A 108,636-nucleotide genomic window follows, 5' to 3' on the forward strand; every position below is an offset into this window, starting at 1 on the left:
TCCATCATGTTTAGGTACCTCATTTTCTCTATCCATTCATCCACTGATGAATGACATTTAAGTTTCTTCCTTTTTTTTGAGACAGAGTTTCACTGTTGTTGTCCAGGCTGGAGTGCAGTGGCATGATCTCAGCTCTCTGCAACCTCCGCCTCCCAAGCTCAAGTGATTCTCCTGCCTCAGCCTCCCAAGTAGCTGGGATTACAGGCATCTGCCACCACGCCTGGCTAATTTTTGTATTTTTAGTAGAGACGAGGTTTCACCATGTTGGCCAGGCTGGTCTCGAACTCCTGACCTCAGGTGATCCACCCACCTCAGCCTCCCAAAGTGCTGGGATTACAGGTGTGAGCCACAGCACCCAGCCTTAGATTGCTTCTAAATATTGGCTGTTGTGAATGGTGCTGTGGGGAACGTGGGCAAGAGAGTTATTGTCCCATTCCACAGGTGGGAAATGAGGCTCGGATCACCTCGCCCCAAACCATGCAGCAATTGCAGGCCAGGCTAGGACTGGAAACTGGGCCCCTGTGCTGCCCCAGTGCGCCCCCCACAGGCCGTGTAGGATGAAGTCCCCTCCCCAGGAAGCATCCCTCTGCTGGGGGTCTCAGAGAAGAGGGGCTGGGACCTCAGGCTCTGGGCACACTTGCTTCCTCTGTGCAGTGTCCATGCTCTCGGTTGGGGCTGCTTCCTTCTGGACAGTCACCTCCTGTCTTTGACCCACTCCCTGCCACTGTTCCTCTGCACAGTAGGCTCGGGGGTCCTCTCAGAACAGAAAGTGGATCTTGGCACTTTTTTTTTTTTTCCCAAGATGGAGCCTTACAGAGATCGCGCCACTGCAGTCCAGCCTGGGTGACAGAGCAAGACTCCGTCTCAAGGGAAAAAAAAAAAGGACATGTCTGGCATCTGTTTCCTCCACTAAAATGTGGGCTCCTTGGGGTAAGTAAGCACCTCATCTGCCTTGCTCAGTTTTGTGTGCCTAGCATATATTAGGTGCTCAATAAATGCACGTTAAAGAATCAGGGCGGGCTGGGCACAGTGGCTCACACCTGTAATCCCAGGATATTGGGAGGCCAAGACACGAGGATCACTTGAGGTCAGGAGTTTGAGACCAGCCTGGCCGACATGGTGAAACCCCATCTCTACCAAAATACACAAATTTAGCCAGGCATGATGGTGTGTGGCTATAGTCCCAGCTACTCAGGGGGCTGAGGCAGGAGAATCACTTGAACCTGGGAGGCAGAGGTTGCAGTGAGCTGAGATCGCCCCACTGCATTCCAACCTGGGTGACAAGAGCAAGACTCTTTCTAACAAAGAAAAAAGTTGCTGCTTGACACACAGACACTCCACACACCTGACACACACATCTCCCATCACATCCACACCCCAAGGCTTTCTCAGTCTGGAGATGGCCCTTCCTCCTCCACCAGGCAGGCCTCCAGGCTCTGAGGGAAGGGGACGGAGGGATGGATAGATGGACAGATGGCAGGTGCTGGGGAAGAAGTGGCCCTGAAACCCCCCATCCCTTCAGCTGGGGGGCCTCCATCAGTTCCTGGGAACGAGAATTCCTCTTCCTCCTTTTCTCTCCCTGAGTAAGCATTGTGACTGGAGTAGGCAGGGTGGTGCCTATAGCAGCCTCTATACCTCATTCACCCCCATCCCGCCCGACCCATCCACTCCCCACCGCAAGCTGGAAGACAAGGCAGTGAGGATGGTTCGCAGAGCCAGAAATTCAACCCAGAGAGGTTAGGGGGACGCCCCGGTATGACCCAGCAAGTCTCCACCCCAGGGCTCCAGGGTCCCCAGGCAGATGAGATATATGGGACCCCACTGCTGAGCCACAGTGAGGAAGGCAGGGCTGTGGGGGCAGCCAGCTCCTCCCCAGGCAGGAGCAAGCCACTGCCCCATCTCCAGGCCTCTCTGTAATCCAACCCCCACACGGCTTGTGCAATAATTACAGGTACAGCTCATTCTTCCCATTCCTTCTTCCTTATTATCTCATCGCCTCAGCTCAAGCTGGGCCCTTCTAGTAAGAGAAGATGAGTAGGAAGGAAAAAAATGTCCCATCTCCTTTTCCCATAAACAGCCCTGGCCACAGAGTCTTCCTGATGGCATGCAAAGAAAGCGTAGCCCAGAGGGCGAGTCCGGTGCCGTAGATCACGTAGCAGGAAAGGTCCCACACGGGCCTCCCCAGGTCCCCAGCTGCCAAAACTCCAGGCTCATTGCATTCCTGGGTGGCCTGCCCCCTGCCCTGGCCTTTGTGACACTGCTAATTGAATTTATTGTCATGGTTCTTTTTAATATGTTAATATTAATTGCCAACTTACTGCAAGCTTTCCATGTGCCAAGTATGGAGCTAAGTGCTTCATGTGGATATCTTTTTTTTTTTTTTGAGACAGTCTTGATCTGTCACCCAGGCTGGAGTGGAGTGGTGCAATCTCGGCTTACTGCAGCCTCCGCCTCCTGGGTTTAAGCAATTCTTCTGCCTCAGCCTCCCAAGTAGCTGAGATTACAGGTGCACACCACCACACCTGGCTAATTTTTGCACTTTTAGTAGAAATGGGTGTTCACACTGGTCTCGAACTCCTGACCTCAAGTGATCCTCTTGCCTGGGCCTCCCAAAGTGTTGGATTACAAGCCTGAGCCACTGTGCCCGACCCATGGATTTCTTTCATTCTTCAGTCATTCGAGCAACCTTTTTTTTTTTTTTTTTTTTTTTTTGAGACTGAGTCAGGCCGGGCGCGATGGCTCAAGCCTGTAATCCCAGCACTTTGGGAGGCCGAGACGGGCGGATCACGAGGTCAGGAGATCGAGACCATCCTGGCTAACACGGTGAAACCCCGTCTCTACTAAAAATACAAGAAAATTAGCCGGGCGAGGTGGCGGGCGCCTGTAGTCCCAGCTACTCGGGAGGCTGAGGCAGGAGAATGGCGTGAACCCGGGGGGGCGGAGCTTGCAGTGAGCTGAGATCGCGCCACTGCACTCCAGCCTGGGGCACAGAGCAAGACTCCGTCTCAAAAAAAAAAAAAAAAGAGACTGAGTCTTGCTCTGTCGCCCAGGCTGGAGTGCGATCTCAGCTCACTGCAACCTCCTCCCAAGTTCAAGCCATTCTCCTGCCTCCGCCTCCCAAGTAGCTGGGATTACAGGTGCGCAGCACCACGCCCAGGTGAGTTTTGTATTTTTGTAGAGACAGGGTTTTGCCATGTTGGCCAGGCTGCTCTTGAACTCCTGACCTCAGGTGATCCGCCTGGCACAACCTCCCAAAGTGCTGGGATTACAGGCATGAGCCACCGCCCAGCTCATAACATTCTCAGCAGAAGGTATTATTTTTGCAGGGGAGGAAACTGAGGCTCAGCGAGAAGACACCTGTCCAGAGTCACACAGCTTGGAGAGAGCCCACAGTTGGACCAACTTCATCCTGCTCTATGCCAGGCCTTACCTGAGGGATGAAGAGGTTTAAAAAAACCAACCCAGTCTTCCAGAAGCCCTGAGCCGTGTGGCTTCCTGGTGGGGCACTGTGTCCTGGGTGCTGAGGGCCTGGAGTCTAATTCAGCTCCCCCGTGGCCGTGCTGTGTGACCTCGGCTGGCTTTGCAACCTTTTCCAGCCAGGCCTGTGGGTGATGGGGTGGGAGAGAGGAGTCCTCGCCCCATGGCAGGGTTTGGGGCACAGAACCTGCAGAGGGAGAAATTGAGGCAGACTCACGGCAGCCCGGTGCTGCCCCCTGGTGGCAATGGCCGGGAAGTGCAGAGCCAGAGAGCATCCCTCCATCAGCTCCCTCACCCATTCACCTCAAGGCTTCCCCAGTTCAGACATCACGCCTGGGGTTCCAATCTGTGTTAGGGGGACCATCGCTTCAAAATTCCCAGGGAAGGAGGCAGTTCCCAACGCTTCCCAAAATATGTAACCTCAAGTCTCTACAAGAAGCCCAGGCCTGGAGCAGTGGCTCACGCCTGTAATCCCAGCACTTTGGGAGGCCGAGGCGGGTGGATCACATGAGGCCAGCAGTTCGAGGCCAGCATGGCCAACAAGGTAAAGCCATGTCTCTACAAACACTACAAAAATTAGCTGGGCGTGGTGGTGCACGCATATAGTCGCAGCTACTCAGGTGGCTGAGGCGTAAGAATTGCTTGAATCCAGGGAGGTTGAGGCTTCAGTGAGCTGTGATTGTGCCACCGCACTCCAGCCTGGGCAACAGAGCAAGACTCTGTCTCAAAAAAAAGAAAAAAAAGAAGCCCTGGGCTGTGACGTCCAGTCCAGGCATTTCAGGCCCAGTGGGTGGGCCATGATAACTGGCAGATGCATCTCATTCATTTGTTCCTTCATACATACGATCTGGGGACACAGCAGGAAGCCATGCAGGCAAGGTCCTGGCCCCCACGTCTCCACAGGGAGATAATCGTCAAACCTCAGACTCCAGCACATACAGGGAGAGGGGTGGGCGTGTGCTGAGAGGCCAAGGTCAGAGCCAAAGGAGCACCAAGGATAGAGCCAGAAGATGTGTAAGTGGCAAAGAAGATGGGCTCCTGGACAGGGATGCTAAGCTGAGATCTCAAGACAGCTGGCCGGATGTGGCCAAGGGTAGGGTGAAAGGATCCTGGTGACTAGGCAACAGATTCACTCAAGATGCTGGTAAAGGCTGCCTCCACACCAGAGAGCAGGGGGTCTGTGAAGTCCACGGAATGAGGAAGGGGTGGGAGGAGGAGGTGGGTGGAGGCGAAGTTTGCTGGACTCAGACAGGAGCCCATCGACAGGGCGAGGCCGTGTTGCTCAGTCTTTCACTAGCCCAGACCCATGTCCAGAATTTTGCCAGACATGGGAACAGCCTGAATTATTGATTCACTAGATACCTTTTTAAAAGCTATTCCCTTTTAAGTTTTTTTTTTTTTTTTTTTTTTTTTTTGAGACAGAGTCTCACCCTGTAGCTTAGACTGGAGTGCAGGGGCACGATCTCGGCTCACTGCAGCCTCCTCCTCCTGGGTTCAAGCAATTCTCCTGCCTCAGCCTCCCGAGTGGTTGGGATTACAGGTGTGTGCCACCATGCCCGGCTAATTTTTGTATTTTTAGTAGAGACGGGGTTTCACCATGTTGGCCAGGCTGGTCTTGAACTCCTGAGTTCAAGTGATCTGCCCGCCTCGGCCTCCCAAAATGCTGGGAATACAGGCGTGAGCCACCGTGCCCAGCCACGTTCCTAAGAGGACGTGAACATGCTACAATTAGATCTTCACATACATCTGGTGAGCTCCCTCAGGATAAATTCCTTCAAACAGAATGGCCGGGCTCTAACAGGACTACGTTTCAGTCCGTTGATCAGTTTCCCCACTCAGCTGTCAGAAATTTCCCACCCACCCACAGAGTGGGGCTGTGGAAACGTGGAGCAGGGCCATCTCCAAACGCGGTTCAAGCCGCACCTGTGGGACGCCCCGGCCTTCCTCCTGCAGGAAGTGAGGACGAGGACACAGTGAAGGCACACATCACAATGGCTGTTCCACTGGAGCCAGGCCCAGCAAGAGGCGGCTGGGTGTGGCCCCAGCTCCTCACACCTCCTGGCAACCGGGCCTTGTCATGAGAATTCCTGGAAATAAGCGCATGAGCACTCAGAGCTCAGAACGCGGTGCTGCCCAGCCACTGTTGCTGGGACAGAGGTCCTCCAGAGCACCCGGATGGAATCATCGCCAGGGTGAGGGCGCCCCTCATGCAGGGGTCAGGGCTGGCAGGGACTGGGAAGAAGTTTACTCTGGAGCCCGCAGGAAGCAGAGAGGAGACGAGGGTCCCTGTGCTGAGCTGGGGGCTGCCCTCAGTCCTCACCACCCTTCCCCGAAATCCTACTGTCCCCACCAATGCGGGGGCCACGGAACCCAGTAGAGACTGTCGAGCAATGGGGCCTTCAATATGCTGTACTCTCTCTTAAAAGTGTTATAAGGGTCTGGGCGCGGTGGCTCAAGCCTGTAATCCTAGCACTTTGGGAGGCTGAGACGGGCAGATCACGAGGTCAGGAGATCGAGACCATCCTGGCTAACACGGTGAAACCCCGTCTCTACTAAAAAACACAAAAAACTAGCCGGGCGAGGTCGCGGGTGCCTGTAGTCCCAGCTACTCGGGAGGCTGAGGCAGGAGAATGGCGTGAACCCGGGAGGTGGAGCTTGCAATGAGCTGAGATCCAGCCACTGCACTCCAGCCTGGGCGACAGAGCGAGACTCCGTCTCAACAAAAAAAAAAACAAAAAAAAAACAAGGAAGTCGCCGAATGAGACTAATGACTCACCCACATCAGGTATGACACTCCTGCCCATGGCCAGAGACAACCCAGGCTGAGTGTGGAGGCAGCAGGAGGCAGAGCCGTCCTGGCCCTGGGGCTGCCTGGCGTGGAATTGGGAAAGTTACCAAATCTTTCGGAACCTGTTTTCTTTCTCACCTGGAAAACAGTGTAGACCATGTGCAGTGGTGGAGGGGATTAAGACGACGGTTGGCCGGGCATGTGGCTGACACCTATAATCCCAGCACTTTGGGAGTCTGACGCAGGAGGATGGCTTGAGCCCAGAGTTCCAGTCCAGCATGGGCAACATAGGGAGACCCCATCTGTACAAAACATTTTAAACAATTAGCCAGGGGTGGTGGCGCACTCCTGTAGCCCCAGCTACTCAGGAGGCCGAGGTAGGAGGATGGCTTGAGCCTGGGAGGTAGATGCTGCAGTGATACATGAGCGCACTACTGCACTGCAGCCTAGGCAACAGAGTGAGACGCTGTCCCAAAAAAAAAAGAAAAAAAAAGAGGGTTGATGTAGGGCTGGGCAGCAGGGCAGTTGCTCACTGGGCCTGAGATCAGAATGACTCTCCAGCTGGCAGCCGCAGGCCAGGTCCTTAGTTTTTGACCTTCAGTTTCTTGTTTTGTTTTATTTTTTGAGACAGATTCTCCCTGTCGCCCAGGCTGGAGGTAGTGACGCAATCTCGACTCACAGCGACCTCCGCCTCCTGGGTTCAAGCGATTCTCCTGCTTCAACCTCTGGAGTAGCAGGGATTACAGGCGCCTGCCACCATACCCGGCTAATTTTGGTATTTTTAGTAGAGATGGGGGTTTCACGATATTGGCCAGGCTGGTCTCGAACTCCTGACCTCAAGTGATCTACCCACCTAAGCCTCCCAAAGTGCTGGGATTACAGGCGTGAGCCACCGCACCCGGCCGACCTTCAGTTTCTTCATCTGTAAAATGGGCATGCAGAACAGCCCCAGGTAGGGCCGCTGGGGCACAGGACCGGCATGAAACCACTTTCTGTCCCACAGGGCCCAGACTGTGGTGTGAAGTAGCTGTGGGCAGAGCCGGGGGCGGTTCCTGCTCTTTGAGTGCCCCCGGTCCTGGGAAGGGCAGCAGGAATTGGGTGACCAGACAAAGCCCAGGTCCCTGTGCAAAGCACCCATGTGGTTCTCAATGGAAACCCATCGCCCACACAGCGTTAATTGATCAGGCTCCCATCTTCCCCACTCCTGGATCACACACCCTGGATATCCGAGATCCCAGAATTCCTTGTCCAAACAGCCATAAGCCTGCTTCCAGGATCTGCAGGGACTTCTGGAGGCCCCAGGACTGGCCAAGCAGTGGCTACTGGGAAGCGAGGGGATGGAGCTGGGGTGTCCACACACTGAGAGGTTCCTTGTGGTTCGCTGAGACCCAAAAAGTCCTCCTTTGAAGGAGTAGATGGAACGCAGCCGTGTTTGGAGTCCTCCTGATCACAGGCAAGGGGATAGGGTTTGCAGTGCAGGCTCTGGAGTTAGACACATTTAAGTTCCATCCTTGGCTCTGATGCTTATTTCCTGGGTGACCTCAGGCAAGTTACCTACCCTGTCTGAGCCTAGTCTCCACACCTGCAAAATTCTATAATACCACATACTCACCTCAGTGGTGTTTTGGCAAGAGTAAATGCAGTGGCGGGTGTGGCGCCTAGTACAGGATGCAGCACGTAATAAATGCTTAATACATTTTTAAAAAGATCATGAGGCCCCGCACTATCTCTACATCCTGAACTTTCTGGTGCTACCTCCAGGAAGATCTTACATCTTAAGACATGAGGGCACAACTGGAGTCAGAAATATCTGGGTGTGGCTGGGCACGGTGGCTCACACTTGTAATCCCAACACTTTGGGAGGCCAAGGTGGGTGGATTACCTGAGGTCAAGAGTTCGAGACCAGCCTGGCCAACATGGTGAAACCCCATCTCTACTAAAAATACAAAAATTAGCCTGGTGTGGTGGCACGTGCCTACACAGGAGGCTGAGGCAGGAGAATCACTTCAACCTGGGACTTGGAGGCTGCAGTGAGCCAAGACTGCACCACTGCACTCTGACCTAGGTGACAGGGAGACTCTGTCTCAAAAAAAAACAAAGAAAAGAAAAGAAAAGAAAAGAAATGCCTGGGTTCAAATCCCAGTTCTTCTACCTCTAACCATGCAACCATGGACAATTTTATTCATTCTTCTAGGCCTCAGCTTGCTGGCTTTCTTTTTTGTTAGAGACACGGTCTCATTCTGTCACCCAGGCTGGAGTGCAATCACGGCTCACTGCAGCCTCAAACTCCTAGGCTCAAGCCATCCTCCCATCTCAGCTTCCCAAGTAGCTGGGAATATAGGCATGCACCACCATGCCCAGCTAATGGCCTGTTTTCCATTCTGTAAAATGGGTACCTGCCTCAGGCTGAGTTTATTTTTGTTTCTTTGTTTTTTGAGATGGAGTCTGGTTGTATCGCCCAGGCTGGAGTGCAGTGGCGCCATCTCAGCTTACTGCAACATCTGCCTTCCGGGTTCAAGTGATTCTCCTGCCTCAGCCTCCCGAGTAGCTGGCATTACAGGCGTGCGCCACTGTGCCCAGCTAATTTTTGTATTTGTAGTAGAGATGGGGTTTCACTATGTTGGCCAGGCTGGTCTCGAACTCCTGATCTCAGTTGATCTGCCTGCCTGGGCCTCCCAAAGTGTTGGGATTATAGGCGTGAGCCACTGCATCCGGCCTAAGTTTTTAGTTAAGTCCCTGGCATATAGTGAGCCCACCGATCTGAGGGTGCTTTTCTTCCTCTCTCCTAAAGATCCTCATCCTGCTGACCCCCCTCCTCCCTATGGTCCCCCTCCCCGGATATACTTTGAAGGCCCCCAAGTTGTTCCTGTAGGTGAGTGCCCCTGCCGGCCTTCCCTCCGCCCTTTCTGTCTCATGCTTGGAGCTGCCCAGAATGTTCCCTTTCCTGACCACTGGCCAAGACTCTACCCAAACAGCACCTCCTCTGGAACGCTCTCCTCCCCTGACTCTGTAGCTGTGGGACCCCACAGCTGGCCAGCTGCCTCTCCTCCCATGCTGGCTGTGCTGCCAATGGCCACCGAAGCATCTCTCTCCAGAGGGAAATCACGGGTGGATGGAGCCTGTATACAGTAGGCGCTCAGGACGTTTTTATGGAGTGGACTCCCGTTCTGGACTCTGCAAACACACCAGCCCTGAGGCCGCAGGAGGGGAAGGCAGAGCCCGCCAGGTGGGGCCTGGGCTTTGGGATTTTCCAGGGAATTCTCGGACAGTCTCCAGATTCAGAACTGCTGGGTTAGATACATCCCTGGAGAGCACAGTGAAGATGACATCACCACTGAAAAGCGCCCTTTAGGCCGGGCGTGGTGGCTCAGGTCTGTAATCCCAGAACTTTGGGAGGCCAAAGCCGGTGGATTGCATGAGGTCAGGAATTCAAGACCAGCCTGGCCAACATGGCGAAACTCCCGTCTATACCCAAAATACAAAAATTAGCTGGGCGTGATGGTGCGTGCCTATAGTCCCAGCCACTCAGGAGGTTGGGGCAGGAGAATCGCTTGAACCCGGGAGGCGGAGGTTGCAGTGAGCCGAGATCGCACCACTGCACTCCAAGCCTGGATGACAGAGTGGGACTCTGTCTCAAAAAAAATAAAAAAAAAAAAAAGAAAAGGGCCCTTAGAGCCCACTGGAGACCCCACTTCTAGCTATAAACACTTGTTTCCTTAGTTTCCTCCAGACCGGGGTGGGGGAGCCACACCACACCCCCACATATCAGGGTCCAGATCCTAGCTTCTCCCCATCTCAGGTGAGCATCGACAGCCCGTGGGAGGTGAGAAGCCACAGGGGGCCTGACCTGGGCGGGTCCCACCTGCTTCCTGCTCCCCTCTGCCAGAGCTGTATGCCGGCATGCCTGTGGTGGGGACGTCCATGCCAGTGCAGGTCGTGTGTCCCTACTGTGGAAACCGCATCATCACGGTGACCTCCTTTGTCCCAGGCGCCCTCACCTGGCTGCTGTGTATCACCCTCTTCTTGTTCGGGTGAGTGGCCACCCCTCGGCCGCTGCAGAGGGCTGAGCATTGGCATGGGTGGGTCCGGGCGGGTCCCCGCAGGGTAGGGGGAGCCTTCGGGGAAAACAGCAGGACCAAGCCTCGGGGAGGCCAGTTGGGTGGGCCATTATCTCCTTGAGAGGAGGCAGCAGCCCTGTGACCCAGGGACCTCCCATGAGAACAGCGTCCCGGGAGCGGAGGGGTGAGTGATGCTGGCAAAGCAGCCAGCCCAGGGCACCCAAGACAGCTGCTGCTGTCACCAGCAGCCAAGAACACGTGGGTTCAGGATGGCTCTTACCTCTCAGCTGAGTTAAAACACACAGAGGGGCCAGGCGTGGTGGCTTACGCCTGTAATCCCAGCACTTTGGGAGGCCAAGGTGGGCGGGGTCACTTGAGGTCAGGAGTTAAAGACCAGCCTGACCAATGTGCTGAAACGCTGTCTCTATCTCTATTAAAAATATAAAAATTAGCCGGGCATGGTGGGGCGTGCCTGTAGTCCCAGCTACTCAGGAGGCTGAGGCAGGCAAATCGCTTGAACCCGGGAGGCGGAGGTTACAGTGAGCCAAGATCGCGCCACTGCACTTCAGTCTGGGCTAGAGTGAGACTGTCTCACACACACACAAATACACACACACACACACACACACACACGCCGAGGCCCCTCCCAGACTCTGCCTGGGCCCCAGGTGCGTCCAGCGTGCAGCCTGAGAGGTGGCTCCACTCACGCCCAGCCTCCGCTCTGGGACTGCAGGTGCGTCCTAGGCTGCTGCTTCCTCCCGTTCTGCATAAGGAGCCTAATGGACGTGAAGCACTCGTGTCCCGTATGCCAGCGCGAGCTCTTCTACTACCACCACCTGTGAGCTCCTAAGAAATAAATGCCAGGGGCGCCACCTGGGCACACCCCTATGTCCTTGCCTCCTGCTCTTCTGTCAGCCCAGGAGATTGGGCAGCCGCCTCTGCTCCGGGAGCCTGTGTTGAGTGTGTGGGGGCCGCACCGTCCTGTCCACCTCCATTCTCTTTTGACTCCTTAGAGCCACAGTCCCTAGCTCAGCCCCATCTTTCTTTCTGGGCTCCCTCCCATCAGCTCAAGCCTCTGCCTCTTAGGGAAAACTATCTCCCTGTAAGTCCAGCCAGGAGGGGAGACCTGTTCTCCCTGATACCACATCTCATCCACTGCGTGCACCTCAACCCACATCAACCCACATCCGGGCTCACTCTGGGCCCTGCCCCTGCCTGGTTGACCAGCGGCTCCGTTGCTAAGTGCAACATCCAGTGGGCACTCGCTCCTTCGCTCCTGACTGGGTTCTCTGTAGCCCTTGGCACTCTCCCTCCCTTCCCTCAAAGACCCCATCTCCTGGGCTGCAGCGGCTCTCCAGCCCCTCCTGGTGGGTTTGTCACTCGGCCAGTGCTCCCAGGGTCTAGCCTTGGCTCCTGCATCCCACCCACAACCTTCTCCCTAAGATGCTTGGGGCCCTGCAGAGCGAACAGGTCTCACACTAACTCCCTCCTCCCTCTTCTCCTGAACCTGGTGGCTGGGACGAGTGGGTGGCAGTGCCCCTCCAGGGCAGCCCTTCAGTCCCATCCTTCTTGCCCTGCAGTGATTTCTTCCCTCCCCTTTATCCTCTCCTTGAAGGAGGCAGCAGCCCCGGGTCTCCCTGTCGAGAGTCTCGCCCGCTCCTGCTCTTCTCCAGCAGCCGGTGGCCAGCACTGAGCCAGTGATTCTTGTGGGTGAGGATCCGGAACTCCGGCTTGGACTATGCCAGACACCTGCCAACAATGTGCCTCTCTCAGTCCAAGTCTACATGCTTCCCCTGGGGCCCCTTGAGGCCATCTGTGAGCTGGCTCCAGCTCCCCTGCCCACCCCAGCCAGATAGGACAGAGTACTGCTCCCTCACCAGCCACCCGACCTCCCCAGGCTGCTCCCAGCAGCGCCCAGCCCTCTAATCAGCCCCTGCCCTGTCACAGTCTGGTCACCCACTCTCTGGTATATCACTTTCCCCAGGCGGTTTGTGAGGTCTTGGCTCACCTCTGTACCCAAGGGCCTGGTGGGGACAGGCAGGTTATAGAAGCTAGGATGGGGCAGGTCTGCCCAGATCAGTCTGGTCTCCCACCAAGAGGTTTAACCCTTAAGACTCCCTTACAGCTGCAGCCTTACAGCATGGCAGAGCTGCTGTGGAGGAAGGTGGACGTTAACAGGCCCCAAATAAGCTGACGAATAGGACCCCTTTCAGGGTCTGCCTGCAAACAACGTCAGGAGGCGGACGATGGGGTAGAGGGAAATCCAGTATCACCACTAAAGGACTTAAATTTTGCAGAACAGGCTGGGCGCGGTGGCCCATGCCTGTAATCCCAGCACTTTGGGAGGCCAAGGTGGAAGGACTGCTTGAGCCCAGGACTTCTAGGCCAGCCCGGGCAACAAAGCAAGACCTCGTTTCCACTGAAATGCGGGGCCGGGGGGAATTAGCAGGGCGTGGTGATGCGTGCCTGTAGTCCCAGCTACCTGGGGGGCTGAGGTGGGAGGACTGCTTGAGCCTGGAAGGTCGAGGCTACAGTGAGCCCTAACCATGCCACTGTACCCCAGCCTGGGTGACAGGGTCTCAAAAAGTTAATAAATTTTGTAAAGTAAAAATATTATTCTACTCGTCATGTTTTCAAATAAGATGAATTTCACAGGGGAGAAAAGTAAGGGAAGAATTAGGGGGAAGAAGAGGAGTAATCGGGAGCTGGGGGCATGTGAAGCTGTCTTCACTGAACTGCAGCTGGGGGCGCTGTAAGGCTCACACTGATGGGGTATCAACCCCTTACTGCCCCACCGTACAGATGCGGAAGCTGAGGCTGAGGTGAGTAACTAGATCAGCGCTGGAGATGTAGGTCTGTCCACCTCAGGGTCCAGCATCAGGAAGGAAGGCACAGAGGCGAGGGGTGCATGTGTGTGTGTGGCTGAAGGCCTGGAAGAAAGGGTGGGTGAGCGCATGTGCGTAGGTGTGTGTGTGGCTGAAGGCCTGGAGGAGGGGGGTGTGTGTGTGCCTGAGGGTCTGGAAGGGTATACGTGTGTGCGTGTCTGTGGCCAAAGGCCTGGAGGGACAGAAGGGAGCATTACCTGTCTTCCATCATATGGTCTTCAGCAGGCAGAGGTTCCTGGAAGCCATAGGGCAGGCAACAGCCATCTTGGTCAAAGCCTGGCGTGATGGAGCTGACAGGTCCTCAGGTCACACCAGCCCCGGGGAAGGGCAAGTTCTGGGACAGGTTTCCCTGGAGTAAAATTCCCCAATGCCTATGCCTCTGCCACCACCCAAAGGCCTGGCTACATCGGGAGAACAACTTCCCAGTCCACACTAGCTGCAGATCCCAGAGCCTCCATTTCCACTTCAGAGACTCAGCAAGATTTTTAGGGTTGGATGGTGAAGTTTTTGACACAAATGAGGCAGCTAGTACCTGGGAACCCCAGTACGTCCCTGAAGACAAAGGAAGTAACCTCTCATTTGTAATAAATGAGGACACAGGGGCACCACGTCAACACAGGGAGACAGAAAAGCCCCTGGTGGACAAGGTGAGTGGTCATCCATCCAGGCTGTATCTCAAGGTGAGGCGCGAGGGTCTCACCGAGGACGAGGGCCCAGCCACCGGGCCTCCACCATGCAGAGGGAGAGACTCGCTGGCTCTGCAGCGCAGCCGGGCTGTGGCAGGCGACAGTCGGGGGCTGCTCGGTCTTGCTGGCAAGGCCCACCTGCAGCCTGAACCCTCCGCCATCTGCAGAGTTCAGCTGGAGCCCCTCGTTCTGATTCCACGCAGCCTGCTGGCTTTGACTCGGGTTCCCAGATGGCTCCAGAGACATGAGCGCCTGCAGTCCAGGGACAGTGTCCGACCATGGCCAGGCTCTGCTCACTCAGTGTGGACTGGCTGGGGGTGCCAGGTCCTCCTCAGTCACAGGAGAGCTTTCATTGGCCTGAGTCAGTCACCATTGTGCCTTCAGAGGTGGCCAGGTCCTTGGCATGGCTGAAAGCTTCTGCTGTGACTCTGCGGATCAGTCCCCAGGCGCTCTGGATGCAGACTGTCCCGTTAGGAAAACGTCACTTGCCAACTCTTAGAAATAGGAGAATTTGCGTTGAAAATCCAGCATTTTCACCTTGGCGAGGTGGCTCACCCCTGTCATCTCAGCATTTTGGGAGGTCAAGGCGAGATCACTTGAGCCCAGGAGTTTGAGACCAGCCTGGGCAACCTAGGGAGACCCTGTCTCTACAAAAAATTAAAAAATTAGCCAGGCATGGTGGTAACACCTGTGGTCCCAGACACTTGGGAGGCCAAGACAGGAAGATCGCTTGAGCCCAAGAGGTCAAAGTTGCAATGAGCCATGATTGCACAATTGCACTCCAGCCTTGGCGATGGGGTGAGACCCTATCTCAAAAAAAAACAAGACAAAAATACACATTAAAAAAAGAAGAAGTCAAGGTTCCTCGGGTTCTGCTGTCTGAAGGTGTAGGTGCAGAGGAACTGGGGTCTTCAGAGGCTGCCAAGTGGGGCTGGACTTCATCTGTCCCTTGGCCCAGCCCCCTGGAATACCCCCAGACCCAAGCCTCGGGATGTCTGCAGTCACTGCCTTAAACAACAGGACCTGAGCCGCCGTTCTAAGTCTCTCGGTGTTCCTGTGTCTGAGGCCTTGTCCCAGGGAAGCCTTGGTTCTCCTATGCCAGGACCTTGTCGCAGGGCCAGGCTAGGGCAGGGCTGGGGCTTCCTTCTCCTGCATCCCTTTCCCTGACCGTTGATGTGGTCCTCCATGCCCAGGGCAGGCCTCTTCCCCAGCTTTGGGGCTTGTCAGAGGGCAGCCCACCACTGGCAGACCAGCTTGGCAAGTTGCTGAACTCTCATTTGAAACTGGAGACAGCCCCCAACCTACGCACACAGGGCTGAGCCAGGGCTACCTGGAAAACAGGGAGGTGAGGCGGGCGGCCAGTGGGGGTCTGAATGCCTGCTCCACACTGGGCAAGGGCCAAGGCCCCACGGCTCAAGGTTCTGTCCTATTCTGGGCCACCAGACGCCTCACTGCTGACCTCAGGGCTGGCTCACCGTGCACAATGGTTATCACAAAGGGGTTTCTTGCTACTGTCCCTCCTAATTAACCGGAGGCAAGAATCAGAACAGCCCCCACCCCACCTTCTCACAGGAGCCCAATGGGCAGGAGCGGCACTGATGCCAGCTCGTGGGCAGAGCTCGCTGGCGGCTGGTGGCCTTCCTCACAAGGCCACCCATACCACTTCCCTACTGCAGTTCTCAGCTCAGCCAGGGCAGAAAGATGTGCCCGGTGGACCTGGCCTTGAGCCATGCCCTATGGGATAAAGAGCATGGAGGGGCCATCAAGGCCAGGCTGGGAACCTTGAGCAGCTTCTGGACTAACTCTCACCACCAGGGAGGGGCTGGCCTTAACCAGCCTTCTCTGCCTCCACACTGCAAAACCAGCTCTGCAGCAATGAGTTTCAAAGGGCTGAGTGGCACTGACTACTGGTGGTGAAGGACAGGCGGTGCCAGTCTTACTACACAAATTGGACTTCACGGGTGGTCTGAATCCGTAACTTTTTCCCTCTCCCAAGCTGCCCACGCGCTGTGCAGGCACCATGCTGTGAACCCCCAGGACCACCCCCAGATCCAGCCATTGACAGCTGGCAGCCTGTAGGGGGTCAGTGACCACTTGGAGCTGATGGGGGGGGCCCTCCCTTTGGAACCTGCACAGTTTTGCTCACAGATCATTCATGGTCTCCAGCTCCCAAGCCTCACTCAGTTAAAGGCTGTGGAAAGCAAGTCAGCAGAAGATGCACAGGCACCCATCTCCCCCAACAGCAAAACGCAGGGATAGGGGACTCTGTCCTTAACTGTTCTCACCCAGAAAACCAATGTCCCGAAGGCTTCCTTGAGGGAGTAGGCCATAAAGAACGACCACTCCAATGCCTGTGCTTCACGTAGCACTCAAAAGCCCTCGAGTTAGTCCCTGTAACTCCCAAGGTGGGGGATGTTTTGTTAGAACTGCCTATCCAGCCTGGAAGACATCAGCCACATGTGCAAATTAGAATACAATTAAAATTCAACCCCCTCTGCCACTTAAGCCACATTCCAAGTGCTTTATAGCCACAGGTGACCAGCAGCTCCACTAAGACAAAGTTCTGATGAACACAACTGGGTGAGAATAGGGTGGTAGCAAGGCTGGCCGGAAACACTGCCCACTACTCACACAAAAGCCTTAGGGATGTAGTTCAATGGGGTTGGCAAGGTCTGGTTGTCAACTTGACTCCTCTACTCCCCCAGGGGACCTATCTACATACCACTAGGAGGTAGTGACTCGGCTATCTAATCTGAAGCTCTCTTGGCCCAAGAGGCCCTTATATCAAGCCATGAACACAGGATCATTTCCCTGTAATCCAGGGCTGGTACACCTACAAAGCGGGTTTTTAAAAAACGAAGCCCTGTGGGGAGAGCCTCACCACTCAAGTGTTGTCTGTGGCTGCGTTCACGCCACGTTGGCAAAGCTGAGGGTCCCAACAGAGACCATCACACAAACCTACTCTCTGACCTTTTACAGAAAGTTTATCAACTCTGACCCTAACATAAGCCCAAATGACAAGAGTGATGTCTTACTTACACATATCGCCTTAGTAATTCAAGGAACCTTCAGGTGCTATGGCTTTGAGATGGAGTCTCCCTCACTCTGTCGCTCAGGCTGGAGTGCAGTGGTGTGATCTCGGCTCACTGCAACTTCCGCCTCCTGGGTTCAGGTGATTCTCTGGCCTCAGCCTCCCGAGTAGCTGGGACTGCAGGTATGTGCCACCATGACCGGCTAATTTTTGTGTTTTTAGTAGAAACGGTTTCACCACACTGGCCAGTGATCCACTCGATCCTGACCTCAAGTGATCCACTCGCCTCGGCCTCCCGAAGTGCTGGGATCACAGGTGTGAGCCACCGCATCCGGCCCAGGTGCTATAGGTTTTATCGCATTTGCTTTAACTGTGAAGGTGGTTTCAGAGTTGAGACTTTAAAACTACTCACAATTTCCATCCCTGGCACCATAAACATTTGCCTCACAACAAATGAGCAATGTTATCTATGAAGCCAAATGTCCTTGCTGTCTTGTGAAAGAGAAGCTGGGTTAGGGCCTCCATCAGGAAGTGATGGTGTCTACACGTGGCTTCTATCACGGCACCCATGTTGCAGGGGACTCGGCAGGGTGCCACTGTGTCACCCTTGGGCTTTGCTCACAGCGTGAGCCACTGGGCCTGGCTGCTCTTCTCATTTTGAAACGAGACTGCTTCAGCTCGCTGCTCCTGTGTGCGAGGGCGCGCAAAGGGCCACTGTGACCACAGGCCCCTGCTGTCACACAGTGGTTTCCAGGCCCTCCGCTGTGAGGACTCAGAACGCTGTCAACAGATGGCATCCACACCCCATAGAGGGAGAAGACACAATAGTCCCAGGGTTATAGTGAGGCCGGGGAAGGGGAGTTCATTTTTCTTTCTTTAAAATTTCAACTTGTCTCCCCAAAACCAGCTTAACAAACTCAAACTCCTGACACTGTAACTGGGAGTGCGTGGAAAAGGGAACACGGCACACGACGGAAACATTACAACACGTTTTTTGGAAAAAGAGTCATTTAATATCTCAAGGGAGAGTAGGAACTTTGAGTTACCTAAGACTACAGCCAACCCCCAGCCCAGAACAAAAACAAGACACCTTAATGTTCGTTCAAAGACAAACTCACAGCGAACGGCTCTCGCACCCCTGCTCTAACTCCTCTTTCTAGGGAAGGAAGGAGGGAGGGAAGGGCCAGGTCCCCGGGGGCCCTCACTCCCTGCTTTCTATCACACAGGTCACAAGGCAGCTCTCAGAGCAGAAGGCACACACACTGCAGTGGAAGTTGAGAAAGGAAGTCACTCCAAGGTACACACTGGCCCAGAGACCAGGAAACCGTGCCACAGAGCTGGAAGGCAAGGCCGATGGGACAGTGCGAGGACCATGTCCACGACAGCGCCTGCCACCCCAAGGGGCCTCGTGACACGTCAGGTCACATCTCCAGTCACCTCATTTGTACACAGCTCCCTCCTGGAAAACCTTTTATTTCTTAAGAGCAAATGTGACTAGTTAGAGGCAAAAAAAAAAAAAAAAAAAAAAGAAGAAGAAAGGAATGAAAACAAGAGACCCTGCCCCCGCAAAACGGAATTAGAAGGAAAAGTACATTTCAGTGAAACCTTGTTACAAATGCCAAGGTTTCCCAGGCCTGTTTCCAGGGAGAGTAGAAATCTTCCTCCACTTCCACGTCACTCACTGAATTATAATTTTTATAGAAAATTTTATTCAACATACAACATTTTCCAGCAAAAAGGCAATATACAGGAAGAGTTGGTGTACACTGCTCCCACAGAAACAACCCAAAAAATACCGGAAAAGGATGAAAAATAAGAGTGATTTGCTGATTCTATTTTACTGCACTCAAAACTAGACACGCAGCTGGCATTAGCTCCAAAAGAAAAGGAAACGGGGCTGCGACTGAAATAAAACTACACACAATGAATATCAACATCAGTGAAATTCACTTGCAGACTCACCCAACAAAAAGGAACCTCCTCCCAGTGGCAAATTGTACATGTTCATTCATTAAATATACAATTTCATTTTTCCTTTTTTTTTCCTTTTTAACTTTTTTACAAAGTCAACAGCGTACTAACCACTAGTGAGCATGCCTCTTGCTAAAAGGCTTTGTTGTTGTCTGTTCCACTTTAACGAAATTCTATGTATAATTCTTTCACCTGCTCGTATGAACTGTTGAGATCATAAGTCTGCCGAGGCAGCAGAGTAAACCTTAATTGAATTTAACAATGTTCTTGATTTAATAAAAAAGACCCCCACGATGTCTGTCCAGACTGTGTTCAGTGCATCCACTTTGCAAAGGGGCTGCAGACAGTAGTGGCTGACGAGGTGAGACGAGTTTATTAAAAAGCCCCCAGGCAGCTGGAGGAGGAGAACCCGAGGAAGGGCCGACAATGCACACAATGAAGGGAAGAGCGCTATTTATTAGGTTGTGAGTTTCTCTGTTTTGCCTTTACAGATGCACAAAAGGTCATTGAAAGTATAACTGAAGGAAATAGGTCGGACGAGCCTAAACACAAGACTTTCTAGCTGCAGGGCTGGTGCACGGGACCCCAGGAAGGCAGCCGAGCCACTCATGCCCACTAGGGACAGCCCAGAGACCTTGAGCCAGGGACCCATGATCCGCTAACCTCTTCTCCCCCATTGCGCTGACAGTTGCCTTGCACTGTGGTTACCATAAAATAACTCTCATTGGCATCCAAGCTTTATAAAAACACCTTCATTTTGCTCAAAAAGGGCAGTCAATAGATACAGAGAAGCCAAACTGAACAGCCTCAATAAAATAAAATTAACACCAGCAGCGAATCCTCTTGCTGAAGACTTCGGCTAGAGGGCACGTGCACCAAAGTTCTAGGCTGTTAAGGGGCCACCCACACACCGTCCTCGCCTTGAACACACCAGCTTGGAAATCAGTTATGGATTTTAATGGCCTTTTCAAGGTAAGTGTAGCGACTCCTCTTTGGGGCTTTGTTGAAGTGGTCGAGCCCTAGCCAAGGCCGAGGATGAGACATATTACCTGGTGGGGACGAAGAAAAGCAAGTGAGGCCACAGAGCAGCCCTGGAAGCCCTCAGCGGGGTGGTGGCCAGTGAGGCATGCATCCCCGTGGCTCCCCAAGGGGTAAGTTTGCGGGGAAGCCAGGACCTGAACTGCACGCCCACCTGGAGCTAAGGAGGCCCACACACACCCTGACTGCACCTCAGAGCCACTGTCCTCACAACCCTCAGTTTCAATCACCCTGAACACACGTCCAAGCTTCTCTCCTTGAAGAACTCACAGGTTACAAAGGATGTAAGGATCTGTTAAGAACTCATAGGTTATGGAATGATATTGCTCCTGGTTCCACAGGTCACCCAGTGGAGAGAGAAGAGCTGGCACTTGCCCCTGGGGCTGCCCCTCCCAGCCCCAGACCACTTGCTTCTTAGCCTGAAACCCACACCAGCCCCCGAGGGGAGAACCCTTACCGGGCTGTGGCTCAAAGTCTTTCAAATTCACTTCATACTCGTCTTCATTGATGTACTGGTGTCGGCCCATCATTACAATTGCAAATTTAAACTAAAAGAAAAAAAATTAAAACTTCTCCATTATTTCTGTATATCAGTAAAACTCACATCTCTGGCAAAAAAAAAAAAAAAAAAAAAAAAAAAAAGCCTAGGCTGCTATGCTAGGCAAGGCTTGAGCCTGTGGCCCGTCAAGCCCCCAGGAGGCCCCAGCTGCACACCTTTTCAAACTCCTTCTCCTGGATGTCCAGCAGGCTCTGGATTCGCTTCATCACTTCTCGAAAATGCTCGCCCTGGAATGGTAAAGGACACGTGCTCACACAGTCACTGCCGGCACCCCCGGGCCACGTCACGTGGCAGCCGCCAAAACAAATGCCCAGCCCCAACAGGAGCGCAGATTCAGCAACAGCAGCCACTCAAAGGCTCCAGGTTTTGATGCGAGCCACTTGGTCAACCACAACATCATACCTGGTGTATCCTCAGCAAAAACGGGATTCCGAACGTTCCGAAGACCTCTTTGTGGAAATGCGCCACTGTGACAAGCATCTCATTCTCTTTATCTATGTCCACCTGGTCCAAAGGGATTTCCTGGGGACATGGATGACAGACACAGTTCTATAAGTGCAAGTGATGCGGTCAAAGTGTCCATATCTCAATTCTCACACTACTCTAGCCTGGAGGGTAGAGCCTGTTTTTGCTAAAAATGCCACACCTGGATCCAGCCAGAATGATGGGCGCTCATGGAAGCCTCAGCCAGAAGATATCCAAGTTTCTTCCTCCTCCCCCAAAAAACTGAATTTTAAGACACCAAATACTGTTATTATTCCAGTCCCTGTGGAAATGTCAACAGCTCTAAATCCAAGTGATCCACAGTTTCTGTCTGGATTGGGTTAGTAACCCAAATTGAGGACTAATCTCTCTGCAAAAACACTGCAGGTCCACCCATGGAATCATATACCTCAATTACTGGTATATAAACACAGTCCAAGCTACTTGCACACTTTGCTGTGATATTTAAACATGCAGCAGATGGGGCTCATGAATACTCTTTGGTGCCAATGGTGTCGGGGACAGATACCTCTATTCGAAACGTCCGACTTGTTGCAGGAGATAAACATTCTAATAGTTCATCTTCTTGATGGACACCGATGATTTTGTAGCTTACAATTTCTAGCAGCCTGAACAGAGAAGAAAAAAAAAGTGGGGCAAAATGAAGTATGTATACTCGCATAAAAATAAAATGGTTTTCTAGAAAGAAATAAAGTTACCATGATATGCTTATTTTTTTTTTTTTTTGAGACAGTCTTACTCTGTCGCCCAGCCTGGAATGCAACAGCGTGGTCTCAGCTTACTGCAACCTCCGCCTCCCAGGTTCAAGCGATTCTCCCACCTCAGCCTTCCGAGTAGCTAGGACTATAGGTGTGTGCTACCACACCCAGCTGATTTTTGTATTTTTAGTAGAGACAGGGTTTCACTATGTTGGGCAGGCTGGTCTCAAACTCCTGACCTCGTGGTCTGCTCACCTCGGCCTCCCAAAGTGCTGGGATTACAAGTGTGAGCCACCTCGCCCAGTCTTTTTTTTTTTTTTTAAGAGGATCTGAAATATCAGAAACAGAGACTGGGGGCAAGGCAAGCAGAGGGGGTCCCCTCGAAGCACGAGATTAAAGGGCTTTGCTGGACACAGGGGAAGTGGCCACATTTGGGCAGAGATGTACAGACTGGGCCTCCGAAACTTGTGTAAACCTTTCTCACAAGGAATTCACAGTTGATTGAGGCGTTTTCCTCACTTACTCTTATTATTAGGTAACAGATTAGGGTCTCACTGTTTAATAACTGTTTTATTAAAACTAAAGAAAATTTGGGAACCAAATGCCCCCAAAGGCCATTTGTCCTCCAAGCGACTACAGGTCAATGTAGCGAGAATCATTCCCCTCTCTCTGAAATAAACAATCAATTCAGGGGCTTCTTTCTACAGCCCAAATGCTGGCTAGATGGATCAGAAGTGATTCAATCTGTCAAATACAAAATCAAGAGTCACCCTTTCCAGTTTCAGTTCGTCATTCAAATGGAATCATACGGTTCCTCTGTTTGGCTTTTCTATGGGAATCACGCCTTTTGACTACAGCTAATGTTATCAGAAAATGCAAGGCGAAGAAGGACAAACATGGCTTAATTGTGAAACATGCATAACCCTCTGCACCACACCGCCTTGATGGTTACCCTTGAGACTTGAAAAACTGGAGCAACACTGGGTCTGTGTTGAGTTTCTGTGCAAATGTCTTTGCAACTTGAGGCACACCCCACTGAGTCTGGGAATGATGCGCATGGATTCTGGCTGGGTGATTTCCACCGACGCGGCTGCAGAGGTCAGCGTTACTGCCACCCCTAACTAACCGTCCACATTTGGGCTCAAGAAATACTTGCCTAAGTTTCCCTGATGCTTTCTCCCCAAGCTCCACGGCCTTTTTACATTCTTCTAACAGGTCCCGGACACACCCATGCTTGTCTGGATATAGTGTTATTTCCTAAGTAATGAAAAGATAAAATAAGTGCTTTCAAGAAAGCAAAAAGTCTGCTACCACAAAGGAAGAGAGGAGAAAGTTGCATCATTGTTCTCAACTGTCCCCAGCTGGCCCCCATGTTCTTGCTCTCATTCCCACCCCAACTCCCTCATCTGTGAATTCACTCACAGTGAGAACACTGGCCCTAACCTAGAACCAACCAAATACTGACAGGAGGTTAACAAAAGTGGCCTTGATGCAAAAAGCCTGTCATTTACAGAACACCTTCTCAGGAAATGATCCTGAAGGGTCACCCAGGGCCTTCCCAATTCTCAGCACAATGAGAAAGGAATGCTGGTCCAGATACAAGACCAGAAGCAGACTGTGGGCCTTCAGGGAACTCAGTTCTACAAAGGTGAGGCTATTTATGTCTCGAATTTTCCCTCTATATTTGTAGAGCTAGAAAGGGTGAGAGATCTGGCATCCAAATAGGTACACAGACTTTTTTGAAGAACCACCTAATGCCTGTAATGCCAACACTCTGGGAGGCCTAGGCAGAAGGATGCTTAATTAAGCCCAGGAGCTCAAGACCAGTCTGGACAATACAGTGAGACCCTGTCTCAAAAAAAAAAAAAAAAAATATATATATATATATATATATACACACACACACATATATATATATATAAACACACACACACACGTATGAATGAGCTGGGCGTGGTGACATACACCTGTAATCCTAGCTACTTGGGGGCTGAGGTGGGAGGATCACTTGAGCCCAGGAGGTCTAGGCTGTCGTGGGCTGAGATGGTGCCACTGCACTCCAGCCTGGGCGACAGAGCGAGACCCTGTCTCAAAAAAGAACCACCTAAAATGTGGCTGGGTGTGTCTTCTGTTTGGAGTAAGCATGTGACACTGGAGCTGTCTACACTAGCAGCTTGGGGAGTAAGCGCACAGGGGAGTCAAGGCCCACTCCATTCACAGGCCTGCTGGACTCCCTGAGACCAGGCCGTGGCAGGAATAGCTGGAGAAGGATCCTCCCCCTCAGCCAAGTGGCAATGCATAAGCATCACAGTGGGACCTGGAAGGGAAGGGCTGGCTTCCGAACAAATGGTTCCTTAGCTTAACGTGTGATGTACCCAAAGGCCTCAGGAGGTCTTGCCAGGAGGCAGGAAAGACTGGCCCAGGTCGCCCCCAGCCCCTTTCACGTGCTGTTGTTTAGAGTGCTTTTCTTTGCTGTCTTAGTTTTCAACGTCTGGGGACAGGTAGAAACAATAAGCAAATTCCAATAAAAATTAAAATTTATAGTATTAAAAAAACTCACCTCTTCCCTAAATTGGCTGTTTAACCATATACATTTAAAACTTCGCCTGTTCTCAAAGTCTGTGATTTTCATCTTAAGCTATTAAGAAAAGAAAGATTCACGTCAGATACCGTCACCAAAAACCCAAGCCTTCTCTTTATTACCCATAGTTACATTAATTTGGACTCATACCTGCTGATAGTAAAGTTTCTTAGGTTGTCTAGGCTTGAAGAATTGTAGAAGATCTCTTAAAGTACCTTCATAATTATGTCTAAGAGGATTACCTGGGCCATCCCTATAACTACACAAGAAAACAGCATATAAATAAATGACTTGTTTATTTGCCTACAAACAAATATCTGTGAGTGAGCATAAAAGCAAACCGCTGGCCTTACATCTGGACTTGAAATTTGGACCTAGCATGGGGTTTAACTTAATACTCCTGTTTCCCGAGAACTAAGTCCCACTCGCTGTCACACTTGAATGCTCTCTGCCATAGTGACAAAAGACCCAGCAGCCTGGCAGGACTGACCAGCTGGACACATGAGAGATGCACTGAGGATGTATCTAAAGTCAGTCTGGCTTTGGATGAGGCTGTCAATTATTTTAACATCTCAGAGTAATGTGGTCAAGATGTGAGTGGTGACAATTCTGAAACTAAGCAAGAAATGGCATGTCGGGTGAAATGGCGAGCTAATTATTAGTTCCAAGATGTTTCAATGAACTGTGGAAAGCATGCAGTCAACACCAAGCAAGTGTCCGTGCATATGACTTACCCTTGTGACTTGAAAAACTGGAGCAACATTGGATCTGTGTTGAGCCTCTGTGCAACTGTCTTTGCAACCTGAGACACAGAAAGGAAGGTTCATATTTTGGGGAAAAAATTGAAACCTGGTCATAAACTTCATGATTAATTACGTAAAACGTGCTATGAGCAGCCTGAATTTAAATTCCGTAGGAATTTATTAAACAGGAATAAACTATATTATTCCTTAATGTATCACCATGGGAATAGCATATCTGATGAAGATAACTTTGAAAAGTTTTCACTTTTAATGGTGAGGTCTACAGGTTCTTTTCTGATGGCAATTATTCTAGCTCCCATGGCAGTATCAGCCTGAATCCACTTCAGTGGGAGATTTCCTCAGGCACAGCCCCTCCTGAACCAAAACCATGAGATAGCTTCTTCGACAAGCATTTTAAGGAAGAAATTTGTCTTTCTGGAGTGGGATCTGAAGAGGAAAGGAGCATTTATTAAATACCTGAAAATAATTCATTCTATTTGATAACGTAACCACAAATCCAGGATCATTAGGGATTGTTTTATCACAGAAAATGACATCAACGCGGTGGTAGAGATCTCGGAAATATTCCTTTGCGGTGGGTAATTCACTGTTATCATTTTCAGGGTCATCCCTGGTGGGGGGAGAAAGTTTGCAGTCTGAATCAAAGACCATGGCAGGGGGTAGCTGGTAAAAATGGCATCATCTTTTACACAACAGTGACACCAACAGGCTCTCTTGCAAGATAAATTCAGGTTCCCCTTTGTTTTTTTTTTTTTTTTTTTTGAGACGGAGTCTCGCTCTGTCGCCCAGGCTGGAGTGCAGTGGCCGGATCTCAGCTCACTGCAAGCTCCGCCTCCCGGGTTCCCGCCATTCTCCTGCCTCAGCCTCCCGAGTAGCTGGGACTACAGGCGCCCACAACCGCGCCCGGCTAATTTTTTGTATTTTTAGTAGAGACGAGGTTTCACCGTGGTCTCGATCTCCTGACCTTGTGATCCGCCCGCCTCGGCCTCCCAAAGTGCTGGGATTACAGGCGTGAGCCACCGCGCCCGGCCTTCAGGTTCCCCTTTGTAAGCGAGGCAAGTATGCAAGGGGATGCACTGAGCCAGGCACAACGTGGTGGCTTTACATTCTCATCCCACTACAAAACAAAACCCCTTTAGGTAACAACAGCACCTGCGCCTCCTCTACAGGAGCAGACTTGGACGCAGTGTCTTGCCCACAGACCTGACAGGTGGTGGAGCCCAGTCTCTGACCGTGAGTCAGCAAATCAGGGCTTTCATGTGCCATCGAGCCGCTTTCAGACACTGAGTGTCTAAGACCAAAGACTGGTTGGTTTACATGAAGACAAACTGAAATGAATTACCCAAGTAGGTACATTCTAAGGAGTTTTGATTTCATAAATCTTAGGGGAAGGAAGCAATTGTTGCCACCCTGCTAACAGTTGCCACGTGCACTTGAGACATTTTAAGGAATTGAGAAGAGCTTTATGAAATGAAAATGTTCACCACACCTAATTTCAAAACCCAGAGAAAGCCTGTCAACAGAGCTACATTAAAAAAACAAAAACAAAAACGTGGCTCAGGATCTAGGTACAAATGTTTCTTGGTTCCACAACTTAAAAAAATCCTGAAATTAGTAGAAAGTGATATAATCCTTCACAAAGTACATACTTCTGAAATACTATGATGTCACCATCCATTAGTTCATCAAGGGCTTTATCAAGAGACACGTCATAGTCCTGAATTCTCTCTGTTAAATTCGGTTTAACTTCCTACAGTGAAAGATATAAAATTGTTACATTGCAAAGTTTGTCTAATGTTTAATATGGCCAGATAGTCTTCCATGTACTTAAGTATTTTCTGTACACCCAATTCTATTCACGTTTTAAGTTAAAATGTTAACGGAAAAAGCTAAATAAATAAATCCACAAATATGTAAAACTAATTCTAAAAAAATAAAAAATAAAAAATAAATTAAAAAAAAAAAACAAATCACAAATCTAAATATGTCATTCTCAAGATCATCTGAGGCCCTGAGTTAGTTGGTAGACCTAACAGAGTAACAAATTCGGGGTAAAAAGAACAAACAAAATCCTCCACAAACTACTAAGAATATACTAATTATGGAAAAATAAACCATCCAAACCTCATAGAGGATAAGGCTAGTATCTTGAATAAATCCTGCTCTGTCACACATAACTGGGAGCAAGTCACCTAGGAGAAAGAAGATATTGTCAATGTGTAGCTGTAATGTACTGAGCAAAGTCTACTCCGAAGGTAAGTGCACAAAAGACTTACGTATTTTACAGGATATTGGTGTGTAGATATGCCCACAGTAATTCAAGCTCCGCGTTTTGGGATCATACATCTTCAAAAATAACATTACATCATCTACAAGGTTAATAAACAAGTTTTGTTAAGATCCAAACACTCAGTACAAAGCTTAAAAAACAAAAAAAACAAACAAAAAAACAAACAAAAACAAAAAAACAGTAAGCTGAATAGCTCAGTGACAAGTGAAATGACAGCTTAAGGTACCTAAAAGTTACTTCAGATGTGGCTTAGTCACGAAGCTGAGGCTATGACCGCAGAGTTTCCGAACATCAGACCCATGGAAACCCACTACATTTAGACAGTCAAGACGGTATTGAGTGCAGCAAACTCAGAATTCCTAGTTCTGAGACCTGGCACTGACTGGCTGGAAGAGCGTTGCCACGGGAAGATTGCGCATGGTCTTGTGTCTTTGCCAGAAGTGACCACTCACAGCAATAAAAGTGTCATTTTATAGCAAGGGTCAGCAAATTCCGATCCACCTGTTTTGTCGATAAAGTTGTACTGGAAGACAGCCAGCCCGTTCATTTACATATTCTTTGTGGCCGCCTTAGTACAGACAGAAAGGCCTGAAACGCCTGAGATATTGCCTATCTGGCCCCTGACAGACGTTTGCAACCCTGCTCTTTAGGATCTGACCAACGCGATTAGCACAGCACAGCAGCTGAGACTGAAGACAGAACAGGACGGCCCCACATGGCTGCTACTGTCTCCGGGCCTCACAGGAAACTTGCAGCCAAGTCAGTCTTATTTGACTTCATCAGGAAGTCAAGTGAGCATTTGTGGAATTGATCAACAGATCTTTCTGCAAGGGAAGAAGGCTTAACCCTGTGTGTTTAGAACAACAATCCAGGAATCCAACGCTACTGCTCTAAGTGCAGGCAGGCGTCTCGTGGGCACTTACGATCTTTATCAAACTTGGGTAAGGTCGCTCCACTAGCAGCCAGCTCGGGATCAACTGTTTCCAGGAATATTGTCCAAGGGTTTTCATTATCACTGAGCTCAATCATCTATTTCCAAAAGAGACGCTGATTTTAGAAGAGTCTAATGGCTTAGGTGACAGAGCGAAAAACTACAGTCAAGTACTGAAGAAAACGTCCAATTCTAGTTAAGTGGACCAAAAGGGAAACAAGCTGCACTAAGTGCAGAGGACTAACACCTCCTGCACGGTTCCAAACCAGATACGCTATTAACAATATTTACTGTTTTATTGCCGTCGGCTTCATTATCTAACATTGCTGGCCGTTTTGTTCCATTACTCCTTGCTTGCATGGGCCACAATCGAATTTGATCTTGTGGAAATCCCTGAAAAAATATTAAGAATAGATTAAGATAAAAACACACTCATATTTTAGTCCTCTGTATTACACACACATATGTATATACATATACATATATATACATATACATACATATATAGTGAAAATGTTAATGTTAAGATTGTGATTGTAGGCCAGGTGCTGTGGTTCATGCCTGTAATCCCAGCACTTTGGGAGGCTGAGACGGGTGGATCACGAGGTCGGGAGCTCAAGACCAGCCTGGCCAAGATGGTGAAATCCCATCTCCACTAAAAATACAAAAATTAGCTAGGCGTGGTGGCGGGCGCCTGTAATCCCAGCTACTCGGGAGGCTGAGGCAGGATAATTGCTTGAAACCAAAAGGCGGAGTTGCAGTGAGCCGAGATCGCGCCACTGGGTAACAAGAGTGAAACTCTGTCTCGGAAAAAAAAAAAAAGAAAAAAGACTGCGATTGCAAGAAAAAGAATTCTAATTCTTTCCCGGTTGATTTGGACAACTGACTTATCCTTCAGGATCGAATGCCCATTTTACAAAAATAAAGAGGGGATGGGGGTGCAGGGAGTGGAGTGGAGAATGAGGAAAAGCAGTGGAAACATGTCTGCGAAATCCTGTGGGTACCCCAGAGCCGCAGTCAGGGGGTCAGTGGTTTTCTTGCACTTTCTCAGGCAGGAAACATTCCTGGGTCACACTCCTCACTGTCAGACAGTAGCTGGATCCAGCACCCACCCCCAAAGGCAGTTAGTCTTTTCTAGTGACAGGGAAGGAAGGTGGACCTTGGGAGCCAGGGTGGGGACATCCATAAGACCGGCACGCACCATGGTCTGAGAGAGGCTCTGAACAAACTCAGCAAGCGAGGAGTTCTTCAACACTTTGAACACAGTGTATTTCACTTTTTCTTCATCGTACATGTCATTTCCTTGGTGGCCACAAAACTGGTCCTCTGCGACTATCTGAAAATTTGTATGAAAACACAGAAGACTTGACAACTGACAAAAAATGAGTCCACACTGAACACATTTAAACATTAAAATGCTGAAAACTCATTTTTTGTTCTAAAGAAACTTCTTCAGAAGACCAATGAAGAAAAACAGCATAAAATGACCAAAATGTAAACCTATTTATTTAGAAATAGGAGGCTGTGGGCTGGGCACGGTGGCTCACGCCTGTAATCCCAGCACTCTGGGAGGGTGAGGCAGGTGGATCACCTGAGGTCAGGAGTTCCAAGACCAGTCTGACCTACATGGAGAAACCCTATCTCTACCAAAAATACAAAATTAGCTGGGTGTAGTGGCACATGCCTGTAATCCCAGCTACTCGGGAGGCTGAGGCAGAGGTTGAGGTGAGCAGAGATCATGCCACTGCATTCCAGCCTGGGCAACAAGAGTGAAACTCCGTCTCAAAAAAAAAAAAGAAAAGAAAAAAGAAAAGGAGGCTGTATTTCACTGCAATAACTTAACTCACCTATAAATTGGACCTAGCTACATAGCCAACTGTGACATGACCTCCTCCCTTCTCCAACCCCTACAGTACTTTCTGAAGCAACACACACCCTGACGTGCACTTGATCGCTACTCTGCCCGGTGACCTGACTTCTGACACCCAAGTCTTTACTCGTGAACCGGCCCTGCCCGCCACCAACAGGGCCAGGTGTTACAAATGCTCAGGCAGCTGCCCAGAGCAGCTAAGGGCACAACAGTCCTGGTTTGTGTATCAGGAACTACTCTGGGACTGAGACCAAGCTCAGGAGAGCACGTGGAGCAGCTTCTCTCTGGGCAGTTGCCCTGCGGTGCGGTGGGTGACCCAATGGTCCCAGAGGGGCGGGGGCTGACCTGCACGTGCGTACAGAGATGGGTGCCCTGCTTCATGGTGACCCAGGAGTCCCAGAAGGGTGGGGGCTGACCTGCACTTGCATATAGAGATGGGCTTCCTGCCGTTCCTTCCGCTTCTGAGCCTCGATCCTTTTCTCTTCTTGTAATCGCTCCACCAACTGCTGAGGAATATCATGGTCGGTGACCGCCTGTAAAACTTCACCTGCAGGACAAAGGCATCCTCTTTGACCTCTGCAGATGGACTTTCGCCTCCTTAGAAGCTCCTGATTCTAGGTCATCATTAATAAGATGATCTATTAGGCCAGGCTTGGTGGCTCATTCCTGTAATCCCAGCACTTTGGGAGGCCAAGGCAGGCGGATCACGAGGTCAGGAGATCAAGACCATCCTGGCGGCCGGGCGCGGTGGCTCACGCCTGTAATCCCAGCACTTTGGGAGGCCGAGGCGGGCGGATCCCGAGGTCAGGAGATCGAGACCATCCCATAGCCACGGTGAAACTCCGCCTCTCTACTAAAAATGCAAAAGTTAGTCGGGTGAGGCAGCTGGCTCTGTAGTCCCAGCCACTCGGGAGGTTGAGGCAGGAGAATGGCGCGGAACCTGGGAGGCGGAGCTTGCAGTGAGCCGAGACCCCACTGCACTCCAGCCTGGCTTAATTAAGCCAGACCCCTGTCTCAAAAAAAAAAAAAAAAAAAAAAAAAAAGACCATCCTGGCTAACATGGTGAAACCCCATCTCTACTTATAAAAAAAATACAAAAAATTAGCCGGGCGTGGTGACGGGCCCCTGTAGTTCCAGCTACTCAGGAGGATGAGGCAGGAGAATGGCGTGAATCCAGGAGGTGGAGCTTGCAGTGAACCGAGATCGCGCCACTGCACTCCAGCCTGGGCGACAGAGTGAGACTTTGTCTCAAAATAAAATAAAATAATCTATTAACGTGAAATTACTTGGTACCATGAGTCTGCACAAGCCCAACCCTGCTTGTTTCTGGGCTGTTGTAAATATAGTGGAATAAGCATAAAACATGTCTGGACAAAAAAGGATACTGTGAATTCATGGTACAAATGTCAAGTCCACCACAGTAAAGGACAGAACAAAAGTGAACGCTACTCACTCAGTTTTGATTCCCTGATATAGACTAACATGTAAGCATTGGTGCAGTGTCGAACAGACAGGTCGTCATCGTGACCCCCATAATTGTGCTCAATTGCTTCCTCTTTAGTGCACCTTGACACCACGTCGTCATCAAATTTACACCACTGCAAGGAAAGCAACACACATCAGCAGCGATCAAGCACTGTGACAAGCACCCAACACTAGAAGGCAGCGTTGTTCTAAAATGTGTGAACTTCTAGGTATGCCCCTGGTTGAAAAAATATACGTGTATACATACACGGGCACACAACTTGATGGTGTGCTAGGCAGGCAGAGCCTCAGGCATCCACTCATACAATTCACTAGGACCTTTGCCATCCCCATTCAACATTCTGTGGGCATTACTACCGTTCGCCCAATGGCAATTTTTCTAATCTACTCAAATAGCCCGTTTTCCACTTAGGTTCAATCTACTGACATTACCAACTCTTTACAGAATTAAAAAGGCCATACTGAGCACACCAAATGAGAGTTCAAATTTTATACTTTAGTTATAAGATTAAATGGGTTGTTTTATCCTATCCCATGGCATTTTATGGAATCAAGTTAAGGGCCAGACTGAAGTCAACATGCCATGTCTCTAACAGTTATCTTCCCATCTGCCTTGTGGATGGAGCCGTATTAAATAGTGGCGAGCGCTACTGTTACAGGTACTCTTCACTGTTTTCTCATGCCGTGGGGTCCCTCCATAAAACCTCCTTGGCAGGAGCTGGGTGCTGGCCCTGTGGTCTTGGAGGTAGATTCCAAGATCCTCATCTGCCAAATGAGTATGGCGCCCTCTACGCTCCCAAGGGTGGTGGTGAAGACTGCATGAGAACCCCATGAGAGGAAACAAGAGAGGACCAGGGGGCATGCAGAGGGACATGCAACCAGCCGGCCTCTCCAACTGGGCCCATGGCATGGGTAATTATCCCACAAGCATTCAGAAGAAAATGTAAGTGTCTCACGTGAGATATAAGGGATTCTGTAGGTTCCAACATTGATTACTAACGAAGAGAAGCACAAATGCTAATTTACTATTTCCCTCCAAATCTCAGCAATTAAATGGATGGGACAACAGCACTTAGTAGCCGGAGAATACACAGATCAATTAGGGGTCCCTGACAAGGTCCCAAGTAGGAACCAAAACAGGCTGAAGCAGAGTGTCTGTGTTAACTTTCTGATGAGCTCGCATTCAGTCCTGGGTCCCAGCACTTACTTTGCCATCCCCTTTAGGGTTTAGATAAACCACATAATGTCCACCATGATTATCTCCACTATGAACCAGGACTGCATGAAGAATATAATTTGCAGGGTCCTTAGGATCTGTTTTTTGCAAAAATTCATCAAGTGGTAACTGCTCTGGGAATTCAAACCTATTAGAAAACATTTTAAAAGAAATTCAGTATTAATTTACACAAAAAAATATCACACTTTACAGTAAGTAAGGCCATTTAATGTATTGGCTCATCTTTAATGTGATAAGCATGAACTGCCTTGGAAAGGCCTATGAACTACATAACGTAAAGTCTACTTGATGGAAATAATTATTCCTAGTCAACATAATAAATACACACTACGAATAATTTAGGCTGGGGGAATTCCAAATATATCAAGAAATGATTCTGAGGGTCGAGAGGTTAAGACTACTAAGGATATCTGCAAACTGAGAAACATGAAAAATCAAATTCAGAAAGACATGTAAAAATATTTCCCACTCTGATTATCGACTTAGTTTTAATATTCTACAGACATCCTGAATTCGACAAAGTTTTAACTGGCTCTACAAATTTTGATTTACTTGACCAAATTTCACCATCAGGGTTGCAAAATTAAGAGGCAGGAAGGCAAGTTCCACGGGTGGGGGCTGGTCCCAAGCACAGCATTCGCCCCGCCTGTGAAGCAGCCAGCACTCAGTTCACAGCCCCTGCAGCCTTCAGGAATGGTGGCCTCAAGTTGCCAAACCTTTGGATTCCTAAACGATGCCAATAGCATCTATGTAAAATCTCACAATTTAAAAAATGTTGGCCACTGGCTCCAATAAAAACAAAAACAAAGTAAGGACCTAAAGAAACATACCAACAGGTGGGAACTGGTCTGAAGGCTGCCAGTTTGTGAGTTCTGGCTGAGACAGCTTCTGACCTACATAAAGACTGAATGGGTGACGAAAGGCTCAGCTGGTGGCAAGTAACATGATTTGATTATACTCTCCGTCAAACCTGAAAGCTGAATGACCAATCTACATTCCATACAAAGCTGGTGCTCAACCTACTCAGGATAAAACTACTGCATCCTCTATCAGACAAGGTAGTGCACACTGTCACTCCTGCACCTGGTATTTTAACAATCTAAAAACTACTTGTGGCTGGGGGTGGTGTTTCATGCCAGTACTCCCAGCACTTTTGGGAGGCTGAGGCCAGCAGATCACTTGAGACCAGCCTGGCCAGCATGGTGAAACCCTCACTCTATTAAAATACAAAAATTAGCCAGGTACTTGGAAGGCTGAGGCACAAGGATCGCTTGAGCCCAGCAGTTCAAGGCTGCAGCAGTGAGCCATAATAGTGCCACTGCACTCCAGCCTGGGCAACACAGCAAGACTCCGTCTCAAAAACATAACAAAATAAATAAAAATAGGGCCAGGCGCGGTGGCTCAAGCCTGTAATCCCAGCACTTTGGGAGGCCGAGACAGGCGGATCACGAAGTCAGGAGATCGAGACCATCCTGGCTAACAAGGTGAAACCCCGTCTCTACTAAAAAATACAAAAAACTAGCCGGGCGAGGTGGCAGGCGCCTGTAGTCCCAGCTACTCGTGAGGCTGAGGCAGGAGAATGGCGTGAATCTGGGAGGCGGAGCTTGCAGTGAGCTGAGATCTGGCCACTGCACTCCAGTCTGGGCGACAGAGCGAGACTCCGTCTCAAAAAATAAAAAAAATAAAAATAAAATAACTACTTGTAATTGGCATACAAACAACTACTTTAGCATTCCTGAAAACTCTAGCACATTCTAGAAGTTGATGCCAACTGAGAGACAACAAAATATTGGAAAATCCTATTTAAACAAATACACTAAAAGTCCCTGTGAAATAACATTTACAATTGGTCAAAATTAAATTTATTTATTTATTTTTTTTTTTTTGAGACAGAGTCTCGCTCTGTCACCCAGGCTGGAGTGCAGTGGCCGGATCTCAGCTCACTGCAAGCTCCGCCTCCCGGGTTCACGCCATTCTCCTGACTCAGCCTCCAGAGTAGCTGGGACTACAGGCGCCCGCCACCTCGCCCGGCTAGTTTTTTGTATTTTTTAGTAGAGACGGGGTTTCACCAGGTTAGCCAGGATGGTCTCGATCTCCTGACCTTGTGATCAGCCCGTCTCGGCCTCCCAAAGTGCTGGGATTACAGGCTTGAGCCACCGCACCCGGCCCAAAATTAAATTTATTAGAAATCCTGTGAATGCAAGATCTGTGACGCAGAAACAGCCCCATCCTTGTGGACTTAAATCAGCCCTGGGACTGGGCAAAGCATCTTGAGAGGGGAAACAGACTCGGCAGAGGCGGCCTCTGAAACTTGACATAAATTAATTCCTTTAACACTGCTGCTCTTGGGACACAGAGGTAGAAGGGAAATCTAAATAAATCAGACGTGGGACTGAAAATACAAAGACTGAGGAAAGCACTGAGACTAACCCCCTAGACCAGCGCAATGATGAAATCTTAACTTTACATCCCACTACAGATTACCTATCATTGATCTTGATATTTTGGTCCGTCTGAGGGTCATACATAAATCTCATCAGTTGTAGATGTAACACTGGTGGCAACGTTAGGAATTTCACACCTTTCTCGGCTTCCTGAACATTGAAAAAGAAACGCAAATGTAGTTAGCCTCTACTTACTCCTAGAAGCAATGAAATCAACAGCGGCTCAGCAAGATTGGAACATGTCTGGGGACTCTGGAGACAAAGGCAGGGAAGTTTAGGTGTCCATTTAGGGCATCTTTGAAATGTTTTCTTTAGGTCTGTTTATGGGTCTCTTTGTTCGTTAAAATAATGCTGCACCAGCATGACTGTGAGATTCTCTTACCTTGGATTCTATTCTAACTTGATATCCAGCAATGGGGGAAGAAATGGTTAAGGAAATTTAGACAGTCATTTGATGCTGAATTATACAGTCATTAAACACTGTGCAAATTATGGAGATCCACAGAAAAATCGTTAAATGGAAAAGCAGAAAACTCTGGTTATAATTACGCAAGATTAGGTATGCTTATGAAACGCCCAAACAGAACAAGTAGCAATGAACCCAGTGATGGGTTGGCAGGATTATAAGCTTCCTTTCCTTGGGCTCTTTGATGTTTGCATAAGAACCTATGTATCACAGGGCACGCCCTTAGTGCTTATGGCTCAATCCCACTTCTAAGAAAGTTCTGATCCAGTGTCAGCAAGGCCCTTCCCCAGCTGACTGCCAGCCTCTGTGGGACAGGACACCCCAACTTCTCAACAAGCCTTCTCTGGGGACATCGGACTCTACAGCTCTCGCCCCGCTTTGTCTCTGCTCCATCTTGGCCAGCTCTTTGTTCCTCAGTAAAATCAGGCTTTGCCGATCTCACCCACGGCCAGGTGGTCAGGGTCCCTCAATGCACATCTGACTCACAGCTCTATTTCCAATGCAGACCTTCCTTCTGGCTGGAAACCCACCTGCCCCGTAGCTAGCAAGAGACCTGGAGGAATTGGGGGCCATAACAAGACACACCCGTAAGCCAAGGTTCTTGGATGTACATGAGCTGCTCGTTTAAGACAGGGCTATCTCAGGAAAGACAAAAACAGACCTCAGGAGCCCACTCCACAGTGGGGAAGGGCCTGTTTTTAATACAGCCAGAAAGATAAAAGGATTCTGTCTCCACCGCTGTCCACTGAGGCTTTGACTCAAATACACATTGCTCAACCAGACCCTAAAACATCCAGAATAGAAAATAATAATTCTTGTGAGTAGACCAGAATATTTCTTAACCACACCAAGCTGCCAAAGTTCTCATTAAAAAATAACTTTCTGGCCAAGCGCAGTGGCTTACACCTGTAATCCCAGCACTTTGGGAGGCTGAGGCAAGTGGATCACAAGGTCAGGGGTTTGAGACCAGCCTGGCCAATATGGTGAAACCCCATCTCTACTAAAACTACAAAAATTAGTTGGGCATAATGGCGGGTGCCTGTAGTCCCAGCTGCTCGGGAGGCTGAGGTAGAAGAATTGCTTGAACCCGGAAGGCGGAGGTTGCAGTGAGTCGAGATCACACAACTGCACTCTAGCCTGGGGAACAGAGCGAGGATCCATCTCAAAAAAAAAAAAAAAAAAAAAAAAAAAAAAAGCAACTTTCTGATCTATACCTCAGTTCCTCAGTCCAACTGGACAGACCTAGCAGAAGAGTACATTTGAAGCTGACTACAAAATGGGTACACGGGCATCATGAACTATACACTGGCAGGCTTTGTAAGCACACACCGGCCTGAAATTTTTAATTATAAATCAGTTGAGTCAATGAGTCAAGGTTGTAAGATGACATAACAGACCCTGGATCACTGGATCCACGAGGACACTGCAGATCCAACAGACCAGCCAGACCAGCAGCCAGGAACAGTTCATTTCCCTCCATCCAAGCGGGGGCTGGCCACCTGGTCACGCACCATGCTCACTGCTCTGTCAGATGCCCAGAAAACTGGGGGCCACAACCCTAGAGAACACACTCCTCATTCTAAAGTCGGGATCCTCAGAAAACTAAATTCATTAAAAATACATTTAAAAATAAAGCAACACAACCTAAATAAACACAGTCCAACTCACCAAGAAATGCCACTTGTGACCAGGAGAAACTGAAGGAAAACTGGAGCAGTGACACCAGTAAGGTGAGGAACGGGGAAAGGATAAGATTCCTAAAACCCCACGAGACCCTCCATCCTGCTGGATGTGCTTCTACGGGATAAATCAGCTGCACTCCCATCTCCTAATACCCCCTCACCCTCCCCATTCGACTATCCAAGAAACAGAATCCTTGTATACTCTAAATACCAGAAACACATGAAAGGGCACAAGCAATTTCTTATTTAGCAATTAAAAGAACTGAAAATAAAGAAGAAAACTACAATAGGACACTAGCACAAAACACCCAAGTTACCTGTAAGCCATGTTCCCCAGCGTCGTATTTATTGTCCCCATCGAGCTGTTCTACTGCCACATAATCCACAAATGATTCAAATACTTTGGAAAAGAGAGAGAAAAGTCAATTGCTAAAGCTTCATTTATAATATAGCCAACCCAGGTATAAGTTATTTAAATCAGCATATTTAGGAATAGCAGAGAAGGTAAACAACACTAATTAAGAACAGTAATTCTCCCCCTGTAGCCAATACTGTAGGTAAATGTGCTGTTAGCACCTTTGCTCATTGGCCAAAGGTCATTAGTATCTTTCCTAAGGACATTAAAATGACAATATGGAGGTAACAGTTAAGGTTTTACTGTTATTTGAACAAAGCACACACTGTAAAGCTATGATTATGAAGACAGCTTGGAATTGGGCACTATGGACCACCCCTTGGTCTCAAAAGCAGAGATGCACAAAGATGAACGGCTGCCTGATGTGGCAGAACAAGAAAAACCTCGATTTCCTCAGAGGTCAACACGGGATGGAGTGGAAGTTGGTCCTGGCATCTCCTCACCCCCACTTATTCCAGGTGGATTGTAGATAAATGGAAAAGGCAAAATAGTAAAAAGTAATAGAATTTTACAGGACATAAAAAGCAAACAAGGACACACTGTATTTCCCTAAAATTAAGAATGGTAACGTTAAGAGTGAAAGGACAAGCCACATGCTGAGGGACAAGCTCTCAATCCAACACAGAATTGTGCAGCCACAGTGTATGCAGAGCTCTTCCTGCTCCGATCATGAAGGAAACATGCAACTACACAACACTGAAAACAGCTGCAGTCACGCTCCGAACACATGTGGTACAGGACAGGGATCCCTGACGGGACAAATGAGAGTCCCGTGATGGGCCCAGCTCTGCTGAGAGTTTACAGGCTGCAGCCAGCGAAAGGCAAACCCAGAAAGAGCCAAGAAGTGAGAATCAGAGGAGCCCAAGGGAGTTGGAACCTGAGGGGCAGAGTAGCCAAAAGCAGAATGGTGCCCAGAAAGCAAGATCTGGGGATGTGCAGTTTCTTCCGAAGCTGTCAGTGAGAACTGACTAGTGAAATCGAGGAAATTACCTGGGGCAAGGGAAAGCAGCAGCAAGAGGATGAGGACTGGGGGGAACAACCTTCAGAGCTCATGACAGGCTGGGAAGTCTGTGTTCCCATCAGCCACAGCGGAAAAACCTCTGAACACCTGGGAGACTCAGCTAACAACTAAAGGGACGTGGGGACAGGTTATCCCTCAAGTAAAACCTGTTCTCCCACCTAGCAAGGCTTAAAAACAAGACTCAAAGGAAGCAAATGATTAACAAATCACTTATCTGTGCGTAAGAGCAAAGGTTAGTAATATCTAACGCCCAGCAAGATAAAAATCACCATGCCTGCTGTTCAATAAAAAGGTTACCAAGCATGTGGCCCAATACAGTGGCTCTGTGGCTCCCACCTGTAATCCCAGCACTTTGGGAAGCCGAGGCGGGTGGATCCCATGAGGTCAGGAGTTCGATACCACCCTGGCCAAAACATGGTGAAACCCCGTCTCTACTAAAGATGCAAAAATTAGCTGGGTGTGGTGGCGGGCACCTGTAATGCCAGCTACTCAGGAGGCTGATAGGAGAACTGCTTGAACCCAGGAGACGGAGGTTGTAATGAGCCGAGACGGCGCCACTGCACTCCAGCCTGGGCGACAGAGTGAGACTCCGTCTCAAAAAAAAAAAAAGAAAAAAGAAAAAAAAAAAGATTACCAAGCATGCAAAGAAGCTGAAACCACCACCCAAGACAAAGAGAACAATCCTTCAATAGAAACAGACGCAGAAATCTCACAGATGACAGAATTAGTAGACAAGAGCATTATCAACTTAAGTCCAAAGGAGAAGAAAGCAAGAGCATACTAAGAAGAGACACAAGGCTGGGCATGGTCCCAACACTTCGGGAGGCCAAGGCGGGCAGACTGCTTGAGCGCAGGACCTCCGAGACTGGCCTAACACGGCAACACCTTGTCTCCAAATAATTATAATTAATTGATAAATACATAGAAAAAAAAAAAACAGATAAAGATTTCCATTTAAAAAAAAATCCAGGCCAGGCGCAGTGGCTCAAGCCTGTAATCCCAGCACTTTGGGAGGCCGAGACGGGCGAATCACAAGGTCAGGAGATTGAGACCATCCTGGCTAACAAGGTGAAACCCCGTCTCTACTAAACCCCGTCTCTACAAAAAACTAGCCACACGAGGTGGTGGGCGTCTGTAGTCCCAGCTACTCGGGAGGCTGAGGCAGAATGGTATAAACCTGGAAGGCGGAGCATGCAGTGAGCTGAGATCCAGCCACTGCACTCCAGCCTGGGCGACAGAGCACAACTCCGTCTCAAAAAAAAAAAAAAAAAATCCAAGTCAAACTTCTAAAAATAAAAAAAATTTTAAAGTCTGAAAATCGGGCCAGGCGCGGCGGCTCAAGCCTGTAATCCCAGCACTTTGGGAGGCCAAGACGGGCAGATCGAGAGATCAGGAGATCGAGACCAACCTGGCTAACAAGGTGAAACCCCATCTCTACTAAAAATTACAAAAAACTAGCCGGGCGAGGTGGCGGGCGCCTGTAGTCCCAGCTACTCGGGAAGCTGAGGCAGGAGAATGGCGTAAACCCGGGAGGCGGAGCTTGCAGTGAGCTGAGATCCGGCCACTGCACTCCAGCCTGGGTGACAGAGCAAGACTCTCTCTCAAAAAAAGAGGAGAGAAGAGGGAAGAGAGAAGAGAAGAGAAGTGAAGCGAAGCGAAGCGAAGTGAAGCGAAGCGTGAGGCGCTTGGGGCCGAGAAACAAATGAACAAGAGTGAGGACACTACCGCCCACTTCTCAGAAACGATGCGAGCAAGAAGATGGTGGAACATCTAACAGACCAAAGGCAGGAAACTGCCAATCTAGAAGTCTACACCGACTTAAAATGTCTTTCACAACTGCAGATGAAATAAAATCTTTCCAGGCATGCAAGCTGAAAAAACTCATCTCAGCCAACCTGCACTCAATGATTCCTAATAAGAATCCATATCCAAATTAAAAACAGAGGAGCACTGCAAGCTGTAAATATGCGGGTCAACATAAAGCACTTCCCCTCCTCACTCTTTTTATTTTATTTTACTTTCTTGAGACAGGCACTTGCTCTGTTGCCCAGGATAGAGTACAGTGGTGCAATCATGGCTCGCTGCAGCCTTGAACTCCAGGGCTCAAGCTATCTTCCCGCCTCAGCCTTGAGTAGCTGGGACTACAGGTGCATGCCACCACACCCAGTTAATTTTTGTAGTTTTTGTAGAGATGGAGTCTCACTATGTTGCCTGTCTCACTATGTTGCTGGCCTCAAACTCCTGGGTTCTAGCAATCCTCCCGCCTCAGCCTCCCAAAGTGCTGAAATTACAGGCATGAGCGACCACACCCATCCTCCCCCTTATTTTAAATATTTCTTTAAAAGAATGACTATAAATCAGTTAAGGGAAAAAAAAGAAGCCAATACTAAAATTGTTAAAGTATTTAAACAAGCATTTTATAAAGGAAGATATCCAAATTGCCAATAAGCATTTGAAAAGGTAAGAACAACCTCACTGATCTTCAAGGAAATACAGCACCATATATACTCCCACCAAAATCTTTCCATGTCCGGCAACTGACAGCTCCAGTGTGGGTATGGAGCAACTGTAACTCTGACACCTTGCTGATGACTGTGAAACTGATAAACCACTTTGCTAACTTTATCCATCAAGCTGAACATATGCACACCCTACAGGCCAGTAATTCCTCTTCCTCCAAATGCAAACAGGCATTAAGAATGGTCAATCTGCCTTATGTCCAACCACCTCAAACGGAGACCAACCCAAATATCAATCAGAAGAAGAAAGATTTCAAAATTTTTGTGGTATATTCTCAAAATGGAATACTATAAAGCAACACAAATGATTACTATGACTAGTCCCAGTGTGGATTTATCTCATGAATGTGCTCAGCAAAAGAAATCAGACACAGGCTGGACACGGTGGCTCATGTCTAATTCCAGTGCTTTGGGAGCCTAAGGCAGGAAGGCTGCTTGAACCCAGGAGTTGAAGACCAGCCTGAGCAACAAAGCGAGACCCCATCTCTATTAAAAAAAAAAAAAAAAAAAAAATTAGCTGGGTGTAGTGGCACACACCTGTGTTCCCCCAGCCACTGGGGAAGCTGAAGCAGGAGTTTGAGGCTGCAGTGAGCTATCATTGCACCATTGCACCCCAGCCTATACAGCACAAGACCCTATCTCAAAAAACAACAACAAAATAAACAAATACATCCTACTACAAAATTCTATTTAAATAGACACCTAAAACATGCAAAGTTAACCGAGGATGTTAGAAGTCCACATGGTGGTTTCCTGTGAGGAGAGGGAGGCAGTGGCTGGGAAGGGCTGTGGGGGTGCTGGCCAACACTAGAGCTGGGTGGAGGTGACAAGCCTGTGTTCACCCAGTGAGCTGTTTGCTTAAGATCTGAGCCATTCTCTGTGTTTAGACTGTTTAAAAAAACATCACTTGTGTAAATGAAACATTAAACCACAATAGAAACCATCAAAAGATCATGCCATTAGATACACGCAACACTTACTATTTTTCTTTCCTTTGATACTTAGCTGGATATCATAATAATCTTCTCTTCTATCAGACCGATAGTCTACTTCTTTACACTGGATATAGGACTGCAAATAAGGAAAGTTAAAAGTGACTTAAGTAGTAATAGTCAAAAAATTCATATTCTAAAACCTTTTCAAAAGATCTTTTAGAACTGGTAGCCACATACCACCATTTTGCCGCGGAATAATTTGGGTATAGTGCCCTCTACACAGGTGCCTTTCATCTTATTTTCCACATTATCAAGCAACTGAAAAAGAAAGTTTTGGCTTTAAAAAAAGGTTTTTATGCTTAATATATACATTAATTTTATAATGGACTACAAATATCAATGTTCAAAGAAGTCGTAGACTATAAAAATATAACCTCCAGCATGCAATTATCAAAAACATATACAAAATCTTCTTTCTTGGTTGGATTTTTACAAACATCTCTACATGCAACAGTTGAGGTTAACCTTTTATACAGCCTTTGGAATAAATTAGTAATCTGTAGTGCCTTTAGAAGCATTTTTATTTTTTTTACCTCTGTGGAAAAGCATGTAAAATTGTTCACTAAACTTAACTCGTAATGGTCCACACCAAGAGATTAATGAGGTTGAGCCTGTCAACAGGATTGACTGGTTTGTCCATGGATATTTAATGAACTGGATTCAATCCAGCTAGTGCTGCAAAAAAGAAAACACACCTTGCCCAGCCAATCACCTTGAACAGCCATTTCATGTTGTGTGTGTGTGTTTCTGTGTCTTTAATCACAACTCGAAGAATGAGGATTTGCTAGCGACTAGTGACGCCGCGGGGAGAGTAATCGCCGCATACTGAGTTCTGCTCAGTGAGAACCTCGCTGCATAGGAGGTGTCTGAACACTGGAGTAAGAATAGAAGTCACCACTTTACAGTGACTCAGGACCAACGGGACAGCCAACAAAGCCAGTCTTTGGTTCCTGGATTAGTAACTCATGTATATATACCAATTTAACAAATTAAAAGCCTACTGCCTGCTAGTATAAAATTCAAGCTTCCTCACTTCACCTTCAAATCCCTATTCAAATAATTCTTACCAGCCTTTTAAAACTAGACAGCTGCTGCCTTTTTGTAGCCTCAGTCTGATCCTAAACAAAGATGGGCATTTTCTGAATTAGGTCTGAGGTTTTACTTGGTAATAACTCTTTTTTTTTTTTTTTTTTGAGACAGAGTCTCGCTCTGTCGCCCAGGCTGGAGTGCAGTGGCGCGATCTCGGCTCACTGCAAGCTCCGCCTCCCGGGTTCACGCCATTCTCCTGCCTCAGCCTCCCGAGTAGCTGGGACTACAGGCGCCCACAACCGCGCCCGGCTAATTTTTTTTTGTATTTTTAGTAGAGACGGGGTTTCACCGTGGTCTCGATCTCCTGACCTTGTGATCCGCCCGCCTCGGCCTCCCAAAGTGCTGGGATTACAGGCGTGAGCCACCGCGCCCGGCCAGTAATAACTCTTGACAATGCTTCAAAAAATATTCATTTTAAGAAATATACAAGTACTGCTTGAAACTTACCACTCGACAAAGCTCCTGAACATCGTGTTGCATGAAGCTATCTAAAGTTTCCCACCTTTCAAAGATAAAACAAACATCTCCATTTAAACGCTCAACTTTCAAATGCGCAAATTAAAAGTAACTTAGATTGAAAAACTAAACTGGATAGTCAGTTATTATTCTCAAATTCCTTTCCTGTGAAGATTATTTTTGGGAGTTATAATTCAGACGGATTTACTGCTAGGGGAAGTCGTGTTTCCAAGAAAATGTAACAAATTTGAAAGCAATACAGGTTCTTGTGTTGAAAAGTAAAAACCTTAAGCGGTGAACTCTTTCTCAAGCAAAATTCTAAAACAAAGTATCTATTTCCAAAGAAATGAAACAAATACAATGATAAAAGCACTGACACCATTAAATGCTCAAGACTCCCTAAATTAAGTGCCTACAGTATGCTCTACTGACTTTCCTATTCTCTACTCATTTGTCCTTTAAAAAAAAAAAAAAAGAGGAAGCAGAATGGCAAAGGCAGATGTCTAATACATACCCAAATGACTTTGTTAGCTTTTTTGTTCCTACAGGTTTATCACTGTGTTGTAATTCATAGAACACCCTTTGTAATGCTAAAGGGACACTTTTAGATGAATCGTCCCCCTCGGTTGGCATCATGTATACAGCCTGAAAGAATTAATTCAGATTTAAGAATTTATTCTGAGAAGATGCAGGGAAATTTAAAAAACAGGAAGAATTTAATCTTCATGTTTTAAAAAATCATTTCTAATAACACAATGGCTAAGATTGTTGTTAGGGCTTTTAATGATCCCCAAATCGATGAGAAAGTTTACAAAATCATGAACATCTTTAGGGATACTGGAAAACACAAAAATGCAAAAATAAATTCTGAAAATCACCACCCATGTGAGACGGAGTTTCGCTCTGTCTCCCAGGCTGAAGTGCAGTGGTGCAATCTCAGCTCACTGCAACCTCCGCCTCCCAGGTTCAAGCAATTCTCCTTCCTCAGCCTCCTGAGTAGCTGGAATAACTGGCATGCACCACCACGCCAGGCTAATTTCTGAATTTTCAGTAGAGACGGGTTTTCGCCATGTTGGCCAGGCTGGTCTCAAACTCCTGACCTCAGGTGATTTGCCCACCTTGGCCTCCCAAAGTGCTGGGATTGCAGGAGAGACCCACCGCACCCGGCCTCACCCATATGTTCTTGATAAAAAGATAATAGAGAAAGAAGCAAACAAAAAACAAAATCACCCCCCAGAAAACTACTTTTATTTCCTACTTATTGGAGCACCATTTCTTAACTTAGCATTACTTGTGAACAAAACATTTGATAAAAACTTAAATGTGACTAGAATTACCCACACTGAGCTATCCCTGGGATATATCACCACAACCTGCCTGGGTGGCTGTGCAAACATGCTTTCAAGGCTGACAAGCCAGCCAGCTCCCTGCCCACCCCACAACCAGGAGTGCCGATCTCCTGTGCTGCTTCATAATAATCACATGTAATTCTCAAAGTAGAACTGACTGACTCAGCTATATTAGATTTAATGTATGTCTATTCTTTTTATTGAAATTTTCAATAAAAGTAAGTTGCATTGACTTTTCAACTCAGTTTTGATATAAAACTTTGCAAATGTTGCTGTTAATGGATTTTATGATTGTTTTTTCTAAATACCTTCACAAGGTGATTTCTAACACAATCTTAACTCTGTAAACTTAGGTCATGGTTAGGCATGGTGGCTCACGCCTATAATCTGAGCCCCTTGAGAAGCTGAGGCAGGTGGATAGCTTGGGGTCAGGAGTTCGAGACCAGCCTGGACAACATGGTGAAACCCCATCTCTACTAAAATATAAAAATTAGCCGGTTGTGGTGGCGGGTGCCTGTAATCCCAGCTACTCAGGAGGCTGAGGCCAGAGAATCACTTGAACCCGGGAGGCAGAGGCTGCAGTGAGCCAAGGTCACACGATCGCACTCCAATCTAGGTGACAGAGCGAGACTCCGTCTCAAAGGAAAAGGTTGGCGGTGGTAACTCTGAAACACTGAAGCAGTTTACAAAGTAGGTGTCCCAACACTGGGGAATGAAAATGCAGCATGAACTAGCAGCCATCTAAGGAGACAGGGCCAGGGGAGGGAGACTGGGATGTTTGTTGAGAAGACTTTGCTCTGATATACCTGAGAGGAAAGAGTGGGCAGAAGGCTGCAGGAGAGGAACACTATCCATTTACCTTTCGTAGCTGATTCGTGAAAAATAACGTCTGTAGCAGGCTGTTCATGTAACAAGTCGCTCCCTGATTCTTTAAGCCGACATAGCCTGTGTGCTTCTTTGAATCCCACCTGAAAGATCAGTTCAAGGTTGAGAGGATCTTGCAGAGATACCCCACTGCTCCTGCAGTATGTGTGGAGCAATCTGACTCAAGGTCAGCCTTAAGGAAACCGAGGCCAGGAGCACTTATCACACAGCATCCTTCGATGGTCACCGATACCCTTCTGCTTGCTCCACTGTGTGAACTGGTGCAAATGCAACCCCCACATTCACACAGCCCTCGAAGCACCTGCCTGCTGACAGTGGCACTCCTGTCACTGATCAAGCCCAGCACCAACAGACACTTAACGGAGACCTGCATGCTCATACCCAATATGCCTCACAGTAGAGTCTGGTTACATAATTACACTTATCACACGCGAGGTCAGCACAACATGAAAAAAGCTGAAACTTATCTTTTCTGTAGACCCACACACAAGAAGAAACAGGAGTGTGTATTCGCCAAGGTTTGCCTCAGACTTCTAAACTCCCAGAGCTTTTTTTATTTTGTGATTTTGGTGGTTGTTGAAGACAAGATTCTCGGAATTAACTATGTCTTGTACCTTTCCACCCCCACCCCAAGTAGTAAAAGGAAGCCACAGAGAACGGTGCCAGAAAGTAGAGCAATCCTCCCACCTCCACGCCCATCTCCCTCTGTACACAATGCCATGACATGAACACACGACAGTCACCAAGCAGGACCAGTGCTGGAGGAGACACCTACTGCGCAGTACCATTCACCCACCCTGCCACTCCAGGGGTTAGTTCCCAGCCTTGGAAACGCTCAAGTACACCTAACGGCCTGGTCATGCCTCTTTACTCCTCGCTCACCATGTTAGTTGTCGGTGATGCTCGCCTCTTCCTCACACTCGGAGAGGACTTCCTCCCTGCCCTCATCAAAGTAACAACAGAGCACCTCTGCTCTGGGTATTTATGTACCGGTTATTATACAATTATGTTCCAAGGGTCTAACATGTAGAACGGCTCAATCAATCCATTAAAAGAGTGGCAAGCGGGCATGACTCTGTGTGCCACAGGGCAAGCGCAGAGAGGACGCATACTGATTAAATATGTGCATCTCTGTCACATGCATGCCAAAGCTTCTTTCACTGCAGCACAAAAGACATTTTTAACAGCACCCAATTAAAGAAAAACTTACGCAACTCCATGGGGAGCATCCGCCTGTACAAAGACTTCAAAGGTAACTTTGTCATCATCTATAAATCCTTTCTCAGGATCGGTCACTTCCTATAAAACATAAATAAGAATATCCTGCTTGAATAAGAACACACACTTTATTCCCAAGAGACAAATTACATTAGTACCCTGTACTTAATACAGATTAAAATACCTTTTTTTTTTTTTTTGAGACGGAGTATCACTGTGTCTCCCAGGCTGGAGTGCAGTGGCGCGATCTTGGCTCACTGCAAGCTCCGCCCCCCGGGTTCACGCCATTCTCCCACCTCAGCCTCCCAAGTAGCTGGGACTACAGGCGCCCGCTACTACGCCCGGCTAGTTTTTGTGTATTTTTAGTAGAGACGGGGTTTCACCATGTTAGCCAGGATAGTCTCGATCTCCTGACCTTGCGATCCACCCGCCTCGGCCTCCCAAAGTGCTGGGATTACAGGCTTGAGCCACCACGCCCGGCCTAAAATACTTTTTTAAACATACATCCCAACTTTGTTGCTAATTTTAGACTGTTTCAATTTGCTTTTAACAGTGGTCTCACAACACACACAGCAAATGCTTGGCACCTCAGAGGCATCCCAGAGGTACCCAGGAGCTCAGAGCCACAGCATGGACAGGAGAAATCTGTGCTCCTCTAAGCAGGCGAGGGGAGGGGCTGGAGAAGGCAATGATAAGTGACTTAGCGGAGTAAGAAGGAACATTCCTAGATTGTTCCACCGGCTACCACCTCTGCAAAAAGGAGCCAAAATGAACTGAATGAAGTTACTGGAGTCACGTGGAACCACTCAGTACTATGCCTGAATCATGAAAGGACCTCAAACAGCATTATGTCTTTTAAAGGAAATTTAGCCCACTGGGAACTCCCTTTGAATGACTGACTACAAGGTGAGATGTGAATCCAGAAAGCTGCTAAAAACCTAGAATAGGAAACTGGAGGAAACATATTTTCAAAGACATCTGTCCAATTCAGAAAGCAAAAATCTAGCTCTAAAATGAATAAAGGACTTGAAAAATCAAAAAGGTAAGGGAACAACAAACAGTAATGCATCGATTATTTAGACTAAATACACCGTTACTTACACTCCAGGCCATAAAATTGGAAAATCCCCAATCATTTTCTTTATGGAAGAACAAATGACTAATACGACGACTGAACGACTTTTCATCATCTCTGTAATTTATTATCTTCAGTACTGCTTGCGCATGGCAAGACCACGACCTGTTTAAAAAGAGTAATCTGAGCCTTAGTTGACGTATTCACCAGATGTTACACATTTTTAAAGACAGTAAACATAGCACACCAAAATTCCCACTTATATTGTTGTTGCTCTCTCCTTTCCGGTTGGGGTTAAAGGTAGGACGGAGGCATTTTTACCTTTAATAGAAAAAAGGGTGTTTGGGGCTCCCCCAGTGTATTCTGTAGGGATTTCACTCATGGTTTCATTTTTTAAATCCTCAGAAGTTGGAAATTTTAATTGTATCTATACAATTTTGAACTTTCAATACCAGTTGTGGATTCTGTACAAGACTACAACTTTTTGGTCAGATAACAGTTATTAGGAAAGAACCAAAAAGAACAGATGGGTGGATGTAAACCTCTGCTTCTACTGCTGATATAGGGGTCACCTCTCAGTGTCGCTCCTGCCCCTGTAGCCCTTCAGTGCCATGCCTCTCAGGCTCTCCTAGGATGCCCTCCAGCACACACTGGGGAAAAACCAGCCCCAAAACCAGCACCAGGGAGCTCTGTGGCCTTAGTTTGCTGTCCTGCCCTGGCATCAAGGAATTCACTGACGAGGCACAAATTACAACCAAAAGAGAACTACTGTATGCAGTCAACTGTGGAGTGAACCACAAAAGGGTCTCTAAATCCAGGTTCAAAAACCATACATACAGCCCCTTAAGCCACAGAAAGTTAAGGTTTGCGATTAAAGTGGGGCCTTATAAATCAACGCTACAACTGAACCCTGAAACGGTTTGACTCTTCAGGACAAGGGTAGGACAGTGCTGTTCCCACAGCACTTCCTGCTTGCTCGGGATGCTGACACTGGGTATGGACCATTCACTGTTTTTCCAAAGTGCTCTTCAGGCTACAGTTGTCCATCAGACTGAAACAAACCTAGCCCAAATACTCATCAGATCACATCATAATGTGAACAGAAGAGGAAAACTTTTTAAACCATCCAAAAGCCCTGGCTGCATCATAAAACTACCTTGGCACTTCTTACTTAAACATTAAAGAAAATGAAAGTACAGCCGGGCAAAGTGGCTGACGCCTGTAATCCCAGCACTTTGGGAGGCCAAGGAAGGCAGATCACCTGAGGTCAGGAGTTCAAGACCAGCCTGGTCAATATGGTGAAATCCCGTCTCTACTAAAAATATAAAATTAGCGGGTGTGGTGGCGGGCGCCTGTAGTCCCAGGTACTAGGAAAGCCAAGGCAGGAGAATCGCTTGAACCTGGGAGACTGGGTTTGCAGTGAGCCAAGATCAGGCCACTGCACTCCAGCCTGGCGACAGAGTGAGACTCCATAAATTTTATTCCCTGGGGGAACTGACAGAACAGCTAGAGCCAGTTCACTCCGGGGAACACGTTACTGAGGGTTCCAAAGGGTCACAGGGAGACTAGGATAGGTGCAGTCCAAGTCAGCAGCCTCCCCTGGCTCCGATGCAGACAGTGGTCCACACTCCCAGAATCAACTGGGTTTTTGATAAAAGGTGAATTAATTTTCTAATTCATATAAATAGAAGGACCATCAAGATTTCTCAGTGTTTGGACATTTCATAATATACATGAATGTTTAAATGTTCCTCAAGTCAGAGGGCCATGTTGCATAAATCCTTCACAAAGTATGTTTTACTTGTACTTTCTGAACAACCCGTACAAATTAGTTATCACACAATGTAAGGGATGTCTGGCTCTGACAGCTGCCATTTTCTGCTCAGGCAGAGTAAGAATTAAGCCTGGTGGCTCTATGGTCAGCTAATCCTGGTAGGCCCTGATTCCATGGGCTGCCAGATTCCAACAAACTATTTTTAGTTTTTTTACTTACAAGACAAAAATACACTTTTCTAGCTTGGGTATAATACATACACCAGTGGGTTTTAAAGAGAAAGACGTATTTAATCTAATTTAAAATCAAAAGACTATGTAGAGGCAGCAAATAAGATACAACTGCACTAGGTTGATCGAATTTGGCTTCCAGTAATGTAATACAACTATGTGGGGGTTTGTAGTTGCATCATTTAAACTGTCTTACGTGGAATCAGATTCAGCATTGCACTGGAGAAAGAATCCTACGCTTTTTTGGTGTGGTCTGTCTGGATAAAAGCGTGGCATCACCATAATCTTCCATGGCAGATTTCGCACAAAACACGGAGGGCTAAGGACCGACTCACTCAGTCTGCTGAAGCGCTCCACAGTGAACTGAAAGGTTGCCTCAGAGCGCCAACTGGTGTCTGCAAAAAAAACACATCATCAGCCACAGAGCCTGTGCACTGACCAAAAGCACTAGCATTAATCAACATGGAGTAAACTGTTCTATACATCTTGATTTAACTGCTAAAATCTAACGGTTCGAAAAAATTGCTTCCGATTTATTAAAAGCCTAAGACTGAGATGACCTACAGTTTCTGAATGGATTAATTCTTCCTTATGAAGTCCAAAACTCACAGAGTGCTAACCATACACTTGCCATCCCTGTCAGACTGAGTTCCACATGAGAACAATGTCTACTTTACTAAAGCTGAATTCCCAAGGACCCCGGGGCACCCCGTGAGTGGAGAGACTTTGGAGAGAAGGAACGACATGGCTCACATCTGTTCAAGGACAGGACTTCTGGGGGAAAAGACCACAACATGGGACTTGGGCTGACTTTAGAGAGCACAGAACACACAGGCAGGACTTGAGAGCCAGGAAAACAGCCATCCCCCTGGAAGCTCAGCACTGCTCAGAGGCAAGACAATGGCTACAACAGTAGCCTAATAATAAAGTTAACTTCATTAGTTCACAATTTTTGTAAAAATACTAGCCTGGACACCCTAGGGGGAGTGTTTTTTTTTTTTTTTTTTTTTTTTTAAGAAACTGGTATGTTTTCCCACATAAGCAGTATAAATTGTTCAATGATAATAAGACCAAAGGCTGATTTAAGAAATTTAAGTTTCTGCCAACACAGCGCCTCTTAGCAGAGGTCCAACTGAAGGTCTCCATTTAAAATTCAATCTTTCACTGATGACAGTGACTATTCATTTGCATGTGGCCCTCGGTCAATCACCTTTGACAAACCCTGCAGCATCTCATTGCTTCTCAAACGACTCCTGTGAAGGCACGGTCCTCCTGCACCCACACCAATGTGTTATTGACCAATACTTTTATAAAGCATAATGAAATTGCCACAGCAAGGTCAGCATGCTACACAAGCTTCTGAACGCGTCCTTTCAGTTTCTGTACCTATCTCATTATAGCCTGCACACAGCTCACGGACTGGCAGGAGATCCAGGGCCACACCGAGGGCCACGCTCTACACGCAGTGCCTAGAAGGCTGTTCCCGGCTTAGAATCAGGTGCTATTTTGACATCCCTGACCACCAGGCTCCTAAGGCACAAAACGAGACTTGTAGGCTTGGGTAAAGAGCGCGTAAAAACATCCTCCCATCCTTCATCTTCAGGCCCCTGAAGGCAGTCACCACGGCATCCAACAACCCTTCAGATTCCAAAGTTCACTAACAACTGAGTTCTCAGCATCAGCCACTTCTCGGGGAACAGAATTTGCTTGAAGGTTATGACTGAGTTTGGTCTTAAGAAAACATGTCCATCAGTCCTCCTGGGAGGGTAGAATTGAAATATCAAAAGCATGTGTGATGGTAAGCACTTCTACCTTCTTTGAGACATTCTTCATGCCAAACTTTTTTATTCCACATAACCCTGCTGAGTTGTCTACAGCACAGGCACTGTGGAAGGAAGAGCAGCTGAAAGAGGTGCATCTTGTCCAAGAGAATTATTTATATAAGCCTCTTTAAGTGGTATTACCCTAATCCCTTTGAGGAACAGAAGTCTACTAAAAGGCAAGAAACTTGTTTAAGATAATAATGTCTAGAATGGCATGGTGTAACAAGTTTTGCCATGTGTTTTTAGGATCATGCAATTCACAGTTGATCAGGAGTTAAGTTCTGCAAGGTAGACAAGAGACAAATGTCAATTCCTACATTTTAAGTGAGGAAATGGAAGTCTGCCAAGGCTGTTTTACAAGTGACAATAGAGGATTTTAATATCCAAGATTTGTCAAGACACTACGCACAGTGACCCTGACCTGGTTTTTAAAATACCACTCCTGGAAGTTACCATAACACTCACAAAACGCAGGTCTCAACAAAATGAGACTACGAGCTTGCCCGCTTTACGAAGCCCATGTATACAGAAATGCACAGAAGCAACCAAATGGAAAATCACTGCAGGACCTAAAAAGCTGAAAGAAACAAGGTTATGCCTCTCTTCTAACTCATCTATTTTATATAATTCAGCTGTTTATAGGGTTTGATTTTTATGTATCCCAAATCAATACATATTATAAATGCTTTTTGAACTTTTGCCCTATACATTAAATTTCCCGAGATATTCCTTAAATATTAAAAAGACCCAAACAATGGTGAGACTCAGAATTAAAGTTTGCACTTGGTCCACCTGCTGCCCAGCCCCACATAGGCCATCATGCATCTGTCTCTGTGCCCCCAAGTGTAGCACTGTCCTGACACACAGTGGATAGTTCACAGTGCACTGTATACTCTATTTCAGCCTCACACTCAAGGCACATTTCTTAGAACAGACTTATCAAATCTGCTAAGCACGAAGTTTAGATGACACTTCAGGTGTATTAAAATTTCACCTCACTTCCTGAAAACTCTTCATACTAATAGAATAATGTAAAACTTTTACTAAAAAACAAAAGGTCTGGCTGGGCACGGTGGCTCATGCCTGTAATCCCAGCACTTTGGGAGGCCAAGGCGGGCAGATCACGAGGTCAGGAGATCAAGACCATCCTGGTTAACACGCTCTTGTTAACTGTCTCTACTAAAAATACAAAAAAGAAAAAAAATTAGCCGGGCTTGGCGGAGGGCGCCCCAGCTGCTCGGGAGGCTGAGGCAGGAGAGTGGCGTGAACCTGGGAGGTGGAGCTTGCACTGAGTCGAGATTGCACCACTGCACTCCAGCCTGGGCAACAGAGCGAGACTCTGTTTCAAAAAAAAAAAAAAAAAAAAAAGGTCAGCAGGGCGCAGTGGCTCACGCCTGTAATCCCAGCACTTTGGGAGGCCGAGGCAGGAGGATCACCTGAGGTCAGGAGTTTGAGACCAGCCTGCCCCAACATGGCAAAACCCCATCTCTACTAAAAACACAAAAATTAGCCAAGTGTGGTGGTGTGTGCCTGTAATCCCAGGTACTTGGGAGGCTGAGGCAGGAGAATCGCTTGAACCTCGGAGGTGGAGGCTGCAGTGAGCTGAGATCATGCCATTGCACTCCAGCCTGGGCAACAAGAGCAAAAAACTCTGTCTCCAAAAAAAGTCCAATAAAAAGGAGAAGTGGACTTGGAAACCAGCTTTCACAGATATGGCCAGCCAGATTGTCCTCCTACGAGGAATTACATGAGACTGAGTGATGGAGATCTCTGCCCAAGAAAACACTTAACAGTATACAGGATCTTATGTACTATTTTTTGCAACTTCCAAGTATACTAGGGATTAGGAAGGACACCCACATTCCCTGCAAAATTAGCGCTTCATGCACAAAGACTCCAATCTGCCTGGATGCCACTAACATTAGCAGAGTACCATTTCATTACTGCTTATTTTTATTGTAAATGACAGCGCAACAAGCTTCTGCAAACTGCTGTCACCACAAATCCTCAACCAGACTCCTTGATAACTCACTATCTTCCAATCTAGTCCCTGGAGACTCTTGTAGCAGCAGCAGCGGCAGCGACAATTACCTACAGCACAAAGTTCCCACTGTGCACTTTGTTATATCAATTTTATCCTCCCAGGGCAAAGGCCAATGGACCAGTCTAGGCTTCAGTTGCAAAAAGAAAGGTAGGCCGGGCGCGGTGGCTCACGTCTGCAATCCCAACACTTTGGGAGGTCGAGGTGGGTGGAGCATGAGGTCACGAGTTCGGGACTAGCTGCCTGGCCAACACAGTAAAACCTCATCTCTACTAAAAATACAAAAAAATAGCCAGGCGTGGTGGCAGGCGCCTGTAGCCCCAGCTGCCTGGGAGGTTGAGGCAGGAGAATTGCTTAAACCCAGGAGGCAGAGGATACGGTGAGCCGAGATCGTGCCACTGCACTCCAGCCCGGGCAACAAGTGCAACTCCGTCAAAAAGAAAAGAAAAGAAAAGAAAGGAAAGGAAGGAAAGGAAGGAAAGGAAGGAAAGGAAGGAAGGAAGGAGAAAAGAAAGAAAAGAGAAAAAAAAGTAAGTTAAAGAAAAACACAACACTTCACATTTTTGAATCAGAAAGGTTGGTATAAAATTTCCCAAAATGTGCTGTTGCAGTGATTTTAGCTAACTTCTTCATTCTAATATAAGTTCTTGCAAGTCCTCGTCAATCCCCACAAATTAGTCTCATGGAGAACAACATTCTAAATCTAGATCCATCTAGATCTTCAGAGGCCATATTTGCTCTAAAACTTCCTTGGTGGCTCACACTTGTAGTCCCAGTACTTTGGGAGGCCAAGACAGGTGGATCACCCAAGGTCAGGAGTTCAAGACCAGCTGGCCAACATGGTGAAACTCCGTCTCTACTAAAAATACAAAAAGTAGCCAGGCGTGGTGGCATGTGCCTGTAATCCCAGCTACTCAGGAGGCTGAGGCAGGAGAATCGCAAAAACCCAGGAGGTAGAGGTTACAGTGAGCTGAGATCTCACCTCTCACCACTGCACTCTAGCCTGGGCGACACAGCAAGAACCTATCTCAAAATAAAATAAAATAAAACTTCCTTGGGCCAAGTGCAATGGGTCATGCCCATAATCCCAACACACTGGGAGGCCAAGAAAGGAGAACTGCTTGAGCCCAGAAGTGCTAGACCAGCCTGGGCAACATAGAGAGATCCAGTCACTACAAACAATTAGTCACACATGGCGGTATACACTTGTAGTCCCAGCTACTCAGGAGACTGCGGAAGCAGTAAGCGGTCATCATACCACTGCACTCCAGCCTGGGTGACAGAGCAAGACTGTATCTCAAAATAAATAAAATAAAATAAAATAACTTCCTTGGACATCTCACAAAAAACAGTGAATGAGGAACTAAAAGTATAGAATGAGTAGATACAGTAAAAAATAATTCTGATACTTGCCCATAATTCTATGTTAACAGGATTTTTAAGTAAGTTCTCTTCCTCAACTATACAGGTCTCCCATCGCTATGTCATTAGCTACTTAGCTTCTTACACAAGAAATGTCCCTTACTAAGAAGTCTTCTGTGCAAATCAATCAAGTCTCGGATAGTTTGGCTACAGACAAAACTTCGAAAGAGATGCTTCCCAGATTGTGTATCCTAGTCTGAAATGGACACTCTACACTCAAGTAAACAGGACACTCAAAAAAAGGGGAGCTCTGAAGTCCAGAGTCTTGGGGCATCATTAACAAAAACTTTTGGAGAAGCAATTTATGCTGCTTCTGATACGACAACCCTAAGACATACAATGGTAAATAAAGCTTGTTTAGCCAAGCACATCTATAACTTCCTAGAATCCTGTGCATTTTTCACAACACACTTATCCCCTGAAGAAGAGGGTTGCACAATTCATACTGCAGCTGGAAAATGCTGCCCTCAGCTACAAGTTCTTCTCCTACAGTCAGGACCACCTCCCTCCCGTGCACTTTGCCATCAGAAAGATATTACATGCTGGGTCTTTCAACGGCAACCATAGTTCCAAACCAAGGAAAGATGCTACTGAAGATTACTCAACCTTCTTGGATTATACGCTTTTTCCATCAAGGAGGTCACAAGAAGGGCATTTCCACTTTTAGGTCCTACAGTGTGGCACCACTGTCTACTAATTTAGTGAAATGTACCTCAAAAGGAAGGGGATTTTTACCCATACTTATGTCCTCATAAGTCATTCTCCCCAGGAGACACTTGTCAATATCTAGAGACATGTCATGACTGCAAGTGGGGGGCAGCGGCCATGGGCATCCTGGAACGTACAGGACAGCCTCCCACAACCAAGAATTATTCAAGATGCCATGAGAAGCTGAGAAGCTCCACCCTATATCTATGTCTCCTCCCAAGACCTCCCGCCTAAAAAAAACAAAACACAGTAGGGAAATGTTGGCACAGATTGCTCTGTGGGAACTAGACTGGGAATGCTCCAATAGGGCAGGGCCTGTCACTGCTCCACAAGTGGCTAGAAGGGATCCCAAAAGCACACCTGGCGCCTTAGACCTGGCCACGCCTTCCCAAATGCGCTCACTAAACCACTTTCGGCATCTCTAATGTCTGAAGTAAAACCTCCAAAGCCCAACAACCAGCGAGACCACACCCACACCATTGCCCTTGTCTATGGTGGAAAGCGCACTCCACAGGTAACAAAGCAGCGGGTTTAGACCACGCCTCTTTACCTTCCTCAGATATTGCCTCAGCCAGCTGCCAGGGGTAAACCGCACTGTGAGAGAACTCTCAACTACGGCTGCAGTTTCTCATGGAGGCTGAACTTTTGGCAGGAGGTCTGAACAGCAGTCCTTCTGGTGGTGCAGCCCGTGACTGATGGTTTCTTTCAACTGCCCCGTTACTCCCCTGGGAAGGACACAACCCTCATGAGGATTGATGGACATGCTTTTTGACAGAACATGGTTTCATATTACACTCAAGACTCCAGGGGCTGCATACTGCAATTATGGCTGCTCCCTACTCACAAGTGTGACCTTGCAAATGTTGAGGTCACTAATCTGATAAATTTAAAGAAGGAATGGTCTTGGAAGAAAAAAACTGATCTCCTACACAAAAAAAAGTCCATGCACATACATGAGTGTGCTTTCTCACAGAGAAGCTATAGACCAAAACTCAGTGAGGGAGAATGAAGGCCAAAGCTTGAATCTGATTTCATCCCTAACAGGAGTGGGGAGGGATTCTCAGCTATCATCAACTGATATACACCCTGCAATGAGAATGCAATGGAAAGCCAAGTTCCAATGTCTGCACGTATCTTGCTGCAAACAAACAGGAAGGAGAGTAAGACATGCTTGTTGTTCCCAATACTAGCAGTGGCTGGAGACCTGCAGGCGTGAGTAAATACCCACCTATTACATTTAAACCTAAATTACACCTCCTCACCTAGGCTAGGGAGACTCTACTTACCTGGAAATGGTGTAGGCCATCTTGAAACTCAAAACCCAAACAGGATTTTCCTCAGTTACAGCCTCCTGAAAACTAGCTATGCTCAAGCTCCCAAGTACCCAAGGAAAAAACATGGATCTGAATCTGTTTTCTGACAGGTTTCCGCCCGCTGCGAGGAGGCGAACGATAGGCACTTACCATCCTCCATGTCCTCCTCCGTGTTGTTGTGTCCATCACTCAGGGCCACATTCCCGTTGATCACAGGGTTCTGAGTAATTCTTGGTGGGTCATCTGTATCTCCAGCTTTAAAGAAGAAAAACAAATTCCATGGGTTTCACATTCATGGCTTTAATGGAATAAGCAAAATATAAACTTATACTTTTGATATTGCCTAATCATTAATAAATTCCAATTGTGGCTGGGCACGGTGGCTCACGCCTGTAATCCCAGCACTTTGGGACGCCGAGGCAGGCGGATCACGACGTCAGGAGATCGAGACCATCCTGGCTAACACGGTGAAACTCCGTCTCTACTAAAAATACAAAAAAAAATTATCCGGGCATGGTGGCGAGCGCATGTAGTTCCAGCTACTCAGGAGGCTGAGGCAGGAGAATGGCATGAACCCGGGAAGTGGAGCTTGCAGTGAGACGAGATCGCGCCACTACACTCCAGCCTGGGTAACAGAGCGAGACTCCGTCTCAAAAAAAAAAAAAAAAAAAAATTCAATTGTAGCACAGTAAAGGTTCATTCTAATCCAAAAAATATTTATACTAATGTTTACTAAATACAAACTTCTGTTATTTCAAAACACTAAATGGAATTTGAAAACATGCTATACTACACTATAATTTGCTTTCTTTGCAATGATATTCTGCACAAAACTTTTTATGTAAAATCTCTTACGTAGGCCAGGCATGGTGGCTCATGCCTGTAATCCTAGCATTTTGGGAGGCCAAGGCGGATGGATCATCTGAAGCCAGGAGTTCGAGACCAGGCTGGCCAACATGGTGAAACCCCATCTCTACTAGAAATGCAAAAATTAGCTGGGTGTGGTGGTGCATACCTGTAATCCCAGCTACTCAGCAGGCTGAGGAATGAAAATCACTTGAACCCAGGAGGCAGAGGCTGCGATGAACCAAGATCGTGCCATTGCACTCCAGCCTGGCCGACAGAGTGAGACTCAGTCTCATAAAAAAAAAAAAAAAAATTCCTTAGGTAGTTCTTACTTTACAATAGCTAATCAGCATAAAGAACCTTTATCTAATTGTTGTGGAAAGTCATTATTTTACTACAGGTTTCCTAGTAATTACAAACAATTCTACAGACAATTTTGTTGTGAAGATTACTGAACATATGCAAATGGTATATATTAAAACAAATTATTTTAAACTTTTTCATCATGAACACATGTCAGTATCTTTTTTTTTTTTTTTTTTTTAGACAGTCTCACTCTGTTCCCCAGGCTGGAGTGCAGTGGCACAATCTCAGCTCACTGCTACCTCTGCCTTTCGGGTTCAAACTATTCTGTCTCAACCTTCTGAGTAGCTGGGATTACAAGCACGTGCCACCACGCCCAGATAATTTTGTATTTTTAGTAGTGATGTGGTTTCACCATGTTGGTCAACTGGTCTCGAACTCCTGGCCTCAAGTGATCCACCCGCCTTGGCCTCCCCAAGTGCTGGGATCGCCCACCCATGCCAGTGTCTTAAAACATCAAATCATCATCCTCAAGGCGTCAGTGGACGATTACCGTATAATTATGTAAAGAGCCTGGATTATGTAAAGTATTTAGGAAAGCATAAAACTGATCACTCTAAATGCGTGCTAAATGCTTGGGCTGAAAAACACATATAACTCAAGTTGGGATTCAAAACATTTTAAGTTACAACTGGCAAATAAGGTGTAAATTACAACAACATTCCAATCACTTTTCATTAATTTTAAAGCATAGATTTCTCACACTGACACAGATGGTTATTCTACAAGCAGAATAATCACAACAGGACTTTTAGGTTTTACCTAGTTTCACACGTCCCATTTAAATCAATTTGTTCTTCCACATATTAGAACAGCTCACTGCAACTAATGCTGGCCCCACGGTTGCCTACACAGTCGGCTTTCTCTGGTGCATCGGACACCAACAGAAATTAGGAATCTCAACTGCAGACAGGAGATGAGCTTTTTAACAGTCAGGTAGTTGTGTGTGTGGGTGGCCTTCACAATTTCAGAGCTTTTCTGCCATTCGAACCAGCATGCAATCTGATTCAGCACCATGGACAGCGTCACACTCACTTCCCCCTTTAGGAACTCTCCAAAACCCTAATGCTTAAGATTACATCATAAGCCTCTCCAATCATTCCTGAATAAAATGGTACTCTCCATCACTCAAGCATCTCAAAACATTCAAAATACCAAGAAACAGGTATTACCACCCAGACATTTAAGATTAAGACATTAAAGATCAATTTCAATCTTGACAATAGATACACTTAATTAATGATGGCTTAAAAGTTATTTCCGGTCCAACCAGTGGCTCATTGCGTATAATCCTAGCACTTTGGGAGGCCAAAGTGAGAGAACTGCTTGAGTCCAGGAGTTTGAGAGCAACCAGGGAAACACAGTGAGACCTCATCTCAATTTATTGTTTTTTTAAAGCTTATTTCTGAAAACATATACACATACTTCTAAACTAGTCCCTAGACCATCATGCCTTGACAGAAATACTGTGGAAGAGGGTTAAGGAAAGGAACTCAGATGTACACTCAAGAGAAAGGATGAAGAGAAGGAAAAATGTCTTTTTGCTGATTCTTAACTAGCTCAAATGCTCTAAATCAAACATACATGCTCAATTTAAAAAAAGAAAAATCAGGTACTCTGAAATGTCTTTCACCCACATTCAGTTTCCTAGAACTACATCAAATCTTTAAAAAGTTTTATAAGATGTATAAATTGTAAACCAAGGACAGTGACTGGCCCTATAAAGTGGAGGGGGCAAGAAGGGAACGGGGCTGGGGATGGACAAAACAGGCTAGTGCCTTATCTGTGATATTTAAAGTTGGAAATTTTTAAAGAGGTAACATGTATATTTAAACTTAAAAATATATTTATATATTAACTGAATAGGGAAAAAAACTTATGAAGGCCTATTAAATAAATTATGGCAAATTCCAATGGAATTTTTTTTTTTTTTTAAAGATGCAGTTTCGCCCTTGTTGCCCAGGCTGGAGTGCAGTGGCACGATCTCGGCTCACCGCAAACTTGGCCTCAGGGGTTCCAGCGGTTCTCCTGCTTCAGTCTCCCAAGTGGTTGGGATTACAAGTGTGCACCACCACGCTTGGCTAATTTTGTATTTTTAGTAGAGACAGGGTTTCATTGTTGGTCAGGCTGGTCTCGAACTCCTGACCTCAAGTGATCCACCCGCCATGGCCTCTCAAAGTGCTGGGATTACACTCAAGAGCCACTGCGCCAACCTCCCAATGGAATGTTAAAAAAAAAATTTAGCCAAGCATGGTGGCTCCCAGCACTTGTGGGAGGCCAGAATGGGACGATCGCAGGAGTCAGGGAGTCCAAGACCATCGTGGGCAATATAGTGAGATTCCCATGTCTATTAAAAACAAAAAAATTCAGGTACCAAGCAATACGTATCACATACAACCTCTGTTATAAAACGAGAGAGCTGTGTTGAAATAGAAACATGTAATTTCATATTTCCCTTTACAAAATTCAAAAGATGTATACAGAAACAGCAGGAGGATACATAAGAACCTACTAGAGATTAGGGTTACACAGAAGCAACCTAGAGTTTCTTCACTGTATATGCACACACTCACACTATGTGTAAGTGCTACAATTTTTTTTCCCCCCCTTAAAGAGACAAGATTTCACAGTGTTGCCCAGGCTGGTCTTGAACTGGACTCAAGCAATCCACCCCTCTCACCGTCTCAGCCTCCCAAAATGCTGGGAATACAGGCATGTACCACCCTGCCTGGACTATTTTTTTTTTTTTTTTTTGAGATGGAGTCTTCCTCTGTCTCCCACGCTGGAATGCAGTGGGGTGATCTCAGTTCACTGCAGCCTCCATCTCCTGGGTTCAAGTGATCCTCCTGCCTCAGCCTCCCAAGTAGCTAGGATTACAGCCGTGTGCCACCACACCCAGCTAATTTTTGTATTTTTAGTAGAGACAGGGTTTCACCATGTTGGCCAGGCTGGTCTCAGACTCATGACCTCAAGTAATCCGCCAGCAGTGGCCTCCCAAAGTACCAAGATTTCAGGGATGAGACACCACACCTGGTCTATAAATCTTAAAAAGTAATTTGCTAGAGGTACACCTAGTACTTTTAATTTCCTTGGTTCAAACTTATCCTACGACAGTTGCTTTATTTTTTATTTTATTTTATTTTTTTTTTTTTGAGACGGAGTCTCGCGCTGTGTCACCCAGGCTGGAGTGCAGTGGCGCGATCTCCGCTCACTGCAAGCTCCGCCTCCCAGGTTCAGGCCATTCTCCTGCCTCAGCCTCCGAGTAGCTGGGACTACAGGCGCCCGCCACCACGCCCGGCTAGTTTTTTGTATTTTTAGTAGAGACGGGGTTTCACCATGTTAGCCAGGATGGTCTCGATCTCCTGACCTCGTGATCCGCCCGCCTCGGCCTCCCAAAGTGCTGGGATTACAGGCTTGAGCCACCGCGCCCGGCCGACAGTTGCTTTAAAACATGGTTTTAATGCATGGATGCAAAAATGAGGGCTCATTTTCTGTACATAAAACTTCATGTCTAAAATCAGGATCATATGTAAGTATAAGCAGTCTAAAGGATGGAAAATAAGTGAACTCTACAACTGCTCTGTAATTCTGAGGTACAGGTTATGGTTTCATGAGGTCTAGTGAAATCAGACTGAGACACAAGTGAATTCAGATTAGAGCTCAAAGAAGGGCTTGTCTGGGTGACTTCAGAGAGACTGCATTGTCTCTAAAAGTTACAGCAATAGTAAAAACCAAGATCAATTCAAGAGCGCGTAATATCTTACAGGTTGGGGTGGGGGAAATGTGTAAGCTCTACCCCCCATTTTTCAGCAGTGGGATTAACTGTAGTGTGATGTCTAAAGAAAGCCTATTATTTTCTGACATTGTTCTAGTGTGAAGTAAGGGCTACTCTGCAGTTGGCCTTGAAAAAGCAAAGTAGAGCTCTGCGGTTGCAACAGACTCTGAGCAAGACCCCATCTTTTACATCCAAATTAACACATCTGAGTTGGTTTGGCCAGTCTGCCCTTTTCCACCTGACAGGTGCAGAGAAAGCGGTCAAGGCCAGTGGCTGTGAAATGGCAAAGGGCCACTGGTTGGCCACCGAGTACATGAGGCATGGGTCTGGCCACCAACAGCCCTATGGGTGTCCAAGCAGCCGCCAAGGTGATTCCAGCCCAGCTCCCAGGGGCAGGAGATCCCATTTTTAAAAGCTCCTCATAAATGAGTTAGTTCTGCAAGAGGATTAAAATTTTAATTAAGACATGGTAAATCCCTGGTCCAGAAGTAAATGATGAAAGCACAGGATAGCCACACACAAAAAAATCTGTACTAGGCTTCTAGAAATAGCCTAAACAATGAGGCTGCCTTCTTTTGTTGTTCAAGACAGACGTTCGAGATTGGTGTGCACATATATTTACTGCCATGTAAGAGTGACGTAATACCAAGTGTTATATCCCATCTTTTTGGAAGTTTTTAAGACATGGGGACTGATTTGGCCAAACACTTGAGCTAAGGCTTTTTTTTTTTTTTTTTTGAGACAGAGTCTCGTTCTATCACCCAGGCTGGAGTGGAATAGCGTGATCTCGGCTCACTGCAACCTTCTGGGTTCAAGCCTCCTGGGTTCAAGTGATTCTCCCACCTCAGCCTCCTGAGTAGCTGGGATTATAGGCACCTGCCATCATGCCCGGCTAAAATTTTTCTGTATTTTTGTAAAGATGGGGTTTCACTATGTTGGCCAGGCTAGTGTTGAACTCCTGACCTCAGGTGATCTGCCCACCTCGGCCTCCCAAAGTGCTGGGATTACAGGCATCAGCCACGACGCACTATTTTTGACACAAAATTATCTCAAATAAGACTGGGGACATGTTTGGCAAACACGAGTGACAATGTGCAATGTCAAACAGACAGGCCCTGGATGAAAAACGTCTGTAGGAAATAAAGCCATTACCATCCCATAATATGCACACCCCACCCAGAAATAGAAGACAGTCTCCATTATTCGTGACTGCTAGGCCTTTTAACACAATATGTATAAGAAAAGGCAGAAAATATGTTTTAGAAACACCAAGTAGGCTCCCTGGCTAGTTGCAGGACCTATATTCCCACCTGCTCTACTGGGCACTTACGCCTATACCCTGCTTTCCTCCCCCTGAATTCCATTTGTGATGTCATAACACAGAACTGCTATCCCCCAGAGAACACCTCCCAACCGCTATAGAAGTTAGGTAGACCACTTCAGCACCCGAATCTCACTCCTGAGATAACAGATCAGAATAAGCAAGATTCCAATTGGCTGGCTTTGATATTTTCTGTCACTTCACAAAGATGTATCAATCCTCCCCCAAAAAGCTGGCAGGGGGCAGGGGTTGGGAACACAATAAAACCCTGGTGTGTTGAAACTGAGTCCATGTCCTGCCACCAGGTGGTGCCTTGTCCATGAAGATTCAGCACAGCCTCTGAGCCACAGGTGTCTCCACTCAGCCCCCCAGATCCTTCCACTAGTGACAGCCTAGTGATCAAAACTACAGCTCTGTTATTACGGCAGACACGCACGGGCCAATGCCTGGTCTCTGGGTGGCTCGCATGGCGCCCTGAAGCCCATCTCACCCCACCCCCATCAGTTCACCATGAACTCCCTCTGGCTTCTGCATGATCCTCTCTTCACCTCTCATCTCCTCTCCCCACACTAAACTCATTTAAATGTATGACTTAAAACAGAGGTAAATGAGAAATCAGGGATCTTTATATAATGTTTACTAATATAACCTTAAAGATACAAATAAATTTAAAGATATAAAGTTTACTGATACATATAGCTTCTTGATTTATAGCCCCAAATACACTTCAGAAGTCTGGTTAGACATGTCAGTATAGTTTATCTCCATCCATCAGCAGCATAAGGAGCCCAACCTGAAAACCTGACTCACCTTCGAGCCCAAGCCTGTGGTTCCCAGCCATCTCTGCATGGCTCTGCAGTGGCGTCTGCTGGGGGATGGGGGAGTTCTCTCACCCACATCAGAGTGACTGCATAGAATCTCTAGGAGCTCTACCTCAGCATTCTTTTTTATTTTTTAAAGCATCCCACAAAAGCCTTGTCTTTAGGACCAGAAACATATTCAAGCAACCTCAATTTAGATAAGGCAGTCCAGCAAGAGAAAGACGATATTAATGGAAAAACTGGTGAAATCCTGAAATAATGGGTTTGGTTAACAGTAACACACCAATGTCAGTTCCTTGGCTGTGACAAACTCACACTGGTGATATAAATTGTCAGTGGGGGGCACACAGGAGCTCTGTCGTAACTTTGCAACTTTTCTGTTACTACAAAAAATTACTAGAATTACTCCAAAATTAAAAGCTAATTTTTAAAAGGCAAAGTAGAATGCCCTCTCAGCCTAAGAAGCAGGAGGAATCTCAGGCACTTAGGACCCTGAGGCAGGAAGATCCCTTTAGCCTGGGCAACACAGTGAGACCCTGTCTTTTTAAAAAAGGATTAACCGGAAACAACGTGTATCAACTAGTTTGTTTATAAGATACGCAATTTGGGCCAGGCATGGTGACTCACGCCTGTAATCCCAGCACTTTCGGAGGCTGAGGCCAGCAGATCACCTGAGGCCAGAAGTTTGAGACCAGCCTGGCCAACATGGCAAAACCCCATCTCTACTAAAAATACAAAACTTAGCCAGACGTGGTGGCTCATGCCTGTAATCCCAGCTACTACTCGGGAGGCTGAGGCAGGAGAATCACTTGAACCCGGGAGGCAGAGGTTGCAGTGAACCAAGATCGCGCCATTGTACTCCAACCTGGGCGACAGAGTAAGACTCTGTCTCAAAAAAAAAAAAAAAAAAAAAAAAATCAGTTGGGTGCAGTGGTGCACACCTGTAATCCCAACCACTTGGGAGGTTGAGGTGGGAGGTAAAGGCTGCAGTGAGCCTCTACCTATTAAGACCTATTGCCTATTTAAGACCCTGTCTCTTAAATAGGCTATTAAAAAAACAGAAAGGTAAAAATGTTAGCATTATGTACCTATATAGAGCATGGCTTAAATTCTCAAGCAATTCAAGGCAGACAAAAAAGCAGTTTGGGAGCTGAAACACAAAACACTTTCCACACAGATGCCAGGAGACAACTGGACAGGAGAATTGCTCAGGAGACTTGCCGCCAGTCTGGGGAGCTTGCATCTATGTGGGGGCAGGAAGGGGAGAGAAAATACTGACCACATGAGAAGGAACTACCATCTGCTTAAGTATTTCATCAATCAGTAACTCCAATGAGCCCCTATTATGTGCCAGGCCTTGTACAATTCTCAGGTAATTGTCACCGGCCCCAGGGTAAGGTAGGGCAGAATATCCTATGTCACCAGACCAGGGTCACAGCTGGACTAGCACAGGCACTGCCACAAGAGGACCTAGGCAAGAAGAATGGAAAAGTCCTAAGCAAACAGGCATGACACTCCAAGGAGGCTGAAGTTCTTTGACTACATATGCTTTTAAATATGGATATTCCCAAAATAACCTGGATTCCTGTAGGACTGCTACTACACCATACTATACTGACTTGATTAAACTTTTCTTGATTAAACTTTGAGATAACTGTGGATTCACATATAGTCTTAAGAAATAATATAGTCGGCCGGGCACAGTGGCACATGTCTGTAATCCCAGCACTTTGGGAGGCCGAGGTGGGCAGATCACGAGGTCAGGAGATCGAAACCATCCTGGCTAACACGGTGAAACCCTGTCTCTACTAAAAATACAAAAAATTAGCCGGGCGTGGTGGCGGGCGCCTGTAGTCCCAGCTACTCGGGAGGCTGAGACAGGAGAATGGCATGAACCCAGGAGGCACAGCTTGCAGAGAGTGGAGATCACACCACTGCACTCAGCCTGGGCAACAGAGCAAGACTCTGTCTCAAAAAAAAAAAAAAAAAAAAAAAAAGAAACAATACAGTCAGTCTTCCATATCTGTGGATTCAACAAACTGCATATCAAAAATACTCGGGGGGCCGGGTGCGGTGACTCACGCCTGTAATCCCAGCATTTTGGGAGGCCGAGGTGGGTGGATCACGAGGTCAAGAGATCAAGACCAGCCGGGCTCGGTGGCTCAAGCCTGTAATCCCAGCACTTTGGGAGGCCGAGGCAGGCAGATCAAGAGGTCAGGAGATCGAGACCAATCTGGCTAACACAGTGAAACCCCGTCTCTACTAAAAATACAAAAACTTAGCCAGGCGTGGTGGTGGTGGTCACCTGTAGTCCCAGCTACTTGGGAGGCTGAGGCAGGAGAATGGCGTGGACCCAGGAAGCGGAGTTTGCAGTGAGCCAAGATCCTGCCACTGCACTCCAGCCTGGGCGACAGAGCAAGACTCCGTCTCAAAAAAAAAAAAAAAAAAAATTGGGGGGAGAGAGTCTGTACTAAACATGTACAGATTTTTTTTTCCTTGTCATTATTCCCAAAACAACAGTCTACCAACTATTTACATAGCATTTACACTGTATTAGATATTATAAGCAACCTAGAGATAATTTAAACTATACAGGAAGATGTGTGATTATATGCAAATACCACACTGTTTTGTATGAGGAAGATTTGAGCATCTGTGGATTTTGATACCTGAGAGGGTACTGGAACCAGTTCCCCCATTAACACCATGGGACAGAGAGAGATCATATACCCTTTTCCTAGTTTCCCCTTACAGCATCACTTTGCAAAACTACCCTGCAGTATCAACAGCCAGGGTCCTGATGTAACCCACCAACCCAATGAAGATTTCTCCCCATTTACACGTATTTAGTTCTCTGCAATTTTATTTTGTGTGTAGATTTTTGTGTCCGCCACCCCCACAGTTAAGATCCTGAACAGTTCCAACACCACAAGGATCCCTCCAGTGGCCCTGTTATGACCACCCACCCCGGCGTGCATGCTCCCCCATCATCCCTGGCAACCCTCATATGTTCTGCATCTCTGGGATCTTGTCACTTCACCAGTGCTATATAAATGGACACAGTGTGGAATAAGTTGCTCCTTTTCACTGTTATGTAGGATATCATGGCAGGGATGGACCCCCATTTGACCATTCACTTGCTGACATCTAGGTCCTTTCCAGATAGAGGAAATTTACAAATAAAGCTGCTATGAAAATATTTGACTGGTCCTGGTTTCATGTTTATTTCTACTTTTGAGTTCTGAAAGAAGAAAACACAAGCAAGCAAATGTTAGCTAGCAACAATGCAGACACGAATAAGGAGAAAGGAACTGGCCTTCCCTGAGTGCTAATATGAAGGAAACCATGAATGTTTCGCCTCCAGGCATTCTCAATGTAATGTTCATATGTACATATTATGTACATTGTGCATGCACTTTTTCTCATGAAGGAAAACACACATATACTATTCATATTACGTGGGTAAGTATAATAACTCCAAACATTGTCATGATTTATCAACCACTCCCCTAATGAAAACTGTTTCCGGCCAGGCGTGGTGTCTCATGTCTGTAATCCCAGCACTTTGGGAGGCCGAGGCGGCGGATCACGAGGTCAGGAGATCAAGACCATCCTGGCTAATATGGTGAAACCCCAACTCTACTAAAAATATAAAAAATTAGGTGGGCGTGGTGACGGGCAACTGTAGTCCCAGCTACTCGGGAGGCTGAGGCAGGAGAATGGCGTGAACCCAGGAGGCGGAGCTTACAGTGAGCTGAGATTGCGCCACTGCACTCCAGCCTGGGTGACAGAGCGAGACTCCATCTTTAAAAAAAAAAAAAAAAAGACTTTCCAGGCTGGGTCCAGTGGCTCACACCTGTAATCAATCCCAGCAGCACTTTGGGAGACCAAGCCAGGCAGATCACATAAGGTCAGGAGTTCAAGACCAGCCTGGCCAGCATGGTGAAACCCCATCTCTACTAAAAACACAAAACAGCCAGGCATTGTGACGCATGCCTGTAATCCCAGCTACTTGGGAGGCTGAGGCATGAGAATCGCTTGAATCAGGGAGGCAGAGGTTGCAGTGAGCTGAGATCACGCCAATGCACTCCAGCCTGGGTGACAGCAAGACTCTGTCTCCAAAAAAAAAGGACTGTTTACATCCAGGTTTTTTCTTTATTTTATTTTTGCTACTCCAAATGATGCTCTCACAAACTGCCTGTGCTGTGGTTCCCATCCTGCTGCCTATCTACGCATCCTATAGCCAGGTCACCTGTCTACGCATCCTATAACCAGGTCATATACACATCTGGTCTCTGCAAGTGGCTAACCATGCTTTGTCCAATGACAAATGTCAACACATTTATCCAAGAACCAGAACACCGCCAAATGCTCTGGCCAGCTCCAGCGCAGGACCAGCCTCCAGCACAGTGTTGAGGAGAACTCTTCGGCTTCTGGAACACAGCAAGAGGCAAAAGGTGTACTAGGAACGTCCAAGAAGCTGAACGCCACCATCAGGGCTGCTGATCAGAGTGAAGGGCAGGGGTTACCTTGGGACCAGGCAACCCAGGGCAGGAGGTGGGGCAGTTAGAGCAATGACCCCCTGCATCAGGAAGGGAGAGGTGAGAGCCTGTGAGCTCCCAAGGCATCCACAGAAACAGGAACGATGGTGGCTGCCAAAAAATACGGAGTTACCACACTCCCTAAGAAGCTCCTGACAGCCATCTTCTGGACATTCCAGGAAGTGGGAAAGATCAGAGGCTGTGGAGTGAGCTCAATCCCCTCTGCGAGGCCTCTCCTAGGTGAAGCTCAAGCTGGCTTCAGGTAGGGTCCTGGAATATTTAGCCGGATATGGTGGCGCACACCTGTAATCCAAGCTACTCGGGAGGCTAAGGCAGGAGAACTGCTTATATCTATATATCTATACACTGTATATATTCCAGGTAATCAAGTGGGGGTGAAGGTCATAATAGGATACAATAAAGTCAGGAATAGCAGGAAAGAATTCTCTCTCCTCCCACCCCAGGACCCTTCTTCTCGTCCAGCACTCAGGGACTCGAGGTTCACCACCCCTTCCAGTCACTGGTTGGAAAGTGATAGGTGCTGGCCAGGCCACACTGCCCTTGTTTGCCAACAAGCTGCTGCCCCACTCACAAAGACCACCCTGCCCATGGGGCCATGAGGACCCCCCCAAATACTTCCCAGCCCTCATGCCCTCTGTGCCTGACTGAGCACCTGAAACCTCTTGGAAGGAGCCAATTCCAGAACATGATCCTACGTGGGAAAATTCAACTATGCTCAAAAATAACGCCGAAAGCGCCTTTCTAAGCTGTTACCATTAGCTAGGATTTCACGCATCGCCTTAACTGTGGACATACCCTACATATCCTTCAGCCTGCAGTTAACAACTCTTAACAAAAACGACACTTGATTCTGTAGACTAATAATATGCTACTTTTCCAGGCAGGAAGGGCCTGAGGGGTAAAGGCATGTATCTCCGGCTGCAGTTCGGCAGAGCCCACCCACTTCTCGCAGGTCAACCAACATGTTCAGTAACTTGTATGTGCCACAAGCATGGCTGGGTCCAGGGTTTGGTAGCGAACTGGGCAGACACACCCCCTGGTCTCCTGGGGCTCACTAGTAAGTGGGAGGCAAGTCCCTTGGTGATCACTGCAATAGAGGGCAAACGGCACACAGTGACAGCCACAGGACTGGTTCATGTCCCTTAGTCGTCATGAAGGAGGAGACAACTGGATGGCAAGCACAGAGTGTAAGGAGCCTGCCAGCCAGAGATGGAGAAGTACCTTTCAGGCAGAGCAAACCGCAACAGGAACAGGACCAGGGCAGTGGGAAGGGGATGGGTGGCAAGTGGAAGGTGGGCAGGGCCAAGGCTGTGGAGGGCCTTGAAGGCCATGATAAGGATTCTTAACTTTACTCTAAAATGTTCCCTCCCAGCAGGTGTTCCACCCAATGAACCGGAAGCCATCTGTGTCCTTGGGAGGTACTGGGACACGCCGGGTGACTAGGATGCCCAGTGGAGAGCTCTATCGGACCTGAGACAGCCCCAGCATGGGAATCTTGGCGCCAGCCCTTGCCAAATATCACAGCAGTAGGGTTTGTCCCACCCTTATCACATGCTAGGGGTCTCCCTACAAGCTCCTCTGCTGTTCTGCAGGACTGTGAGGATCTGAACACCCACACCTCAACCCAGCCTGTCAAAACAGATCCCTGTGTACTCTAAAACAGGGCCCTCCTAAATAACTCTGAATCCCTCTGGTCTTATTAACAATTTTTGGCTTCTGGCTTATTTATTTTTGAGACAGGGTCTCCCTCTGTTGGGCAGGCTGGAGTGCAGTGGTGCCACCACGGCTCACTGTAGCCTCGACCTCCCAGGCTCAAGCAATCCTCCCACCTCAACCTCCCAAGTAGCTGGGACTACAGGTGCACATGACCACACTCAGCTAGTTTCTGTATTTTTTGTAGAGATTGGGTCTCACTATGTTGTCCAGGCTGGTCTTTAACTCCCGGCCTCAAGCAATCTCCCAGCTCGGCCTCCAAAGTGTTGGGGTTACAGACATGAGACACCACGTCCAGCCACTTTGTGATTTTATACACTCCAGTTATTTGGAGTGTATAAAACTATGCACCCTCATTAGGCTGGCTGGAAAGCCACCTCCAGGGGACAGTTCTATCCTACTAAACTAGGTTGCCTTCGGTCCTATGCCTTTTCAGCCACTGTGGGCCCTGAGGTCAGCTACCCACCTAGCTTTAAGGCAGTGGAGCCTGAGTGTTCAAAGTGGACCTACTATATTAAAATCTGACGGTTTGCTCTATATGCTGAAATAATCCTGATGTAAATTAGCTATATGAAAACCAAGCCCCAAAGAAGGCCACATATAATATGTGATCCTTAAATAAAACTATTTGTTTGGAGCTTTCAGTTTAGCTTCATTATGTAAAATCATCTGTTCCCTAGAGATCATCCTAACTACCAAAAATGCCTGTCCAAACACTGATGATTGGTTTCAATGCTGTGTTGCGCACCGAGAGGAGTTTAAAATACAGCACAAGTAAAGAGCTTATAATTATGCCTGTTCTGCTTCTATACATGTATGGTTTGTTCCACAAAAGAAACAGGATTATCTGCTCAACTGTGCAGCACAATGCAAGTGCTGTTGGAAGGCAGTCGCAGCACGCGTGGCCAGAACCAAGCTGCACAGACGCGGTAGGGCAAGGGATGCCACCACCTGGATGGGGATCTGTGACACACAAGAGCCAAAGGATTAACACCGAGAATGCAAGGCCCCAATGCCATGAGAAACACAAAGGACTAACCAACAGGCTCCACTTCCCTCGTCACCATGGGATACCACTCTTCCTCTGCTAGATTAATGGTGAAAAGCAATGGAGATGCTCACTGGTACTGAAGGTCTAGCATATGGGTAGTGTCAAATGGCTGGCAGGAACACACTTTTCTAGAGTCAAATTGTCCTTCCCAAAGGCAGTATGTATCAAACCAAAATGCTGATTGTCCTTTCACTCATTTTGAAATGTTACCACAAAAACCCATTCCCCAAGAAAATGAGCACTCATGCCCAGGGATAAACACAAACAGTGCTTCCTGCAGAGGCACAACTTTAAATTAAACATAAGTTTAAGTTTTTACAGGAAAACATTTTGGTGTTTAAAATTTCAATTCTCTATTACATTTATTTTATTGCTTATTCTACAATAATTCGGTTTTAAAAACTATAAGGTGCAGGGGAGGCAGTATCCAGGAGTTCAAGACCAGCCTGGGCAAACATAGGGAGACCCCCGTCTCTAAAATTAAAAAACAATCAAAAAGGAATGAACTGGGACCATATCCATAATACATCAAGTATATAATGGTAGTTCCCTCTGAGGAACAGAATCTCTCCTTCTTGCCTTTTTGCTTGCATGTTTGAATGTTTCCGGGGATATGTACTACCCTTAAAACAAAAGCAAAAATACACATGGTAACAGCGGTGCAAAAAACAGCACAGCCAAAATACTGGCTGAGGCTTGACACCCCTTTGGCAGCTGAGAGAGGGGGTACAACAGCTGCCGCCTGGAGTCAGGAGGGGGCCAGAGTCCTGGAACAAAGGAATTGCCTGGGCTATTTGTGGCCCGGAAGGTCCGTTTACACCTTGGCAACTAACTAGTAGCTTCCTCTCTTAAATGTCTGTTTTTCCCCAAAAATTATTTGAAAAGACAAGCCAGTTTGGAGACTAGGGATGAGGTCACAGGTAGAAAAGAGATTTTTATACAAACTCTTGGTTGTGCTTATTTAAGTCCTTTAAAACTAGTCAAACATAACCAACTTCAAACAGGCTTCTTTATTTGAATAAAACCACAAACGGGAACAACCTAGTAAAGAAAGAAAACTATTATTTTTTCTTTTGCACCATGTCACAGGCTGCCAGTCTACTCTAGGCCACCAGAGACACAGACCACCATTCAGGTTTTTATCTCCTTTAGAAGGGACCATTGCAGACTTTTATGGAACACCTGCAATTCAAGGGCTGTCATATCTTTTGAAAACCTAGTAAAAAGGGATTTTGAAAAGTTCCTGGCGGCTGGACACGGTGGCTCATGCCTATAATCTCAGCACTTGGGATGTTGAGGGGGGCACATGAATGGCGTTAGGAGTTCCGAGATCAGCCTGGCCAATATGGTGAAACCTCATCTCTACTAAAAATACAAAAATTAGCAAGGTGGGCCGGGCACGGTGGCTCACACCTAAAATCCCAACACTTTGGGAGGCCGAGGCAGGTGGATCACCTGAGGTCAGGAGTTCAAGACCAGCCTGACCAAGATGATGAAACCCCATCTCTACTAAAAATACAGAAATTAGCTGGGTGTGGTGGTGGGCGCCTGTAATCCCAGCTACTCCGTAGGCTGAGATAGGAGAATTGCTTGAACCTGGGAGGCGGAGGTTGCAGTGAGCCGAGATTCTGCCATTGCACTCCAGCCTGGGCAACAAGAGCGAAATTCCGCCTTAAAATAGCCAGGTGTGGTGGTGCACGCCTGTAATCCCAGCTACTTAGGAGGCTGAGGCACAAGAATCATTTGTACCTGGGAGCCAAGACCACGCCACTGTACTCCAGCTTGGGCAACACAGCAAGACATTGTCTCAAACAAACAAACAAACAAACAAATATGTTCCTGGGAAGACTAGTTGTCCAGAGAGTAGCAAAGCAAATCTTGTTTTATTTGTTCATGGGGTAGTGGGGATTTGGGGAACAGTTCAACCTATAAACCAACAGACACCTTGAACATTTCTGTGCACTAGTGATGTACTGTGAATGCTAGCTGTTCGTAAGCGGTAAAATCATTGACACTGGGGACATACCATGCCCACAGACTGGGAGACAGCACAGTAAAGATGTTCTCTCCAAATTAATCTATACATTTAAACAGTCCAATTAAAAAGCAGGATTTTTAATAGCTATGGGCAAGCTGATTCTAATATTTATATGGAACAATAAAAGATTGAGTAGGTAAAACAATTCTGAGTAACACAGATTCGCCGGGTGTGGTGGCTCATAAACTATAATCCCAGCACTTTGGGAAGCCAAGGCAAGAAGACTGCTTGAGGCCAGGAGTCAGAAACCAACCTGGGCAACATAGCGAGACCCTATTTCCAAAAATTAAAATTAAAATTAAAAAACAACAGCACAGATTGAGGAATCACATTACCCGTATGAAGCTTCCATAATCAAGACAGCACTGCTGGCAAAGGAACAGACAGAGGAGAATGGAATAGTTCAGAAATAGATCCCATTTGATTTTTGACAAAGGTACAAAAGCAATTCAAAGGAAAAAGTCTCTAACAAAAGTCATGGAACCATGGAACAACCGGACTCTATGGCCCCTCCCCCACAAGACACCCAACCTAAACCTCACACCTTAAATAAAAAGTAGCTCACAATGAAATGGAAAACTATAACACTGTAAGAAAATACAGGAAAATATCTATCATGATGGGTGGGGCAAATATTTGGACATTTGCTCCAGAAAGAAGCTGTTAAGAGAATACACACAAGCTACAGACCAGTAGAAAATATTTGCAAATCGTGTATCTTACGAAGACTCGAATCTCAAATATATAAAGAGTTCACGAACCTCAACAGCTGGACACAACCCAACTAAAAAGTTAGAACACCTGAACTGACAGTCTGAAGAGCACACAGGCATGGCAAATGCACACCTCCAGCAGTCTGGTGACTGGCCGGTACCCCAGCCCTACAGGCCAGCAGATGAGGAGGCGGCCTCCACAAAGCCACTCACACTCCACCACTCAACCATCTGCCAGCACACAGAAGGCTCCACCCACAGAGCAAACAGCAGCAGGGTTTCCCACAACGCCGACGTCTGGGCATATAAACTCAATTTCTTAATATAACTGCATAACAAAATGTGGCAACATTTAGCAGACCTGTATAACGATGAATCCGTATTTTCCAAATGGCCAATGAATGCAACCGGAAAAAATCCACTGAAAGTGCATGACAGACCAATGAACTTAATGTAACAGGGGTAACTAACCTCCATTAATCTACCACTTGTTTTGCTGTAGTATCAAATAGCCACAAAGGCTACCAAAGCATGCCTCCTGTTTTTTTCAGTGTATCTCTGTAAGATTGGGTTTTCTTCATATCTTAATTTAAATTACACTGCATCTGACTGAACGCAGAAGCAGGTAAGAAGTCTTCTATTAAGACAGACAGTAAACAAATTTACAAAAACGTAAAGCAATGCCATTCCTCTCAACAGACTTTTGGAAAATAATTATTTTTTATACAACATCACCATGTGCTGGTTTATTGTTTTTCCACAGCGCTGCCCCCCTCAACCACCCCACCACACACACACAGGGTCTCACTCTATCACCCAGGCTGAAGTACAGTGGCGCCATCTCGGCTCACTGCAATCTCCACCTGCCAGGTTCAAGCGACTATCCCACATCGGTCTCCTGATTAGCTGGACTACAAGCATGTACCACTACACCCAGCTAATTTTTGTATTTTTAGTAGAGACTGGGTTTCACCATGTTGCCCAGGCTGGTCTCGAACTCCTGGCCTCAAGTGATCCACCCACTTCGGCCTCCCAAAATACAGGGATTACAGGTGTGCGTCTATTGTTTTTCAATCAATAAATATTTAAGGTTGGCCTTAATTTCTATATGGTAAATAACAGTAGCTATAACCCACCCATCAAAAGCTCTTTAACAGGTGAAGTCTTTTAGGACTTTGACAGGATCCTGTCACCAAAAGCTTGGCTATTCCAGAGGTGGGGCTGCCTGGTGGGTTTGTGCCAAGCTGCCTCAGCTAGGTGGGCATGCCATGCCCTTCCCTGCACAGCTCCCACTTTTGAGACCCTCAGTGTGCAATTTAGAAGGTAGGAGTACACTAGGTGCCACATGCCCTTACACCTAGGGGTTTCTCTGCCTCCCAGGTCTTTAGGCTCCATGACTGCCCTGGAGGCTTGGACACGGTGAGAGGCACTCTGGAGTGCAGTACAGCCTCGCTCCCCACTCCCACCACCACCTCTCCAAGACTGCATGGCCTGCAGACGTCAGTCAGCTCTGGCACCAGACCCAGATGCTAATCGAGCTCCCACTGCTGTGTCCAGTAAAATCCCACTAATAAATCCCTGCATCCCTTTCCCACAGTTCTGCTCCCCTGATGGAACCCTCAACTGGCCTTGATTCCTCCCTCCCACCAGCCCAGGCTGGAGTACGAGTGGCACCATCTCAGCTCACTGCAGCCTCAACTTCCTGGGCTCAAACAATCCTCCCACCTCAGCCTCCGGAGTAGCTGGAACTACAAGCACGTGCCATCATGCCTGACTAATTTTTGGTATTTTTTGTAGAGACGAGTTTTCACCATGTTGCCCAGGCTGGTCTCAAATTCCCAGGCTCAAGCTATCCACCAACCTCAGCTCCCCAAAGTGCTGGGATTACAGGTATGAGCTGCCACACCTGGACCTCAGTTAACTCGATAAGTGAAGCATATTCTTAACTACAAAAAAAGTTCAAATCCCCTTAAAAATACTGACTAAAGCCTATTACAGATGACACAATCCTAAGAACTTGCACATCTCTTTGCCAAATCATGGTGAAGTTCCACACGATGGAATATTATTCGGCAAGAAAAGGGAACGACCACTGGCTACAATGTGGATGAACCTTGAGGATATTAAGCTAAGTAAAAGCAGCCAAAAACAAGGCTGGACAAAACAGCGAAACCCCGTCTCTACAAAAAAATTAGCCGGGCATGGTGGCGTGTGCCTGTGGTTCCAGCTACTCGGGAGGCTGAGATGGGAGAGGATGGCTTGGGCCCAGGAGTTCAAGGCTGCAGTGAGCTATGATCAAACCACGGCACTCCAGCCTGGGTGACAAGATCTTGTCTCCAAAGGGAGGGGAAGCTTACAGTCTATGAAATGTCTAGAACAAGCAAATCCATAGATTAGTGGTGACTGCTAATGGGTACAAGGTTTCCTTTTGTGGTTATAAAAATGTGCTCGAATTGATTGCTGATAGTCACACAATTGTGAATACTAAAAACCACTGACCCACTTTAAATGGGTGAATTGTGGTATGTGAATTATCTCTCAATGAAGTTATTTTAAAAATCATGATTGTTAGCGAATTTTATCAAAAAGCATAGATGCAAATCTAATCCTTTACAACTGTTACCAAATCAGGTAAAATTAAAGTTAACTGGCATTTAACATCGTGGCACATTCCACTTGGACTGAAACTAAAACATAAAAATGCAATGCAACTGATTAATGGGTACTATGTAGGGAGAAACACTACTTTTCAAGGCATTGAAAATGCTCGGGGCACAGTCCCTGAACTTTACAACCTCAAAGTCTAGTGTACAAAAGCAAAGTAACACAACACAATGTGGCAATTCCAATACAATGGACATGCCCAGGACAGCCGGTGCTTCTATTTTCATCCACCCAGAAGCCTTGCCACTGCCATCCTTACCTCCAATTCCCTGAGCTCAAGTCCTAACCCTACTTTAAGGCCCACCACAACACCACCTCTTCACCATGCCTTCCTGCTCTTGGGGTGCAATCTCGCTCTTCAATTTCCAGGCCCCCACCTGGCTCACCTCTGAGCATTCATCATCTTCTGCCCTCATTATTTGCTCATATGACCTATCTGAACCATGCTGGCTTTCCTTAGGCAGACACCTTATCACTTCATCTCTGCTTCCCCTCCAAACCCCTAGGGCCTGAAGCAGTGATTACCAGCAAGGATGTCCTAAGCTGAGCTTGGGGAAGTTCCTTCTAAGAAGTTATTACATGAAAATGGTTGGCTTTCCATATTCTAAACCATCCTGGTCAAGGAGGTCTAAGGGTTGCTATCCCCTAGAATAGCAAAGGAAAATCCCCACTCACAGGCTCTGTCTAAACAGCAGTGCTGTCCCACCAAACACAGAAGCCACGAGCTACATGTTGCGACCGAGCACTTGAAACATGGCTGTTGTGACAGAGGAACTGGTATTATTATCTTATTCAATTTAATTTTATTTAAATAGCCACATGTACTTATTGAGTACATGAAATATGGCCATGGAGACCAAAAAATCAAATATTTATGTATTTAATTTAATCAACCACATGTGGCTAGTGGCTGCCACAGTGGACAGCAAAGGTCTAGAAATAATTTTATCACTCAGAGCCTTGGTTTCTAGGCTTGTAGAGTAGGGGCCACAATAGACACTTTCTGCTCTAAAAAAAAATATGGGACCCAGTGCTCCCTGGTAAACACTCAAGATTAAAACAATATTTTAAGAAAAATAAAAGCTCTTTTAACAAGTATAGGACTTAATGTCATCAAAACAGAATTAGATTTTAAATAACAGCTTCTGATTTCCAAATGAAACACTGATCATTAACAGTAAATGCAGATGTGTGGTGCTAACGTGTTCTTCCTCTCTCCAGACCCCTTACCCATAGGCAATTAACCCCAACTTGAGAACACTGAAGACTTTGATCACTTGGGCTGGGACAGAGCTTTCAGCAGCACATTTCCCACAGGACTGGGCACTGACAGAGACAACAGTCTCAGTTACCACCCCAGCCCTGCCTGCCATGAACATGGCACTGCTAAGTGTCCAAGATTCAGAAGCTATGTGCCCGGGTGCCCTGCATTCTGAAGCTCAACCAGTCACCTGGAGGGCCACGTCCTACTGGCGAGGGACCCAAGGGTCACCTGGCTTACATGCATGTCTTCCCCAGGCACTGACCAGCACATGACAGTGGTCTGAGCGGGCACTCAGTGTCATTTGTTTCTGTGCACACCGTCACTCCTGAGGCCAGAACTTGGATCTCCTGTCTTACTTTTCCCAAGAGAATCACATGTACAATTAGTGACCAGTAAGCATTCAAGCTAATATTTGTGCACAGACTAAAAAAACTGATCTGATGCAACGTCCAAAGAATTCACAGCTCTCGTGCATTGTGTGAGCAGCAGGCACGTGCAGAAATCTAAGATCAAAAAGCCACGTTTCTTTCTGCTTTCTTCAATCAGTGACTTAACAGGCAAGACTTAAAGTCAAACCAAGTAAGGATTTCTGTATTTAAAACTGTAGTCTTGCCACTGTTTTTTTGACTGCTACAGTCACTTTACAAACTAGTTTCCAAAGTTGCCTATGAAGATGTACATAATATATATACGTGTGTGTGTGTGTATAGATATATATACATATTTAATCTTTAAAATCTACTGTCAGGGAAAGAGGCTCACATGGAAAATATTCAAAATACGCCACAGAAACAATAAATACCACACAGCTAACTACAAGTTAATGAAACAAGGAGACTGGCCTCTTAAGTCACCTAATTTCTTTCAACCTCTGCTCAGTAAAGGAATCCTGAGCCTCTAGTAGCCCTGACCCAGTTTTCCTCCCACCTTGTGAAAGCTGCCATCTTAAAGAAACTAGGTGATTTAGGCAACAGGAAGGACACCACCCCAGCTGGCCAGGGCTTCAAGAGAACACAGCCTGGGGAGCAGGGGGCTCACCCACCTGGGTCTGAGCCAGCCAGGTTCATGTGATGAGCTCTGCGGGCTTGGAGAGAGCGCCTGGATATCCTATTTGCTCATCTGTAAATGCAGAGGGTTTGTGGGCATGAGAATGACTGAGGACCTGAACCCATGAGGCTATACTTAAGTCTAAAATGCTGTAATATCTAATTCTGCACATCTAGAGACCTGGGTATGCTGAGACGCTGTGCACCTGCACCCTGAGCCCTGGGAGACAAGACTCAGGCCTTTTCACATTTAAATCTCTCCATACACTCAGAGACACATACAGCCCAGGATGGTTTGCTTTAGGAATGATTCATTCAGCTCAAGATCTCATTAAAACTTGTTACTGAACACCTGATTCACAAAGGAAGAACTCTACCAACGTGCATTATTTTGCTTCATGTCTTTTTATGCCACCAAATGCCACCTGCAGTGGATCAGTGGCCCTGGCCTATTCAGGCAGTGGGTTACTTTCTATATTCAAAGCATGTGGTGAACCACACCACAACCTTCAGACTGGGAAGCCCAACTGCAGTTCATGACTTCTGGGTGATGAGGTAGGAAAATGAATGAAAGCAGTAGAGTGTTTAAATCAAAAAGTAGACCCCCATCTATACAAAAAAGAAAAAAAACCTGGCCGTGGGTGGAGTGCCTGTAGTCCCAGTCACTAGGGAGGCTGAGGTGGGAGGACTGCCTGAGCCCCAGGAGTTTGAGGCTACAGTTAACGGTGATCGCACTACTGCACTCCAGCCTGGGCAAGAAGGAGACCCTGTCTCCAAAAAAATAGTAATGATTAACATTTAATTATTAAAAATCAGTAACCGCTACTTTATGACCAACAGTGCGTACTGGTTAAGGTGAAGCCAGACCACATGGGTTCCAATCCCAGCTCTGCCACTTGCTCTGGGTGAACCAGGTAAGTTGACACACCTTGTTCTTTCACAGCTCTGAAGGTCGGAAGTCTGAAATGGGTCTCACTGGGCTAAAACCAAGGTGCTGGCCAGGGCTCAATCCTTCTGGAGGCTCTGGGGGAAATGTTTCCCTGCCGCTTCCAGGTCCTAGAGCCGCCCCATTCCTGGGCTCTCCCTTGCCCCTGTCTTCTCAGGTCCCCTCACTCTGGCGCTGATGACTGTGAGTACACCAGGCCCACCTGTGGCACGCCGGCCCATCTCCTCACTAGGGATCCTGAATTCAATCAGGTCTGCAAAATTCCATCTGCAGGTTTCAGCAATTAGGACATGGGCACCTTTGGGGGACGGGGGCATCATTCTGCCAGCCACAAACCCTAAACCTCCAGTCAGAGTCTGGCAGTTCCCAAACTCACCCTGCTATTCCTAAACCCCTCCTGCCTGTGACCACACTCGCCTCCTTTTTTTGGGTTTTGTTTTAAGCTGGAGTCTCACTCTTGTCATCCAGGCTAGAGTGCAGTGGCAACAATCTTGGCTCACCGCAACCTCCATTTCCTGGGTTCAAGTGATTCTCCTGCCTCAGCCCCCCAAGTAGCTGGGATTACAGGCGTGTGCCACCATGCCAGGCTATTTTTTGTATTTTTAGTAGAGACGAGGTTTCACCATGTTGGTCAGGCTGGTCTTGAACCCTTGACCTGGTAATCTGCCTGCCTCGGCCTCCCTAAGTGCTGGGATTACAGGCGTGAGCCACGACACCTGGCCTCACCTCCTCTTTTCACACTCAGCTGTGTCGCCTTCTTTGTGAGGCCTCACCCGAGGCTCCCCCTCCCCGCGGTAAGCCAGTCCTGTCTCTCCTATACCACCACAGCTGCTTTGCCGAAGCCCTCCCCTGCACACGTGTTCAGGGTACCTTCACTTTCTGAGGCAGTCCCATCGGGGACAGAGCTGGGACCATAACCCAGCAGCCAGCCCAGTTCCTGCCAGTCAGGAGACGTATCATGAACGAAAGCCTACACCAGCCTCTGTGGACACCACACGACACCAAGGACACCCCTTCTGCCACTAAGTGAAGTCTGAGCTACGATCCAAGGGGAAACCAAGACAGTAAGAAACGGGGCTTGGGGAGAAGACAGGTGCCCCACGCAGTGCCACTCAAAGCAGAGGCTTTGAACAGGTGCCCCTGGGAACCTAAAGGAAATGGAGATTGAGTCTTAGATGGCTTTTTAAGAAATCTGACTCTGCTGCAACATCCAAACATGTGTTCAGTGGGCTCGCTCATCTCTCTAAACAGAGCATGAGGCAGCTTGGGTGTTCTCAAACTCATCACATGAGGCGTGACTGCATTCAGGTCACAGGCAATCGGACCACATTACAGCCTGTGAGATTTTAGGATTACCCTGTTAACCATAACTCAAAGTCAAATCCAGAATCTATTTTTTGCAATGTCAGACAATTTAGCTATAAGTTTATAGGATACATTCTTGAAGTTTTCTACAGAGATGAAGACTTGCCAAAAACTTTACTAAATATGAAAGTATGTATTCACTTGAAGTTTTCGTAGTTTAATAACAGTAATTGTGGGCCGTGTGGGGTGGCTCACGTCCGTAACCCCAGCACTTTGGGAGGCCGAGGCAGATGGATCACGAGGTCAGAAGATCGAGACCATCCTGGCTAACACGGTGAAACCCCGTCTCTACTAAAAATACAAAAAAAACTAGCCGGGCGTGGTGGCAGGCGCCTGTAGTCCCAGCTACTCGGGAGGCTGTGGCAGGAGAAAGGCATGAACCCAGGAGGCGGAGGTTGCAGTGAGCTGAGATCGTGCCACTGTACTCCAGCCTGACAAACAGAGCAAGACTCCGTCTCAAAAAATAATAAAATAAAAAAACAGTAACAGCAATTGCTGTTTCACACATTTTGCTCAGCTACCACAGGGTGAATGACAGTGATGTGGGGACCAGTCACTCTACTTATCACCTATACCCACTTTCTATGAATCTGCAGTTTCTGCAATTCTTTTATTTCTTCCCACGTATGCTTGTTCTAACAATAACTGCTGAAACGTAGTTTTACATTTGTTGTATTTAATAAACTAGAGTTTCTCTTTCTGTATGGCTGTTTTTCCACTTCTTAAATAATCTGTTTGCCTTTCATTTCTACATGATGGACAGTATTGGGGCCAGTCAGTGTCTCGCCTCAGGCTAGAGTGCAGTGATGCAATCATAGCTCACTGTGGCCTTGACCTCCAAGGCTCAAGTGATCCTCCCACCTCGGCCTCCCGAAGTGCTGGGATTCCAGGCATGAGCCACCATGCCCAGGTTCACAAGCATGTTTTAAAATAGCAATTGCATGGCCAGGCGCAGTGGCTCACACCTGTAATCCCAGCACTTTGGGAGGCCAAGGCAGGCAGATCACGAGGTCAGGCCTGGCCAACATGGGGAAACCCTGTCTCTTACTAAAATACAAAAAATTAGCGGGGCATGGTGGGAGCGCCTGTAGTCCCAGCTACTCGGGAGGCTGAGGCAGGGGAATCACTTAAACCTGGCAGGAGGAGGTTGCAGTGAGCCGAGATTGTGCCACTGCAGTCCAGCCTGGCAACAGAGCGAGATTCCTTCTCAAAAAAAAAAAAAAATAGCTGGGTGCAGTGGCTCACGCCTGTAATCCCAGCACTTTTGGAGGCCAAAGTGGGCAGATCATGAGGTCAGGAGATCGAGACCATCCTGGCTATCACAGTGAAACCCTCTCTCTTCAGTAGAGAGATTTATTTTCACTAGAGAGATTTATTATTCGTATTTATTTTCAGTCAATACAAAAAAGTTAGCTGGGCGTGGCGCGGCGCGCCTGTAGTAGTCCCAGCTGCTCGGGAGGCTGAGGGAGGAGAATGGTGTGAAACCGGGAGGCGGAGCTTGCAGTGAGGAGAGATTGTACCACTGCACTCCAGCCTGGGCGACAGAGTGAGACTCCGCCTCAAAAACAAAAAACAAAAAAATACATATATATAGCAATTGCACAGGATCAATTAAGAGTCATGAAATATAATTTATTCCCCAAAGTCTTATTGATGAAATGTACTTGCAACTTGAGGTCAATGGCTTACAGCTTTTTTAAGGGGCTGCGGAGTAGAAAGGTTTGCTCAGCCTACACATTCACAGCAATGCCACACAGTGTCCCTTGGAAACACTCCCCTCAACTTCTTCTGAAGTACTGTGAATGGGGTGGTAAGAGAGACAGCCAGAAGTTAGATTACCACCCAGACACCTGCAGCCACACCCTGGGATGGGACGACGTTCCACAATACAGGCCACCCTATCAAACTCACACAGCACACTTTCCCAACCAGATGCCAGTTTAACAACTTATTGCAAGAGCTGGAGGTTAGTACATAACACAGGACCCTGCCCTCCCAGTATCGGGATGTCAGGAAACCTTCGTTACTGGCATGCAATCAAAACAGAGGGGCCTGATTTTTTAATCTTCTATGGTAGGCAGGAAAATCACATGACTTGTTCTGGTTTCACAAGGGAGTCTCCTTCTAAATAGCTTTTAGATTCTCAACGACCCAAAGAGAATGAACACCTTGAGAATGGGCCACAACACTTGTTCCCAGGTTTCAAACATTCATGAAGTTAAAGCTCCTGGCAGGTAACATGGGCTCCTTCCAAGGAAACATGGGCATCTCTGCGACTATGAACAGCTGCGACCTCACAATAGTGTCTCCACCCCTTAAGGGGTACGCTAAGAACTGAATTCGGGTCAGGTGCGGCGGCTCGCGCCTCTAATCCCAGCACTTTGGGAGGCCGAGGCGGGCGTATTGCCTGAGCTCAGGAGGTCAAGACTATCTGGGCAACATGGTGAAACCCCATCTCTACTGAAATACAAAAATCAGCCGGACATGGTAGCGTGTGCCTGTAGTCCCAGCTACTCGGGAAGGTGAGGCAGCAGAATGGCTTAAACCCTGGGGTCAGAGGTTACAGTGAGCCGAGATCGTGCCACTGCACTCCAGCCTGGGCAACAAAGTGAGACTTCATTTAAAAAAAAAAAAAAGATTTTGCTTTACACAGGCACAGGCATAGGATAGTAAGAGCCCAGCCCTCGGCAGGCAGTGCCCCATTACCCACCAGGACTCCCAGCACAGCCTCAGACATGCCCAGCCCTTCTGGGCAGCACAACACAGACAAGTCGACGCTACTTCTCATGGTGCCTTCTCCCAGACGCCCCTCTTCCCATCCCATGTTGGGTTCTTGCCAGCCTCTGTCTCAGGGGTGCCATCACTGAATTCTAGAAGCATCCCTGCTCTGGCTCAGGTTGGTGTATTTCCCCATACAAGAAACGTACTAATTACTGTTTCCAACTTCCAAATAAAAAGTTAAAATTACCAACCCTCAGAAGTAGATCTGCTTCTCTTCAAAAATTTCAACACATCTGACTTCTCATTAGCCGAGGCATGTGTTAACTTACTAGAAAAATGGCATAACTGACTTTCTTGCCTACGCATGACACTTAAAACCCTGCTTCCTCCAACTTTCTTAAGTCCAAATTACTTCAGAACAAGCAATTTCTAAAGCAGGTGACATTTAACATCTAACTCTGTCATGGTACATGGCAAGAAATATGTTGTTACAACTCTTGTTCTCCAGGGTAAAATTTCTTTGCCTTGGAAATCAAGCAGGATATCCACGCTATTTGTTACTCATGCAAAAAACCATAAACAGGCGGGGTGAGGTGGCTCACACCTATAATCCCAGTGCTTTGAGAGGTTCAGGTAGGAGGATCGCTTGAGGCCAGGAAGTCCAGATCAGTTTGAACATTGTAAGACCCTATCTCTACAAAACTTAAAATAAAAAAAAAAAACAATTAGCCAGATGTGGTCACCCCAACCCTGTAGTCCCAGCTACTTGGAAGGCTGAGGTGGGAGGATCACCTGAGTCCGGAATTTTAAGGCTGCAGTGAGCTATGATCATCCACCGCACTACAACCAGAGCAACCCTGTCGCTTAAAGAAAAACAAAAAACAAAAAAAATTTAAAAACACAAAAACGGTAACAAAAATAGACTTTACAAAATACCCGAAAGAAATTTTCAGTTATTTATGAAAGTCTAGCAATGTCTTTGTCTGGAAAACGGGCTTTTACTTCCAAAAGGATCAAAAACACACCATTACGTTAACGTTAAAAGCAATAAAACTGAACGATCACCTATCAAAGCAATACCGTTTTATGGCTTCAGCGTCTCTTTCTGAGAGCCACTTGCTAGCCAGCCATCTCCTGCACTACTGTTTATTCTCAGAGTACACTGAAAAACTGTTTCCTGAATGAGCATCTCCCACAAATAAATTTAACAAAAAAGGAAACTAAGACGGTCACCTTCAGAGCAAACAAGCCAACAGTGTGGAAGAGGCACCCGAACGCCCATCCCACCAGCACAGTAGCAGGTGAGGCAAAAAGTGTACAGGTCTTATGCAAGCCAAGGGGCAGAGGCGACCTTTAGGCTTAGGGGAAAGGTGGCCCCTGGGTGGGATTTTGAACCTCTTTCCTAGGGTATCTGTCCTGTTTGTGCCCACACAAGTGCATGTGTGCTGGGAGTCAGTAGCACCAAGGAGGCTGGGGCCATCCTGAGACCCTGGCTGTGCGACTTCCTGCAGGGAAGGCCGGACACAGAGTCCTTTTCAGCAGGGCAGTGACAGACAGAAGTCCTGTGGGCAGCAGCTTTCATAGCGTGTGGGGTCGGGCAGGCTGGAAGCACGCCCAAGAGGGAGGCTACCGCCACAGTTACAGCATGAGGCAGCAAGGGCCTGCTTTCAGGGGATGTCTGAAAAAGCCAAACGGGCCTGGCAACAGGATGTGGGATAGAGACGGCAGAGTTCAAGGCCGACTCCCAACCTCTGGACACTCAGGGACCTGGTTTCCTGCCACTAACTAGTGCTCCACTTCCCCACACTCGTAGGGAGTTCTAGCACTCACGCAAGAATCATCAGAAGGCCACCAGGCTGACGAAACTTAAGCATCAGTGGCAAATGGCACCAAATCCACTCGACTTTTACCATACAGTGAATCGTTCTCAAAATATTACACCTGTAATAGTAAAACCCCTATTCAGGCACATCAAGCCCAAGATTTCACGAATAGCATTGCTTAGGCAGAGGCCGGATGGTTTCTTCCTAATCCACATCGGCTATGGTTACTGCGGGCCCTTTCTGCATAGCACCCATCTTCGACGGCCCCACCTGTGCTGTGTGCCCCACTTTAGTTCTAACCTAAGTATCACGTTTTCTTGGCTGCGAAAGCCCTACCATCAAGGGAACACCATGCGCTGAACATCTCCTATGCTCCAAATTCCATGCCAGGCACTTTACATGTGCCTGGCGATTCCAGTCTCACAACAACCTTCATGGGCATGAGTGACCCCCTTTAAGTGATAGAGAAACTGAGGAACCAAGAGCTTAAGCAATGCGCATTAGGTACCACAGCAATCAAATGGCAAAACCCAGATTCAAACCCAGGCATGGCTCTAAATCTAGACTGCCTTAGCCACCACAGTCTGTCCTACCATGAATTTTAACTTAATGACCTCTTTCTCCTTTTCCAAAACACTAATTCAAAAAAAAAAAAGGATACCTTCTTCCTACATTTGCTGGTATCGATCATTTGATTGTAGAGAAAAAATTATAATGAGGATATAAGCAGCCTGAAAGAATCAGGAGAGCTGGAGCCTGGGGAATCACTTTGAATCATTAAAACCTGACATGCTCACATCAGAGTGAGATGCTAGGTTTGGCCTAATTTCTTCTCTACTGGGTTCTCTGAGCTGATGTTCATCTTGTAACTTTGCAAAGAATTATCTTAGCAACATAAGTCAACATAAGGAAAATCGACACCCTTGAAATATTTGATTTTTGTCTTGTTACAGTGCTATTTGAAAGAATCTTCTATTAGTTATAATAAATTAGAACAGCACAAGTTTATCTGGCTGGGTGTGTTCAAGAGAAGTCACTTTCTACTCCCAAACATGCTTCAGCAGAAAAGTAACTGCACAAGTTTGGAAGAGACCCACCACCACCCCTGTAACAAAAATCACAGAAGCCTATGATCAATTCTTTTCAGAAGCTGCAGCTGACCCATTAATTTGCTCCTAATAGCAGCAGTCTAAGTGTCATAAAAAAGTCTAACATCTATCCCATTCTTCTCAGAGCGGACACTGAAAGAGAGACTGCTCACTCGGGCAGAAGAACCACACCACGGAAAAAAGAGTTTGTATGCAGAAACAAGGCCTCCGGATAATTTCCTGTTGATTCAACAGCGTCTACAGGGACCATTCGGACCATTCGATGACCATCGAGTATTCAGAGGGCAGAGACCCATGCAAGTCACTCCTTCAGCCCCTAGACCTCCATGGCCATCAAAGTTAGCAAATAATAATAATACACTGCCAAGCAACCTTATTCGCAGCCAGACCTAATCATACCACCACCTCCCCAGCTCTATCTGCCTTCCAACTAGAAACGTGCAACTGGCTGCTTCAGGCCTCACAGGCAGTGTGTGGTTGCAACCCCAGCAAACTGCATCAGGCCCCTCACCTCTTCCCTCTCCGCACTTTACCCTTCATCACTTTCCTAACTGCTCAGGGCATTTTAAAAATAACTTTTCCAGAGCACTGCTGTTTTCCAGTGAATATCCAAGGGCTGTGGCAGAGTTCACTCAAAAGCAAACGCGACCCCAAGAATGTGAGGCCGGAGACCAAACTCACACTGACCTATATTGATAGAGAAAAACCAACCAACCGAACCAGTCTCCCAGGCTCCTTCGAAACCACTCTGCCCAGGAGGCACAGGCAGGATGCTCCAGGTTTACAAAGCCTTCCCTTCCTCAAGCTGTTCAGACCCTGACAGTTTCCAGCTGCTGGTTCTTTAGGCACCGGGGCAGACACTAAACAGGTGCAAGTCTCTAGCTCTGACCGGGACCCCACTCACAGCCTGGTCCATGAAGCCAACCAGAGTCCGCTAAATTCCACCCTTCTGGCTTTTTAACAGAAGTGTTCTCTCACTCTTTCGGGTCCTAAGTCACATTCCGATCAATCGTAAGGCTGCATTTCAGGATTGAGAAGGCTGAAATAGATGGCGTAAGACACAAGTAGCTTTTTCAACCACACACCAGTGGGTACTCACAGGGCACTATTATTTGTCCACAGCCTCATGTGCTCCCAACAAGACAAGGGACCTTCTCGATAATGAAATGGAAACAGACGCCCAGGCAGAAGAAAGGAGTTTCTTAACTTTACGCAATCAGCATTAGTAACTAAAACCACTGCCACCCAATTTGAGATTCTGGTAAATTTACAGATTAACTGTTCTTGGGGTTACCTTTCCAATACAAACTGTAATATGAAAATAAAGCTTCATTTTATGAGAAAAGAAAATAGCCTTGAAAACATGCATGGAGACTGCTGAATTTCTAAAACTTCAACACCCTCTAGCCTTCTAAAGGTAAAGACCAGCCAGGCGCGGTGGCTCACGCCTGTAATTTCAGCAGTTTGGGAGGACGAGGAGGGCAGATCGCCTCAGGTCAGGAGTTCGAGACCAGCCTGACCAACATGGAGAAACCCCGTCTCTAACAAAAATACAAAAGTAGCCAGGCGTGGTGGCATATGCCTGTAATCCCAGCTACTTGGGAGGCTTAGGCAGGAAAATCGCTTGAACCCGGGAGACGGAGGTTGCAGTGAGCTGAGTGCACTACTGCACTCCAGCCTGGGCAGCAAGAGCAAAACTCTGTCTCACAAGAAAAAAAAAAAAAGCAAAGACCTTGAAATTTGTGGACCTGGTCATTTTCCCAAAGATACAGGTCTGTAACACACAGGCTCTACAGTAATGTCTCTGTTTATTAATTCTCACTGGTGTCCAAAGACACCTGGAAAGCAGCAGGACAATGTCATGGGAAATCCATATGCTCGTGTTATTGGATATTCGTCTTCATCGGGTACCATTTGAAAAGGAAACTGAAAAGCAACCTTTTTTATGTTTTAGATGGGCTGCAAAATACAGCACAAAAGGAATACACAAAATTCTCTCAGCAATGTACATCTTTTCAGTTATTCGGTTTAATCACACATACCAGGCGCTCTGCAAAGTTGCTGCTTTGCTGGGGCCAAGTGAAACAGATAACCCAGTGCTTGGCGTGGACTACGCTCTTCTGTTCCCCATTACTGCCACTGATAAATACCACTGGGGAGTGCCTAGTGCAGAATCCCAGCCACTTTGCCATTTGCAACCTGGCCAGCCATTTTTTCAGTGACCATCCAATTACTGGCAGCAAGTCATACAGAGGGGAACACCAGTCACGCTTAAGTGTTCCCACCAACCGGTGTGCAGCGCCCCACACTTGGAGCCACCGCACAGGACTAAACACTGCTTTTCCTGAGCTCCCCTGGAGCTTCATTCATTGACGCAACCCAAGATCCCTTGCTAAAAGTAAAACTAGAATAAAGCATTCCACGCCCTTTTCATTCAGGTGGCCTCCATTTGACTCCCGATAGCCTGAACCCGTCACGTAGGTAAGAAAACTTTTTAAAGACCATTCGGACTTTGCTTTGTTTCAGTGGAATGGGCCAGGAGAAAAAGTGCCTTCCAATGACCAACTCCGTAAATCCAACACCCTTCTCTTTACAGTGTTCTTTACATCCAACCTTTATAACCAAGACTCTATACCTCAAACTACAGTGCCCTGGAAAATTACTGCCACATCGGCAGAAAACCGAGTTACTGTTCGAGTCAGGTTTGATTCTGATGCAGGCAGCCATGTGCGGCGGGGCTTTCGCACGGCTGCAAGCGCACACCTGGCCGGATGCTGGCTGCACCACACACTGCCAGGTACCAAACTCCCAGAAAAACAGGTGGATTCGGAAACCAACAGCGCCCGGATCAGAACTCTGGGCCAGTCCAAAGCCTGACAACATCTGCGTTCCTTGCAGGTGTTTTAGAATGTAAGCCCGACGCTAGGCAGTGCTGTTAGAAAGTGATTTGGAGGAGCGCTTCCGAGCCACGGCGCGCCCTCCGGGGGAGCGGACCGGAGCAGGTGCGGGCGAGCCCCGCGCCCGGGGAGATCAGGAGTTCCCCAGCCAGACCAGATCCAACCGGACGCCCCAGAACCGGGACGGTCCCGGGAGCCCGCCTCCCAACCTGGGTGAGAAAACACCTCCGTCCCTCCGCGGCCGGAGCGTTCGAATTTTACAACTCCGGGCGCTTTGTGCCGGGGAGGCCCGGCGGACGTGGGGTCGGGACAATGCACGGGGCCGGGGCCCCGGCGGCCGCCCGTCACCCGCGGACCCGGCATGACTTTGCAGCCTCGCCGGGCCGGGGCCGGGAGGCCAGGCCGAGGCCCGGCGGCCGCCCGGGGCCTGGTTAAAGATGGCGAGTGAGCCCTCGCGGCCCGCAGGCTCTGGCTACAATGAAGGCGCGCCCCTGGCCCCGGCCAGTGGCCCGCAGGTCCTTCACCTCCATCTCTGATGTCCTCGGCTCGCCACCAAACCGCCGCTCGCCCGCTTCTGCTGCTGCTGCTGGAAAATTGCCGGGCCGGGTGGTTCGGCCTCTGCCTGCGGCCGGGGCTGGGCTTTGCGAGCCCTGGCTGGAGTGGCGGCGGCGAGCGCTGGGCGGTGGTGGCGGCGGCGCGGCGGCGGCGGGCGGCCTCCTCCTCCTCCCGCGCGTCGTCGGCGGCGGCGTGCCCTGCGCCCGCGGCGGCTGGCGGCGCGGCAGGGAGACGTAATTTGCCTCTGGGCGATTCGCCCAATCCGGCGCTGAGGTGGCGGCGCGGCTGATGGCTGGGCCTGGCGGTTCTGTCGTCGCCATTGGCGGCCGCCGGCCGCCGCCGGGCCGGGTGGGGCCCGCTGGCCCCGCCGCCCGGGGCCCCGGGCCGGGGCCTGCGGGCCGGCAATGGCCGGGGTGGAGGGCGACCGGGCGGGGCCGGATCAACCCCGCCTCGGGCCGGGCGCGGCGGAGGCCTGGCCGGCCGCGGTGGCGGGCCTGCACCCTGGGGGCCGGCGGGAGCGGCGGCGCGGGCGGGCGACGGGCCGGCCGCGTCTGAGGGCGGCCCCGCCTCGGCGCGGCCGTCGTCGGCCCGCGGCGGACGCGGCGCCCGGCAGGTGCCTCGGCTCGGCCTGCCTCAAAATGGCGGCGGTGAATGCCCAAGACCCGGCATGGGGGCCGCGGAGCGAGCGAGCGAGCGAGGAGAGGCGGGTGCCGAGCCGGGAGGGCGGAGTGGAGCGGTGGACACGGGAGGCGGAAGCAGGAGCGCCCGCCTTCCCGCCGCCGCCGCCGCCGAGGCCCGCCCGCCCCGCAGCGCCGCGTCCCGGCGCCGCCTGCCCCTCAGTCCCGAGGCGGACCCTCGGCGCTCGCTGCCCCCGGGCCGTGGGGGCCGAGGCGCGACGCCTGGTGACTTAGCCCTGCGGGGGTGATCCGGAATCCTCCCCATCGTGGGGAACTGGACAGCCCGAAAGACCCAGGAGCGGCAACGAGGAGGGGCCCAGAAGCCACCCGGCGGCCGTGGTTCAGGTCCCAGCCGGGCGCGCCGGGGCGAACGCCGGAGGTTGCCCAGGGACTGCTCGGGATAAGGGCCCGGAAGGGAGCCTGGGGTCAGCGCCTAGAAGTTCCTGTTGTTGTCGTTATTTACCCTCGCCCGCTGACCTGCACTTTTTCACCCAGTATCTACTGTGGAAGAATTTATTTTCTCACTGTCAGCCTAATCTGGCAAGGTTTGGCTCCTCAAGAGCAACCCCAGGCGGGACGCAGCTTCTCACACCTGTGATCCCAGCAGTTTGGGAGGCCGAGGCGGGAGGGTCACTTGAGGCCAGGAGTAAGAAACCAGCCTCTCTACAAAGTTTTTGGTTTTTGTTTTTATATTTTTGAAATGTATTTTTAATTAGCCGGGTGTGGTGCCTCGCGCCTGTAGTCCCAGCTACTTGGGAGGCTGACTGAGGCTGCAGTGATCCAAGATAGTGCCACTGCACTCCAGCCTGGGCAACAGAATTAGACCTTGTCTCAACTAATAATGATAACAAAATAATAATATAAAAATAAAACAAGCCCACTACCCCTCACATTTGGCATTATTTCCTTCCTATCAACCCAGTCTGGGATTATTCACCCGGGGTCTCCCTATTTCAGGAGACATTCAGTGAATGTATCTCCTGTCCTGTCTCATCCAGTCATTGACAGACTGATGATTAGGGTCTCAACTCTTCCAGTTAATCAAAGCAGTGTGGGTCAATAAAAATGGAGCAAACCGATGTACATTTCTACACATCTCAGGGGAGAATAGAATTTCGCCCTAACAAGGCCAGAAGATTGTGGTACCTGTCTTCCTCTCCATCTCCCTATACCCGCTTTCTCTGCGTTTTTCTCCAGTTTATGTACTGTTCATCTCCCCGCCCCCCAAAAGAATGTTCTGCTCACTGTTGTATCACAGATGCCTGGGATACACAGCAAGTGCTTAATAAAAATTAGTTGGGCCAGGCGCAGTGGCTCACGCCAGTAATCTCAGCACGTTGGGAGGCCGAGGTGGGCGGATCACCTGAAGTCAGGAATCCGAGACCAGCCTGGCCAACATGGTGAAACCTCACGTCTACTAAAAATACACACAAAAAAAATTAGCTGGGCATGGTGGCATACGCTTGTAATCCCAGTTACTCAGGAGGCTGAGGCAGGAGAACTGCTTGAACCCAGGAGGTGGAGGCTACAGTGAGCTAATCATACCCTTGCACTCCAGCCTGGGCAATAGAGCGAGATTCCATCTAAAATAAACAAATACATAAATAAATATTGGTTGAATGGGCCAGGCACGGTGGCTTACACCTCTTATGCCAGCACTTTGGGAAGTTGAGGCAGGAGGATCGCTTGAACCCAGGAGCTGGAGAGCAGCCTGGGCAACATAGGGAAACCTAATCTGGATCAGCCAATCAATTAATCAATCATTCAATCAATTGGTTGAATGAACATATGATTCAAGTGTGACTGGATCCCCCTCACCAGCATTTCATACACTTGAAGATTTCCCACCAGTGAATTTCCTGCCAGACCACAGAGGTGAGCAGGGGAGAGCCCAAGTCACTTCAAAGGAATCCCTTGGGTCACCCCCAGAATCTGAAGAAGAGGTATTGTTATTCACACAGATTCTCACAAATGCTAATCAACACTGCTCAGATGCAAAAGAATCCTCTCTAGTATTCTGGAAGCTTGGAGGAGGGAAGAAAGTGCCTTTCTGGCAGAGGAAGAGGTGGCAGAAAGTTATGTGTGTGGCTGTCAGTTCACATTGGCCAACCTTATCCCCATCGCTGAGTTCAAAACCAATCCGGCCAGGCCTGGTGGCTCACGCCTGTAATCCCAGCACTTTAGAAGGCTGAGGAGGGCAGATCATGAGGTCAGGAGTTCAAGACCAGCCTGACCAACATGCCGAAACCCTGTCTGTACTGAAAATACAAAAATTAGCCAGGCGTGGTGGCGCGCACCTATAATCCCAGATACTCAGGAGGCTGAGGCACAAGAATCGCTTGAACTTGGGAGGTGGAGGTTGCAGTGAGCCGAGATTGCACCACTACACTCCAGCCTGGGCGACAGAATGAGACTCTATCTCAAAAAAAAAAAAAAAAAAAATCTGTGTGGCTGGGGCGTGGTGGCTCATGCCTGTAATCCTAGTGTCTTGGGAGGCCAAGGAGGGTGGATCACTTGAGGTCAGGAGCTCGAAACCAGCCTAGACAACATGGTGAAACCCCGTCTCCACTAAAAAAAAAAAAAAAGTGGATTCTGCCAACAACCTCAGTAAAGTTGTTCTTCCCCAGAGCTTCCAGATGAGAGCCCAGCCCTTGGATTAGACTTGTGAAAACCTAAAGGAACCCAATCCAGCCCACTATGAATTCTGATCTATGGAAATATGAAATCAAAAAGGGGTATTATTTTACACTGCTAAATTTTAGGAAATTTATTACACAGCAATAGAAAATGAATACACAGCTGGGCGCGGAGGCTCACGTCCATAATCCCAGCACTTTGGGAGGCCCAGGCGGGCGGATCACGAGGTCAAGAGATGGAGACCATCCTGGCTAACACGGCAAAAGCCCGTCTCTACTAAAAATACAAAAAAAATTAGCCAGGTGTGGTGGCGGGCGCCTGTAGTCCCAGCTACTCAGGAGGCTGAGGTGGGAGAATGGCATGAACCCTGGAGGTGGATCTTGCAATGAGCCGAGATGGTGTCACTGCACTCCAGCCTGGGCAAACACAGCGAGATTCCGTCTCAAAAAAAATAAAAATAAATAAAATGAATGCACATAAACAGTATCTGTCTCTCCTTCCAGAAGCACCTTGAGAAAGAAACTGTCTTGTCTACAGGTCTATCCTCAGCACAGCACTGGGTTTATAGTAGTTGCTCAGTGAAGATGTGCTGAATGAGGCCGGGCGCAGTGGCTCATGCCTGTAATCCCAGCACTTTGGGAGGCCAAGGGGGTGTGGATCACTTGAGGTCAGGACTCTGAGACCAGCCTGGCCAACATAGTGAAACCCTGTCTCCACTAAAATGCAAAAATTAGCCAGGTGTGTTGGCACGGGCCTGTAGTCCCAGCTACTCTGGGTGCTGAGGCTGGAGACTCACTTGAACCTGGGAGGTGGAGGTTGCAGTGAGCCGAGATCGTACCACTGCACTGTAGCCTTGCAGCCTTGGCAGCAGTGGGAGACTGCGTATCAAAAAAAAAGGGGGGGGGGTATTGTTTTACACTGCTAAATGTAAGGAAATTTATTACACAGCTATAGGATATAAATACACATAAACGGTATCGCTGGGCGTAGTGGCTCACACCTGTAATCTCAGCACTTTGGGAGGTCAGGAGATCAACATCATCCTGGCTAACGTGGTTAAACCCCGTCTCTACTAAAAATGCAAAAAATCAGCAGGGCGTGGTGGTGGGCGCCTGTAGTCCCAGTTACTCGCCAGGCTGAGGCAGGAGAATCGCTTGAACCTGGGAGGTGGAGGTTGCAGTGAGCCGAGATCACGCATTGCACTCCAGCCTGGGCGACAGAGAGAGACTCTGTCTCCAAAACAAAAACATAAACAAAACAAAAAGAAATTGTCTTGTCTAACAGTTCTATCCTCGGTACAGCACCAAGCTTATAGTACATGCTCAGTGAAGATTTGCCGATTTGCCGAATGAATGCTTTCACCCCTGCAACTGTTTACTGCCTGCTAGGAGCTCAGAGCCTCTGGGATACAGGCTGGGAGTGACAGTGCCTGCTTGCTTGGAAGGCCTCTCATCTGGAGTCAATAAAACAGCACTTCTTTGCTTCTTCCTGGCTGGTCCACATCTTTCACCGAGGAGTGGATGGTGGAGGGAGAGTTCATTTCCAGGGCACCACAGCTACGAGAAAAGCAAGACCAGTGCCCTTGGAGGCCCACTAAAAAGGCCCCGGTTTGATTATCCTAGCAGGCTCGGCTGGCCTGTTTCCTTCTACCCCTGGTAGAATTGTGCCTGCATTGGCTATCAAGTCCATTTGCACACAGAAGGGGTGTGTGTGGAAGGACTCGGCAGAAGTGAATCCGCTGAGTAATGCCTGCTTCCTCGGAGGGTGAATGCCAAGATGCCTCCAGAGGACATGGAAGGCTCTGAAGGGGAAGATGACTGAAGGCACCATTTTTGACCACGGCCAATTAAAAAAAAAAAAAAAAAAAAAATTCATGACCCATACCGTGGTTCAGAAACTGGGGACTAAGGAGAAGATGAAAAACCGGGGAGACAGGAACCACCAGAGAAACTGACTTGTCATTAGCTAGAGCCAGTGTAGGGCAGGGAGGGGCCACCCTATCATTACTTGGAGCAAAACATATTTTGCTGCTCCCAGGGCCATGCCATGACTTGGCAAAACCAGAGGGTTGGTTTTTCTTCTGGAGAACCAAAATATTTATCTACCTGGAAGCTATATTGGTCAGGGTCTAAAATTATTTAATAGAAGTGTCAGAGAAGAAATGGGATTTACACCTTTCCCCCTCTCCACGCCTTCATCTGCCCCCACCCCCCGCCCTGCCGGGATAATAAATTCCTAAATAATCCATACCTAGAAAGATGACCTAATCCCGTACCACAAGGTTACTGATGAGGATTTGGCTTTAGAGAAGATAAGGGACTTAGCCAAGGTCAAGCAGTTTGGGAGGGTAAGGGGCTTTAGGATTCAGAAACCAGATGGAACCCAGCTCCATACAGGGTTCTAAACTTGAATTTGGGAAGCTTACTTAACTTTTTTTTTTTTTTGAGGCGGAGTCTTCACTCTGTCGCCCAGGCTGGAGTGCAGTGGCACCATCTCGGCTCACTGCAAGCTCCGTCTCCCGGGTTCGCGCCATTCTCCTGCCTCAGCCTCCCGAGTAGCTGGGACTACAGGCGCCCGCCACCGCGCCCGGCTAATTTTTTGTATTTTAGTAGAGACGGGGTTTCTTTTTTTTTTTTTTTTGAGACGGAGTCTCGCGCTGTGGCCCAGGCTGGAGTGCAGTGGCGCGATCTCGGCTCACTACAAGCTCCGCCTCCCGGGTTCACGCCATTCTCCTGCCTCAGCCTCCTGAGTAGCTGGGACTACAGGCGCCCACCACCGCGCCCGGCTAATTTTTTGTATTTTTAGTAGAGACGGGGTTTCACTGTGGTCTCGATCTCCTGACCTTGTGATCCGCCCGCCTCGGCCTCCCAAAGTGCTGGGATTACAGGCGTGAGCCACCGCGCCCGGCCAGAGACGGGGTTTCACCGTGTTAGCCAGGATGGTCTCGATCTCCTGACCTCGTGATCCGCCCGCCTCGGCCTCCCAAAGTGCAGGGATTACAGGCGTGAGCCACCGCGCCCGGCCTCTTTTTTTTTTTTGAGATGGAGTCCAGCCCCAGCTGGAGTACAATGGCGCGATCTCGGCTAACTGCAACCTCCGCCTCCTGGGTTCAAGCGATTCTCTTGCCTCAACCTCCTGAGTAGCTGGGATTACAGGTGCACGCCACCACGCCTGGCTAATTTTTGCCTTTTTGGTAGAAACGGGATTTCACCATGTTGGTCAGGCTGATCTCGAACTCCTGACCTCAGGTGATCCACCCACATCGGCCTCCCAAAGTGTTAGGATTACAGGTGTGAGACATCGCGCCGGCCCAGCCTTTTCTAATTCTGGATTCTTATCAGGGAAATGGAAAAACAGTCTCTCCCTGAAACCATAAAATATCAAATACTTCAAAATCCACAGGTTGACCAGTGCAGTGGCTCACGCCTATAATCCTAGCACTTTGGGAGGCCGAGGTGGGCAGATTGCTTGAGCTCAGGAGTTTGACAACAGCCTAGGTAACATGGTGAAAACCTGTCTCTACCAAAAAATACAAGAAAATTAGCCGAGTGTGGCTGGGCACAGTGACTCACGCCTGTAATCCCAGCACTTTGGGAGGCCAAGGCAGGTGGATCACCTGAGGTCAGGAGGTCGAGACCAGCCTGGCCAACACGGTGAAACCCCGTCTCTACTAAAAATACAAAAATTAGCTGGGCATGCTGGCGGGTGCCCGTAATTCCAGCTACTTGGGAGGCTGAGGCAGGAGAATCACTTGAACCCGGGAGGCGGAGGTTGCAGTGAGCCGAAATGGTGCTACTGCACTCCAGCCTGGGCAACAAGAGCGAAACTCCTTAGGAGAAAAAAAAACCAGAAAAAAGAAAATTAGCCAGGTGTGGTGCCTTGCGCCTGTGGTCCCAGCTACTCAGGAGGCTGAGATAGAAGGATCGCTTGAGCCAGGAGTGGAAGTTGCAGTAAGCCAATATCGCACTACTGCACTCCAGTCAGGGTAACAGAGTGAGACCCCGTCTCAAAAAAAATAGTCAGGCATGGTGGTGCACGCCTGTAGTCCCAGCTACCTGGGTGGCTGAGGCAAGAGAACTGCTTGAACCTGCGAGGTGGAGGCTGCAGTGAGCTGAGACTGCGCCACTGCATTTCAGCCTGGGCGACAAAGAGAGACTTCGCCTCAGAAAAAAAAAAAAAGAAAGAAAAAGAAAAAGAAAAAAGAAAAAAAAACATATCACAAGTTGTGAGATCATTGATCTAAGAACAGAAGGAGGCTGGGCGCAGTGGATCACGCCTGTAATCCCAGCACTTTGGGAGACCGAGGCGGGTGGATCACCTGAGGTCAGGAATTGGAGACTAGCCTGGCCAATGTAGTGAAACCCCGCCTCTACTAAAAATACAAAAGTATTAGCCAGGCATGGTGGCGAACACCTGTAATCTCAGCTACTCAGGAGGCTGAGGCAAGAGAATTGCTTGTACCTGGGAGGTAGAGGTCGCAGTGAGCCAAGGTCGCGCCACTGCACTCTAGCCTGGGCAACAGAGTGAGACCTCTTCTCAAAAAAAAAAAAAAAAAAAAGAGTGAGACCCCAGCCTCCAACTCCTGACCCCCCACAATCCACTGTCTTTTCACTCAAATCTGTTTATGGGATGAGTGCCCATTATGAGATAAGGACCCTGCTGCCTCAGGCTAAATGAATAGCAAAAGTGACTGTGGCTAAATAAAAGGAAGTCATGTGACCAGCATTCTTCTGGGATAGGTTTTGGAAGAGAGACAGCCAAATGTGAATGCAAGCGTTTTGCCAAAATGACTGCTCCTAGCTGGCCAGGTGCGTGTATAGTGGTTGGAGTCGTGTTCTTTTTTTTTTTTTTTTTTTTTTTCCTGAGACGGAGTTTCATTCTTGTTGTCCAGGCTGGAGGGCAGTGGCACCATTTCAGCTCACCGCAACCTCCACCTCCCGGGGTTCAAGCGATTCTCCTGCCTCAGCCTCCCAAGTAGCTGGGATTACAGGCATGCGCCACCACGCCTGGCTAATTTTGTATGTTCAGTAGAGACAGGGTTTCTCCATGTTGGTCAGGCTGGTCTCGAACTCCCGACCTCAGGTGATCCACCCGCCTCGGCCTCCCAAAGTGCTGGGATTACAGGCATAAACCACCGTGCCCGGCCAATATTTTTAAGAAGACAGCTCGACAAAGATGCCTTGGTAGAGTGACTGGATTGGCTTACATTTAGACGGAAGTTGCAGTGAGAGTCAGTGAGAACATGGACAACCAGCATCAGTGTCATCTTTTTCTTTTCTTATTTTCTATTTTTAGGAAAATTAGTCAAATTGTTCCTAACAAGATCTTTCTTTTTTTTTCTTCTTTGAGACAGAGTCTGCCTCTGTGGCCCAGGCTGGAGTGCAGTGGCGCGATCTCGGCTCACTGCAAGCTCCGCCTCCCAGGTTCACGCCATTCTCCTGCCTCAGCCTCCCGAGTAGCTGGGTCTACAGGCGTCCGCCACTGCGCCCGGCTAATTTTTCTATTTTTAGTATTTTTCACCGTGTTAGCCAGGATGATCTCGTTCTCCTGACCTCTAACAAGATCTTTCTATGTTGCTGTTGCCCAGGCTGGTCTTGAACTCCTGGCCTTAAGTGATCTTCCCACCTCAGCCTCCCAAAATGCCGGGATTATAGGCTGTGATTATACCATTCCTGGCTAGAAAATGGCATTTTAAATGGAAACTATAAAGCTGAAATTTATTTATTTATTTATTTATTTATTTATTTTTTTGAGATGGAGTCTCGCTCTGTTCCCCTGGCTGGAGTGCAGTGGCGCGATCTCGGGTCACTGCAAGCTCCGCCTCCCGGGTTCCTGCCATTCTCCTGCCTCAGCCTCCCAAGTAGCTGGGACTACAGGCGCCCGCCACTGCGCCCGGCTAATTTTTTTTTTTGTATTTTTAGTAGAGACGGGGTTTCACCGTGGTCTCGAACTCCTGACCTTGTGATCCGCCCGCCTCGGCCTCCCAAAGTGCTGGGATTACAGACTTGAGCCACCGCGCCCGGCCTAAAGCTGAAATTTAAAACTACATTTTTTTTTTTTTTAGAGATAGAGTCTTGCTATGTCACCCAGGCTGCAGTGCAGTGGCCAAATCTCGGCTCACTGCAACCTCCGTCTCCTGGGTTCAAGCGATTCTCCTGTCTCAGCTTCCCAAGTAGTTAGAACTACAGGTGTGCACCACCATACCCAGCTAATTTTTGTATTTTTTTTAGTAAAGATGGGGTTTCATTATATGTTAGCCAGGCTGGTCTCAAACTCATGACCTTAGCTGATCCTCCCACCTTGGCCTACCAAAGTGCTGGGATTACAGGCCTAAGCCACCATGCCTGGCCTTAAAACTACATTTTTTTTTTGAGACAGAGTCTCACTCTGTCACCCAGGCTGGAGAGCGGTAGTGCGATCCTGGCTCATGCAACCTCTGCCTGCTGAGTTCAAGCGATTCTCCTGCCTCCCCAAGTAGCTGGGACTACGGGTGCATGCCACCACACCCGGCTAATTTTTTGTGTTTTTAGTAGAGACAGGGTTTCACTGAGTTAGCCAGGATGACCTCAATCTCCTGACCTCCTGATCCACTGGCCTTGGCCTCCCAAAGTGCTGGGATTATAGGCATGAGCCACTGTGCCCTGCCTAAAACTATTTTTTTAAAAGGGATGGGGCTCAATTTGGCCCAGGAACTACCCCGAACCAATGTTGCTTTTGGCACCAAAGGCTTCACCTATTTACCTGGCCATAGGATGAGGCAGGTGTCTGCCCAGAGGGGCACCATTAGCTCGCACGAGAGCACTGTAAAAGCTGGTGCCAGCCCTGCCTATGAGAGGTGCTACTATTACTCCCATTTTACAGAAGAGGACACTAAGGCAGCAAGAGGCTAATGGCCCCAAAACTGGTCCAGTAAGAAGCAACACCAAGATGTCAACTCTGAACACAACCCCAGTATTCATCAACAAGTGAGTGGGTAAATAACAGTGATCTATCAGCACAATGGAATATTATTCAGCCATAAATAAGAATGAAGCACTGATTCATGCTACAACATGGATGAACCTCAAAAATACCATGCTGAGTGAAAGAAAGTAGATACAGGCCGGGCGCGGTGGCTCAAGCCTGTAATCCCAGCACTTTGGGAGGCCGAGGCGGGTGGATCACGAGGTCAGGAGATCGAGACCATCCTGGCTAACATGGTGAAACCCCGTCTCTACTAAAAATACAAAAAAATAGCCAGGCGAGGTGGCGGCGCCTGTGGTCCCAGCTACTCGGAGGCTGAGGCGGGAGAATGGCGTGAACCCAGGAGGCGGAGCTTGCAGTGAGCCGAGATCGCGCCACTGCACTCCAGCCTGGGCGACACAGCGAGACTCCGTCTCAAAAAAAAAAAAAAAAAAAAAAAGAAAGTAGATACAAAAGGAGAAATATTATACAATTCATTGATATGAAACACCCATGATAAGCAAATCCATAGAGACAGAAAACAGACTAGCAGTTGCCTGCAGTTCATGGGAGGTGGGCAATGGGGAGTGACTGCGGATGGGTGTAGGATTTGGGGGTAGAAATCAAAATGTCTTAAAATTGACTGTGGTGATGGCTGTACAACTCTCTGAACATAGTAAAAACCATTGCATTGTACATTTAATACAGATAAATTATGCAGTAGGTGAATTATATTTCAATAAAACTGTTATTGGCCAGGCACGGTGGTGGCTCACGCCTGTAATACATCCCAACACTTTGGGAGGCTGAGGCGGGTAGATACCTGAGGTCAGGAGTTCAAGACCAGCTTGGCCAATGGGGTGAAACCCTGTTGCTACTAAGAATACAAAAATTAGCCGGGCATGGTGGCAGGAGCCTGTAGTCCCAGCTACTCAGGAAGCTGAGGCAGAAGAATTGCTTGAACCCAGGAGGTGGATGTTGCAGTGAGCCAAAATTGCGCCAGTGTACTCCAGCCTGGGCAACAGCGTGAGACTCTGTCTCAAAAACAACAACAACAAAAAAAACGGTTATTTTTATTTTTTATTTTTATTTTTTATTTTTTTTTTTTTTTGAGACGGGGTCTCGCTGTGTCGCCCAGGCTGGAGTGCGGTGGCGCGATCTTGGCTCACTGCAAGCTCCGCCTCCCGGGTTCACGCCATTCTCCTGCCTCAGCCTCCGAGTAGCTGGGACTACAGGCGCCCGCCACCTCGCCCGGCTAGTTTTTTGTATTTTTAGTAGAGACGGGGTTTCACCATGTTAGCCAGGATGGTCTCGATCTCCTGACCTCGTGATCCACCCGCCTCGGCCTCCCAAAGTGCTGGGATTACAGGCTTGAGCCACCGCGCCCGGCCTTTTATTTTTTATTTTTAAGAGGTTTCAACTCCGCACTGGAGTTCCTAATGAGTCCTATCATGTCTTCACCCAGGCTTATCAATTTTTCAAAACCCACATCCAAAGAAAACCCTAAATTAATATTCTGCCACTGAATGTGTACAAATAGCCATTGTTTTCCCTGGTCCACTCTATGCCAGCCACTTTTCTTATATTAACTCCACTTTTCTTTTTTCTTTCTTTCTTTCTTTCTTTTTTTTTTTTTGAGAGAGTCTCACTTTGTTGCCCAGGTTGGAGTGCAGTGGTGAGATCTCAGATCTCAGCTCACTGCAACCTCCGTCACCCAGGATCAAACGAAATTCTCTGCCTCAGCCTCCTGAGTAGCTGCAATTACAGGCACCTGCCATCACGCCCGGCTAATTTTTGTATTTTTAGTAGAGATGGGGTTTCACCATCTTGACCAGGCTGGTCTTGAATTCCTGAGCTGGTGATCCACCCGCCTCAGCCTCCCATAGTGCTGGTATTACAGGCGTGAGCCACTGCACCCAACTCCACTTTTCACAACAGTTCTCTTCCTGAAGACTTGGCAACATTTAAAGCTAATCATTCACAGTGAATCTTAACAATGAGGAGCGGCTATTTCTGTTTCCTCGATCAGGTGGGACTGCCAGAGTGATGCATATAGACAAGGGGTGCTGCAGGCCATGTGGTCATGTGTACCTTTTTTTTTTTTTTTTTTTAAGACAGGATCTCATTCTGTCACCCAGGCTGGAGTGCAGTGATGCGATCTCAGCTCACTGCAGTCTCAACCTGTAAGCCTCAAGCAATTCTCCCACTTCAATCTCCCAAGTAGCTGGGACTACAGGTGCATGCCCCCACACGGGGCTAATTTTGTAATTTTTTGTAGAGACCGGGTTTCACCATGTTGCCCATGGCTGCTCTTGAACTCCTGAGCTCAAGCAATCCTCTCGCCTCGGCCTCCTGAAGTGCTGGGATTATAGGCATGAGCACCCATGCCCAGTCCTGCTCATCTTGAAGTTAGGAGGTACTTGATAAACTAATGATAAGATGTAAGAAATTTGCAGTATTTCACATTAAAGCAAGAACGTGAGATTTTACTCTCATTTTAATTTCGATTGCATCAATTCAAACCTGCCCTGAAAATGACAACCCTACATGGTCTTTTCTTTTGTGGAAGAATTGAGCAACTTGTACACTCACACAGCAAATAGGTGACGAAATCAGGATTCTTTTTTACCAGGATCATGATTACTATTTTAACAGAGACGGGGTCTCACTACGTTGCCCAGGCTGGTCTCAAACTCCTGGGCTCATGCAGTCCACCAACCTTGGCCTCCCAAAGTGTTGGGATTACAAGTGTGAGCCACCACACCCAGCCAAAACCAGAATTTTAGATTAAGTCTGTCTGGCTCCAAAGCTCGGGCTCCTGCCCTGGGTTCCTCCCTCCAGCTATCCTGGACATCCTCTGTGATTTTAAATTAGATAACATTGAGACTCGCTCTTTTCAAATAAGCATCGTATTTCTTTTTCAAAGTATTTGGAAGCCAGGCGTGGTGACTCCTGCCTGTAATCGGAGCACTTTGGGAGGTCAAAGTGGGTGGATCACATGAGGCCAGGAGTTCGGCCAACATTGTGAACCCTTCTCTACTAAAAATACAAAAAAATTCGCCGGGCATGATGACACACACCTGTAATCCCAGCTACTAGGGAGACTGAGGCACTAGAATTGCTTGAACCAGGGAGGCGGAGTTTGCAGTGAGCCAAGATTCCACCATCGTCTCAAAAAAAAAAAAGGTATTAAAGCTGGATGTGGTGGTATAATCCCAGCACTTTGGGAGACCGAGACTATGGGCAGCTCACTTGAGCCCAGGAGTTCAAGACCAGCCTGGACAACATGGTGAGACCCCTGTCTCTACAAAAAAATACCAAAAAATTAGCCAGGTGTGGTGTTGGGTTCCTGTGGTCCCAGCTACTCAGGAGGTTGAGATGAAAGGATTGCTGGAGCCTGGAAGGTTGAGGCTGCAGTGAGCTGTGATCATGCCACTGACCTCCAGCCTAGGTTAGACCAGGAGTTTGAGACCATCCTGGCCACCATGGTGAAACCCTGTCTCTACTAAAAATAAAAAAATTAGTTGGGCGTGGTGGTGGATGCCTGTAATCCCAGCTGCTCGGGAGGCTGAGGCAGAAGAGTGGCTTGAACCCGGGAGGCGGAAGTTGCAGCGAGCCCAGATCACGTCATTGCACTCGAGCCTGGGCGACAGAGTGAGATAAATGTACACTTTAAAAAAAAAAAATCTGCATCACTGAGCCCAACATTAACTTTTTTTTTCTTTTTTTTTGAGACGGAGTCTCGCTCTGTCACCCAGGCTGGAGTGCAGTGGCGCGATCTCGGCTCACTGCAAGCTCCGCCTCCCCGGGTTCATGCCATTCTCCTGCCTCAGCCTCCGAGTAGCTGGGACTACAGGCGCCCGCCACCTCGCCCAGCTAATTTGTGCACAATCATAGATTTGTTATCATTATACATGTGCATGTTGGTGTGCTGTACCCGTTAACTCATCATTTACATTAGGTATAATATCTTCTAATGCTATCCTGCCCACTCCCCCACACCCTGGCATTTACGGTGTGTGATGTTCCCCACCCTGTGTCCATGTGTTCTCATTGTTCAGCTCCCGCCTATGGTGAGAACATGTGGTGTTTGGATTTTCTGTCCTTACGTGGTTTGCTCCAGAATGATGGTTTCCAGCTTTGTAATTTCCTATAAGGACATGAACTCATCCTTTTTGTAACAGCATAGTATTCCATGGTGTATATGTACTTACATTTTCTTAATCCAGTCTATCACTGATGGACATTTGGGTTGATTTCCAGTCTTTGCTGTGTGAATAGATGCCACAGTAAACATATGTGTGCATGTCAATGGCACATAGCAGCATGATTTATAATCCTTTGGGTATATGCCCAGTCATGGGATGGCTGGGTCAAATGGTATTTCTAGGTCTAGATCCTTGAGGAATTGCCACACTGTCTTCCATAATGGTTGAACTAGTTTACAGTCCCACCAACAGTGTAAAAGTGTTCTTATTTCTTCACATCCTCTCCAGCCATCTGTTGTTTCCTGACTTTTTAATGATCGCCATTCTAACTGGTATGAGATGGTATCTCATTGTGGTTTTGATTTGTATTTCTCTGATGGCCAGCGATGATTAGCATTTCTTCATGTGTCTATTGGCTGCATATATGTCTTGGTTTGAGAATTGTCTGTTCATATCCTTTGCCCACTTTCTGATGGGGTTGTTTGATTTTTTCTTGTAAATTTGTTTAAGTTATTTGTAGATTCTGTGTATTAGCCCTTTGCCAGATGGGTAGATTGTAAAATTTTTCTCCCATTCTGTAGGTTCCTGTTCACTCTGATGGTGGTTTCTTTTGCTGTGTAGAAACTCTTTAGTTTAATTAGATCCCATTTGTCAATTTTGGCTTTTGTTGCCATTGCTTTTGGTGTTTTAGTCATGAAATCCTTGCCCATGCCTATGTCCTGAATGGTATTGCCTAGGTTTTCTTCTAGGGTTTTTATGGTTTTAGGTCTAACATTTAAGTCTTTAATCCATCTTGAATTGATTTTTGTTTAAGTTGTAAGGAAGGGATCCAGTTTCAGCTTTCTACATATGGCTAGCCAGTTTTCCCAGCACCATGTATTAAATAGGGAATCCTTTCCCTATTTCTTGTTTTTGTCAGGTTTATCAAAGAGCAGATGGTTGTAGATGTGCAGTGGTATTTCTGAGGGCTCTGTTCTGTTCCATTGGTCTGTAACTCTGTTTTGGTACCAGTACCATGCTGTCTTGGTTACTGGAGCCTTGTAGTATAGTTTGAAGTCAGGTAGCATGATGCCTCCAGCTTTGTTCTTTTGGCTTGGAATTGTCTTGGCAATGTGCAACCCCAGAAATTTCTATGAGATACTGCTACTCTTTCTTTCTTTCTTTCTTTCTTTCTTTCTTTCTTTCTTTCTTTCTTTCTTTTTCTTTCTTTCTTTCTCTTCTTTCTCTTCTTTCCTTCTTTCCTCCTTCCATTTCTTCCTTCGTTTTCTTTTCATTTGTTTCTTTATTGTTTTTCTCTGTCTCCTAGGCTGAGTGCAGTGGTGCAATCATAGCTCACTGCAGCCTCAACCTCCTGGGCTCAAGCGATCATCCCACCTCAGCCTCCTGAGTAGCTGGGACTATAGGTGTGTGCCACTACGCTTGGGTGATTTTTTTGTTTTTAAGTTTTTTGTAGAGATGGCATGGCCATGTTGCCCAGGCTGGCCTTGAACTCCTGGCCTCAAGAGATCTTCCTGCCTTGGCCTTCCAAAGTGCTGGGATTACAACTGTGAACCACCAGGGCCAGTGCCTGCACCTTTTTCTAAGTATACTACAAAAATGTCTCATGTAAAGACTTTCATTCTCTCCTTCACTTGGGAGGTTGGGGTGGGAAGATCACTTGAGCCCAGGAGGTCTAAGTTGCAGTGAGCTGTGATCACGCCACCACACTGCAGGCTGGGTGACAGAGTGAGACTTGTCTCAATAAAAAGTATAAAAACCGGCTGGGCACGGTGGCTCATGCCTTTAATCCCAGCACTTTGGGAGGCTGAGGTGGGTGGATCACGAGGTCGGGAGATTGAGACCATCCTGGCTAACACGGTGAAACCCTGTCTCTACGAAAAATACAAAAAATTAGCTGAGCGTGGTGGTGGGCGCCTGTAGTCCCAGCTACTGGGGAGGCTGAGGCAGGAGAATGGTGTGAACCCAGGAGGCGGAGTTTGCAGTGAGCCAAGATCGCGCCACTGCACTCCAGCCTGGGCGACAGAGCAAGACTCTGTCTCAAAAATAAATAAATAAATAAATAAAATAAAATAAAAAATAAAAACAGGCCGGGTGCAGTTGCTCACACCTGTAATCCCAGCACTTTGGGAGGCCGAGGCGGGAGAATCACTTGCGGTCAGGAGTTCAAGACCAGCCTGGCCAACATGGTGAAACCCCCCTCTCTCCTAAAAATATGAAAATTAGTTGGGCATGGTGGTGCATGCTTGTAGTCCTAGCTACTCAGGGAGAATCACTTGAACCCAGGAGGCAGAGGTTGCAGTAAGCCAATACTGCACCACTGCACTCCAGCCTGGGCCACAAGAACGAGACTCCGTCTCAAAACAATAAGTAAATAAATAAATAAACAAACAAACAGGACCTGGCATGGTGGCTCAAGCCTATAATCCCAGCAGATTGGGAAGCTGAAATGGGAGAATCCGCCAGGCCAGGAGTTTAAAGAATAACCCAGGCAACATAGCAGACCGCCTCTACTAAAATTAAAAAGGCTGAGGCGGCAGTGAAACCAAGCCTGTAATCCAGCACTTTGGGAGGCCGAGGCAGGTAGATCACGAGGTCAGGAGATCCAAGACCATCCTATGGCTAACATGAGTGAAACCCGTCTCTACTAAAAATACAAAAACTAGCCCGAGTGAGTGGTGGTATAGTCCCAGCTACCAGGAGGCTGGCCAGGAGAATAAGTGAACCAGTGGGAGGCTTACAGTGAGGCAGGATGGCTTGCATTCAGGCAGGCGGGAACTCAAATCTATGTGCATGGCACTTAC

At 47.8% G+C, this 108,636-nt stretch overlaps 2 protein-coding genes across 7 annotated transcripts; one reads left to right on the forward strand and one right to left on the reverse strand.

Moving 5' to 3' along the window:
- The first annotated feature begins 5,095 nt into the window (after positions 1-5,095).
- On the forward strand, positions 5,096-11,211 carry LITAFD (LITAF domain containing). Of its 3 annotated transcripts, none has more exons than XM_009195962.3 (4): positions 5,096-5,669; positions 9,057-9,137; positions 10,152-10,296; positions 11,057-11,211. In XM_009195962.3, exons 1-4 carry the CDS (start codon positions 5,555-5,557, stop codon positions 11,163-11,165), a joined length of 450 nt encoding a protein of 149 aa, XP_009194226.1. In that variant the 5' UTR covers positions 5,096-5,554; the 3' UTR covers positions 11,166-11,211. The 3 variants fall into 3 exon arrangements, with proteins under 3 accessions (XP_009194226.1, XP_031514350.1, XP_009194227.1); XM_031658490.1 differs by having other exon boundaries at positions 10,254-10,296; XM_009195963.3 differs by lacking the exon at positions 9,057-9,137.
- A 7,403-nt stretch (positions 11,212-18,614) lies between these two features.
- On the reverse strand, positions 18,615-78,462 carry USP7 (ubiquitin specific peptidase 7). Of its 4 annotated transcripts, XM_003916518.4 has the most exons (32): positions 64,894-64,983; positions 57,929-58,033; positions 57,016-57,190; positions 50,668-50,866; positions 48,494-48,632; positions 47,385-47,473; positions 46,149-46,257; positions 44,455-44,585; positions 43,932-43,986; positions 42,573-42,653; positions 42,381-42,471; positions 37,763-37,845; positions 35,338-35,447; positions 32,824-32,980; positions 31,585-31,729; positions 30,548-30,678; positions 29,463-29,597; positions 28,553-28,654; positions 28,254-28,359; positions 27,317-27,409; positions 27,165-27,232; positions 26,690-26,790; positions 25,497-25,650; positions 25,011-25,078; positions 24,427-24,535; positions 24,256-24,333; positions 22,852-22,952; positions 21,506-21,605; positions 20,896-21,015; positions 20,649-20,720; positions 20,392-20,482; positions 18,615-19,945 (listed from the first exon to the last, which is right to left on the reverse strand). In XM_003916518.4, exons 4-32 carry the CDS (start codon positions 50,751-50,753, stop codon positions 19,839-19,841), a joined length of 3,012 nt encoding a protein of 1,003 aa, XP_003916567.1. In that variant the 5' UTR covers positions 50,754-50,866; positions 57,016-57,190; positions 57,929-58,033; positions 64,894-64,983; the 3' UTR covers positions 18,615-19,838. The 4 variants fall into 4 exon arrangements, 3 of the variants coding, with proteins under 3 accessions (XP_003916567.1, XP_009194228.1, XP_003916566.1); XM_009195964.4 differs by lacking the exons at positions 57,016-57,190; positions 64,894-64,983 and adding an exon at positions 77,905-78,462; XM_003916517.5 differs by lacking the exon at positions 57,016-57,190 and having other exon boundaries at positions 64,894-65,533.
- Between the last annotated feature and the right edge of the window lie 30,174 nt (positions 78,463-108,636).

Source organism: Papio anubis, chromosome 18 (assembly GCF_008728515.1).
Source record: "Papio anubis isolate 15944 chromosome 18, Panubis1.0, whole genome shotgun sequence".
Lineage (NCBI taxonomy): Eukaryota > Metazoa > Chordata > Mammalia > Primates > Cercopithecidae > Papio > Papio anubis.

Bases quoted from the DNA above. Each gene is read 5' to 3' on its own strand.
- USP7 (XM_003916517.5), bottom strand. From the start codon at position 64,924: ATGGCTGGGAACCACAGGCTTGGGCTCGAAG. The intron at 46,258-47,384 runs GTAAGTTTTTCT...CTGATCTTTCAG, and splicing joins GATGCTCCCCATGGAGTTGC to GTGGGATTCAAAGAAGCACA. The intron at 31,730-32,823 runs GTAAGTGCTGGG...CTTTCCTTGCAG, and splicing joins ACCCTAAAGGGGATGGCAAA to TGGTGTAAATTTGATGACGA.
- LITAFD (XM_009195962.3), top strand. From the start codon at position 5,555: ATGAGAATTCCTGGAAATAAGCGCATGAGCACTCAGAGCTCAGAACGC. The intron at 5,670-9,056 runs GTGAGGGCGCCC...TCTCTCCTAAAG, and splicing joins CGGATGGAATCATCGCCAGG to ATCCTCATCCTGCTGACCCC. The intron at 10,297-11,056 runs GTGAGTGGCCAC...CTGGGACTGCAG, and splicing joins ATCACCCTCTTCTTGTTCGG to GTGCGTCCTAGGCTGCTGCT.